Source organism: Oncorhynchus clarkii, chromosome 1, assembly GCF_045791955.1.
Source record: "Oncorhynchus clarkii lewisi isolate Uvic-CL-2024 chromosome 1, UVic_Ocla_1.0, whole genome shotgun sequence".
Classification (NCBI taxonomy): Eukaryota; Metazoa; Chordata; class Actinopteri; order Salmoniformes; family Salmonidae; genus Oncorhynchus; species Oncorhynchus clarkii.
The window spans coordinates 86,311,441-86,455,619 of record NC_092147.1 but is presented as its reverse complement, the minus strand read 5'-3'; the positions used below and the strand labels follow the sequence as shown (position 1 = coordinate 86,455,619).

General features: G+C 44.8%; 3 protein-coding genes across 3 annotated transcripts in view; 2 read left to right on the top strand and 1 right to left on the bottom strand.

Moving 5' to 3' along the window:
• Window positions 1-13,367, top strand: part of LOC139413593 (probable methyltransferase TARBP1) — a 34,447-nt gene extending 21,080 nt beyond the window's left edge. The window contains exons 23-29 of the mRNA XM_071161162.1: window positions 1-183; window positions 952-1,033; window positions 1,214-1,385; window positions 1,668-1,853; window positions 9,675-9,799; window positions 10,300-10,436; window positions 12,436-13,367. The exon at window positions 1-183 is cut by the window's left edge and continues 38 nt beyond it. Coding sequence (XP_071017263.1) covers window positions 1-183; window positions 952-1,033; window positions 1,214-1,385; window positions 1,668-1,853; window positions 9,675-9,799; window positions 10,300-10,436; window positions 12,436-12,604 — 1,054 coding nt within the window. The 3' untranslated portion in view covers window positions 12,605-13,367. The remainder of the gene's footprint in view (window positions 184-951; window positions 1,034-1,213; window positions 1,386-1,667; window positions 1,854-9,674; window positions 9,800-10,299; window positions 10,437-12,435) is intronic.
• A 341-nt stretch (window positions 13,368-13,708) lies between these two features.
• Window positions 13,709-22,279, top strand: LOC139410252 (5-hydroxytryptamine receptor 1D-like). The gene is made up of 5 exons (XM_071155765.1): window positions 13,709-13,933; window positions 17,490-17,650; window positions 19,905-20,020; window positions 20,421-20,543; window positions 21,034-22,279. Exons 1-5 carry the CDS (start codon window positions 13,762-13,764, stop codon window positions 22,277-22,279), a joined length of 1,818 nt encoding a protein of 605 aa, XP_071011866.1. The 5' UTR covers window positions 13,709-13,761.
• A 9,680-nt stretch (window positions 22,280-31,959) lies between these two features.
• Window positions 31,960-122,464, bottom strand: LOC139418139 (solute carrier family 35 member F3-like). The gene is made up of 9 exons (XM_071167358.1): window positions 122,389-122,464; window positions 70,354-70,580; window positions 70,094-70,215; window positions 55,329-55,437; window positions 53,328-53,438; window positions 39,855-39,980; window positions 33,891-34,083; window positions 32,752-32,841; window positions 31,960-32,198 (listed from the first exon to the last, which is right to left on the bottom strand). The coding sequence occupies exons 1-9, from the start codon at window positions 122,462-122,464 to the stop codon at window positions 31,960-31,962; spliced, it is 1,293 nt and encodes a 430-aa protein (XP_071023459.1).
• Between the last annotated feature and the right edge of the window lie 21,715 nt (window positions 122,465-144,179).

Genomic DNA, 144,179 nt, shown 5'->3' with positions numbered 1-144,179 from the left:
GTGGTGTTTCAGCCATAACTTCAGTGTTCGTCTGTACGCCCTGCTGGCCCTGAAGAGGGTGTGGGGTCTGGAGGGGGCGAGGGCCGAGGCCGAGGAGGGGGCCGGGGGAGCGGATGGGCTCGGGGGGCTGGCCACCGTCGTTAAGGCCTGTCTGCACCAGGCTGAGGCTATGCAGAGTACTGGGTGAGTGAGTTACATATGAACTAGGATTATTATGTTGCCAAGGTTGCCGCAGGAATCGCATTCTAAAATTCATACAGTCACTGTACATCCATAACATGTATACACACATGACTGTAAGTCTCTTTGGATAAAAGTGACTGCTAAATGGCATATATTACTGGAAGTCTCTTTTTAAAAATTTAACCAGGCAAGTCAGTTAAGAACACATTCTTATTTTCAATGACGGCCTAGGAACAGTGGGTTAACTGCCTTGTTCAGGGGCAGAACCACATATTTTGACCTTGTCAGCTCATTGATTCGATCTAACAACCTTTCGGTTACTAGTCCAACGCTCTAACCACTAGGCTACCTGTTATTATTAGTGAAGGAGGAACCACAGATTTTGACCTTGTCAGCTCATTGATTCGATCTAGTCCAACACTCTAACCACTAGGCTACCTGTTATTATTAGTGAAGGAGGAACCACATTTGGTTATCTTAGCTCCATTGGAAACTGTGGAAATTGTTATTGGGCTCCCGAGTGGTGCAGTGGTCTAAGACATTGTATCTCAGTGCAAGAGGCATCACTGCAGTACCTGGTTCGAATCCAGGCTAGATCACATCCGGTTGTATTTGGGAGTCCCATAGGGCGGTGCACAATTGGCCCAGCGTAGTCTGGGTTTGGCCGGGGTAGGCCGCCATTGTAAATAAGAATTTGTTCTTAACTAACTTGCCTAGTTAAATAAATACATTATTGGACTCATATAACTACTGTATATCTCTGTACAGAAATGCCAATAAGAACTGGAGCAGGATCCAGGACCACTTCTTCTTTGATGGCTTTCATCCTGTTAGAGACTATAGTGTGGAAGTAAGACACTGTATTGTTGATTGATTGTGTGAATTTGAAGTATAAATCTTTTAAAATCTCTTGATTCATTGTAATTTGACCTAATTGCGTTGGGTCTCTAAAAAACCAATGTACCGAGTGTCGATTGAGGAGAGACGACGTGTGTAAACTGTCCTTTTTCCTCCCGTCTCTCCCTGCCAGACCATATTCTACACATTCCCCAGCCTATCAGAGGTGTTTGAGGACGAGTGGATTCCGCCCTGGAAGTTTGAGAAGTTGGTGGACTTCTCCCAGAGTGCATCTCTCCCGTTGAGGAACCCTGTCCCTGACCTGAGCCAGATTCAGCCTGGAGACTGGATCCAGCAGGATAAAGGTACATTCCCCTGAGGGGATAAAGGAAGTTGTCTTGAACTGAAAAGGGTATCACCACTAGATGGCAGCAGAGACTGTACCCAACAGACAGCTACTCTGGTTAAAGTGGAGATCACAGCTATTCAACTATTGGTCTGAAGTACTGCTGGTTCTCCTTTCTACCTGGTAGTTAAATGATCAATTCATGAAATTGATTGGCCAGGTCCCTGACTTTATAAGTGTTCTGGCCCTCCAGGACTTCAGTTTAAAAGCCCTGTTGTAGATACCTCAGTGTGTTTGTTAGGGGATCAGGATGGTGAGGAGCGCTGGGCCGAGGTCCAGAAGAAGATGACCCCCTGGAGGTTGGGGATCCAGGAACAGGAGCCAGAGCTGGGTCTAGTGCCCCAGCAGAGAGCAGCACGCCTGGGAAAGCTGCACAGTGCCCTCCTGGTGGTTGCCTCTCTCATAGACAAGCCCACCAACCTGGGAGGTTAGTTATTTATTTTCTATTTAACCTCTATTTATACAGGTCAGTCAATGCTGAACAACTTGGTACAGGATGAATGTTTTAACCTTCATCTGCTGATCTCTCTGGGTTCCATGTGTAACGGAGGTGGAATGATGAACCATGTTCACATGATGAGTAACCTTGCTTGAGACCTGAAGACTTGTGTTAGCTCCCCAGGCTTGAGCTCAAGGAGCTAACACAGTCATGTAGTGTTCAGGAGACCCTGGTTGGAATCCAGTCGGTCACATATGAACCCACAGCCATTTCTATCTAGCTATATTGTATTGTATTGTATTATTTTCCATTAGCTACCCAATATACTTGGTGTTGCTAAGCGTTGCCATGCAAACAGACAGCAGCAGGCAGCACTACATAAACTAATCAGTCCTAATCAGAGTTTGTCTAAGGAGCACTAGCACTGCATCATAACAGACTCATGTTCCCCACTGGGCTGCCGTATTGCTGCGCTGCCTGCTGTCTGTTTATGTAAGCCTTATGTTGATTTAAATGAGTTTATACAGGAGAAAACCTATTTTATCAACCAATATTCAAATTTGTATTTTTTTATCTTCATTTAACTAGGCAAGTCAGTTAAGAACAAATTCTTATTTTCAATTATGGCCTAGCTACTAGTTAGTAGTACTAGCTACTACCATTAGGCTATTAAATGATGCTAGCAAACTGGCTAGCTACTGTCTAGTTAAGATTTTTTTAAACTCAGGAGTCAATAGTTACTTTTTCTGGCGAGTGGGAGTAATGTATCATCGTCATCGATGAACCACCAAAGGCATACCCCATTTCTGTTTGAAAATGGAGAATTTTCGTGGCCAAAGTTGACGTTTAACGTGAGAACCATTTTAGGACCATACAAACACTGTTTTATGTTCTAGGTTTCTAACCGTGTGTCAGAGCTAGAATACCACCTCTGCAGGATTAACAATTCAACTCGCCCCTGCCTACCCAATGGCAGGTCAATTATTCCTCCTCATTAATCCCTACAGATCTGATAGATGCCGCTCTGCTTTACCACTGAGCTAGTATACAGCTAGGGACTGTTCCTCAACAGTAAAGGCCTTAGAGTAAAGTGGGCTATCCTAGAAGACGAGTGCCTATGCTCCCTCACTCCTAATTTATAAACCCCCAGCGCCTTCTCAGGATCGTCCAGGCCAGAGCTTCAACTTCAGCACACTATGAGTGGGACGCACTCCTCTGGGTTGGTTTAGCCCAGACACCCATTTTACGACTCCTATCAATGCACTCCGTACCTATAGTTCGGGTCTAGGGTTCCCAATGGACTAGTTAGCCAAGAAAATTTGCTAGAGATCCTCGATTAATCAAGTCAATTTCAGAAACCTAGAGTAAAACGACATGCATTTGTATGACTCTTTGATAACACAGGGTGTCAGAACAATAAAGCTAGTTTATTCAAAATTCTAGAAAAATACATAAAAAATCCCAGATCAATCAATCACAAAGAAATATCACAAACCGATAAGTGAAAATTAACCCTGGATTAGAGTCATAGATGCCTCCAGCGCCCTTAACTAAACCATTATTAGGGTGCCAGTAATATATTGTTTGTCCTTTTACAATTTTATGAGAAGCACAGTATTTAATAACAAGAAAAAACATTTCTTACAATTTATAAACCGTTTGTCTTCCCCCCTCGGGATGATCAGTCCTTCAGTCGGTGTTTAACTACTTTAACACTCCTATCAATGAGGTAACCTTAAGTGTTCCCCCTAGATTTCTACTTAAACACTAAGAATAAATATCGATGCATTTTAAGCTAAAAAGATTTAGCAAAATCTTCCTCCAGCTGAAGACAGGTTCTTCTAGCAAGCTCAAAGAGAGTCGTACCTCTCCCAAAAATCCTGCCTCTTTCACTCCTCATTCTGCTAACTCATGGTGGTTATAGATCTGCCCCGATGACGCAGGCATTCAGTGGTTAACACCTACTGTAATGCGGCCATTTCTCAGAAGGGGATTCTTCTCTTGCCTAGACAGGATGTCCGCCTCAACCGCACGCGTACCTCTTCCTGCCTCCTCCTGGCTGTTCTGACCTGGGGAGCTAGTCCAGCTAGCACCCTTAGGATACTACATTATCATTCACTTTTAAAACATTCATTTCTAGACATTAACCTTTCTCATTCCACTCAATTCTAATCTTACTCCAACCTACTTTATTACTCCCATTACATCTTAAACATCCAAATTTTTTTTAAACATTTCATCATTTAAACATAACATTTCATCATTACACCATGTCAATATCAACCTCCTCCAAGACTCTTAAACATGTTCCAGATATACTGTACCTTAAAAACAACCATCATTATAACATTCTTAACCATTTTACTGCATTTCTTTAATCACCTTTTGATATCTTCCACTGTATATTTCCCAATGTTTTCAACCCTTTAATATCTTCCACTGTATATTTCCACTGTATATTTCCCAATGTTTTCAACCCTTTAATATCTTCCACTGTATATTTCCACTGTATATTTCCCAATGTTTTCAACCCTTTAATATCTTCCACTGTATATTTCCCAATGTTTTCAACCTTTTAATATCTTCCACTGTATATTTCCACTGTATATTTCCCAATGTTTTCAACCCTTTAATATCTTCCACTGTATATTTCCACTGTATATTTCCACTGCATATTTCCCAATGTTTTCAACCCTTTAATATCTTCCACTGTATATTTCCACTGTATATTTCCCAATGTTTTCAACCCTTTAATATCTTCCACTGTATATTTCCACTGTATATTTCCCAATGTTTTCAACCTTTTAATATCTTCCACTGTATATTTCCCAATGTTTTCAACCCTTTAATATCTTCCACTGTATATTTCCCAATGTTTTCAACCCTTTAATATCTTCCACTGTATATTTCCCAATGTTTTCAACCCTTTAATATCTTCCACTGTATATTTCCCAATGTTTTCAACCCTTTAATATCTTCCACTGTATATTTCCCAATGTTTTCAACCTTTTAATATCTTCCACTGTATATTTCCACTGTATATTTCCCAATGTTTTCAACCCTTTAATATCTTCCACTGTATATTTCCACTGTATATTTCCCAATGTTTTCAACCCTTTAATATCTTCCACTGTATATTTCCCAATGTTTTCAACCTTTTAATATCTTCCACTGTATATTTCCCAATGTTTTCAACCTTTTAATATCTTCCACTGTATATTTCCCAATGTTTTCAACCTTTTAATATCTTCCACTGTATATTTCCCAATGTTTTCAACCTTTTAATATCTTCCACTGTATATTTCCACTGTATATTTCCCAATGTTTTCAACCTTTTAATATTGTTTTCAACCTTTTAATATCTTCCACTGTATATTTCCCAATGTGTTCAACCCTTTAATATCTTCCACTGTATATTTTCCAATGTTTTCAACCTTTTAATATCTTCCACTGTATATTTCCACTGTATATTTCCCAATGTTTTCAACCTTTTAATATCTTCCACTGTATATTTCCACTGTATATTTCCCAATGTTTTCAACCCTTTAATATCTTCCACTGTATATTTCCCAATGTTTTCAACCTTTTAATATCTTCCACTGTATATTTCCCAATGTTTTCAACCCTTTAATATCTTCCACTGTATATTCCCACTGTATATTTCCCAATGTTTTCAACCTTTTAATATCTTCCACTGTATATTTCCCAATGTTTTCAACCTTTTAATATCTTCCACTGTATATTTCCCAATGTTTTCAACCTTTTAATATCTTCCACTGTATATTTCCACTGTATATTTCCCAATGTTTTAAACCCTTTAATATCTTCCACTGTATATTTCCCAATGTTTTCAACCCTTTAATATCTTCCACTGTATATTTCCTAATGTTTTCAACCTTTTAACATATTTACCCGTTAATTATTATTTTAAAGAATTCCAGTCCCAGTTCATTTCAAATTTGTCTTCTTTTCTGTAATCAATGTCAATTCTCTCTCAACGTTCATTCTTCTTTGTGCTCCATGTGTGAGTGAAAGTGAAACCTCTTCATGAGTGTGTGTGTATGTGTGTGTGTATGCTGGTGGGGCCTTCCTACCCATGCCCTCTGTCACTAAAATGTCACAGAGAACTGGTCCTTGGATTGCTATTCTTGACACCTGAAAAGTCTCTTCTTTCATAGTTCTCCTCATCACTCCTCCTCTTGCCTCTGTCCTGCTGGACTGAAGGAGAACATGCTGAATAAAGTGTCTAGGCATAATGGTCTCGTAGAGGGGTGTTAGAGATTGAGCGATAAGGTATTATTGAGCCAAGTCTTTGACTAGAAAGGGTTCCTTTTCTTTGAGTGCAGTAAAGAATGCAGCTTTGACGTGTGGTCCACCTGAATTCAGTGCCTCGTATATCACTCTCATCTTGGCCTGGCGTGTCGGTGCAGCGCTGATATTTGCATTGATCTCTTCACCGATCATGCCCTTTGTGAAGAGAATATCTGCTATGGCAAACACATTATTGACTCTTTGAATGATCTGTGGTCTGAATTCATCAACAAACTCAATGTCTCTTGTGTATGAATCATCTCTGTATTCCTCTGTTCGTATTTCAGCTTTCCATGCAGATTCTCCCTTCTCACTTATCAACTCCATCTCAAAGTCCATCGCAGGGTCCTTTATGTACACTTCAAAGTAGTTTGGCCGGGTGCTTCTTAGCTTGATCTTTTCTGGCGTAATCGAGGATTGACACGAGGTCTTGAGGGTGAAGTGACTCCCCTTCCGCTGGGACTTCTCCGGCTTTGGCTTTGGAAGTCTTACGAATCCATAGGACTTCTCCTGTTGCTCCACCTCCCGTGCTAGAGAAGGATCACATCGGATCAGATATGTGTGTAAGGTGAGGAGTGCTCTGGTGGACCTAAAGATCAGAAGGTCACAGTGCACTCTCCAATGCAACCCACGTCTCAGTACCAAACCCCTGCCAGAGAAGGAGGGACGAAGCAGTTTGGCGTGGAACCCCGTCACCTCATCCACTTCTTCCACAAGCACTCTGTTGTCTTTCACATGTAGAACCTTCATGTCTTCTCTCAAGGAGGATTGTGGGTAGTCTGGATCTATACAGACAAAGTGTGGCAGACTAATTTCCTCTAGTTTGCCAGAAATCATTGTGATGTCCAGTAATGGACCTCCTTCTTCAAACCGCATGTTGTTCAGAGTGGCCCTGTGAGGCTCCCAGGAGCTGAACTGGTATCGCAGACTGACTTTGCTCTCACATACCCACCGCAGCCCTGATAAGATGCACTCGTAATGCCCTGCTGCAGAAGAGTCGAGTGTGTAGACGGTGGTCTCATCCTCTGTAGACACGAAGGGTTCAACCTGAATCCAGGACATTGAGCTCTTTATATGGTTGCAATTCAAACATTCCTTTGGACAATCGGTTTTAAGGCCAAACTCTTTTTGGAGACACATATTTGACTCTGAATTGTTGACTCCAATCTCTTTGGCCAGTTTAGTGATGATTGTTCCTACTGAATCCAGTGCCTTGTTGTAGAACTGTGTCATTTTTCCAGTGATAAAGCTACTACCATCCTTAAGTTTGTCCTTGATATTTGTCTGTATGACTTCAAGCCTATCTATCATTAAGTGCTCATATAAGTTATGGTCCAGCTCATTACCAATAGTTCGAAAAATTGCAGCTAATTTCTCAATTTCCTGTTCACCAGGTTCTTTCCTTTCAATAATGTTTGAGAGCTCTTCAAGTCGTGCCAACTGGGGTAGGAGAGGATTTGACTGTTCAGGAGTGCTAGGTTCACAGTCATCATCATGTTGATCTTTTGATGTGGCCATTTTCACTCCAAAGGGGCAATCTGCAGTGGCTACATCCACTTTTGAACCTATAAAGTAGTAATGTTCAGGTTTAGCCATTGATTCTAGAAGAATATAACTTACACATTTTTTTTATTTAACTAGGCAAGTCAGTTAAGAACAAATTCTTATTTACAATGACCGCCTACCCCGGCCAAACCCAGACGACGCTGGGCCAATTGTGCGCCGCCCTATGGTACTCCCAATCACGGCCGGATGTGATACAGCCTGGATTCAAACCAGGGACTGTAGTGACGCCTCTTGCACTGAGATGCAGTGCCTTAGATCGCTGAGCCACTCGGGAGCCCAGAAATGCCAAATGAGCTTAGTTCAACTGTCTTACCACATCAACCAACAATAGAAGCTAGTTACATTTGTAAACAAATACAGTATAGCCTCGAAACAAAACAAAAAAAAACTATCCTCTGGTATGTGTTGTCAGGTATCCATTTACTACAGGAAATGTCAAGGCAGTTTTTATTGTCCAAACATCACCTTGTGAATTTGGCTTCCTCTCCCAATCTCAGTTAGTTCCACACCTGACAGACAACGAATGAATGAATGAATGAATGAATGTCCAAATAAACAAAATAAAAAAAGAAGAACTGCTGTGAAGTAGCCTTTCAGTCTGTATGAGTTACTTTCAGTTTTAAGATGGGTGTGAACTCTGGACTGTGATTGGCAACTTGTGCATCCCACAGAATCAAAGTCCTTTGGAGATTGTATTTTCAAACAGCAAATGTTTTCACACTTTTACAGTGTTAGTTTCATCAGCTCATACAAAACATAGGAAAAACAGAATTTAGACTGCACCGGGCCTTTAAATAAAAATAAAAATTGTTGCATGCTCTGTCTGAAGAAAATATCACCTTAGACCTGTAGCATACAAATATCTGTAAATAGTGATTGTGTAATTGTTTGTTTATGTGTGTGTGTGTGTGTGTGTGTGTGTAGGATGTGGGGGCCAGTGGCCTGTAGATATACCATATCGCCCATTATACACTGAACTAAAATATAAACTCAACATGCAAAGATTGTACTGGGTTACAGTTCATACAGTATAAGGAAATGAGTTAATTGAAATAAATTCATTAGGCTCTAATCTATGTATTTCACATGACTGGGAATACAGATATGCATCTGTTGGTCACATATACCTTAAAACATTTTTTTTTAGACGGTTACGATGCCAAACTGCAGTCAGGTCAAGACCATGATGAGGACGATGAGCACACAGATGAGCTTCCCTGAGGCGGTTTCTGACAGTTTGTGCAGCAATTATTTGGTTGTGTAAACCCACAGTTTCATCAGCTGTCCGGGTGGCTATTCTCAGACGATCCCGCAGGTGAAGAAGCCGGATATTGAAGGTCCTGGGTTGGCTTGGTTACACGAGGTCTGGGGTTGTGAGGCCAGTTGGACGTACTGCCAAATTCTCAAAAACTATGTTGGCTTATGGTAGAGAAATGCATATTCAATTCTTTGGTAACAGCTCTGGTGGACATTCCTGCAGTCAGCATGCCAATTGCACCCTCCCTCAAAACTTGAGACATCTGTGGCATTGTGTGACAAAACTGCACATTTTAGAGTGGCCTTTTATTGTCCCCAGCACAAGGTGCACTTATGTAATGATCATGCTGTTTAACCAGCTTCTTGATTTGCCACACCTGTCAGGTGGATGGATTATCTTGACAAAAGAGAAATGCTCACTAACAGGGATGTAAACAGATTTGTGTGCAACATTTAAGACAAATAAGCTATTTGTGCATATGGAAAATGTCTGGCATCTTATTTCAGCTCGTGAAACATGGGACCAACACTTTACATGTTGCATCTATTATTTTGTTCAGTGTAGTATGTGTTGGGCAGTCTTTGCCAAGTCAGTGATAAACACTTTCGCGCTCTCTCCCTCTGTCTCCTTCTCTCTTTGTCTCTCTCGATCTCTCTGTCTGTGTGTGTGTGAAGGTCTGTGTAGGACGTGTGAGATCTTTGGGGCCAGTGCTCTGGTGTTGGACAGTCTTCGCCACGTCAGTGATAAACACTTCCAGGCCCTGAGTGTCTCCTCTGAGCTATGGCTCCCCCTACTGGAGGTAGGTAACAATACTTTAGTAGCCTAAACCACAGGTGTCAAGATCATTCCACAGAGGGTTGAGTGTCTCCTCTGAGCTATGGCTCCCCTTACTGGAGGTAGGTAACAATACTTTAGTAGCCTAAACTACAGGTGTCAAGCTCATTCCGCAGAGGGTTGAGTGTCTGCAGGTTTTCACTCCTCACTTGTACTTGATTGATGAATTAAGGTCACTAATTAGTAAGGAACTCCCCTCCCCTGTTTGTCTAGGTTTTAATTGACAGGAAAAAACAAAAACTTGTCCCTCCATGGAATTATTTGGACACCATTGACCTAAAGTCTCCAGTGCTGTAGTGGAGGGTAAATGCACCTTTTTCAGTGCAGATGTAGAGGAAGGAGGACAGCTGAACACTCTAGGATATTGAGATGCTCACCAAGTTCATTCACTCTACTGTGTTCAGCTTACTTTTTAGCCAGTTAAAAACGTGTTATGTTAACATCATATATTTGTGTCTCTACCAGGTGAAGCCCGTAGAACTAGCTGACTTCTTGCAGCTGAAGAAGAGGGAGGGCTACTGCATTGTGGGAGTGGAGCAGACAGCCAATAGTCAGAGTCTAAAGGACTACAAGTTCCCTGAGAAGACTCTGTTACTGCTGGGGTAAAACCACTCTCCTGTAGGACAGCAGAGCACATTGTCATGTCCAGTTGTATATAACTTTGTGTCATATTGGAAGTATTTTCTGCTTCAACAAAAGCCATGACATGAAATGCAATTATTCACTAACAGACAAACCACACAAATGAACAATCAATGCATGACATAATTATTGCACATCAATTCATTGACTTGACTGTATTAACACACGTGTACATACACAGCCATGGCCGGGACTGTCTCATGGGTCAGGGAGGAAGCTGACAAAGCTCTTTAATGGAATCTCAGTAATGGAGTGAGTGTTCCCCTGGGCCCCGATCAGGCAGGCACACAGATCTGCTTCCTGCTGCAGTGAGGAGACGTGCCCAGGCATGCTGGTCTCTAATGGGTGCTCTGTGGAGGGAAGAACAGGGAACACACGCTCCAGCCATGCATCACATGCACAAATGTATGTATGTATATACAGTGGGGAGAACAAGTATTTGATACACTGCCGATTTTGCAGGTTTTCCTACTTACAAAGCATGTAGAGGTCTGTAATTTTTATCATATGTACACTTCAACTGTGAGAGACCAAACCTGGTCAAGAACTTCAGGAAACGTATGATCCCTGTAATTGCAAACAAAGGTTTCTGTACCAAATATTAAGTTCTGCTTTTCTGATGTATGAAATACTTATGTCATGCAATAAAATGCAAATGAATTACTTAAAAATCATATAATGTGATTTTCTGGATTTTTGTTTTAGATTTGCACCTAAAATTACAGACCTCTACATACTTTGTAAGTAAAAAACCTGCAAAATCGGCAGTGTATTAAATACTTGTTCTCCCCACTGTATATGTATATACACACACACACACACACATTCTGAGGTCTTGGCTGATTTCTTTTGATTTTCCCATGATGTCAAGCAAAGAGGCACTGAGTTTGAAGGTAGGCCTTGAAATACATCCACAGGTACACCTCCAATTGACTCAAATGATGTCAATTAGCCTATCAGAAGCTTTTTCTGGAATTTACCAAGCTGTTTAAAGGCACAGTCAACTTAGTGTATATAAACTTCTGACCCACTGGAATTGTGATACAGTGAAATAATCTGTCTGTAAATAATTGTTGGAAAAGTTACTTGTGCACAAAGTAAATAAGTGTATGTAAACTTCCGACTTCAAGTGTGTGTGTGTGTGTGTTATATAAATAAATATCACACACACACACAAGCTACAGAATGATGTTTGATCAATAGACACACATCGGTCAGTAATACACGTTTTTTCTCTACTGTGTACCGTCTCCAAACGGCGTCTGTTATTGGTTTGTTATTGGAGGTTGATCATTCCTGGGTGGGATGGTTGAGCTCAGTCAAACATACAGGGTTTGTTTAAGCTGAGAAGGCCGAGGAGAGCTGCTATTTGTAATGAACCCAACAAGGCAAAGTGTATCTCGCACTCAGTCAACACACGCACACACACACACACACACACGCACACACACACACACACACACAGCCATTAGTCAGTGAACACTCCACCTGTGGTCTGCTCTGTTCCAGCACAGCATGGTGTTTGTCTAATGTAACCCATTACAACCATATCTGTACCTGTCTCTGTCATATTGTTCACAGCAGGCCAGGGTGAATGTTCTGTAGATCAGTGACTAAGGCCGGGATTCAACCCCATCGCCCCTTTTCGGCTATGGACCTACTAAAGGCATTGCTCCCGCATTTGTGGAGACCACATTGTCAGCTCAATTGGAAATTTCAGTCGCGTGGATCTATATATATGTGGATCTAACACGGATCTAAATGAACTTTGACCTTACACTATAGAAATAGAATGACATTGACTTGAATGGGAATGTCCAGTGTTCCAGCCCTTTAAATTTCTATGGACCAACATCCTATCTCGTTTCCTAGCACTGTGTTCCATATTTCACCTGTCTAGTTATTCTCCTTTTTATTCATACTCCCCCCCCCCCCCCCCCTCCCTCCTCCCTACTTTAGTAATGAGCGTGAGGGTATCCCAGCTAACCTGCTCCAGCTGCTGGATGTGTGTGTGGAGATCCCTCAGCAAGGTGTCATCCGTTCCCTCAACGTACACGTGAGCGCCGCCCTGCTGGTGTGGGAGTACACCCGCCAGTACCTGCCCTCTACTGGAGTGAAGTCAGACTGAAATAGGGAGAGATGACCTGGATGATAAGAAACAAACGTTTTCACTCTGTTGTAAAACGTTTTTTAAATGTTTTCCATTGCGTGCACTAATGAACATGGCCCTAGTGTGGGGGTAAACCCACCAGTACCTACCCCCTACTGCCCCCGCTGCGGAGTAGGGTTAAGTTGCCCCTTTACATTGTAGTCATTAAGCAGATGCTCTTATCCAGAGAAACTTACAGTAGTGAGTACATGCATGTTCATACTGGTCCCCCATGGGAATCGAACCCACAACTCTGGTGTTGCAAGCACCACACTCTACCAACTGAGCTACATGGGGCCTTTCCCCACTAATGGTTAAGGTTAGAAGGGGACGCTGATCCTATATCTGTACCTACCGACAACTGTACCTACAGCCCCCACAACTGTACCTTTAACCCATTTTAAAATGCAGCCTTAACCATCCAATGGGCCATAGATCTAGAGAATGGATGTTAGTCTTACAAGTAGTGACTTGTTATTAGACCTAGAACCCATCTCAGATCCATTGGAGGGTATTCCGCTTTAGCCGTGGCTAGATATTACATTAGAATATTCCAATGCGTTTGTCGTTTGGACAGGGTCATGTTTCCAAGTGCTTTCCCAGTAAAGCAGCAGACACTTGATTTTCCCCGAGTCTCTGTTTTTTTTCTGTGTGGTATTAAATATTGAACAATGCTTTTTTTGGAGTGGAGAAATTGTTGGAAAGTAATGCATCTTTTTAAACAAATAAAACAATTATTTCGTAAGAACTCTGTTTTTCTTATCACACACATTTGGTTTATTTATGTTTTTCTTACCAAACCATGTTATTTCTCACGGAGCCGTTCATAGCGCAGAAAGAACATAAGCTCACAGTAGTTTATCGAAAGGTGCCGTGCGCCACGCCCAACTTTCACCAAGAATAACGTTGCGCAGGTGAACGAACCACTGAGCGGTGCGGCGGAGACATTAGACTGGTAGAGGATAGCAACAATGGATAATGAGAAGGAAACGTATTTACAAGATTACTAAAATGTATGTCGTTTACCCTGTGTAGAATTAATAGCCTATGGATATTTGGCGCCCAAAACTATTTCCAACCAGTATCAACAAAAAGTTTAAACTTGGTTAAATAGCATCAAAAAAGGAGAGTAGGCTATGGAGCAGCTAGGTGGCGCTTGGCTGGATACAAGTGCCCCTTTCCCGGATGAGATGCGGATTTCAGTCCGGAATGCGACATCGATGGCGGAGGCTCGGCTCAACTTGTCCCCCCGAACTAAACTGGTTCTGGAGGTCCTGATGGTGTTGATGTGTCTCGGCGCAGTCACAGGTGTGTGTCATCATAACGCAGATGCGCAACTGCAAGGAAAACATTTTATTTTCATAAGGCTCATGAAAATATACTTAATCATTTCGAAAAAGTGAATCACTTTTCAGTTTTCACTGACTTCCAGTTATATGCGTTATCTTCATTGTAGCATTAGACGCCCACTATGTTCCCCTCTGCCTTCAATACATTGGGCTCCTATAATGGTTTTAATTATACATGTGGGGTTTAACTTCTTGGTCCTAAACCCTGATTAAAAATACTCTGAACACTGATTACAGATGCTCTGAACACTGATTACAGATGCTCTGAACACTGATTTGGAGAGCCTTTTATGCCTGTGTAAAATAATCAAGGGGAAACGCTAGCGTGATGAATGCTGTACAAATCCCCGCTGGGTGCTGCTATACATTGGTGGCAGATGTCTCTCTGTGTGATGTGCTTTCTTTTAGAAAGACACTGGCCATGTCTGTGATTAAAGCACCACAAGCATCGAAATATTGTTTTTGATGTTGCCTTATTCTTTCAATGGAATTTGTAGCAATGGCTTTTCTTAGAAGAATGCTTTGAGACCTCTACAGGAGGCCTACTCTGAAACTTGCTGTATAAATTAAAGCGGCAATCAGCAGTTGAAACAACAACCAAGCGTTTTCCCTGCCCCCGTTCCTCTACAAAGCTGACAGTTGGGGCTGAAGACATATAACCACTCTCAAATTCATGGACGTAGCTATGGATGCAAGGACTGACCATCTAGGAGATAACAAAATATAGTTTTAACCATGTTGAGGCTATATAGTGTCTTTACATTTACTTTGTTTACAAACATTGGTGTAAAACAAGTTTATATTTTGGGTTCTGATGAGGTACGACAGTTGAACTAAGCTCACGAGGCATAAATTATATTCTTCAAGAATCAATGGATACATACAGATAACTGCCAAAATAAAGGAAACACTTGAGTAAATGAGGGATACAAAGTGTATATTGAAAGCAGGTGCTTCAACCCAGGAGTGGTTCCTGAGTTCATTAAGCAATTATCATCCCATCATGCTTAGGGTCATGTATAAAAAAAATGCCCAGTTGCCCATTATTTTGGCTACCATGGCTAGAAGAGATCTCAGTTGTGGGTGTGTCAGTCAGCCAGTCAGTCACCAGATCCCAACCCAACTGAACACTTATGTGAGATTCTGGAGTTTTCCACCATCATCAACAACAAAACACCACATTATGGCATTTCTCGTGGAAGAGTGGTGTTTCAACCCTCAAATAAAGTTCCAAACAATTGTAGAATCTATGTCAAGCTGTTCTGACGGCGCGTGGTGGCCCAGCGCCCTATGAATATGCTTTATGCTGGTTTCCTTTATTTTGGCAGTTACTGGTATCATTCATTTACAGAGGTGGGACTGAATCACTATTATTCGAGTCACAAGCAAGTCTCAAGTCATGAGGTCCATGTCTCAAGTCCAGTCACAAATAGAACTGGTCGAGTCTGGAGTCAAGTCCAAGTCGTGCATTGTAAGAGCAAGTCAAGTCTCAAGTCAAGTAAAATAAAACATCGATGCATGCAATGACTTCAACTACAAATATGTGTCTATTTATTGAGGCTACCTGACAGCTCTTTTCATTATTTTGTCGACAACACATTTTTGATGATGTAATAATGAATTTGAACAACATATTCTAAATGCAAGCTTCATAAGTAAATTATTAATTTGAATCCATTTCGACATAGCAAAAGACCAGTGGGCCTATGCTAGTGATTGTGTTGCTTGATGCCCATTGCTGGTGAGCTTGTAAAGCTAACAGTTAATATTATTTTTGAGCTGTAAATATTTATTTATGGCAATCCTCTCGCTCTATAATTTAACGTTTTGCCGGGACCCGATCCTATAGTTGTACAACAAATCAGCAATCTGTTCGCTAGATCATTGTTTCCTAAACGTTTTGACCGGAGTGTTCAACGCTCGCGAACACCCACGCGCACGCACATGCACACGCGAACACAATCTGAGCAGATGTAGCCTGTCATTGCCATAGAAATAAGAATTCATACAGCCATAAACGGTTATGTATTTTCAAAACACAAGATACAGAAATAAACTGCGTTTTACACCTGCATTTTGAGCTGAAAGTCATTCATGTCAATATCAATTAGTGATATCATGTCACTTCTCTAGAGTCCAGAGCAAGCAGCATCATAACGCTTCGAACACACCGACAGTGTTTTGGCGCAAAATGGCATGAGGCCTCATCTGGATATGTAGGCAACAACAGTTCAACATTCACCTTCTGCTACCATTTCTGTCAAGCAATTAACGCATACAGTTTGACACATATGTTCGAAATGCACTACACCGAACGCATTGCAACTACATCTGCAACGCAATGCTGCAAAGCAAACGCAGCGTTTCATTGGAAATGGATGTAATTCTGGTGTTCCAAAATGCAATCTGTCTGTTGGTGCGTTCTAAGCGTTACAAGGCTGGAAGCTACTCTACTGTATGCAGCGGAGGTCGGAAAGCAGGGTCTGTCTGGAGCCTTTCTCTTCCTCACAAACATCTTCATCTCATAAGTATTGAAGGTAGTGTGATGTTACAGCTATATGTCTTATGACATATAGCCAATACGTAGAACTGAGGTACTGTATATATATAGCCTAATTAACTCACCCAAACTAGACCTAACTGAAATATGAAAATGTTCTAATGAAATTGCCTGGTAGCCTGTTGTTCTGGCAAAGATTCTCTGTAACAGATTTCTGAGCTGTATATAGATAATATCAACATAGGCTACTCTGTTTTTACCAGGAAAAACCGGAGAGGATGAAACAAGTGATTTTTGGTCACTTATCTGGATAAGTGTGGGGCGGTTGATGCTGCAGACTGGTCATTGGTCAACAGTCAATACACTCATCTTTTCCATGTTATGTTTTTGAGAAAGGAATTTGGTGTAATGCCTTAGGCCCCTGTTGGTGACCAGATCAAATAGGCTTAGTTATACATATAAAATAATGTAATAATTTCTATTATTATAATTTTTTTAATCCATTCAGTTTCACACTCTGACCTCCAAAAACCTTCTGTGACCCACCCCAACTTTAAAAACCACCAGCTCATCCGACCTCTGTTGACTGACAGTTTGCTGGTCCAATCAGAGGGCCGAGTGTGCGTTTCACTACCCAATCTCGTGCACGTTTTTTTGCAAGCTACAGTGTCTGGCTGCGTGGAGAGAATTCCACCAAGACTCTGTGCCATAAAATAAGTGACAAAATGTTCCAAAACCTGGCCAGATAATTTCACTTCATCAGTCTCAAGTCCTAGTCCTAGTCTTGAGGCTCAACGTCTAGCCTCAAATCATCACATTTCTGACTGGAGTCAAACTCGAGTCCAGGTAATGTGACTCGAGTCCACACTGTTCATTTATACATCCAAAAATGTCTGTTCACACGGTTCATTTATACATCCAAAAATGACTATAGCAACTGCAGATAGGCCCCTTTAATGGAAGGTAAAGATCCATGTGACTCTAATGCTGTCATATTATGTGTGTGTGTCTGTAGGTAACATCCTGGTGATTGTGATAGTGGCGGCCACCAAGACCTTCCACTGCGTGACATCAGTGCTCATTATGAACCTGGCCATCAGTGACCTGTTGGTCGGGGTTGGGGTCATGCCCTTCATAGCTCTCTCCATCATGAACAACGGATGGGTCGACTGTACTGTAAGGCTGATCTGGGGCTTCTATTCATCTGTGTGTGTGAGAGTGTGTGTGAGTGTCATTGATGTTATAGTGCCTCTACGCAGTCATATAGTTAATCTGTAGGTACCATAACAAATCAAATCAAATGTATTTATATAGCCCTTCGTACATCAGCTGATATCTCAAAGTGCTGTACAGAAACCCAGCCTAAAACCCCAAACAGCAAGCAATGCAGGTGTAGAAGCACGGTGGCTAGGAAAAACTCCCTAGAAAGGCCAAAACCTAGGAAGAAACCTAGAGAGGAACCAGGCTATGTGGGGTGGCCAGTCCTCTTCTGGCTGTACGGGTGGAGATTATAACAGAACATGGCCAAGATGTTCAAATGTTCATAAATGACCAGCATGGTCGAATAATAATAAGGCAGAACAGTTGAAACTGGAGCAGCAGCACGGCCAGGTGGACTGGGGACAGCAAGGAGTCATCATGTCAGGTAGTCCTGAGGCATGGTCCTAGGGCTCAGGTCCTCTGAGAGAGAGAAAGAGAGAATTAGAGAGAGCACTCTTAAATTCACACAGGACACCGAATAGAACAGGAGAAGTACTCCAGATATAACAAACTGACCCTAGCCCCCCGACACATAAACTACTGCAGCATAAATACTGGAGGCTGAGACAGGAGGGGTGTACCCAGGGTAACCCAGGGGTGTACCATAACCCAGGGGTGAACCATAACCCAGGGGTGTACCATAACCCAGGGGTGTACCATAACCCAGGGGTGAACCATAACCCAGGGGTGTACCATAACCCAGGAGTGGACCATAAATCAGAGGTGTACCATAACCCAGGGGTGTACCATAACCCAGGGGTGTACCATAACCCAGGGGTGAACCATAACCCAGGGGTGTACCATAACCCAGGGGTGAACCATAACCCAGGGGTGTACCATAACCCAGGAGTGGACCATAACCCAGAGGTGTACCATAACCCAGGGGTGTACCATAACCCAGGGGTGTACCCTAACCCAGGGGTGTAATCATAACCCAGGGGTGGACCATAACCCAGAGGTGTACCATAACCCAGGGGTGTACCCTAACCCAGGGGTGTACCCTAACCCAGGGGTGTATCATAACCCAGGGGTGTACCCTAACCCAGGGGTGTATCATAACCCAGGGGTGTACCATAACCCAGGGGTGGACCACAACCCAGGGGTGGACCATAACCCAGGGGTGTACCATAACCAAGGGGAGGCCAACCCTCCTAATGGAGAGCTACTGGGTTGTCAGGCGGGTAACTCTCCTGGAGCAGGGTTGTCAGGTGGGTAACTCTCCTGGAGCAGGGTTGTCAGGTGGGTAACTCTCCTGGAGCAGGGTTGTCAGGTGGGTAACTCTCCTGGAGCAGGGTTGTCAGGTGGGTAACTCTCCTGGAGCAGGGTTGTCAGGTGGGTAACTCTCCAGGAGCAGGGTTGTCAGGTGGGTAACTCTCCTGGAGCAGGGTTGTCAGGTGGGTAACTCTCCTGGAGCAGAGTTGTCAGGTGGGTAACTCTCCAGGAGCAGGGTTGTCAGGTGGGTAACTCTCCAGAAGCAGGGTTGTCAGGTGGGTAACTCTCCTGGAGCAGGGTTGTAGGTGGGTAACTCTCCTGGAGCAGGGTTGTCAGGCGGGTAACTCTCCTGGAGCAGGGTTGTCAGGTGGGTAACTCTCCTGGAGCAGGGTTGTCAGGTGGGTAACTCTCCTGGATTAGGGTTGTCAGGCAGGTAACTCTCCTGGAGCAGGGTTGTCAGGTGGGTAACTCTCCAGGAGCAGGGTTGTCAGGTGGGTAACTCTCCTGGAGCAGGGTTGTCAGGTGGGTAACTCTCCTGGAGCAGGGTTGTCAGGTGGGTAACTCTCCTGGAGCAGGGTTGTCAGGTGGGTAACTCTCCTGGAGCAGGGTTGTCAGGTGGGTAACTCTCCTGGAGCAGGGTTGTCAGGTGGGTAACTCTCCTGGAGCAGGGTTGTCAGGCGGGTCGCTCTCCTGGAGCAGGGTTGTCAGGTGGGTCGCTCTCCTGGAGCAGGGTTGTCAGGTGGGTCGCTCTCCTGGAGCAGGGTTGTCAGGTGGGTCGCTCTCCTGGAGCTGGGTTGTCGGGCGGGTCGCTCTCCTGGAGCAGGGTTGTCAGTGGCTGCCCCTTCCATAACACTAGTGACTCTTTCAAACGTTTATTTGATCGTCTGTGTGTGAGAAATGTGCCCCATAACAGTGACTGGACTGGTTCATCTGTTTCTCCCTACCTTCTGTCTGCTAGGACCTGTGTCTGTATGTGGGGTACACCTCCTCAGTCTACTGTACAGCCTCAGTCCTGACCCTGGCAGCCATCGCCCTGGACCGCTACCACTCTATCATGGACTGTCTGCGCTACAGGTAATTCAATGATCCTGACCAACTACAAGACTATACATTTGAACCAACTAAAATAGATCTAGACAAATGATACAGTGCCTTCAGAAAGTATTCCCAGGGGGTGTGAATACCTTCTGAAGGCACTGTACTACTAACTTAGGATCTAGACCAATCAGATCTAAACCTAGGACATCTCATTAGACTATAGATCTAGACCAATCTGTTTTTAACCTAGGACATCTCATTACACTATAGACCAATCAGATCTAAACCTAGGACATCTCATTAGACTATAGACCAATCCGATCTAAACCTAGGACATCTCATTAGACTATAGATCTAGATTAGAAACACTTAAATCAAGCACAGACATTTCCTTCAGAAAATGGAACTTTTCTAGTTATTTGGATTATTATTCCAGTTCCCACTGTACCCTATGGAGGAAGTGTGCTGTGGTGCTGTGGATCTGGCTCCAGGCCCTGGTCACCAGCTGTCCTCCTCTGCTGGGCTGGAGCACTGTGTCCTACATGGCTCCCATGTACAGGTTGGTGTAGGTTCCATTCCCGCTGGGGTCAAATATACTAACAATGTATGATCTCAAAATGTATGGAATGTCAGCACTAAAATGTACGTTTGCTTTAGATAAAAGGCTGCATTGCCCTTATTAATGTTTCATATTTTCCGTGAGTACAATGTATCAATAATTGCTATTACTCATTCTTACAGTGTTGCGTAACAGTGATCATTTCCAATACTTGTTACACTGTGCAGTACTTCCAATACTTGTTACACTGTGCAGTACTTCCAATACTTGTTACACTGTGCAGTACTTCCAATACTTGTTACACTGTGCAGTACTTCCAACACTTGTTACACTGTGCAGTACTTCCAATACTTGTTACACTGTGCAGTACTTCCAATACTTGTTACACTGTGCAGTACTTCCAATACTTGTTACACTGTGCAGTACTTCCAGGACATGTTACAGTAATAAGGTCACTAATGTAAACTATCACCATGTACTATTATTTCAGCTGTGCGGTGAACTGGAAGAGCAGTCCCAGCTACACAGCCTTCATGGCTGCCCTGTCCTTCCTCATGCCTGCTGCAGTAATCCTCTTCTGTTACGTCATCATCGTCCGTGTAGCCCGGAGCCACGCCAGGAGGATCCACAACCTGGAGGACCAGCTCCAGAGAAACACTGGAATGCCGAGCTCCTCCTTCCCGACCGAGAGTACTTCTGAGCGGACTAGTCCGAGGTGTCTAGGTGCCCACGGTCCTTCCACCTCCAGGCTGGTGTATCATCTGAGTGGGCGGTTTGTATCGGAGACCCATGGAGAGGTTGGGGATGAGGTTCCTTCAGGGTCAGATCATACTGCTGGAGCTCCACAGACCTCCAACCACCCAGACTCTACCTCCAGCTCCAATGCTGCATCCCGGAGACTGTTCTCCTTCCTGGCCCAACACGCCCCCCATGGCCACCCCCATCCGCCCCACCAGAACTCCAACTCCAATCACCTCCATCACCACGGGGTTGTACGTCTCTTCCTGGTTATCGCTGCCTTCTTCTTGTGTTGGACTCCATATATAGGCGTTGCGCTAGTCCAGGCCACGGAGACCGCCCTATCGTGTAAGTCCTCCTTAGTTCCGCCCTCAGCGGTTACCTTCTCCTATTGGTTGGTTCTGTTGAACTCAGACATCAATCCTCTGCTGTATGCTCTGCTCAGTCAGAGGTTCCAGGGGGCTCTGCGGTGCCTGAAGCAGAAGATCAGAGTGCGTCTTGGGGGGAACGTGGTGGGGAGTGGGGGAGGCGAGACCAGGGGGGAGGGAGAGGAGGGGAGGAGCGGTGAACCATTTGACCCATGTACTCTGACTTCCGTCCATCCCCGACCCCAGTGGCCCCGCCCCCATCCTGGCCTAGTATGTTCTGGACCTGGGTCTAACATCCACAACACACCTGTAGGAGAGGGGCTGAGACGGGCCTACTGCTCTTCCGTCTTCACAGTCGACTCCAACTTCTCGGACAGCTCCAGGGAGCGTGTGTGTGGTGTGTTCCGCACCGGTAGCTCCGCCTCTTCCTCCACCTCCTCCTGCCCCCCGTGGCAGGACTCAGTTGGAGGAGGTGGGGAGAGGAGTTCAAACAGGAGGTTGGAGTGCCTGCAGGTCCCCACCAGGACAGCAGAGGGCAGCAGTCTGCCGTTCTCTGCAGCCACCAGAGACAGACAGGCAACCTTCTTCTATGGACAGATCACAGTGAGGGTAGAGCATGATGTATGCTAGTCGGAGCGGATTAAGATCTTTATGAACCATCCATCTGTCGTTGATCAAGGCACTTAACCCCGAATGAAACGTCTCCAGGAGTGCTGTACTATGACTTACCCCGCGCTCCAACCTCAGAGGACGTGGGGTAAAACAGAAGACTAACGGCTCGATCCAATCAGATCTGCTTTAGCCGACATCAGCATAGCAGTTGTTTTGATGGTGTCAGAGGCAGAACTGCGTTAGAGCTGTCAAATCCACAAGTGGCTCCCGGCATTATACCTATAGCAGACATTGCCATTGGCTGCACAGAGTCTGATTAACAGAAATCTTATACAGTCTTGTTTACAAGTTTGAATAGTGGAATGTGAGATGTAATCTACACCTTCATTAGAAACACTGGAATGTGAGATGTAATCTACACCTCCATTAGGAACACTGGAATGTGAGATGTAATCTACACCTTCATTAGAAACACTGGAATGTGAGATGTAATCTACACCTTCATTAGAAACACTGGAATGTGAGATGTAATCTACACCTCCATTAGGAACACTGGAATGTGAGATGTAATCTACACCTTCATTAGAAACACTGGAATGTGAGATGTAATCTACACCTTCATTAGAAACACTGGAATGTGAGATGTAATCTACACCTTCATTAGAAACACTGGAATGTGAGATGTAATCTACACCTTCATTAGAAACACTGGAATGTGAGATGTAATCTACACCTTCATTAGAAACACTGGAATGTGATATGTAATCTACACCTCCATTAGGAACACTGGAATGTGAGATGTAATCTACACCTTCATTAGAAACACTGGAATGTGAGATGTAATCTACACCTTCATTAGAAACACTGGAATGTGAGATGTAATCTACACCTCCATTAGGAACACTGGAATGTGATATGTAATCTACACCTTCATTAGAAACACTGGAATGTGAGATGTAATCTACACCTTCATTAGAAACACTGGAATGTGAGATGTAATCTACACCTTCATTAGAAACACTGGAATGTGATATGTAATCTACACCTCCATTAGGAACACTGGAATGTGAGATGTAATCTACACCTTCATTAGAAACACTGGAATGTGATATGTAATCTACACCTCCATTAGAAACACTGGAATGTGAGATGTAATCTACACCTTCATTAGAAACACTGGAATGTGATATGTAATCTACACCTCCATTAGGAACACTGGAATGTAAGATGTAATCTACACCTCCATTAGGAACACTGGAATGTGATATGTAATCTACACCTCCATTAGAAACACTGGAATGTGATATGTAATCTACACCTCCATTGGGATGATAGAAATTCCCCCTTTTTTGGTTAAATTAGTTGTTTATTTGAAAATAATTGTTTCAGGGAGCTGAACTTCTAACATGAGTGTGGCTTCTTGACAAGCAGCTGCGCTCCCCTGTGTAAATTATATCTGTTATACTGTCTAGTTCCTTTGTAAATTACATCTGTTATACTGTCTAGTTCCTTTGTAAATTATATCTGTTATACTGTCTAGTTCCTTTGTAAATTACAGCTGTTATACTGTCTAGTTCCTTTGTAAATTAAATCTATTATACTGTCTAGTTCCTTTGTAAATTAAATCTATTATACTGTCTATGTCACGACTTCAGCCGAAGTGGGTTTCTCTCATTGTTCGGGCGGTGCTCGGAGGTAGGCGTCGCACGACTTCAGCCGAAGTGGGTTCCTCTCCTTGTTCGGGCGGTGCTCGGAGGTAAGCGTCGCACGACTTCAGCCGAAGTGGGTTCCTTTCCTTGTTCGGGCGGTGCTCGGAGGTAGGCGTCGCCGGTCTACTAGCCATCGCCGATCCACTTTTCATTTTCCGTTTGTTTTGTCTTTGTTTCTACACACCTGTTTTTCATTCCCCTAATTATTGTTCATGTACAGTGGGGCAAAAAGTATTTAGTCAGCCACCAATTGTGCAAGTTCTCCCACTTAAAAAGATGAGAGAGGCCTGTAATTTTCATCATAGGTACACTTCAACTATGACAGACAAAATGAAAAAAAAATCCAGAAAATCACATTGTAGGATTTTTAATGAATTTATTTGCAAATTATGGTGGAAAATAAGTATTTGGTCACCTACAAACAAGCAAGATTTCTGGCTCTCACAGACCTGTAACTTCTTTAACAGGCTCCTCTGTCCTCCACTCGTTACCTGTATTAATGGCACCTGTTTGAACTTGTTATCAGTATAAAAGACACCTGTTCACAACCTCAAACAGTCACACTCCAAACTCCACTATGGCCAAGACCAAAGAGGACACCAGAAACAAAATTGTAGACCTGCACCAGGCTGGGAAGACTGAATCTGCAATAGGTAAGCAGCTTGGTTTGAAGAAATCAACTGTGGGAGCAATTATTAGGAAATGGAAGACATACAAGACCGCTGATAATCTCCCTCGATCTGGGGCTCCGTGCAAGATCTCACCCCGTGGGGTCAAAATGATCACAAGAACGGAGAGCAAAAATCCCACACCCACACGGGGGGACCTAGAGAATGACCTGCAGAGAGCTGGGACCAAAGTAACAAAGCCTACCATCAGTAACACACTACGCCGCCAGGGACTCAAATCCTGCAGTGCCAGACGTGTCCCCCTGCTTAAGCCAGTACATGTCCAGGCCCGTCTGAAGTTTGCTAGAGAGCATTTGGATGATCCAGAAGAAGATTGGGAGAATGTCATATGGTCAGATGAAACCAAAATATAACTTTTTGGTAAAAACTCAGCTCGTCGTGTTTGGAGGACAAAGAATGCTGAGTTGCATCCAAAGAACACCATACCTACTGTGAAGCATGGGGGTGGAAACATCATGCTTTGGGGCTGTTTTTCTGCAAAGGGACCAGGACGACTGATCCGTGTAAAGGAAAGAATGAATGGGGCCATGTATCGTGAGATTTTGAGTGAAAACCTCCTTCCATCAGCAAGGGCATTGAAGATGAAACGTGGCTGGGTCTTTCAGCATGACAATGATCCCAAACACACCGCCCGGGCAACGAAGGAGTGGCTTCGTAAGAAGCATTTCAAGGTCCTGGAGTGGCCTAGCCAGTCTCCAGATCTCAACCCCATAGAAAATCTTTGGAGGGGGTTGAAAGTCCGTGTTGCCCAGCAACAGCCCCAAAACATCACTGCTCTAGAGGAGATCTGCATGGAGGAATGGGCCAAAATACCAGCAACAGTGTGTGAAAATCTTGTGAAGACTTACAGAAAACGTTTGACCTCTGTCAATGCCAACAAAGGATATATAAGTATTGAGATAAACTTTTGTTATTGACCAAATACTTATTTTCCACCATCATTTGCAAATAAATTCATTAAAAATCCTACAATGAGATTTTCTGGATTTTTTTTCTCATTTGGTCTGTCATAGTTGAAGTGTACCTATGATGAAAATTACAGGCCTCTCTCATCTTTTTAAATGGGAGAACTTGCACAATTGGTGGCTGACTAAAGACTTTTTTGCCCCACTGTATTTGACCCTCTGTTTCCCCCATGGCGTTGTGCGGGATTGTTTTATATCATGTTCTGTAATGTCGGTGACTGGTTATTTTGACAGGTGCTGTTTCTTGCACGTGTGTAAACGTTGATGTTCGTGTGTTTGTGTTTGGGCAAGTGTATTGTTTTACCTTGCACCATTCATTATTCTGAGTAAAGTTACGTTGCTCCCAGTTCTCTGCTCTCCTGCTCCTGACTGCATACACCAGCTACACCCACCATTCTGACAGAATCCCGCAACACTTGAGGATATGGAGTCAGCAGGAGCAGACAACCCCGTATTAAGGGTCGAGGAGCGCGTCCCAGCAGCATGCGGCCATGCTGCAACATCTCAGCACCGGCATGGATCGCGTCCTGCAGACGATGGATTGCTGGGACGCCTCGGCCGACACCACCAATGGCACCACTACCCACCTCTCCTTCACCTGGTCCCAGTGGGATCCGGCTCGCTCTTCCGAGGGAGTATGATGGGACGGCTTCGGGATGTCAGGGGTTCCTACTCCAGCTGGGGCTTTACCTGGCAACCATTCACCCGGCTCCCTCGGGCCGTGAGAGCGTGTCCACCCTTGTCTCCTGCATCTCAGGTAAAGCCCTGGAGTGGGCCAACGCCGTTTGGGGGGAAGGAGAAGCGGTGTTGGACCAATTTGAGGAGTTCACCCGCTGCTTCCGGGAAGTTTTCGACCACCCACCTGAGGGTAGAGCGGCGGGTGAATGGCTTTTTCACCTTAGGCAGGAGACAAGGAGCGCACAGGAGTTTGCGTTGGACTTTCTGACCCTGGCCGCCAGCACGGGATGGAACGGCAGGGCCCTGATCGATCACTACCATTGTAGTTTGCGTGAGGACGTCCGTAGGGAGTTGGCCTGCAGGGACACCACACTCACCTTTGACCAGCTGGTGGACATGTCCATCCGGTTGGATAACCTGCTGGCCAGCCGCGGGCGTCCAGATCGGGGTCTGTTGGTTCCATTCCCCAGCACCACCGCTGCAATGCCCATGAAGCTGGGAGGTGCTGCACTTAGGGTGACCGGAGGAGGGGCCGTTCCAAGCACCATCTGTGGCCGCAGAGGGCACACTGCTGGTCGGTGCTGGGGAGGTTCCTCTAGGAGTCGAGGCAGCAGGCAGGGCACTATCGTGTCACCCCAGGTGAGTCAGCACCAGGCTCACCCAGAGCCCCCTGTTGCTCACATGTTTTTGTTGATTAATTTTCCTGATTCCCCCCCCCCCCCCCCCCCCGCATTCCCAGCATAAGGCACTCGTAGATTCAGGTGCAGCTGGGAATTTTATTGACAGATCATTTGCCCATAGTTTAGGGATTCCCATTGTTCCTGTGGACATGCCCTTGCCTGTACACGCCCTAGATAGTCGACCATTAAGGTCAGGGCTAATTAGGGAGGCCACCGCTCCACTGGGCATGGTTATGCAGGAGGGTCACAAGGAGAGAATCAGCCTCTTCCTTATTGATTCTCCTGCGTTTCCCGTGGTGCTGGGTTTACCCTGGTTGGCCTGTCATGACCCCACTATTTCGTGGCAACAGAGGGCTCTCATGGGGTGGTCACGAAAGTGCTCGGGGAGGTGTTTATGGGTTTCTGTCGGTGCTACTACAGTGGAAAGTCCAGACCAGGTCTCCACCGTGCGCATCCCCTCTGAATATGCCGATTTGGCTCTCGCCTACTACTGTCTAGTTCCTTTGTAAATGTAATCTGTTATACTGTCTAGTTCCTTTGTAAATGAAATCTGTTATACTGTCTTGTTCCTTTGAAAATGTAATCTGTTATACTGTCTAGTTCCTTTGTAAATTACATCTGTTATACTGTCTTGTTCCTTTGTAAATGTAATCTGTTATACTGTCTAGTTCCTTTGTAAATGTAATCTGTTATACTGTCTTGTTCCTTTGTAAATGTAATATGTTATACTGTCTAGTTCCTTTGTAAATGTAATCTGTTATACTGTCTAGTTCCTTTGTAAATGTAATCTGTTATACTGTCTTGTTCCTTTGTAAATGTAATATGTTATACTGTCTAGTTCCTTTGTAAATGTAATCTGTTATACTGTCTAGTTCCTTTGTTTAGTTATTTCCTTTTCACATGTTCAACATATAGGGACAGTTCAACACATTCTAAAACACACATTGCAAATCCCGTAAAAAAATTAAACTTCAGTGTGAGCTACATATTATATACTAATCCAGTAAACAAATAAATGTATTAAAAATATATATTTTGAAATAGTACATGTGATTACACTTGTTGAAGAACTGATCTAACACATGGCGTCATCATGTAATCCAACCACGCTGTATTCTTCTTCAGATGTGATAATCATATGTTGCATTTATTATTTCAGTGTAAAAGTCAGCTTCATTCCTTACAAAGGTTTACAGGTATGTCTAGCAATAATTCCAGAGGAATACAATATCATGATTATATTGTCATTACGAAGAATGACAATGGGAGATTACAGTGCTGATGTAGTACTTCTATTCAGGGTTGGTCTCACTACCATTTCAATTCAGCCAATTTAGGACTGAAATTCCAATTCCAAACTTCAATTCAAATGTTCCCCAATGCTTTTCAATGAGGGGAATTGGAATTTCAGTTTATTTCCAGAAAATTTGACTGAATTGAAATGGAACTGAGCCCAACCCTGTACTCTATTGCAGAACAAAAATAATAGGCAGTGAAGTGAATGGACTGCTCAGTTATATGTGGTCATCTCTGCATGCTTGTTCTGTAGATGTCATGTCAGTCACTCGCTGTCCCTTCACATCAGTGGTCAAACTAAATGCAGAAATTGAAAAACATGTCCATTTAATAAGATGCATCTCACAGTTCATTCAAGAAGGATGAGTGCAATAAGAATGGTTGTAGTGTGAGGCTGTGGCATAACCAGTCAAATGGTGCCTCCCTCCGAATAAATAGAAAAGATAGATAGCACATGGTGAGTGTTGAGCAGTGGTCATGTATACATTCACAACAAGGCAGAGGTTCTGCCCACTTCCTGTTTGAAGCCGCGCCTACATTGTGGTCTGTGTTTTGCTCGGTTCGTTACCTCATCAGTAACCCTGAAGAGTCCTCACAGTGGTTAACTTGCCTTAGAATCATAATCAATGGAATAAATAAAAACAGTATCTTAAAGACAGAGCTCGATCCCACCACAGCCAGAACATGTCGTAGCCGATCTCACTATGACTTCAATGGGACTTCCTTAATGGCTCCTCCACCAAAATGCCACAGACAGAGTAATAATTACTACCCACCCCTGGCTGTGCATCTTGGGATAAGATTTGCACAGGAGACAACACCCTTACAGATCATCACTTGCAGTTTGATTTGTCCCTGTGTGTCATTAGCCTGATCACAGATCTGGTTGTGCTCTTTCCAACTCCCAAGCCATGACAATTCTATAAGGAGTTGGTAAGAGGGCATAAACAGACTGGAACCTAGGCTAGTGTTGCTGCAACACTGGCTAACTGACAGAGTACACCACTATAGTACGTCTGGCTCATGATAAGGTGACTTTAAAGGTGGTAAATCTCCGACAGGTATCAAAGCAGAAGCTGAGTGGTAGCTCAGGAGGTTGAAATGATGTTGAAATAATGCAAATGTAGCTGCTTGGTTAAGTTTGGCTGGTCTGGAGTGTCCTGACTGAAGCCATGGGACTGAGCAGTGGGTTTCGGCCTGGAACCAGCTGGAACTCTGGATCTGAGGGTGTCAGACTGGAACCAGCTGGAACTCTGGACCTGAGGGTGTCAGCCTGGAACCAGCTGGAACTCTGGACCTGAGGGTGTCAGCCTGGAACCAGCTGGAACTCTGGATCTGAGGGTGTCAGCCTGGAACCAGCAGGAGCTCTGGATCTGAGGGTGTCAGCCTGGAACCAGCTGGAGCCCTGGATCTGAAGTTGTCAGCCTGGAACCAGCTGGAGCTCTGGATCTGAAGTTGTCAGCCTGGAACCAGCTGGAGCTCTGGATCTGAGGGTGTCAGCCTGGAACCAGCAGGAGCTCTGGATCTGAGGGTGTCAGCCTGGAACCAGCAGGAGCTCTGGATCTGATCTAAGGGGGGAGTGTATCACAGCAGGTGTGGCTGTAGATGGCTCTGGCTGTAGATGGCTCTGGCTCTTCTCATTTGCTGGAGGCACAGCGAGACATTCCATGGCTCAGATTGATAGTGAAATGCCCAGACAGATTCCTTCACACCCTAACATCTACAGGCTCCTGAGGTGGAGGTGCAACCAAAATATGAATTAACTTCAAATCCCAAATCGCCCCCTACCCCCTATGCAGTTGTGAAGATCTAAGAGAATTGAAAAGGTGTAAGCAATACGGTGGAAATTCTGAGGACAATATGGATCCATTATCTTACTGATTATACCTATCTAATAGAGGACAATATGGACCCATTACCATACTGATTATACCTATCTAATAGAGGACAATATGGATCCATTATCTTACTGATTATACCTATCTAATAGAGGACAATATGGACCCATTACCTTACTGATTATACCTATCTAATAGAGGACAATATGGAACCATTACCATACTGATTAGACCTATCTAATAGAGGACAATATGGATCCATTATCTTACTGATTATACCTATCTAATAGAGGACAATATGGACCCATTATCTTACTGATTATACCTATCTAATAGAGGACAATATGGATCCATTACCTTAGTGATTATACCTATCTAATAGAGGACAATATGGATCCATTATCTTACTGATTATACCTATCTAATAGAGGACAATATGGATCCATTATCTTACTGATTATACCTATCTAATAGAGGACAATATGGACCCATTATCTTACTGATTATACCTATCTAATAGAGGACAATATGGATCCATTACCTTACTGATTATACCTATCTAATAGAGGACAATATGGATCCATTATCTTACTGATTATACCTATCTAATAGAGGACAATATGGATCCATTACCTTACTGATTATACCTATCTAATAGAGGACAATATGGACCCATTACCTTACTGATTATACCTATCTAATAGAGGACAATATGGATCCATTATCTTACTGATTATACCTATCTAATAGAGGACAATATGGATCCATTACCTTCCTGATTATACCTATCTAATAGAGGACAATATGGACCCATTACCATACTGACTATACCTATCTAATAGAGGACAATATGGACCCATTACCTTACTGATTATACCTATCTAATAGAGGACAATATGGACCATTACCATACTGATTATACCTATCTAATCTTTTCAGATCTACATGAACTGCCAAAGTAGTAGGGGCTAGGGTTTAGGGGCTAGCGTCTGAGGGACAACAGGGACATGCCCACCAGAACTCCGTCTCTCCTGGTTCTCTTCTTCTCTGGATCTTGAAGGTTGATGGGAACATGATGTTGACACCTGAGGGACAACAGGAACATGCCCACTAGAACTCTGTCTCTCCTGGTTCTCTTCTTCTCTGGATCTTGAAGGTTGATGGGAACATGATCTTGACACCTGAGGGACAACAGGAACATGCCCACTAGAACTCCGTCTCTCCTGGTTCTCTTCTTCTTTGGATCTTGAAGGTTGATAGGAACATGATGTTAAAGCCAGAAAGTCCATCATCAGTCTGACAAAAACTGACAAAAAAATGTAACAATTATTAGTCTGTCAATCTATCCTTGTCTTTTGAAAAGCAAAGGCAAGTTCGAAAGTCTTCCGAGGCATGATGTAAATAAATGTATCAGTCCAATGGAATGACTTTGAGGTACTGCTAAATGACGTGAGCCCATGCACCAACTCTGATGACTTCTAAAATGGTGGAGGTCAAGTAGGAAATAATTGATATCAGTGCTTTTTGCAGTGAAATGAAAAGGTCTTGAACAGACCCAGACGGACTGACAGACCAACAGAAAGGTTTCCAGGCAGAAACTAGTGAGAGGGAAGGGGAAAGAGAGAGAGAGGGCGGAGGGCGGAGGGCAGAGGTCGACCATGCAGGTCATCATGGCAATCAAGTGTCCAAGGTGTGTGTGTGTGTGTGTATCGGTATGTGTGTCTGTACACTGTATGTGTGTCTGTATCTGTCCATCTGTTCATTCATCCATTCGTGTGCGTGTTTGCCTCTGCCTGTCTGTTTCAGTGTGTCCATCCGTCCATCCCTCCACATTAAACAGTGGTCAGTGTGTAAAGGTAGACATGGAGGGCCTTGCTCTCCTGCTCCAGTTGAGGCTGGAGCCGGGCCCTGCCTCCTCCTCGGCTGGCTCCTCCCGTTTACTCTGCAGCTTAGCATGGAGCTGGATGAAGCACTGGTCCCAGTCCTCTGGAAGCAGCAACATCAGGAAGCCCAGGCAGATGATCACCACGGCGATCAGACGCACTGCGTTGAAGTGGATCTCACATGTGTACAGGTCAACCACTGGAACACAACATAACAAGGGCTTATATTACCTCCAACTTAATGATCAGGCCTTCATAACATAACGCTGACAGAAGTGACATAACTTTAACACAAACAGGTCCCCAACACAACACATCAATCTGAATCAACACTAGGGGAGAGGGGGGAAGTTGAGTCAAAGGGGGAAGTTGAGACACCCTTGTTTCACTCGGGGTAAGTTGTGCCAAGAGATCACTTTTTTGGGGGACAAGCTATGTTTTCAAAACTGCAATGTTTTCTTGAATTCTGATTATTTCCAGGGAAATAGGAAAGTTAACCAGGGAGGCCGGGATTCAATTTCATTGCGGATTATAGGCATTGCGGCTTTGAAAAGCAATTTCCCGATTGAACCGACATATACAGCGTTTACCGTGAATGGGATCTCTGTGAATGAGGTAACATTACCTTTAAAAACCACAACTCCTATAATTGAATCCCGGCCTGAGTTAAGGTTGTTCCATTGGATGGGATAAATATCTGGAGAAAAGGACAAGGACACAGTAGAGTTGGAGGAGAAGGAGCAGAGACTTACTGGCATTGACAGGGACACTCAGGACGATGCCCAGAGAGATTAATGTGGGGTACGTGATGGCAATGCCAAAGTTCACCAGGATATTGAAAGCTGTGGAGGAGAAAAAGTTAAACTTTACTTATTAACTACAACTATTTCACTCACAGTCAAAAAGAGAAACTAGTCAGCAAGTATAAGGCAACTTTTCAATGCAGCCTATTAACTCAATTCATTGGGTGGGCGGGAGGGGGGGGGGGGGGGGGGGGTTGCATCAGTCTCCACACTGGTTGAGGGTTGTATCAGTCTCCACACTGGCTGAGGTTTGTATCAGTCTCCACACTGGTAGAGGTTTGTATCAGTCTCCACACTGGTTGAGGTTTGTATCAGTCTCCACACTGGTTGAGGTTTGTATCAGTCTCTACACTGGTTGAGGTTTGTATCAGTCTCCACACTGGTTGCATGTTTGTATCAGTCTCTACACTGGTTGCAGGTTTGTATCAGTCTCTACACTGGTTGAGGTTTGTATCAGTGTCTACACTGGTTGCAGGTTTGTATCAGTCTCTACACTGGTTGCAGGTTTGTATCAGTCTCTACACTGGTTGAGGTTTGCATCAGTCTCTACACTGGTTGCAGGTTTGCATCAGTCTCCACACTGGTTGAGGTTTGTATCAGTCTCTACACTGGTTGAGGATTGCATCAGTCTCTACACTGGTTGAGGTTTGTATCAGTCTCCACACTGGTTGAGGGTTGTATCAGTCTCTACACTGGTTGAGGGTTGTATCAGTCTCTACACTGGTTGAGGGTTGTATCAGTCTCTACACTGGTTGAGGGTTGTATCAGTCTCTACACTGGTTGAGGTTTGTATCAGTCTCCACACTGGTTGAGGTTTGTATCAGTCTCCACACTGGTTGAGGTTTGCATCAGTCTCCACACTGGTTGAGGTTTGTATCAGTCTCCACACTGGTTGAGGTTTGTATCAGTCTCCACACTGGTTGAGGTTTGCATCAGTCTCCACACTGGTAGAGGTTTGTATCAGTCTCCACACTGGTTAAGGTTTGCATCAGTCCCCACACTGGTTGAGGTTTGAATCAGTCTCTACACTGGTTGCAGGTTTGCATCAGCCTCCACACTGAAAGTAATCTCCAGAAGTCAGTGCTTACCAAAGAGCAGGCCTGCTACCCCACAGAGGTATAACCAGGGGATGTCCTCAAGAGAACCAAAGTATTCCACATGGGTGAAGTACAGGATGACTGGCACAAAGCTGATGAACACAAAATTAGCCCCACCGACGATGGTCAGAAAGAGCGCTGCCTCCCCAAACTTGGCACTGCCCAGGACCATTTTAAAGAGCACCTGTGGAGAGAGAGAGAGAAAGAGAGAGACAAATAGGATCAAATCAAATTGTATTTGTCACATGCGCCAATTACAACAGGTGTAGAACTTACTGTTAAATGCTTACTTACAAGCCCTTAACCAAGTTGTTGAAGAAATAGAGTTAAAAAAACATTTACTAAATAAACTAAAGTTTAAAAAAATTATTAAATCAAAAAAGTAACACAAGAAAATTATATAACAATAATGAGGGTATATATATATTTTTAAGTTTTCCTTTATTTAACTAGGCAAGTCAGTTAAGAACAAATTCTTATTTACAATGACAGTGGGTTAACTGCCTGTTCAGGGGAAGAATGACAGATTTGTACCTTGTCAGCTCGGGGATTTGAACTTGCAACCTTCCGGTTACTAGTCCAACACTCTAACCAATAGGCTACCCTGCTGCCCCATATACAGGGGGTACAGAGTCAATGTGCGGGGGTACAGGTTAGCCGAGGTCATTTGTAAAGTGACTATGCATAGATAATAAACAGCGAGTAGCAGCAGTGTAAAAACAAAGAGGGGACTGTGATCCAGGGGGAGAGGGAAAGGGATAGAGGAGAGTGATAGGAGGGAGGGAGTTGATGCATCAGGTACTGTAGGTACCGCATACATTCACCCCCTTTTCCGGCCCCCTTAACGAGAACATGCGGGCAGACCAAAGAGAGAGGGAGTACCTGCCAACCGTCTCCCTGGCCTGGCACTCTGCCACCGCTGTCTGTTGAACACATTAGGCCATTGTGACAGCGGGGCAGGAGACACCACAGAGCAGCCATATTATAGAACAGGAGACACCACAGAACAGCCATATTATAGAACAGGAGACACCACAGAACAGCCATATTATAGAACAGGAGACACCACAGAACAGCTATATTATAGAATAGGAGACACCACAGAACAGCTACAGTGCCTTGCGAAAGTATTCGGCCCCCTTGAACTTTGCGACCTTTTGCCACATTTCAGGCTTCAAACATAAAGATATAAAAGTGTATTTTTTTGTGAAGAATCAACAACAAGTGGGACACAATCATGAAGTGGAACGACATTTATTGGATATTTCAAACTTTTTTAACAAATCAAAAACTGAAAAATTGGGCGTGCAAAATTATTCAGCCCCCTTAAGTTAATACTTTGTAGCGCCACCTTTTGCTGCGATTACAGCTGTAAGTCGCTTGGGGTATGTCTCTATCAGTTTTGCACATCGAGAGACTGAAATTTTTTCCCATTCCTCCTTGCAAAACAGCTCGAGCTCAGTGAGGTTGGATGGAGAGCATTTGTGAACAGCAGTTTTCAGTTCTTTCCACAGATTCTCGATTGGATTCAGGTCTGGACTTTGACTTGGCCATTCTAACACCTGGGTATGTTTATTTTTGAACCATTCCATTGTAGATTTTGCTTTATGTTTTGGATCATTGTCTTGTTGGAAGACAAATCTCCGTCCCAGTCTCAGGTCTTTTGCAGACTCCATCAGGTTTTCTTCCAGAATGGTCCTGTATTTGGCTCCATCCATCTTCCCATCAATTTTAACCATCTTCCCCGTCCCTGGTGAAGAAAAGCAGGCCCAAACCATGATGCTGCCACCACCATGTGTTGACAGTGGGGATGGTGTGTTGCTTTTACGCCAAACATAACGTTTTGCATTGTTGCCAAAAAGTTCAATTTTGGTTTCATCTGACCAGAGCACCTTCTTCCACATGTTTGGTGTGTCTCCCAGGTGGCTTGTGGCAAACTTTAACCAACACTTTTTATGGATATCTTTAAGAAATGGCTTTCTTCTTGCCACTCTTCCATAAAGGTCAGATTTGTGCAATATACGACTGATTGTTGTCCTATGGACAGAGTCTCCCACCTCAGCTGTAGATCTCTGCAGTTCATCCAGAGTGATCATGGGCCTCTTGGCTGCATCTCTGATCAGTCTTCTCCTTGTATGAGCTGAAAGTTTAGAGGGACGGCCAGGTCTTGGTAGATTTGCAGTGGTCTGATACTCCTTCCATTTCAATATTATCGCTTGCACAGTGCTCCTTGGGATGTTTAAAGCTTGGGAAATCTTTTTGTATCCAAATCCGGCTTTAAACTTCTTCACAACAGTATCTCGGACCTGCCTGGTGTGTTCCTTGTTCTTCATGATGCTCTCTGCGCTTTTAACGGACCTCTGAGACTATCACAGTGCAGGTGCATTTATACGGAGACTTGATTACACACAGGTGGATTGTATTTATCATCATTAGTCATTTAGGTCAACATTGGATCATTCAGAGATCCTCACTGAACTTCTGGAGAGAGTTTGCTGCACTGAAAGTAAAGGGGCTGAATAATTTTGCACGCCCAATTTTTCAGTTTTTGATTTGTTAAAAAAGTTTGAAATATCCAATAAATGTCGTTCCACTTCATGATTGTGTCCCACTTGTTGTTGATTCTTCACAAAAAAATACAGTTTTATATCTTTATGTTTGAAGCCTGAAATGTGGCAAAAGGTTGCAAAGTTCAAGGGGGCCGAATACTTTCGCAAGGCACTGTATATTATAGAATAGGAGACACCACAGAAAAGCCATATTATAGAATAGGAGACACCACAGAACAGCTATATTATAGAATAGGAGACACCACAGAACAGCCATATTATAGAATAGGAGACACCACAGAACAGCCATATTATAGAACAGGAGATGACACAGAACAGCCATATTATAGAACAGGAGACACCACAGAACAGCCATATTATAGAACAGGAGATGACACAGAACAGCCATATATTAGAACATGCGACACCACAGAACAGCCATATTATAGAACAGGAGACACCACAGAACAGCCATCTTATAGAATAGGAGACACCACAGAACAGCCATATTATAGAACAGGAGATGACACAGAACAGCCATATTATAGAACAGGAGACACCACAGAACAGCCATATTATAGAACAGGAGACACCACAGAACAGCCATATTATAGAACAGGAGATGACACAGAACAGCCATATTATAGAACAGGAAACACCACAGAACAGCCATATTATAGAACAGGAGACACCACAGAACAGCCATATTATAGAACAGGAGACACCACAGAACAGCCATATTATAGAACAGGAGACACCACAGAACAGCCATATTATAGAACAGGAGACACCACAGAACAGCCATATTATAGAACAGGAGACACCACAGAACAGCCATATTATAGAACAGGAGATGACACAGAACAGCCATATATTAGAACAGGAGACACCACAGAACAGCCATATTATAGAACAGGAGATGACACAGAACAGCCATATATTAGAACAGGAGACACCACAGAACAGCCATATTATAGAACAGGAGACACCACAGAACAGCCATATTATAGAACAGGAGATGACACAGAACAGCCATAATATAGAACAGGAGACACCACAGAGCAGCCATATTATATACCCATCAATCCCTCTTTGTGTCTGTGTCTGTCCACCACGGGCAGTCACCAGTGTTTCCCAAACTAAGGGGTGCACGTTTTGGTTGTTGCCCTAGCACTACACAGCTTATTCAAATAATCAAATCTTGATGATGAGTTCATTATTTGAATCAGCTGTGTAGTTCTAGGGAAACGTGTTTTTGGCTGATATGCTATCTGTCTGTCTGTCTGTCTGTCTGTCTGTCAGCCTGCCTGCCTGCTTTCCTGCCTGCCTCCTGCCTGCCTGCCTCCTGCCTGCCTGCCTCCTGCCTGCCTGAAGAATCTATAAGGATCTGCCTGTCACAGTCTGAACATCTGCAGGTCTATCAAATGAAACACCAAATTACGGCCCGTTTAGCCCATACAAGATTTTTTAGAATGATTCATAGTATTTCATAATATCTAATCTAGTCTCCTGTTACCTGATTATATAAGGAACAAATCTAAGGAGACTCACGAGCCTGTCCCTGTATGCACAAAGACTCCTTACATGAGACCTAACGTTGCTCCTAAACTGTATCTCATAAAGGAGGATGTTTGGGTGATTTATTGTTTGAAACCTTTTGAGGACATCTTCATCTCACTGAAGGAGAAAAGAAAAATGGAGACACATAAAAGGTCTCAGAACTGACACACCCCCTTCCAATCACAAAGAATAACCATGTACACACCCCCTTCCAATCACAAAGAATAACCATGTACACACCCCCTTCCAATCACAAAGAATAACCATGTACACACCCCCTTCCAATCACAAAGAATAACCATGTACACACCCCCTTCCAATCACAAAGAATAACCATGTACACACCCCCTTCCAATCACAAAGAATAACCATGTACACACCCCCTTCCAACCACAAAGAATAACCATGTACACACCCCCTTCCAATCACAAAGAATAACCATGTACACACCCCCTTCCAATCACAAAGAATAACCATGTACACACCCCCTTCCAATCACAAAGAATAACCATGTACACACCCCCTTCCAATCACAAAGAATAACCATGTACACACCCCCTTCCAATCACAAAGAATAACCATGTACACACCCCCTTCCAATCACAAAGAATAACCATGTACACACCCCCTTCCAATCACAAAGAATAACCATGTACACACCCCCTTCCAATCACAAAGAATAACCATGTACACACCCCCTTCCAACCACAAAGAATAACCATGTACACACCCCCTTCCAATCACAAAGAATAACCATGTACACACCCCCTTCCAACCACAAAGAATAACCATGTACACACCCCCTTCCAATCACAAAGAATAACCATGTACACACCCCCTTCCAATCACAAAGAATAACCATGTACACACCCCCTTCCAATCACAAAGAATAACCATGTACACACCCCCTTCCAATCACAAAGAATAACCATGTACACACCCCCTTCCAATCACAAAGAATAACCATGTACACACCCCCTTCCAATCACAAAGAATAACCATGTACACACCCCCTTCCAATCACAAAGAATAACCATGTACACACCCCCTTCCAATCACAAAGAATAACCATGTACACACCCCCTTCCAATCACAAAGAATAACCATGTACACACCCCCTTCCAATCACAAAGAATAACCATGTACACACCCCCTTCCAACCACAAAGAATAACCATGTACACACCCCCTTCCAACCACAAAGAATAACCATGTACACACCCCCTTCCAATCACAAAGAATAACCATGTACACACCCCCTTCCAATCACAAAGAATAACCATGTATTCATTCCTTTCAACCACAAAAAATAACCATGTATTCATTCCTTTCAACCACAAAGAATAACCATGTATTCATTCCTTTCAATCACAAAGAATAACCATGTACACACCCCCTTCCAATCACAAAGAATAACCATGTATTCATTCCTTTCAACCACAAAAAATAACCATGTATTCATTCCTTTCAACCACAAAGAATAACCATGTAGTCATTCCTTTCAACCACAAAGAATAACCATGTATTCATTCCTTTCAACCACAAAGAATAACCATGTAGTCATTCCTTTCAACCACAAAGAATAACCATGTATTCATTCCTTCCAATCACAAAGAATAACCATGTATTCATTCCTTTCAACCACAAAAAATAACCATGTATTCATTCCTTTCAACCACAAAGAATAACCATGTATTCATTCCTTTCAACCACAAAGAATGAGGTGTTCCTTTGATTCTGTCTTTTAAGAGAAGACTGTACCATGTCTCACAGTTAAGCAAACAAATGTGTCCTGTGTGTGAGAATGTGTGTGTGTTTGCGTGTTTGTTCATAGAGTAGAGAAGTACCTTGTAGAGTGCAGACATAGAAGCGGAGGCCACAACGAAGGTGATCCCCATGACAGAGTGGCTGTGGAAACCGTCAGCGTACGTCATCATCACGATGCCAGCGATGGCAAAGATGGCCGCCACGATCTGCACAGGGAAAGGTGGAGAGAGGACATATTACAATATATACCACTTAGCAGGTTTTTTTAAGGAGTGGGGCACTGCTTACACTATATTGGACAAGATAGTGTAGAAGGAGGAAGGGGAGGGTTGAACCGGGATTCTTTCACTTTGAATTCAAGCTGAATTTATTCATAGTGTGAAAGTACAAGTATCTCACCTGCAGTTCAATCTACCATAAATACATTTTACTGCTTAGAAAGAAGAGTCACTGTTGACTTGACACACCAGGATCCACTTCTGATGTACTTTTATACTGGTCTGAGATCAGATCATCAAACAGTAAGTACTGAATGTGTCCAAATGGCACCCCTGGGCCCTGGTTACAAGTAGTGCACTATAAAGGGAATATGGTGTAATAGGGGACACAGCCTAAGACAGGTAGTAAAACCTGGAGCAGCTTTGGGCCCAGCCAGGGTGGTAAGTTACTGTCAGAGACCTTACAGTAGCACTGAAGAGATTCACACACCAATGGCCTTGTGTGTGTGTGTGTCAGAGTGACAGAGTTTGTGTTTGTGCGTGTGTATATGTTTGTCCCTGACTTTCACTTTCCCCTCCCTTTCCTCCAGCTGTTCCCTCTTCCTTTCCTCCAGCTGTTCCCTCTTCCTTTCCTCCAGCCGTTCCCTCTTCCTTTCCTCCAGCCGTTTCCTCTTCCTTTCCTCCAGCCGTTCCCTCTTCCTTTCCTCCAGCCGTTCCCTCTTCCTTTCCTCCAGCCGTTCCCTCTTCCTTTCCTCCAGCCGTTCCCTCTTCCTTTCCTCCAGCCGTTCCCTCTCCCTTTCCTCCAGCCGTTCCCTCTTCCTTTCCTCCAGCTGTTCCCTCTTCCTTTCCTCCAGTCGTTCCCTCTTCCTTTCCTCCAGCCGTTCCCTCTTCCTTTCCTCCAGCCGTTCCCTCTCCCTTTCCTCCAGCCGTTCCCTCTTCCTTTCCTCCAGCTGTTCCCTCTTCCTTTCCTCCAGTCGTTCCCTCTTCCTTTCCTCCAGCTGTTCCCTCTTCCTTTCCTCCAGCCATCCCCCCTCCGTTTCCTCCAGCCGTTCCCTCTTCCTTTCCTCCAGCTGTTCCCTCTTCCTTTCCTCCAGCCATTCCCCCTACCTTTCCTCCAGCCATTCCCCCTCCCTTTCCTCCAGCCGTTCCCTCTTCCTTTCCTCCAGCCGTTCCCCCTCCCTTTCCTCCAGCCGTTCCCTCTTCCTTTCCTCCAGCCGTTCCCTCTTCCTTTCCTCCAGCTGTTCCCTCTTCCTTTCCTCCAGCCATTCCCCCTCCCTTTCCTCCAGCCGTTCCCTCTTCCTTTCCTCCAGCTGTTCCCTCTTCCTTTCCTCCAGCCATTCCCTCTTCCTTTCCTCCAGCCATTCCCTCTTCCTTTCCTCCAGCCGTTCCCTCCCACAGTAATATCTGTTACTGGTGTAATGGTGAACACAATGCAAAGACACACACAACCACAAACACAGTCATGATAATCATATACTATCTGGTCCAGGGCCCAGTGCTTTCCAATCAGCAAAGACAGTCTCCCATACAGGAAAGGATTGATGGCTGTGTGTGTGTGTGTGTGTGTGTGTGTGTGTGTCTGTGTGTGTCTGTGTGTGTGTGTGTGTGTGTGTCTGTGTGTGTGTGTGTGTCTGTGTGTGTGTCTGTGTGTGTCTGTGTGTGTGTGTGTCTGTGTGCGTGTGCGTGTGTGTGTGTGTGTGTGTGTGTGTGTGTGTGTGTCTGTGTGTGTGTGTGTCTGTGTGTGTGTGTGTGTGTGTGTGTGTGTCTGTGTGTGTCTGTGTGTGTGTGTGTGTGTCTGTGTGTGTGTCTGTGTGTGTCTGTGTGTGTGTGTGTGTGTGTGTGTGTGTGTGTGTGTGTGTGTGTGTGTGTGTGTGTGTGTGTGTGTGTGTGTCTGTGTGTGTGTGTGTGTGTGTGTGTGTCTGTGTGTGTGTGTCTGTGTGTGTGTCTGTGTGTGTGTGTGTGTGTGTGTGTGTGTCTGTGTGTGTGTGTGTCTGTGTGTGTGTGTGTGTGTGTGTGTGTGTGTGTGTGTGTGTGTAATGAATAGGGACTTGGCTTGGGCCAGCAGAGTGGATTAGCACTGCATTAGAGAGGTGTCAGGAAGATAAACAACCCGTGTGGTTATGCCCGGTGCTTCATTTGTAAATCGGGAAATGCCGGAACAAAAAGTGAGCATTAGAGTGAGGTACCGGAACAAATATTTTTTGTTTTTAAAGGTGCCAGATCCTGTTTTGGCAGGATGTGGCCCAAATTAAGCACTGCTTACACCTGGACAGAGCCAAGGGGTACAATGGGTTAACCCCCCCACCTCTTTCTCTCTCTCTCACTCTTTCCGGATTACTTCCGGCGCCGACAGAGATGGCCGCCTCGCTTCGCGTTCCTAGGAAACTATGCAGTTTTTTGTTTTTTTACGTGTTATTTCTTACATTAGTACCCCAGGTCATCTTAGGTTTCATTACATACAGTCGAGAAGAACTACTGAATATAAGATCAGCATCAACTCACCATCAGTACGACCAATAATATGTTTTTCGCGACGCGGATCCTGTGTTCTGCCTTACAAACAGGACAACGGAGTGGATCCTATGCAGCGACCCAAAAAAACGACTCCGAAAGAGAGGGAAACGAGGCGGTCTTCTGGTCAGACTCCGGAGACGGGCACAGCGCGCACCACTCCCTAGCATTCTTCTTGCCAATGTCCAGTCTCTTGACAACAAGGTTGATGAAATCCGAGCAAGGGTAGCATTCCAGAGGGACATCAGAGACTGTAACGTTCTTTGCTTCACGGAAACGTGGCTTACTGGAGAGACGCAATCCGAAGCGGTGCAGCCAACAGGTTTCTCCACGCATCGCGCAGACAGGAAAAAACATCTTTCTGGTAAAAAGAGGGGCGGGGGCGTATGCCTTATGACTAACGTGACATGGTGCGATGAAAGAAACATACAGGAACTCAAATCCTTCTGTTCACCTGATTTAGAATTCCTCACAATCAAATGTAGACCGCATTATCTACCAAGAGAATTCTCTTCGATTATAATCACAGCCGTATATATCCCCCCCAAGCAGACACATCGATGGCTCTGAACGAACTTTATTTAACTCTCTGCAAACTGGAAACAATTTATCCGGAGGCTGCATTCATTGTAGCTGGGGATTTTAACAAGGCTAATCTGAAAACAAGACTCCCCAAATTTTATCAGCATATCGATTGCGCAACCAGGGGAGGAAAGACCTTGGACCATTGTTACTCTAACTTCCGCGACGCATATAAGGCCCTGCCCCGCCCCCCTTTCGGAAAAGCTGACCACGACTCCATTTTGTTGATCCCTGCCTACAGACAGAAACTAAAACAAGAGGCTCCCACGCTGAGGTCTGTCCAACGCTGGTCCGACCAAGCTGACTCCACACTCCAAGACTGCTTCCATCACGTGGACTGGGAGATGTTTCGTATTGCGTCAGATAACAACATTGACGAATACGCTGATTCGGTGTGCGAGTTCATTAGAACGTGCGTTGAAGATGTCGTTCCCATAGCAACGATTAAAACATTCCCTAACCAGAAACCGTGGATTGATGGCAGCATTCGTGTGAAACTGAAAGCGCGAACCACTGCTTTTAATCAGGGCAAGGTGTCTGGTAACATGACCGAATACAAACAGTGCAGCTATTCCCTCCGCAAGGCTATCAAACAAGCTAAGCGCCAGTACAGAGACAAAGTAGAATCTCAATTCAACGGCTCAGACACAAGAGGCATGTGGCAGGGTCTACAGTCAATCACGGACTACAGGAAGAAACCCAGCCCAGTCACGGACCAGGATGTCTTGCTCCCAGGCAGACTAAATAACTTTTTTGCCCGCTTTGAGGACAATACAGTGCCACTGACACGGCCTGCAACGAAAACATGCGGTCTCTCCTTCACTGCAGCCGAGGTGAGTAAGACATTTAAACGTGTTAACCCTCGCAAGGCTGCAGGCCCAGATGGCATCCCCAGCCGCGCCCTCAGAGCATGCGCAGACCAGCTGGCCGGTGTGTTTACGGACATATTCAATCAATCCCTATACCAGTCTGCTGTTCCCACATGCTTCAAGAGGGCCACCATTGTTCCTGTTCCCAAGAAAGCTAAGGTAACTGAGCTAAATGACTACCGCCCCGTAGCACTCACATCCGTCATCATGAAGTGCTTTGAGAGACTAGTCAAGGACCATATCACCTCCACCCTACCTGACACCCTAGACCCACTCCAATTTGCTTACCGCCCAAATAGGTCCACAGACGATGCAATCTCAACCACACTGCACACTGCCCTAACCCATCTGGACAAGAGGAATACCTATGTGAGAATGCTGTTCATCGACTACAGCTCGGCATTCAACACCATAGTACCCTCCAAGCTCGTCATCAAGCTCGAGACCCTGGGTCTCGACCCCGCCCTGTGCAACTGGGTACTGGACTTCCTGACGGGCCGCCCCCAGGTGGTGAGGGTAGGCAACAACATCTCCTCCCCGCTGATCCTCAACACTGGGGCCCCACAAGGTTGCGTTCTGAGCCCTCTCCTGTACTCCCTGTTCACCCACGACTGCGTGGCCACGCACGCCTCCAACTCAATCATCAAGTTTGCGGACGACACAACAGTGGTAGGCTTGATTACCAACAACGATGAGACGGCCTACAGGGAGGAGGTGAGGGCCCTCGGAGTGTGGTGTCAGGAAAACAACCTCACACTCAACGTCAACAAAACTAAGGAGATGATTGTGGACTTCAGGAAACAGCAGAGGGAACACCCCCCTATCCACATCGATGGAACAGTAGTGGAGAGGGTAGCAAGTTTTAAGTTCCTCGGCATACACATCACAGACAAACTGAATTGGTCCACTCACACAGACAGCATCGTGAAGAAGGCGCAGCAGCGCCTCTTCAACCTCAGGAGGCTGAAGAAATTCGGCTTGTCACCAAAAGCACTCACAAACTTCTACAGATGCACAATCGAGAGCATCCTGGCGGGCTGTATCGCCGCCTGGTATGGCAACTGCACCGCCCTCAGCCGTAGGGCTCTCCAGAGGGTAGTGAGGTCTGCACAGCGCATCACCGGGGGCAAACTACCTGCCCTCCAGGACACCTACACCACCCGATGTCACAGGAAGGCCATAAAGATCATCAAGGACATCAACCACCCGAGCCACTGCCTGTTCACCCCGCTATCATCCAGAAGGCGAGGTCAGTACAGGTGCATCAAAGCTGGGACCGAGAGACTGAAAAACAGCTTCTATCTCAAGGCCATCAGACTGTTAAACAGCCACCACTAACACTGAGTGGCTGCTGCCAACACACTGACACTGACTCAACTCCAGCCACTTTAATAATGGGAATTGATGGGAAATGATGTAAATATATCACTAGCCACTTTAAACAATGCTACCTTATATAAATGTTACTTACCCTACATTATTCATCTCATACGCATACGTATATACTGTACTCTATATCATCGACGGTATCCTTATGTAATACATGTATCACTAGCCACTTTATACTATACTATGCCACTTTGTTTACATACTCATCTCATTTGTACATACTGTACCCGATACCATCTACTGTATCTTGCCTATGCTGCTCTGTACCATCACTCATTCATATATCCTTATGTACATATTCTTTATCCCCTTACACTGTGTACAAGACAGTAGTTTTGGAATTGTTAGTTAGATTACTTGTTATTACTGCATTGTCGGAACTAGAAGCACAAGCATTTCGCTACACTCGCATTAACATCTGCTAACCATGTGTATGTGACAAATAAAATTTGATTTGATTTGATTTGATTTCTGCAGTGCAGGCTGCCTGCCTTTCAGTCACCTCTCTAGCTACATAAAAAATAGAATGACCTGCCAGGTCAACCCATTACACAACGTTGACTTGAATGGGGATGTCCATTCTCTAGAAACGCCAGCTATGTCAGTCACATAGAAATAAAAATGACTAGGGACAACGCGCCTCATACCATGGCAATTTGACTGGGAGACCCATGGGTATACTCAATATGACTGACATGGTAATTCTATTCAGGGGTGCACCTTTCAGTTTCTTTATCCATTCGGATAAACACCCCAAACAGCCTAGCCAACCTACCCAGTGAAAGTTGCGCCCCTGATGATATTCTATGGTCAGTTACCTCTCTACAGAGATTTGTTTCTCTGAGAAAGCCTGCTGCTTTGCTGCTTGGTTCCCTGGGACACGGACCCCTCAGTGATTGGACACGGCAATTTGTTTTCCTTTCTCACACACTGCTGTGTCAGCAAACCCACTGTCAGGGAATGGGGAAATGGACCAAGACTGGGTCTGGGCTCTGCTGAGGCAGTCTGTCACTCCCACCACTCCACCACAACACCAGGCCACACTCGCAGAAGACCTTTCTAACCCCAAGGGTCTTTCCTAGTTCAATACAGGTTAAATGAAAAGACAAAACCCCAGCTGAGAAATGTATGTGTGACTGATTGGGTTAGAACCTGGGTGGGTCTCATGTGCCACAAGGGAGACTGTGCTAGCTCGCTGAGCTAAAGCCTAGGCAATGTTACTCTCACACCTCTCCATAACAACATAAAACTACAGGAGAGAGATACAGGACTCTGAGATACCTGTATATTGTAACTGCCAAAATAAAGGAAATACTTGAGTATATGAGGGATACAAAGTGTATTGAAAGCAGGTGCTTCAACCCAGGTGTGGTTCCTGAGTTAATTAAGCATCATGTTTAGGGCCATTATTTTGTCTACCATGGCTATGCCCCCCCCTATAGGATGACAATGCCCCCATCCACAGCGCGCGAGTGGTCACTGAATGGTGAACATGAAAACGATGTAAACCATATGCCATGGCCTGGTCTTAGCCACCAGATCTCATCCCAAATGAACACTTACGGGAGATTCTGGAGCAGGCGCCTGAGACAGCGTTTCCACCATCAACAAATCAAATCAAATCAAATCAAATGTATTTATATAGCCCTTCGTACATCAGCTGATATCTCAAAGTGCTGTACAGAAACCCAGCCTAAAACCCCAAACAGCAATCAATGCAGGTGTAGAAGCACGGTGGCTAGGAAAAACTCCCTAGAAAGGCCAAAACCTAGGAAGAAACCTAGAGAGGACCTAGGCTATGTGGGGTGGCCAGTCCTCTTCTGGCTGTGCCGGGTGGAGATTATAACAGAACATGGCCAAGATGTTCAAATGTTCATAAATGACCAGCATGGTCGAATAATAATAAGGCAGAACAGTTGAAACTGGAGCAGCAGCACGGTCAGGTGGATTGGGGAGTCCATGTCAGGTATTCCTGGGGCATGGTCCTAGGGCAAATTATGTAGTTTCTCATGGGGGAATGGTGTCACATCCCTCCAATAGAGTTCCAGACAATTGTAGAATCTATGCCAAGGCACATTGAAGCTGTTCTGGCTCGTTTTGACCCAACACCCTATTAAGACTCTTTATGTTGGTGTTTCCTTTATTTTGGCAGTTACCTGTACATGCATTGCATTGGGAAAGTATTCTGACCTCTTGACTTTTTCCACATTTTGTTACATTACAGCCTTATTCTAAAACAGATTAAATGATTTTTTGCAATGCAACAATTAACCATGTCTATGTGTAGATTAGAATAAAGGCTGTAACACAACAAAATGTAGAATAAGTCAAGGGGTATGAATACTTTCTGAAGACACTGTAGGTACAGTATGGGAGAGATGCCATCCCTTATATACCATTCTCCTACTGACAGCTATCCACCCACCTCACCCATGAAATAGCCCAAGCTAAGTACCAGAACACTGTCATACTTCAAAGGGATGATTGGACTCTCCCCAGCCTCTCCCCCTCGTATCCTCTCCCCTTCTCTCTTCATTTTCATATGAAGGAAAGCCCATCCAAGATCCTCCGCATTACTGCAGACATCAAAACACTGCAATACCCATCAACAGTCAGAGAGAGAGAGTAAGAGAGAGAGAGAGAGTAAGAGAGAGAGACAGAGAGAGAGAGAATTAGAGGGAGAGAGAGAGAGAGAGAGAGAGACAGGAGTCATAGGGGAGAGATGGGGGAGAGAGAGGGAGAGAAAGATGGGGAGAGTGAGAGAGAGAGAGAGAGAGAGAGAGAGAGAGAGAGAGAGAGAGAGAGATAGAGAGAGAGGAGACATGGGGGAGAGAGAGGAAGAGAAAGATGGGGAGAGTGAGAGAGAGAGAGAGAGAGAGAGAGAGATAGAGAGAGAGGAGACATGGGGGAGAGAGAGGAAGAGAAAGATGGGGAGAGTGAGAGAGAGAGAGAGAGAGAGAGAGGGAGAAAAATGTGAGAAAGTGCGAGGGAGCATGAGACAGAGAGAAAGATAGAAAGAGAGAGAGAGAGAGAGAGAGAGAGAGAGAGAGAGAGAGAGAGAGAGAGAGAGAGAGAGAGAAAGAGAAAGAAAGAAATGGGAGGATTACTCAGAGCTTTCATCACAGATGGGGGTAGTGAGGGATAATGACAGGAGGGAGAGAGAGAGAGAGAGAGAGACATTCCGATTAGGTGTTTTCCTTCCAGATCTTCCCTCCAGTTATTCACACAAACAGTACATACATACACACATTCATTCATTTATCCGGATTAGTCACAGTGAGATCAAACATATTTTGCAAGAGAGACCTGAACTTCTATTTATAAAGTCTCAGAATACATATAAGAGGGCTGGATCTAGGATCAGTTTGACCTTTGAGATCGTGATGAATATGATTATATGGCCAGGGGGACCTGATGCTGAATCAGTCTTTCTACTCTGAATACGTGGACTGCCTGGGACCTAGTAGGGAGTTTTAAATGTAGACTACAGGTTCATCAAGACAGAGGTCTGTGTGGGACATCATGTTTGGTACCGTGACTTTTTGTCTGGGCTGCTTCATGAGTTTGAGCCACTCCTGCCAGATTGCATACTGCAATACCACTATTATACAATAATAGACCGCGCCACACACTTCTCTGTCGGGTCCCGATGGCGGCCCGGGAACCCCGCTCTGCATCAAGACTCCTTCCTGTCTTCTCCATCTCTCTGAGAGGTAACAGTTTCAGTTCAGAAGATCATATATAAATCATGTCATTACAAGGACACACTTCTCTGTCGGGTCCCGATGGCGACCCGGGAACCCCGCTCTGCATCAAGACTCCTTCCTGTCTTCTCTATCTCTCTGAGAGGTAACAGTTAAATCATGTCATTACAAGGACACACTTCAGTTTCCACATGAGGCTTTTCAGTACCACTGCAGAGAGAAGGGAACTCTCAGCCAGCCAGGACATCCTTAGCTTGGTTCTACAGTGGCTTGCGAAAGTATTCACCCCCCTTGGCATTTTTCCTATTTTGTTGCCTTACAACCTGGAAGGAAAATGTATTTTTGGGGTGTTTGTATAATTTGAAACACAACATGCCTACCACTTTGAAGATGTAAAATATGTTTTATTGTGAATCAAACAAGAAATAAGACAATAAAACAGAAAACTTCAGCATGCATAACTATTCACCCTCCCAAAGTAGAGCCTCCTTTTGCAGCAATTACAGCTGCAAGTATCTTGGTCTATGTCTCTATAAAATGGGCACATCTAGCCACTGGGATTTTTGCCCATTCTTCAAGACAAAACTTCTCCTGCTCCTTCAAGTTGGATGGGTTCCGCTGGTGTACAACAATCTTTAAGTCATACCACAGATTCTCAATTGGATTGAGGTCTGGGCTTTGACGAGGCCATTCCAAGACATTTATATGTTTCCCCTTAAACCACTTGAGTGTTGCTTTAGCAGTATGTTTATGGTCATTGTCCTGCTGGAAGGTAAACCTCTGTCCCAGTCTCAAATCTCTGGAAGACAAACAGGTTTCCCTCAAGAATGTCCCTGTATTTAGCACCATCCATCATTCCTTCAATTCTGACCAGTTTCCCATTCCCTGATGATGAAAAATATCCCCACAGCATGATGCTGCCACCACCAGGGATGGTATACTCGGGGTGATGAGAGGTGTTGGGTTTGCACCAGACATAGCGTTTTCCTTGATGGCCAAAAAGCTCAATTCTAGTCTCATCTGACCAGAGTACCTTCTTCCATATGTTTGGGGAGTCTCCCACATGCCATTTGGCAAACACCAAACGTGTTTGCTTATTTTTTTCTTGAAGCGATGGCTTTTTTTCTGGCCACTCTTAGTTGAGTTAATGGTGCTCTGTGTGATTTTCAAAGTTTCTGATATTTTTTTATAACACAACCCTGATCTGTACTTCTCCACAACTTTGTCCCTGACCAATTTGGAGAGGTCCTTGGTCTTCATAGTGCCGCTTGCTTGGTGGTGCCCCTTGCTTAGTGGTGTTGCAGACTCTGGACCTTATTATAGGTGGACTTGATTTAACTAATTATGTGACTTCAGAAGGTAATTGGTTGCACCAGATCTTATTTAGGGGCTTCGTAGCATTTTCATATACTTTTTTTAAACAAGTATTTTTTTCCATTTCACTTCACCAATTTGGACTATTATGTGTCTGTCCATTACAGGAAATCCAAATAAAAATCTATTTATTTAAATTACAGGTTGTAATGCAACAAAATAGGAAAAATGCCAAGGGGGGTGAATACTTTTGCAAGGAACTGTATCCAGCAACTTACTTATAGCTACTTTTCAGAATACCTTTGGTGCTGCAAGGTACATTGTTAATTTGACAAACTTTCTCCCAGGGTGATGCCGAACTCTTCTGAACCCAGGTCAGTTCCCCATGTCATCAACTCTTCTGAACCCAGGTCTGCTCTCCATGCCCTCAACTCTTCTGAACCCAGGTCAGTTCCCCATGCCCTCAACTCTTCTGAACCCAGGTTAGTTCCCCATGCCCTCAACTCTTCTGAACCCAGGTCAGTTCCCCATGCCCTCAACTCTTCTGAACCCAGGTCAGTTCCCCATGCCCTCAACTCTTCTGAACCCAGGTCAGTTCCCCATGCCCTCAACTCTTCTGAACCCAGGTCAGTTCCCCATGCCCTCAACTCTTCTGAACCCAGATCAGTTCCCCATGCCCTCAACTCTTCTGAACCCAGATCAGTTCCCCATGCCCTCAACTCTTCTGAACCCAGGTCAGCTCCCCATGCCCTCAACCCTTCTGAACCCAGGTCAGTTCCCCATGCCCTCAACTCTTCTGAACCCAGGTCAGCTCCCCTTGCCCTCAACTCTTAATACTTAATACTCTTCATTACTTCGGGGAACGCAGGGCTCCAGCACAGAGAGGGTTTGGGCTGCTTCCCAAAAGGCACCCTATTCCCTATGTAATACTACTTCTGACCAGGGCCCATAGGGCTAAAAAATAGTGCACTATAAAGGAAATAGAGTGCCATTTGTGATGCAAACTATCCTCTAACCCAATATAATTTTTAATAGAAGGGAAGTGTTAGAGTCTGGGAGGCAGGGAGCCATTAGCCTCTGGTTCATCCAGGTTAAAGCCCACTAGAACAGGGAATCCAGGACACAGTTAATTACTGTCTGCTGTAATTTAATTAGGTAGGACCTAGCTAGTCCAACTGAGACTGAGTCTGTGGTCTTAATTAGGTAGGACCTAGCTTGTCCAACTGAGACTGAGTCTGTGGTCTTAATTAGGTAGGACCTAGCTTGTCCAACTGAGACTGAGTCTGTGGTCTTAATTAGATAGGACCTAGCTAGTCCAACTGAGACTGAGTTTGTGGTCTTAATTAGGTAGGACCTAGCTAGTCCAACTGAGACTGAGTCTGTGGTCTGAAACTGAAAGCGTGAACCACTGCTTTTAATCAGGGCAAGGTGACTGGAAACATGACCGAATACAAACAGTGTAACTATTCCCTCCGCAAGGCAATCAAACAAGCTAAGCGTCAGTATAGAGACAAAGTAGAATCTCAATTCAACGGCTCAGACACAAGAGGTATGTGGCAGGGTCTACAGTCAATCACGGATTACAAAAAGAGAACCAGCACCGTCATGGACCAGGATGTCTTGCTCCCAGGCAGACTAAATAACTTTTTTGCCCGCTTTGAGGACAATACAGTGCCACTGACACTGCCCGCAACTAAAACATGCGGACTCTCCTTCACTGCAGCCGACGTGAGGAAAACATTTAAACGTGTCAACCCTCACAAGGCTGCAGGCCCAGACGGCATCCCCAGCCGCGCCCTCAGAGCATGCGCAGACCAGCTGGCTGGTGTGTTTACGGACATATTCAATCAATCCCTATCCCAGTCTGTTGTTCCCACATGCTTCAAGAGGGCCACCATTGTTCCTGTTCCCAAGAAAGCTAAGGTAACTGAGCTAAACAACTACCTCCCCGTAGCACTCACTTCCGTCATCATGAAGTGCTTTGAGAGACTAGTCAAGGACCATATCACCTCCACCCTACCTGACACCCTAGACCCACTCCAATTTGCTTACCGCCCAAATAGGTCCACAGACGATGCAATCTCAACCGCACTGCACACTGCCCTAACCCATCTGGACAAGAGGAATACCTATGTGAGAATGCTGTTCATCGACTACAGCTCGGCATTTAACACCAACACCATTTAACACCATTGTCGGAACTAGAAGCACAAGCATTTCGCTACACTCGCATTAACATCTGCTAACCATGTGTATGTGACAAATAAAATTTGATTTGATTTGATTTAATTAGGTAGGACCTAGCTTGTCCAACTGAGACTGAATCTGTGGTCTTAATTAGGTAGGACCTAGCTAGTCCAACAGAGACTGAGTATGTGGTCTTAATTAGGTAGGACCTAGCTAGTCCAACTGAGACCAAGTCTGTGGTCTTAATTAGGTAGGACCTAGCTAGTCCAACTGAAACTGAGTCTGTGGTCTTAATTAGGTAGGACCTAGCTAGTCCAACTGAGACTGAGTCTGTGGTCTTAATTAGGTAGGACCTAGCTAGTCCAACTGAGACTGAGTCTGTGGTCTTAATTAGGTAGGACCTAGCTAGTCCAACTGAGACTGCTTCTGTGGTCTTAATTAGGTAGGACCTAGCTAGTCCAACTGAGACTGAGTCTGTGGTCTTAATTAGGTAGGACCTAGCTAGTCCAACTGAAACTGAGTCTGTGATCTTAATTAGGAGACATTTTTATCTAGCCCTGAAATGAACTCTTATCTACTCATAACTGGAGGAATCTCCAGTCAGAGTGTTATCTCTTCGTAGGTTCCCTGGACATCTCCTGACAGACTTTGTGCATCACACACACACACACACACACACACACACACACACGCACACGCACACGCACACACACGCACACGCACACACACACACACACAAACACACACACACACACACACACACACACACTGTAACTCACCCTGACCCCCATGAAGCGGTCTCTCAGTACGATCCAAGAGAGCAGGAATACGAAGGCCTTGTTACAGCAGAACAGAGCTGACACGTCTGTAGTGTTGATCTTCCTCAGGGCCTGTGTTAGAGACAGGATCACGTCACAGCTTACAATGACTTCGCCCAATTGATAGATTTTCGATGGTGTCGTTGGCTTCGTTTTTGAAGCAGAGGATCAATAGTTTGAGTCCAGTAAGGGGACAGGGATGGTGAAGGAAGCTATACCGCTAAGCTAGCACTAGAAGGAAGCTATACCGCTAAACTAGCACTAGAAGGAAGCTATACCGCTAAGCTAGCACTAGAAGGAAGCTATACCGCTAAGCTAGCACTAGAGGTCGACCGATTAATCAAAATGGGTGGTTAATTAGGGCCGATTTCAAGTTTTCATAACAATCGGTAATCGGCATTTTTGGACTCCTATTATAGCCGATTACATTGCACTCCACGAGGAGACTTTGTGGCAGGCTGACCACCTGTTACGGGAGTGCAGCAAGGAGCCAAGGTAAGTTGCTAGCTAGCATTAAACTTATCTTATAAAAAACAATCAATCTTAACATAATCACTAGTTAACTACATACTGTATGGTTGATGATATTACTAGTTTATCTAGCTTGTCCTGCGTTGCATATAATCAATGAGGTGCCTGTTAATGTATCATCGAATCACAGCCTACTTCGCCAAATGATTAGTGATTTAAAAAGCGCATTCGCGAAAAAAGCACTGTCGTTAAACCAATGTACCTAACCATAAACATCAATGCCTTTCTTAAAATAACAAGTATACAAAATTTAAACCTGCATATTTAGTTAATATTGCCTGCTAACATGAATTTATTTTAACTAGGGAAACTGTGTCTTGCTTTCCGTGCAAGCAGTCAGGGTATATGCAGCAGTTTGGGCCGCCTGGCTCATTGCGAACTGAACTGAAGACCATTTCTTCCTAACAAAGACCGTAATTAATTTGCAAGAATTTTACATAATTATGACATAACATTGAAGGTTGTACAATGTAACAGCAATATTTAGACTTAGGGTTGCTGCCCATTCGTTTAAATACGGAACGGTTCTGTATTTCACTGAAAGATTAAATGTTTTGTTTTCGAAATTATAGTTTCCGGATTTTACTACATTAATGACCTAAGGCTCGTATTTGTGTGTGTTATTATATTATAATTAAGTCTATGATTTGATAGAGCAGTCTGACTGAGCGGTTGTAGGCAGCAGCACGCAGCATTCATTCAAACAGCACTTTACTGCGTTTGCCAGCAGCTCGTTGCAATGCTTGATGCACAGCACTGTTTATGACTTCAAGCCTATCAACTCCCGAGATTAGGCTGGCAATACTAAAGTGCCTATAAGAACATCCAATAGTCAAAGATATGAAATACAAACGGTAAAGAGAGAAATAGTCCTATAATTCCTAAAATAACTACAACCTAAAACTTCTTAACTGGGAATATTAAAGACTCATGTTAAAAGGAACCACCAGATTTCATATGTTCTCATGTTCTGAGCAAGGAACTTAAACGTTAGCTTTCTTACATATTGCACTTTTACTTTCTTCTCCAACACTGTGTTTTTGCATTATTTAAACCAAATTGAACATGTTTCAATATTTATTTGAGACTAAATTGATTTGATTTATGAAAAAATAAAAGTGTTCATTCAGTATTGTTGTAATTGTCTTCATTACAAATATATATATAAAATTAGGCCGATTAATCGGTATCTGCTTTTTTTGGTCCTCCAATAATCGGTATCGTTATTGGCGTTGAAAAATCATAATCGGTCGACCTCTAGCTAGCACAGTGACACCTGTTACACCTGAAGGCACTATACAATACTGTCACAGTCCACACACACACACACACACACACACACACACACACACACACACACACACACACACACACACACACACACACACACACACACACACACACCAGGATGGGGGGAAAGCAGCACAGTACCTGTAGGTACAGGTAGTTGGTGAGGATCCACAGCAATCCAAACGGAGCCACCTTAGTGAAGAACACCTTGGCTGTCAGCCCGTCGTCCCCAAAGAACCGACAACACTCCCTAGAGAGGAACACACACAGATGAACACCCACAGGCATGCATGCACACACACACAAAAAACACACACATGCACAGTACACAGGTACATGTACAGTTAAAGTCGGCTGTTTACATTCACTTAGGTTGGAGTCATTAAAACTTGTTTTTCAACCACTCCACAAATTTCTTGTTAGCAAACTATAATTTTGGCAAGTCGGTTAGGACATCTACTTTGTGCATGACACAAGTAATTTTTCCAACAAATGTTTACAGACAGATTATTTAACTTATAATTCATTGTATCACAATTCCAGTGGGTCAGAGGTTTATAGTTGACTGTGCCTTTAAACAGCTTGGAAAATTCCAGAAAATTACGTGATGGCTTTAGAAGCTTCTGATAATCTAAATGACATCATTTGAGTCAATTGGAGGTGCACCTGTGGATATATTTCAATGCCTACCTTCAAACTCAGTGCCTCTTTACTTGACATCATGGGGAAACAGCCAAGACCTCAGAAGAAAAATAGTAGACCTCCACAAGTCTGATTTATCCTTGGGAGCAATTTCGAAACGCCTGAAGATACCACATTCATCTGTACAAACAATAGTACGCAAGTATAAACACCATGGGACCACGCAGATGTCATACCGTTCAGGAAGGAGACGCGTTCTGTCTCCTAGAGATGAACGTACTTTGCGAAAAGTGCAAATAAACCCCAGAACAACAGCAAAGGACCTTGTGAAGATCCTGGAGGAAATGGGTACAAAAGTATCTATATCCACAGTAAAACGAGTCCTATATCGACATAACCTGAAAGGCCACTCGGCAAGGAAGAAGCCACTGCTCCAAAACCACCATAAAAAAGCCAGACTATGGTTTGCAACTGCACATGGGGACAAAGATCGTACTTTTAGGAGAAATGTCCTCTGGTGTCATGAAACAAAAATAGAACAATTTGGCCATAATGACCATCATTATGTTTGGAGGAAAAAGGGGAATGCTTGCAAGCCGAAGAACACCATGCCAACCCTGAAGCACGGGGGTGGCAGCATCATGTTGTTGGGGTGCTTTGCTGCAGGAGGGACTGGTGCACTTCACAAAATAGATGGCATCACGAGGAAGGAAACTTATGTGGATATATTGAAGCAACATCAAGACATCAGTCAGGAAGTTAAAGCTTGGTCACAAATGGGTCTTCCAAATGGACAATGACCCCAAGCATACTTCCAAAGCTGTGGAAAAATGGCTTAAAGCCAAAAAAGTCAAGGTATTGGAGTGGCAATCACAAAGCCCTGACCTCAATCCTATAGAAAATTTGTGGGCAGAACTGAAAAAGCATTTGCGAGCAAGGAGGCCTACAAACCTGACTCAGTTACACCAGCTCTGTCAGGAGGAATGGGCCAAATTCACCCAACTTATAGTGGGAAGCTTGTGGAAGGCTACACGAAACGTTTGACCCAAGTTAAACAATTTAAAGGCAATGCTACCAAATACTAATTGAGTGTATGTAAACTTTTGACCCACTGGGAATGTGATGAAAGAAATAAAAGCTGAAATAAATAATTCTCTCTACTATTATTCTGACATTTCACATTCTTAAAATAAAGTGGTGATCCTAACTGACCTAAGACAGGGAATTTTTACTAGGATTAAATGTCAGGAATTGTGAAAAATGAGTTTAAATATATTTGGCTAAGGTGTATGTAAACTTCCGACTTCAACTGTATATGTACAGACACAGACAAACAAACAAACACAAGCTCACACAGCACAAACACATGTAAACAAGCGCAATCACATTTTAGTATACAACATTAGTGTTAGTATTCATAGTCTATGGTAGTGATGGGGGGAAATCGATACAGTTAAATATCACAATATTATTTTGGACAATATTATATTTAAGCATTATGGGGTGTGTTATATGGCCAATATACCACTGCTAAGGGCTGTTCTTAGTGCTGGATACAGTCCTTAGTCGTGGTATATTGACCATATACCACAAACCCCCGAAGTGCCTTATTGCTATTATAAACTGGTTACCAACATAATTAGAGCAGTAAAAACAAATGTTTTGTCATACCCGTGGTATACGGCTGTCAGCCAATCAGCAGTCAGTGTTCAAACCACCCAGTTTAAAATTATATTTTGACTCCAAGTTTCGATATGTAAAATAAGACATATATACAGGAGCAGTCAAAAGTTTGGACACTTTTCTTTATTTTTGCTATTTTCTACATTGTAGAATAATAGTGAAGACATCAAAACTATGAAATAACACATATGGAATCAAGTAGTAAACAAAAAAGTGTTAAACAAATCAAAATACATTTTAGATTTTAGATTCTTCAAAGTAGCCACCCTTTGCCTAGATGACAGCTTTGCACACTCTTGGCATTCTAGCATGCTAGCAGATACCCATAGACTTACAGTCACTGTGCTAACCAAGTAGATCAAAAAGTAGATTAAGGACCTAGTTGCCAAAATCCCAAAGTATACCTTAAAGGTAAACATAAAGACTGGTATGTTTACTGGTAAGGAGTTACTGGAACTCCTGGTCCATTCCCATCCCGGCCCAGGCCCATCCAGGCTGCCAGATCTCCATTCCCATCCCGGCCCAGGCCCATCCAGGCTGCCAGATCTCCATTCCCATCCCGGCCCAGGCCAATCCAGGCTGCCAGATCTCCATTCCCATCCCGGCCCAGGCCAATCCAGGCTGCCAGCTCTCCATTCCCATCCCGGGCCCATCCAGGCTGCCAGATCTCAATTCCCATCCCGGCCCAGGCCCATCCAGGCTGCCAGATCTCCATTCCCATCCCGGCCCAGGGCAATCCAGGCTGCCAGATCTCCATTCCCATCCCGGCCCAGGCCAATCCAGGCTGCCAGCTCTCCATTCCCGTCCTGGTCCCATCTAGGCCTCCAACCAGACAATTATATTGCACCTAGACAATCTTACTGACACATCAATTACTGAACTGAACAATGCCAAGTGAGGCAGCTACTGTAGCTTGAGCCTCCAGGTTTAGGCTATCTGCCAGAGTGGCCTGGCCTGCCGTTCGGACACCAGGAGGTTGAAAACTGCAGTTCAAAGTCTCTCAGAACTTTGAAGTTTGACTGTTTGACTACTCAAGGGTAATTATATTTCTAGGCTGGCCACAAACAGCACTATACAAACAGGTAGTTATGTACTCTTAGTCCTGGTCAGTTAGGTAGTTAGGTACTGTTAGTCCTGGTCAGTTAGGTAGTTAGGTACTGTTAGTCCTGGTCAGTTAGGTAGGTACTGTTAGTCCTGGTCAGTTAGGTAGTTATGTACTGTTTGTCCTGGTCAGTTAGGTAGTTAGGTACTGTTAGTCCTGGTCAGTTAGGTAGTCCTGGTCAGTTAGGTAGTTATGTACTGTTAGTCCTGGTCAGTTAGGTAGTTAGGTACTGTTAGTCCTGGTCAGTTAGGTAGGTACTGTTAGTCCTGGTCAGTTAGGTACTGTTAGTCCTGGTCAGTTAGGTAGTTATGTACTGTTAGTCCTGGTCAGTTAGGTAGTTATGTACTGTTAGTCCTGGTTAGTTAGGTAGTTATGTACTGTTAGTCCTGGTCAGTTAGGTAGTTAGGTACTGTTTGTCCTGGTCAGTTAGGTAGTTAGGTACTGTTAGTCCTGGTCAGTTAGGTAGTCCTGGTCAGTTAGGTAGTTATGTACTGTTAGTCCTGGTCAGTTAGGTAGTTAGGTACTGTTAGTCCTGGTCAGTTAGGTAGGTACTGTTAGTCCTGGTCAGTTAGGTACTGTTAGTCCTGGTCAGTTAGGTAGTTATGTACTGTTAGTCCTGGTCAGTTAGGTAGTTATGTACTGTTAGTCCTGGTTAGTTAGGTAGTTATGTACTGTTAGTCCTGGTCAGTTAGGTAGTTATGCACTGTTTGTCCTGGTCAGTTAGGTAGTTAGGTACTGTTAGTCCTGGTCAGTTAGGTAGTCCTGGTCAGTTAGGTAGTTATGTACTGTTAGTCCTGGTCAGTTAGGTAGTTAGGTACTGTTAGTCCTGGTCAGTTAGGTAGGTACTGTTAGTCCTGGTCAGTTAGGTAGTTAGGTACTGTTAGTCCTGGTCAGTTAGGTAGTTATGTACTGTTAGTCCTGGTCAGTTAGGTAGTTATGTACTGTTAGTCCTGGTCAGTTAGGTAGTTAGGTACTGTTAGTCCTGGTCAGTTAGGTAGTTAGGTACTGTTAGTCCTGGTCAGTTAGGCAGTTAGGTACTGTTAGTCCTGGTCAGTTAGGTAGTTATGTACTGTTAGTCCTGGTCAGTTAGGTACTGTTAGTCCTGGTCAGTTAGGTAGTTATGTACTGTTAGTCCTGGTCAGTTAGGTAGGTACTGTTAGTCCTGGTCAGTTAGGTACTGTTAGTCCTGGTCAGTTAGGTAGTTAGGTACTGTTAGTCCTGGTCAGTTAGGTAGGTACTGTTAGTCCTGGTCAGTTAGGTAGTTATGTACTGTTAGTCCTGCTCGGTTAGCTAGTTATGTACTGTTAGTCCTGGTCAGTTAGGTAGGTACTGTTAGTCCTGGTCAGTTAGGTAGTTAGGTACTGTTAGTCCTGGTCAGTTAGGTAGTTATGTACTGTTAGTCCTGGTCAGTTAGGTAGTTAGGTACTGTTAGTCCTGGTCAGTTAGGTAGTTAGGTACTGTTAGTCCTGGTCAGTTAGGTAGGTACTGTTAGTCCTGGTCAGTTAGGTAGTTATGTACTGTTAGTCCTGGTCAGTTAGGTAGGTACTGTTAGTCCTGGTCAGTTAGGTAGTTAGGTACTGTTAGTCCTGGTCAGTTAGGTAGTTATGTACTGTTAGTCCTGGTCAGTTAGGTAGTTAGGTACTGTTAGTCCTGGTCAGTTAGGTAGGTACTGTTAGTCCTGGTCAGTTAGGTAGTTATGTACTGTTCGTCCTGGTCAGTTAGGTAGTTAGGTACTGTTAGTCCTGGTCAGTTAGGTAGTTATGTACTGTTAGTCCTGGTCAGTTAGGTAGTTATGTAATGTTAGTCCTGGTCAGTTAGGTAGTTAGGTACTGTTAGTCCTGGTCAGTTAGGTAGGTACTGTTAGTCCTGGTCAGTTAGGTAGTTAGGTACTGTTAGTCCTGGTCAGTTAGGTAGTTATGTACTGTTAGTCCTGGTCAGTTAGGTAGGTACTGTTAGTCCTGGTCAGTTAGGTAGTTAGGTACTGTTAGTCCTGGTCAGTTAGGTAGGTACTGTTAGTCCTGGTCAGTTAGGTAGGTACTGTTAGTCCTGGTCAGTTAGGTAGTTAGGTACTCTTAGTCCTGGTCAGTTAGGTAGGTACTGTTAGTCCTGGTCAGTTAGGTAGTTATGTACTGTTAGTCCTGCTCAGTTAGCTAGTTATGTACTGTTAGTCCTGGTCAGTTAGGTAGTTAGGTACTGTTAGTCCTGGTCAGTTAGGTAGGTACTGTTAGTCCTGGTCAGTTAGGTAGTTAGGTACTGTTAGTCCTGGTCAGTTAGGTAGGTACTGTTAGTCCTGGTCAGTTAGGTAGTTAGGTACTGTTAGTCCTGGTCAGTTAGCTAGTTATGTACTGTTAGTCCTGGTCAGTTAGGTAGTTAGGTACTGTTAGTCCTGGTCAGTTAGGTAGGTACTGTTAGTCCTGGTCAGTTAGGTAGTTAGGTACTGTTAGTCCTGGTCAGTTAGGTAGGTACTGTTAGTCCTGGTCAGTTAGGTAGTTAGGTACTGTTAGTCCTGGTCAGTTAGGTAGTTATGTACTGTTAGTCCTGGTCAGTTAGGTAGTTATGTACTGTTAGTCCTGGTCAGTTAGGTAGTTAGGTACTGTTAGTCCTGGTCAGTTAGGTAGTTAGGTACTGTTAGTCCTGGTCAGTTAGGTAGGTACTGTTAGTCCTGGTCAGTTAGGTAGTTAGGTACTCTTAGTCCTGGTCAGTTAGGTAGGTACTGTTAGTCCTGGTCAGTTAGGTAGTTATGTACTGTTAGTCCTGCTCAGTTAGCTAGTTATGTACTGTTAGTCCTGGTCAGTTAGGTAGTTAGGTGCTGTTAGTCCTGGTCAGTTAGGTAGGTTCTGTTAGTCCTGGTCAGTTAGGTAGTTAGGTACTGTTAGTCCTGGTCAGTTAGGTAGTTATGTACTGTTAGTCCTGGTCAGTTAGGTAGTTATGTAATGTTAGTCCTGGTCAGTTAGGTAGTTATGTACTGTTAGTCCTGGTCAGTTAGGTACTGTTAGTCCTGGTCAGTTAGGTAGTTATGTACTGTTAGTCCTGGTCAGTTAGGTAGGTACTGTTAGTCCTGGTCAGTTAGGTAGTTATGTACTGTTAGTCCTGGTCAGTTAGGTAGTTAGGTACTGTTAGTCCTGGTCAGTTAGGTAGGTACTGTTAGTCCTGGTCAGTTAGGTAGGTACTGTTAGTCCTGGTCAGTTAGGTAGTTAGGTACTGTTAGTCCTGGTCAGTTAGGTAGTTAGGTACTGTTAGTCCTGGTCAGTTAGGTAGTTATGTACTGTTAGTCCTGGTCAGTTAGGTAGGTACTGTTAGTCCTGGTCAGTTAGGTAGTTAGGTACTGTTAGTCCTGGTCAGTTAGGTAGTTAGGTGCTGTTAGTCCTGGTCAGTTAGGTGTTAGGTACTGTTAGTCCTGGTCAGTTAGGTAGTTAGGTACTGTTAGTCCTGGTCAGTTAGGTAGTTAGGTACTGTTAGTCCTGGTCAGTTAGGTAGTTATGTACTGTTAGTCCTGGTCAGTTAGGCAGAGTGGCCTGGCGGTGTGGATGTGGAGCTGTAGGAGGTTGTTTTGGTCAGGCTCCAGAAAGATGACAGGGAAGATAAAGCACACTGGACACTAACAGGCCACGTACGAACAGACAACAATACACTATAACTATAATCAGTTAATGAGGTTGAGGGCAATGCTTCATTTCATTACTGAACCTGGCTCTATGCCTGAATCCATAACAATAGACCTCTTTGACTGGGGCTGTGAATCCCCAAAACCTAAGCCCTGAACTTCAGCCTGGAACTAAGCTCAAGCACCAGATTATGGCTAAGATTCTATCTGTTTCATGTTTTCAGCAAAGGCACCTTTTAAAGACAATTTCCGATTGAGCCGACATATTTAGCGTTTACCGTGAATGGGATCTCAGTAAATATGGAACATTACCTATAAAAGCCACATTGTCGACAACCTGCAATCACATTGAATCCCGTCCTAAGCCCCAGTGGAAAGTGGTCCGATGACAACTGCGATTGGCCTCTGCCATGCTGTCATGTATTAGTTATGTCGTGTGGACTGGTGCCAGCTCTTCCACGCACTGTGTGGACCGACACATGCTAGGGCAGGGCTGCTTTAGCCCAAGAGAGGAGAAGAGCATCTGGCAGCTCACTGAAGTCTCTCCTCATCTCCCACAAAGCTGTGCATTCCACATTTCAGCCTATCATATGCTGCTCTCCAGCCCCTGCATTTTTAAGGAGATCAGAACTCTGTTGATATTTCATTTGTTTTCTGAAAGTACAGAGGGACGGGAGAGCAGGAGACACTCTGCGCATGTGTCTCTAATGGTTCTCTATTCCCTAGTGTCTAGTACTCTAGTTCTGACCAGAGCCCTATGATCCCTGGTCAAAATATGTGCACTGTAAAGGGAACAGGCTGCCATTTGGAAGGGAATACAGTGTCATTTGAAAGGGAATACGGTGTCATTTGGAAGGGAATACGGTGCCATTTGGAAGGGAATAAGGTGCCATTTGGAAGGGAATACAGTGTCATTTGAAAGGGAATACGGTGTCATTTGGAAGGGAATACGGTGCCATTTGGAAGGGAATAGGGTGCCATTTGGAAGGGAATAGGTGCCATTTGGAAGAGAATAAGGTGCCATTTGGAAGGGAATAGGGTGCCATTTGGAAGGGAATAGGTGCCATTTGAAAGGGAATACGGTGTCATTTGAAAGGGAATAGGTGCCATTTGAAAGAGAATAAGGTGCCATTTGAAAGGGAACAGGCTGCCATTTGGAAGGGAATAGGTGCCATTTGAAAGGGAATACGGTGTCATTTGAAAGGGAACAGGCTGCCATTTGGAAGGGAATAGGATGCCATTTGAAAGGGAATAGAGTGAAATTTGAAAGGGAATAGGGTGCCATTTGGAAGGGAAAAAGGTGCCATTTGGAAGGGAATAGGTGCCATTTGGAAGGGAATACGGTGTCATTTGGAAGGGAATAGGGTGCCATTTGAAAGGGAATAGGTGCCATTTGAAAGGGAATACGGTGTCATTTGGAAGGGAATAGGTGCCATTTGGAAGGGAATTGGGTGCCATTTGGAAGGGAATACAGTGTCATTTGGAAGGGAATATGGTGTCATTTGGAAGGGAATACGGTGTCATTTGGAAGGGAATAGGGTGCCATTTGGAAGGGAATAGGTGCCATTTGGAAGAGAATAAGGTGCCATTTGGAAGGGAATAGGGTGCCATTTGGAAGGGAATAGGTGCCATTTGGAAGGGAATAGGGTGCCATTTGGATGGGAATAAGGTGCCATTTGGAAGGGAATAGGTGCCATTTGGAAGAGAATAAGGTGCCATTTGGAAGGGAATAGGGTGCCATTTGGAAGGGAATAGGTGCCATTTGGAAGGGAATACGGTGTCATTTGGAAGGGAATAGGGTGCCATTTGAAAGGGAATAGGTGCCATTTGAAAGGGAATACGGTGTCATTTGGAAGGGAATAGGTGCCATTTGGAAGGGAATTGGGTGCCATTTGGAAGGGAATACAGTGTCATTTGGAAGGGAATACGGTGTCATTTGGAAGGGAATACGGTGTCATTTGGAAGGGAATAGGGTGCCATTTGGAAGGGAATACAGTGTCATTTGAAAGGGAATACGGTGTCATTTGGAAGGGAATACGGTGTCATTTGGAAGGGAATAGGTGCCATTTGGAAGGGAATTGGGTGCCATTTGGAAGGGAATAAGGTGCCATTTGGAAGGGAATACAGTGTCATTTGAAAGGGAATACGGTGTCATTTGGAAGGGAATACGGTGCCATTTGGAAGGGACTAGGGTGCCATTTGGAAGGGAATAGGTGTCATTTGGAAGAGAATAAGGTGCCATTTGGAAGGGAATAGGGTGCCATTTGGAAGGGAATAGGTGCCATTTGAAAGGGAATACGGTGTCATTTGAAAGGGAATAGGTGCCATTTGAAAGAGAATAAGGTGCCATTTGAAAGGGAACAGGCTGCCATTTGGAAGGGAATAGGTGCCATTTGAAAGGGAATACGGTGTCATTTGAAAGGGAACAGGCTGCCATTTGGAAGGGAATAGGATGCCATTTGAATTGGAATAGAGTGAAATTTGAAAGGGAATAGGGTGCCATTTGGAAGGGAAAAAGGTGCCATTTGGAAGGGAATAGGTGCCATTTGGAAGGGAATACGGTGTCATTTGGAAGGGAATAGGGTGCCATTTGGAAGGGAATTGGGTGCCATTTGGAAGGGAATACAGTGTCATTTGGAAGGGAATAGGGTGCCATTTGGAAGGGAATAGGTGCCATTTGGAAGGGAATAGGGTGCCATTTGGATGGGAATAAGGTGCCATTTGGAAGGGAATAGGTGCCATTTGGAAGATAATAAGGTGCCATTTGGAAGGGAATAGGGTGCCATTTGGAAGGGAATAGGTGCCATTTGGAAGGGAATACGGTGTCATTTGGAAGGGAATAGGGTGCCATTTGAAAGGGAATAGGTGCCATTTGAAAGGGAATACGGTGTCATTTGGAAGGGAATAGGTGCCATTTGGAAGGGAATTGGGTGCCATTTGGAAGGGAATACAGTGTCATTTGGAAGGGAATACGGTGTCATTTGGAAGGGAATACGGTGTCATTTGGAAGGGAATACGGTGTCATTTGGAAGGGAATAGGGTGCCATTTGGAAGGGAATACAGTGTCATTTGAAAGGGAATACGGTGTCATTTGGAAGGGAATACGGTGTCATTTGGAAGGGAATAGGTGCCATTTGGAAGGGAATTGGGTGCCATTTGGAAGGGAATAAGGTGCCATTTGGAAGGGAATACAGTGTCATTTGAAAGGGAATACGGTGTCATTTGGAAGGGAATACGGTGCCATTTGGAAGGGAATAGGGTGCCATTTGGAAGGGAATAGGTGCCATTTGGAAGAGAATAAGGTGCCATTTGGAAGGGAATAGGGTGCCATTTGGAAGGGAATAGGTGCCATTTGGAAGGGAATAGGGTGCCATTTGGATGGGAATAAGGTGCCATTTGGAAGGGAATAGGTGCCATTTGAAAGAGAATAAGATGCCATTTGGAAGGGAATAGGGTGCCATTTGGAAGAGAATAAGGTGCCATTTGGAAGGGAATACGGTGTCATTTGAAAGGGAATAGGTGTCATTTGAAAGGGAATAAGGTGCCATTTGGAAGGGAATAGGTGCCATTTGGAAGAGAATAAGGTGCCATTTGGAAGGGAATAGGGTGCCATTTGGAGGGGAATAGGTGCCATTTTGGGACGTAGCCACTAGGTAGAGGGGAACAGATAGAGAGTGGCCCAGGTGGATAATACATTAGACCACACTATAGTATAACACAAGCTATGCTGTCTCAATACATTAGACCACACTATAGTATAACACAAGCTCTGCTGTCTCAATACATTAGACCACACTATAGTATAACACTAGCTCTGCTGTCTCAATACATTAGACCACATTATAGTATAACACAAGCTCTGCTGTCTCAATACATTAGACCACACTATAGTATAACACAAGCTATGCTGTCTCAATACATTAGACCACACTATAGTATAACACAAGCTCTGCTGTCTCAATACATTAGACCACACTATAGTATAACACAAGCTCTGCTGTCTCAATACATTAGACCACACTATAGTATAACACTAGCTCTGCTGTCTCAATACATTAGACCACACTATAGTATAACACAAACCCTGCTGTCTCAATACATTAGACCACACTATAGTATAACACAAACCCTGCTGTCTCAATACATTAGACCACACTATAGTATAACACTAGCTCTGCTGTCTCAATACATTAGACCACACTATAGTATAACACAAACCCTGCTGTCTCAATACATTAGACCACACTATAGTATAACACAAACCCTGCTGTCTCAATACATTAGACCACACTATAGTATAACACAAACCCTGCTGTCTCAATACATTAGACCACACTATAGTATAACACTAGCTCTGCTGTCTCAATACATTAGACCACACTACAGTATAACACTAGCTCTGCTGTCTCAATACATTAGACCACACTATAGTATAACACAAGCTCTGCTGTCTCAATACATTAGACCACACTATAGTATAACACAAACCCTGCTGTCTCAATACATTAGACCACACTATAGTATAACACAAACCCTGCTGTCTCAATACATTAGACCACACTATAGTATAACACAAACCCTGCTGTCTCAATACATTAGACCACAATATAGTATAACACAAGCTCTGCTGTCTCAATACATTAGACCACACTATAGTATAACACAAGCTCTGCTGTCTCAATACATTAGACCACACTATAGTATAACACAAACCCTGCTGTCTCAATACATTAGACCACACTATAGTATAACACAAGCTCTGCTGTCTCAATACATTAGACCACACTATAGTATAACACTAGCTCTACTGTCTCAATACATTAGACCACACTATAGTATAACACAAGCTCTGCTGTCTCAATACATTAGACCACACTATAGTATAACACTAGCTCTACTGTCTCAATACATTAGACCACACTATAGTATAACACAAACCCTGCTGTCTCAATACATTAGACCACACTATAGTATAACACAAGCTCTACTGTCTCAATACATTAGACCACACTATAGTATAACACAAGCTCTGCTGTCTCAATACATTAGACCACACTATAGTATAACACAAACCCTGCTGTCTCAATACATTAGACCACACTATAGTATAACACAAGCTCTGCTGTCTCAATACATTAGACCACACTATAGTATAACACAAACCCTGCTGTCTCAATACATTAGACCACACTATAGTATAACACAAACCCTGCTGTCTCAATACATTAGACCACACTATAGTATAACACAAACCCTGCTGTCTCAATACATTAGACCACACTATAGTATAACACAAGCTCTGCTGTCTCAATACATTAGACCACACTATAGTATAACACAAACCCTGCTGTCTCAATACATTAGACCATGTCTTTGTATTTGTACTTTCTACAGGCTACACAGCAGCAGATGAAAGGTGAATGAGTAGAAAGGCTGTGTTAGTAAGGTAACATTATAAAGGCTGTGTTAGTAAGGTAACATTATAAAGGCTGTGTTAGTAAGGTAACATTATAAAGGCTGTGTTAGTAAGATAACATTATAAAGGCTTTGTCAGAAAGATAGCTAACATTATAAAGGCTGTGTTAGCAAGATAACATTATAAAGGCTGTGTTAGTAAGGTAACATTATAAAGGCTGTGTTAGTAAGGTAACATTATAAAGGCTGTGTTAGTAAGGTAACATTATAAAGGCTGTGTTAGTAAGATAACATTATAAAGGCTGTGTCAGAAAGATAGCTAACATTATAAAGGCTGTGTTAGTAAGGTAAAATGATAAAGGCTGTGTTAGTAAGATAACATTATAAAGGCTGTGTTAGTAAGATAACATTATAAAGGCTGTGTTAGTAAGGTAACATTATAAAGGCTGTGTTAGTAAGGTAACATTATAAAGGCTGTGATAGTAAGATAACATTATAAAGGCTGTGTTAGTAAGGTAACATTATAAAGGCTGTGTTAGTAAGATAACATTATAAAGGCTGTGTCAGAAAGATAGCTAACATTATAAAGGCTGTGTTAGTAAGGTAAAATTATAAAGGCTGTGTTAGTAAGATAACATTATAAAGGCTGTGTTAGTAAGATAACATTATAAAGGCTGTGTTAGTAAGGTAACATTATAAAGGCTGTGTTAGTAAGGTAACATTATAAAGGCTGTGATAGTAAGATAACATTATAAAGGCTGTGTTAGTAAGATAACATTATAAAGGCTGTGTTAGTAAGGTAACATTATAAAGGCTGTGTTAGTAAGATAACATTATAACGGCTGTGCTAGTAAGATAACATTATAAAGGCTGTGTTAGTAAGAACGATAACATTATAAAGGATGTGTTAGTAAGATAACATTATAAAGGCTGTGTTAGTAAGATAACATTATAAAGGCTGTGATAGTAAGATAGCATTATAAAGGCTGTGTTAGTAAGATAACATTATAAAGGCTGTGTTAGTAAGATAACATTATAAAGGCTGTGTTAGTAAGATAACATTATAAAGGCTGTGTTAGTAAGATAACATTATAAAGGCTGTGTTAGTAAGATAACATTATAACGGCTGTGTTAGTAAGATAACATTATAACGGCTGTGCTAGTAAGATAACATTATAAAGGCTGTGTTAGTAAGATAACATTATAAAGGCTGTGTTAGTAAGATAACATTATAAAGGCTGTGTTAGTAAGATAACATTATAAAGGCTGTGTTAGTAAGATAATATTATAAAGGCTGTGTTAGCAAGATAACATTATAAAGGCTGTGTCAGAAAGATAGCTAACATTATAAAGGCTGTGTTAGAAAGATAGCTAACATTATAAAGGCTTTGTTAGCAAGATAACATTATAAAGGCTGTGTTAGTAAGATAACATTATAAAGGCTGTGTCAGAAAGATAGCTAACATTATAAAGGCTGTGTCAGAAAGATAGCTAACATTATAAAGGCTGTGTTAGCAAGATAACATTATAAAGGCTGTGTTAGTAAGATAACATTATAAAGGATGTGTTAGTAAGGTAACATTATAAAGGCTGTGTCAGAAAGATAGCTAACATTATAAAGGCTTTGTTAGCAAGATAGCATTATAAAGGCTGTGTTAGTAAGGTAACATTATAAAGGCTGTGTTAGCAAGATAACATTATAAAGGCTGTGTTAGAAAGATAACATTATAAAGGCTGTGTTAGTAAGATAACATTATAAAGGTTGTTCGGTATGCAGGCCACACAGTCAGAGCCAGGGGAGCAGGGAGAGCCCAGAACCAGATCCATGCATGAGCACTCTTAGAAGCTCTGACAAACACGCACACACACGCAAGCATACACAGACACATACGTACGAGCATGACTGGAAGCACTCACAGGCATGGAGGCATGTATGCACACACACAAACTCTGGCACACACACACACACACACACACACACACACACACGCACGCACTGACACACACACACACAGTTCTATTTGTGTGCAGCAGCAGCCCAGTGGGTTGTAGAGATCAGGGATTCCTCTCAGAGGAAGAGCACGTCATGTGACTAAGCTGATCTAACTGTAGACACAGGCTTTTGTCCAACTAGAGACTGCTGCAGCTCGACACACTATACCTCCCACCTAACTTAGGAAAGTAATGACTTCTTACCTACACTTATAGACAACCAGAGGTAATATTAATACCAGAGCCATCATGAAACACCAGAGCCACAAATTATGATGTATAAACTTGATAAAATGGCATATTATATTACAACAAGGCTACATTTGGGTTTCATTGATACTCTGCTATGCCTCTAAATGCAGTCTGAAATACCTCACTCCTTCTTTGTCACCTGGTGTCCTTTGTTAAACCTTTAGGACAACAGTTGATGTAAACAGTATAAATACATTGCATTGATTGATTGATTACCTGAACCTCTGTCTGGGGGTCTGTCTCTCAGGGCTCTTACACAGGTGTCCGATGTAGTAGAGGGGGAAGAACAGGCAGTTCCAGGTGGTGGCGAACCAGGTGAGGGTGAATGGAGCGTCAAACTGGGTATCCAAAACAAATTACTTTAACATTTTTATTAACAGGTTTCATCTGGCACTCGCTAGCACTCAGTGGTGGATCGTGTCAATCTGAGTTTGTGTGTGTGTGTGTTTAGCATGCAACTTCGTCAGGTTCTTCACCTGCTTAAAGGTGAGCTTGGCCAGCTGGGTGGACCCTGCCCACGATGAGCACACACACATCACCATGGCAATGCCCCACAGCGCCTTCCGCACCTGTACGGCCGTGACTTTGATGCAGCAACGAAGTCTCCACCTCCCCGTAGCAGGCTCCGCCCCCGGCGCCCCGCCGTTTGCCGCCTGGCCGTCCGCTGTGCTGCCCACCACATTCTCTCTGGGACGGTCTTCTCCTGAGCACAAAGAAAACAGTAGTAAACTATGAGACCAGAGTAGAGATTTAGAGGAGTTGTCTACATCACTACAGTATGAGACCAGGGTAGTGATTTAGAAGAGTTGTCTACGTCACTACAATATGAGACCAGGCTAGTGATTTAGAAGAGTTGTCTATATCACTACAATATGAGACCAGGGTAGAGATTTAGAAGAGTTGTCTACAGCACTACAGTATCAGACCAGGGTAGAGATTTAGAAGAGTTGTCTACGTCACTACAATATGAGACCAGGGTAGTGATTTAGAAGAGTTGTCTACACCACTACAGTATGAGACCAGGGTAGTGATTTAGAAGAGTTGTCTACATCACTACAAAATTAGACCAGGGTAGAGATTTAGAAGAGTTGTCTACATCACTACAGTATGAGACCAGAGTAGTGATTTAGAAGAGTTGTCTACAGCACTACAATATGAGACCAGGGTAGTGATTTAGAAGAGTTGTCTACGTCACTACAGTATGAGACCAGGGTAGTGATTTAGAAGAGTTGTCTACACCACTACAGTATGAGACCAGGGTAGTGATTTAGAAGAGTTGTCTACATCACTACAAAATTAGACCAGGGTAGAGATTTAGAAGAGTTGTCTACATCACTACAGTATGAGACCAGAGTAGTGATTTAGAAGAGTTGTCTACAGCACTACAATATGAGACCAGGGTAGTGATTTAGAAGAGTTGTCTACGTCACTACAGTATGAGACCAGGGTAGTGATTTAGAAGAGTTGTCTACATCACAAGTATCGGACCAGGGTAGAGATTTAGAAGAGTTGTCTACATCACAAGTATCGGACCAGGGTAGTGATTTAGAAGAGTTGTCTACATCACTACAGTATGAGACCAGGGTAATGATTTAGAAGAGTTGTCTACAGCACTACAATATGAGACCAGAGTAGAGATTTAGAAGAGCTGTCTATAGCACTACCGCATGAGACCAGGGTAGAGATTTAGAAGAGTTGTCTACAGCACTACAATATGAGACCAGAGTAGAGATTTAGAAGAGTTGTCTACAGCACTACAATATGAGACCAGAGTAGAGATTTAGAAGAGTTGTCTACAGCACTACAATATGAGACCAGAGTAGAGATTTAGAAGAGTTGTCTACGTCACTACAGTATGAGACCAGGGTAGTGATTTAGAAGAGTTGTCTACATCACTACAGTATGAGACCAGGGTAATGATTTAGAAGAGTTGTCTACAGCACTACAATATGAGACCAGAGTAGAGATTTAGAAGAGCTGTCTATAGCACTACCGCATGAGACCAGGGTAGAGATTTAGAAGAGTTGTCTACAGCACTACAATATGAGACCAGAGTAGAGATTTAGAAGAGTTGTCTACAGCACTACCGCATGAGACCAGGGTAGAGATTTAGAAGAGTTGTCTACAGCACTACAATATGAGACCAATGTGTAGAGATTTAGAAGAGTTGTCTACAGCACTACAATATGAGACCAGAGTAGAGATTTAGAAGAGTTGTCTACAGCACTACAATATGAGACCAGGGTAGAGATTTTCTGTGGAACTAGAATTATAATTAAAGGGGTCACATGGCATCAGAGACCCATAACTGCTAAATCCTACAGATGTTATAATATATTGAGATTACATTTTAAGAGACAACTCTAAAACTGTATTGCATTTTTCAATTCAATAAGCTATTATGACTCTTCTATATCCATTATCCACACCGAATATTCGATAATCTGAAGTAGCCTAAGTCACTTTCAATAAGTACAGGTCCTTCACACAATGTCAACACGTTCTTCACACAATAACCTATTACAGCTTACAGTATCTATGCCCACACAACACGTTTCATCCTCCACTGAATATTCCTTATGTCTATTTCAGGTCGTTTACAGTTTAACTGAACTCGGACAAAATCTATTAAACAAAATCTGGTGTTCGAGTGTGGCAGTGTGTGTGTGTGTGTCTGGCAGTCATTCTGCAGCCAAACAGAGGACAGGAGAGGGCAGGGGCTGATACCCAATCTGAGACGACTTTTACTCAGGAGTCCTTGCCTCTTGACTTACAATGACACACACACACACACACACACACACACACACACACACACACACACACACACACACACACACACACACACACACACACACACACACACACACACACACACACACACAGAGAAACACACACACAGAAAAACACACACACACAGAAACACACAGACAGAGAGACACACACACATCATTCATGTGTCTACCATCATTGTCTGTCTGGGACATGTCAGGACTGACTTTGTTTGACTGTGACTTTGAAGAAGTGATTCATGTTTTAGAGAAAACTTGTGTGCAGACAAACAGTAGGTACTTGAAAACACACAGAGATTATTGGACATACTGGCTCTCTTCCTAGAGCCATACAAAAATACTACAGCATCACCAACAGGACAATAGCATCACCAACAGGACAATAGCATCACCAACAGGGCAATAGCATCACCAACAGGAGAATAGCATCACCAACAGGACAATAGCATCACAAACAGGACAATAGCATCACAAACAGGACAATAGCATCACCAACAGGACAATAGCATCACAAACAGGGCTAAAGCATCACCAACAGGACAATATCATCACAAACAGGACAATAGCATCACCAACAGGACAATAGCATCACAAGCAGGGCTATAGCATCACCAACAGGACAATAGAATCACCAACAGGACAATAGCATCACCAACAGGACAATAGCATCACCAACAGAACAATAGCATCACCAACAGGACAATAGCATCACCAACAGGACAATAGCATCACAAGCAGGACAATAGCATCACCAACAGGACAATAGCATCACAAACAGGGCTAAAGCATCACCAACAGGACAATATCATCACAAACAGGACAATAGCATCACCAACAGGACAATAGCATCAGCAACAGGACAATAGCATCACAAACAGGGCTATAGCATCACCAACAGGACAATAGCATCACCAACAGGACAATAGCATCACCAACAGGACAATAGCATCACCAACAGGACAATAGCATCACAAACAGGACAATAGCATCACCAACAGGACAATAGCATCACAAACAGGGCTATACATCACCAACAGGACAATAGCATCACAAACAGGACAATAGCATCACCAACAGGACAATAGCATCACCAACAGGACAATAGCATCACAAGAAGGCTATAGCATCACCAACAGGACAATAGCATCACCAACAGGGCAATAGCATCACCAACAGGACAATAGCATCACCAACAGGACAATAGCATCACAAACAGGACAATAGCATCACAAACAGGACAATAGCATCACCAACAGGACAATAGCATCACCAACAGGACAATAGCATCACAAACAGGACAATAGCATCACCAACAGGACAATAGCATCACCAACAGGACAATAGCATCACCAACAGGACAATAGCATCACCAACAGGACAATAGCATCACAAACAGGACAATAGCATCACAAACAGGGCTCTAGCATCACCAACAGGACAATAGCATCACCAACAGGGCAATAGCATTACCAACAGGGCTATAGCATCACCAATAGGGCTATAGCATCACCAACAGGACAATAGCATCACAATCAGGGCTCTAGCATCACCAACAGGACAATAGCATCACCAACAGGACAATAGCATCACCAACAGGACAATAGCATCACCAACAGGACAATAGCATCACAAACAGGACAATAGCATCACCAACAGGACAATAGCATCACCAACAGGACAATAGCATCACAAACAGGACAATAGCATCACCAACAGGACAATAGCATCACCAACAGGACAATAGCATCACCAACAGGACAATAGCATCACCAACAGGACAATAGCATCACAAACAGGACAATAGCATCACAAACAGGGCTCTAGCATCACCAACAGGACAATAGCATCACCAACAGGGCAATAGCATTACCAACAGGGCTATAGCATCACCAACAGGGCTATAGCATCACCAACAGGACAATAGCATCACAATCAGGGCTCTAGCATCACCAACAGGACAATAGCATCACCAACAGGACAATAGCATCACCAACAGGACAATAGCATCACCAACAGGACAATAGCATCACCAACAGGACAATAGCATCACCAACAGGACAATAGCATCACAAACAGGGCTCTAGCATCACCAACAGGACAATAGCATCACCAACAGGGCTATAGCATCACCAACAGGGCTATAGCATCACCAACAGGGCAATAGCATCACCAACAGGACAATAGCATCACAAACAGGACAATAGCATCACCAACAGGACAATAGCATCACAAACAGGGCTATACATCACCAACAGGACAATAGCATCACAAACAGGACAATAGCATCACCAACAGGACAATAGCATCACCAACAGGACAATAGCATCACAAGAAGGCTATAGCATCACCAACAGGACAATAGCATCACCAACAGGGCAATAGCATCACCAACAGGACAATAGCATCACCAACAGGAAAATAGAATCACAAACAGGACAATAGCATCACAAACAGGACAATAGCATCACCAACAGGACAATAGCATCACCAACAGGACAATAGCATCACAAACAGGACAATAGCATCACCAACAGGACAATAGCATCACCAACAGGACAATAGCATCACCAACAGGACAATAGCATCACCAACAGGACAATAGCATCACAAACAGGACAATAGCATCACAAACAGGGCTCTAGCATCACCAACAGGACAATAGCATCACCAACAGGGCAATAGCATTACCAACAGGGCTATAGCATCACCAACAGGGCTATAGCATCACCAACAGGACAATAGCATCACAATCAGGGCTCTAGCATCACCAACAGGACAATAGCATCACCAACAGGACAATAGCATCACCAACAGGACAATAGCATCACCAACAGGACAATATCATCACAAACAGGACAATAGCATCACCAACAGGACAATAGCATCACCAACAGGACAATACAGGACAATAGCATCACCAACAGGACAATAGCATCACAAACAGGACAATAGCATCACCAACAGGACAATAGCATCACCAACAGGACAATAGCATCACCAACAGGACAATAGCATCACCAACAGGACAATAGCATCACAAACAGGACAATAGCATCACAAACAGGGCTCTAGCATCACCAACAGGACAATAGCATCACCAACAGGGCAATAGCATTACCAACAGGGCTATAGCATCACCAACAGGGCTATAGCATCACCAACAGGACAATAGCATCACAATCAGGGCTCTAGCATCACCAACAGGACAATAGCATCACCAACAGGACAATAGCATCACCAACAGGACAATAGCATCACCAACAGGACAATAGCATCACCAACAGGACAATAGCATCACCAACAGGACAATAGCATCACAAACAGGGCTCTAGCATCACCAACAGGACAATAGCATCACCAACAGGGCTATAGCATCACCAACAGGGCTATAGCATCACCAACAGGGCAATAGCATCACCAACAGGACAATAGCATCACAAACAGGACAATAGCATCACAAACAGGACAATAGCATCACAAACAGGGCTATAGCATCACCAACAGGACAATAGCATCACCAACAGGACAATAGCATCACCAACAGGACAATAGCATCACCAACAGGATAATAGCATCACAAACAGGACAATAGCATCACCAACAGGACAATAGCATCACCAACAGGACAATAGCATCACCAACAGGACAATAGCATCACCAACAGGACAATAGCATCACCAACAGGACAATAGCATCACAAACAGGACAATAGCATCACCAACAAGACAATAGCATCACCAACAGGACAATAGCATCACCAACAGGACAATAGCATCACAAACAGGACAATAGCATCACCAACAGGATAATAGCATCACAAACAGGACAATAGCATCACCAACAGGACAATAGCATCACCAACAGGACAATAGCATCACCAACAGGACAATAGCATCACCAACAGGACAATAGCATCACCAACAGGACAATAGCATCACAAACAGGACAATAGCATCACAAACAGGGCTCTAGCATCACCAACAGGACAATAGCATCACCAACAGGGCTCTAGCATCACCAACAGGACAATAGCATCACCAACAGGGCAATAGCATCACAAACAGGACAATAGCATCACAAACAGGGCTATAGCATCACCAACAGGACAATAGCATCACCAACAGGACAATAGCATCACCAACAGGACAATAGCATCACCAACAGGATAATAGCATCACAAACAGGACAATAGCATCACCAACAGGACAATAGCATCACCAACAGGACAATAGCATCACCAACAGGACAATAGCATCACCAACAGGACAATAGCATCACCAACAGGACAATAGCATCACAAACAGGACAATAGCATCACCAACAAGACAATAGCATCACCAACAGGACAATAGCATCACCAACAGGACAATAGCATCACAAACAGGACAATAGCATCACCAACAGGATAATAGCATCACAAACAGGACAATAGCATCACCAACAGGACAATAGCATCACCAACAGGACAATAGCATCACCAACAGGACAATAGCATCACCAACAGGACAATAGCATCACCAACAGGACAATAGCATCACAAACAGGACAATAGCATCACAAACAGGGCTCTAGCATCACCAACAGGACAATAGCATCACCAACAGGGCTCTAGTATCACCAACAGGACAATAGCATCACCAACAGGGCAATAGCATCACCAACAGGGCTATAGCATCACCAACAGGGCTATAGCATCACCAACAGGACAATAGCATCACAAACAGGGCTCTAGCATCACCAACAGGACAATAGCATCACAAACAGGACAATAGCATCACCAACAGGACAATAGCATCACCAACAGGACAATAGCATCACCAACAGGACAATAGCATCACCAAAAGGACAATAGCATCACCAACAGGGCTATAGCATCACCAACAGGACAATAGCATCACCAACAGGACAATAGCATCACAAACAGGGCTCTAGCATCACCAACAGGACAATAGCATCACCAACAGGGCAATAGTATCACCAACAGGGCTATAGCATCACCAACAGGACAATAGCATCACAAACAGGGCTCTAGCATCACCAACAGGACAATAGCATCACCAACAGGGCTATAGCATCACCAACAGGGCTATAGCATCACCAACAGGGCTATAGCATCACCAACAGGGCAATAGTATCACCAACAGGGCTATAGCATCACCAACAGGACAATAGCATCACAAACAGGGCTCTAGCATCACCAACAGGACAATAGCATCACCAACAGGGCTATAGCATCACCAACAGGGCTATAGCATCACCAACAGGACAATAGCATCACCAACAGGACAATAGCATCACAAACAGGGCTCTAGCATCACCAACAGGACAATAGCATCACCAACAGGGCAATAGTATCACCAACAGGGCTATAGCATCACCAACAGGACAATAGCATCACAAACAGGGCTCTAGCATCACCAACAGGACAATAGCATCACCAACAGGGCTATAGCATCACCAACAGGGCTATAGCATCACCAACAGGGCTATAGCAAGCACCCAGAATAATAACATAATAACAACGAATCCAAAGATAATAGAACAAGACAAGATCCCTTATGGTTCACCATGTTACGTTGTTTCATAACCATAGCTATCATCTATCTGCATGGAGCACCTGCCTTCTCCGGCTTTTTGTGTGGCTTTGTCGCCATCACATTAACATGAGGGATTTCCCTAATGGTGTTTTCACTCTAAAGATAACGACGAGTGCTGTGTGTGTGTGTGTGTGTGCGTGTGTCAGGGTGTGTGTGTGTGTACCACAGGGAAGCTAATACCTACTCATCTCCAGCCGTTAGCTACAGAATATACTCCTCCTCGTGCAGTCTTGGAAACACAAGAACATTATATAACTTCTATCAAGGCAGCTTGAAACCAGGATTTACCTTCTCACTCATCACATGACCTATTGACTAATGGCAAAAGAAACACCATTAGAAAGATACTGCAGTACTGTACCAACATTAGATACTCTAGTCATGTACTGTAAATCTCTGTAACTCAATATTGAATCTGTATTCATGTGTGAAATAGCCAATTATTAAGAATGTCAGTTCAGTTTCAAAAGGCCTTCACCAGTGGCGGTCGGTGCTGTTTAAGATTAGGGAGGACAATTGTTTTATGAGCATGGCCCTATTTCTATTACAGCATATTGGATGATTGTCATTCATATTCCATTCACCCAGTTCAATGTAACATGGATAGGTTTAGGCTACTACATGATGCTCTAATGTTCCCTGTACCCATCACAGGGTTGCTACAACCTAGCCTACGAATTAAAGTGTATAACGTGCAGTAGGTGCACAGGTTGAGAGACAAATTGGAGTAATCAAGGTGACAGACAGTGACACATTCAATAACACCTTGCACACTCTTGCCTGCATCTAGCTGATCTGGGGTGGAATCATTAGTCAACAGTTGGCAAATAAAGAGTTTCTATTGGACAAATTCAGGTAGGTCCCTGTTTCGTTCCATCGGTGGAATGAAATCACCCCTGATCACCCACACACACAATTAACTTTCATTAACAGCCACATACAAACAGCATCATCACTTTACCCATTCCTACTGGAATTCCTACTCCTACCTGCTCTCCTCCTCTCACCTTTTCCCTTCGCTTGTGGACTTCAGTGTACAACACAACAGCTGTCTGTGACCAGGCAACAAAAAAGATTCCAAGCCAAACCTTCATACCATAAATGTCACCATATTAGCTTGCGTCATAGTCAACATACAGTAGCTACTAGAACTAGTGCGTTAGTAAACGCGCTACAATCATGCAGAACAGTGTGCAGCAAGCAGTTTAGCAGTTACACTAGCGGGCCCAGGTGGCAATAAATTAATAAAACCGAACGTTTACCTTGACTTGGAAGAGCTCCAGTGTTGGATAGCCTTAATCTGCTAGCTAACATAAATAGCATTCCTCTCTGTTTGAGCCGGGTGTTTGAGGTTAAATTAGCTAGCTGCAAAGTGAAAGTAAAAAAATGCAGTGAAATATAGCTAGCTTTCTCTCGCTCTCTGCTGCTTCGCCTTCATTTTTGAAGAAATTAAGTTGTTAAAAACTGTTCAATTATTGTATTTTTTTATCTTTGAGTCAACTACTCACCACATGTTATGCACTGTAGTGCTAGCTAGCTGTAGCTTATGATTTCAGTACTAGATTCATCCTTTGGTTCTTCGATTGGGTGGACAAAATGTGGGGCAGCCGAAGAACCCTTTTATAACCTTTTTTCTGGTGTGAAATTTAATCTCAAATCAATACTGTTTGCAATTAACAGTGACACAAAACTGTTGCCCTCTGAGAAGAGGATCAAAATATATTCTTCATAACGTAGGACAGCTGCAAGGTCTGTCAAACTATAATCTTGTTGTAGGTCTTATACTGCTTTTAGAAAGGCTCCTACATTCATTTATGTCCTGTTTTGCATATTTAATATTACATCCAAGAGAACAGTATGAGTCCGCATCTGTCACAACAGTATGAGTCCGCATCTGTCACAACAGTATGAGTCTGCATCTGTCACAACAGTATGAGTCTGCATCTGTCACAACAGTATGAGTCTGCATCTGTCACAACAGTATGAGTCTGCATCTGTCACAACAGTATGACAGCATGATCCATAATTCACTGCATGAAAAGGCACAACATTCCAGTGCAAGATTCCGAAAACATACAATATCTGGAAATGTGCGGTCATGTGTCCAGCTGTGTTTGGCCTTGTACACGTCCCGTTTATCTCCGATAAGGAACAGGTCATGTGCGTGGATGTACACGGATGTCTATATGTCTGGTAATGAATCCCAAGAAACGAGCAAACCCGTCCACACACTTACCAGGACAGGTCTTGAAAGGCCAGTGCCTTTGACGTCAGTTGCATTAAATCTCGGTCCGCAGGTTGAGCATGCTTATTCACCCCACCGAATGCTAATGCTAGTCATTGCTAGCTTGCTGTAGTGACTGTCACTGGTATATTAAAAGCACAATTTATTATTACATTAATTCATTACAGTGAATTATGAATGAATGAATGAATAAATTACTTTGAATGATTTTTATTTTATTATCTTCAGGAATACTATTGAAGCACCACTTTTCCCAGCGCTTGGCCCAGAGCGAGCCTTCATTTGGGTTACTGTTTTTCTATAGCGTTGAGGGGTCCGTGGGATCTAGGTGGCCTTGATGAAAACTCCCCAGACATGATCCGTGTGGTGTGGCTCAACCAAGTAGCTCTGGTCCCTCTCCAAGCGGCTCTGTAGTAGTTGACAAAGCCACACTGGTTTGTCATTTTGCAGGCCATCCTCTGCATTGCTAATCAGGTCAACATTAGCTCACATCCAAATGTCTCTCTCATCCTCTGCAAGCACTCTCCACCGTGCAGCTAGAAGCAAAACACAAAGAAAACATTAGAACACAGTAAACAAATGCATCAGACTCAAGCAATGCATATTCATACAATTCAAGTCTGAACTTCACTTTAAAGCCTCACCAAACCCAGATTGAGAGATATTCAAGGGGAATTCCAACCTTTGACATTTATCATTCTTACCTTGATTGTAGTTTTTGATATCTTATGAAATGATTGGACTATTGTGAAAATAGTCAAATTTTCACTGATGTCTACATTTTTGAATAATTGTGAAGACATCAAAACAATAAAATAACACACTTGGAATCATGTAGTAACCAAAAAAGTGTTAAGCAAATCAAAATATATTTTAGATTTTAGATTATTCAAACTAGTCACCCTTTGCCTTGATGATAGCTTTGCACACTCTTGGCATTCTCAATCAAGGCTGTATCACACCTGGCTGTGATTGTGAGTCCCATAGGGTGGTGCACAATTGGCCCAGTGTCACTGGGGTTTGGCTGGAATAGGCTGTCATTGTAAATAAGAAATTGTTTTTAACTGACTTGCCTTGTTAAATAAAGGTTAATTTAAAAATATATATTAACAGGTGTGCCTTGTTCATTTGTGGATTATTTTTAACCTATAATACATTAAAGCCAATCAGTTGTGTTGTGACAAGGTAGGGGTGGTATACAGAAGATAGCCCTATTTGGTAAAAGACCAAGTCCATATTATGGCAAAAACAGCTCAAATAAGCAAAGAGAAACAACAGTCCATCATTACTTTAAGACATGAAGGTCAGTCAATACGGAAGATTTCACAAAGTAAAGTCGCAAAAACCATCAAGCGCTATGATGAATCTAGCACTCATGAGGACCACCACAGGAAAGGAAGACCCAGAGTTACCTCTGCTGCAGAGGATAAGTTCATTAGAGTTAACTGGCTCTCATGAGGACCACCACAGGAAAGGAACCCAGAGTTACCTCTGCTGCAGAGGACAAGTTCATTAGAGTTAACTGCACGTCAGATTGCAGCCCAAATAAATGCTTCACAGAGTTCAAGTAATACACACATCTCAACATCAACTATTCAGAGGAGACTGTGTGAATCAGGCCTTCATGGTCGAAGAGACTTGCTTGGGCCAAGAAACACGAGCAATGGACATTAGACCGGTGGAGATCTGTCCTTTGGTCTGATGAGTCCAAATTTGAGATTTTTGGTTCCAACGACTATTCATGAGTGGTTCCCAGCGTGAAGCATGGAGGTGGACGTGTGATGGTGTGGGGGTGCTTTCCTGGTGACAGTGTCTGTGATTTATTTAGAATTCAAGGCACACTTTACCAGCATGGCTCCCACAGCATTCTGCAGCAATACGCCATGACATTTTATTTGCGCTTAGTGGGACTATAATTTATTTTTCAACAGGACAACGACCCAGCACACCTCCAGGCTGTGTACGGGCTATTTGACCAAGACGGAGAGTGATGGAGTGCTGCATCAGATGACCTGGCCTCCACAATCACCTGAACTCAACCCAATTGAAATGGTTTGGGATGAGTTGGACCACAGAGTGAAGGAAAAGCAGCCAACAAGTGCTCAGCATATGTGGGAACTCCTTCAAGACTTTTGGAAAAGCATTCCTCATGAAGCTGGTTGAGAGAATGCCAAGAGTGTGCAAAGCTGTCATCAAGGCAAAGGGTGGCAACTTTGAAGAATCTCAAATATATTTACACTTTTTTGGTTACTACATTATTCCATATGTGTTATTTCATAGTTTTGATATCTTCACTATTATTCTACAATGTAGAAAATAGTAAAAAATAAAGAAAGAAAGAGTAGGTGTGTCCAAACTTTTGACTGGTAGTGTACGCCCACAAACACCTACCCAATGGTCATTATAATCACGAGATATTCAACAAGTTGTGCATGTGATACTGTCAGTACACAGAGCTACAGGCACGGACAGGAAACAGAGTTTGTGCCAAAACGTGTACCTAGCTCATGATTACTGTTATTTTCACCGAATAAACATCAACGCAGTTGACAATTAGTGTTTAATGCCACAATGGGGGCTATAACAGCCATTCTAGACAGGTGATTAATGGAACTACAGGGTTATATCAGCCACTCTGGGCCAGGTGATTAATATAACTACAGGGCTATATCAGCCACTCTAGACAGGTGATTAATAGAACTACAGAACCAGGAGTAATACAGGACCAGGAGTAATACAGGACCGTTGTATTCCAAGGACCAGGAGTTATACAGGACCAGCAATAATACAGGACCAGGAGTAATACAGGACCAAGAGTAATACAGAACCAGGAGTAATACAGGACCAGGAGTAACACAGGACCAGGAGTAATACAGGACCAGCAGTAATATAGGACCAGCAGTAATACAGGACCAGGAGTAATACAGGACCAGGAGTAATACAGGACCAGGAGTAATACAGGACCAGGAGTAATACAGGACCAGCAGTAATACAGGACCAGCAGTAATACAGGACCAGGAGTAATACAGGACCAGGAGTAATACAGGACTAATAAACCTCGGATGCTGCTTGTTGAAAAAGTCTTACTCGTTTTCTCCTCTGGTGAACCTGCATGTTTCTCTCAGATTGTGTACCCTGTGTTCTCAGGTAAACCTGAGAGATACGCCCACCTCATAGTCTGGTAATAAGGGGCAGGTAGCCTAGTGGTTAGAGTGTTGGGCCAGTAACCGAAAGGTTGCTGGATCAAATCCCACAGCTGACTAGGTAAAAATCTGTTGTTCTTCCCTTGAATAAGACAGTTAACTCACTGTTCCCTGTCGTTCTAAATAAGGATCTGTTCTTAACTGACTTGCCTGGTTAATTTTTAAAAAACTGCAATAGATACAAGGTTCATTTGATGTTGTTTTGGTGGCTAGGCCACCCATGCAGCGCCTTGTTATCAAATGTATAAAGAGCATTAAACATACCTTAGAGAGTATCACTCTTTTTCAGAGTTTGAATGAACACCTTATAGAAGATTAAGTACAACATTTAACCATTCTAGATCCCTGGTGAAAAGAAAACATACCTCTGATGACATGCGGGGGGGACGTGTCCGTGTTCCGTGACATCTCCCTCATTAAGAAAGAGCACAGACATGTTGTGTGGGGAGGTACATCTTCGTGTGTAAAAGAGAATGCAAAACTATTACATTTGTGTAGCTTAAAAACCTCTTAAGGATCTCTACAGATCGGTGTCCCACCCGGGACGGTTGAGCTAAGGTGCGCTAATGTGATTAGCATAACGTTGTAAGTAACAAGAACATTTCCCAGGACATAGACATATCTGATATGGGCAGAAAGCTTAAATTCTTGTTAATCTAACGGTCCAATTTACAGTAGCTATTACAATGAAAACATACCATGCTATTGTTTGAGGAGAGTGCACAGTTATATACTTGAAAATGTATATATTGACCAATTATGCACACTTGGGCAGACTTGATAGAACATTTTGAACAGAAATACAATGGTTCATTGGATCAGTCTAAAACGTTGCACAAACACTGCTTCCATCTAGTGGCCAAAATCTAAATTGCTCCTGGAGTCCTAAGTCAGTTAATGGCCTTTCTCTTGCATTTCAAAGATGATGGGAAAAAGAAGAAAAAAAACTTTTTTTTCTTTGTATTATCTAATGTGTTATATCCTCCTACATTCATTTCACATTTCACATTTCCACAAACTTCAAAGTGTTTCCTTTCAAATGGTATACGAATATGCAAATCCTTGCTTCAGGTCCTGACCTACAGGCAGTTAGATTTGGGTATGTCATTTCAGGCGAAAATGGAAGAAAACGGTCCAATCCTTTCACCCAGAAAATATATCTCTCTGTTGATATCACATACATTATCAAGCATTTCACACATTATTATCCAGATACTGACTGTTAGCACTTGATGGTCTATAGCAGCTTCCCACAAGAATGGGCTTCAGGTGAGGCAGATGAACCTGTAGCCATATTACTTCAACAGTATTTAACATGAGATCCTCTCTAAGTTTTACAGGAATATGGCTCTGAATATAGACCTCAACACCGCCCCCATTGGCACTTCTGTCTTTTCTGTACATGTTATAACCATGTATTGCTACCACTGTATTATCAAAGGTATCTAAGTGAGTTTCAGAAATAGCTTCATTTGGGAAGGGTATCTAAGGCGGCTTAATTTGGGACTCTAGAATAGTAGACCATGTCAGCTGTCAGCCATATTGAGTGTACCCATGACGGTGCAGACAAACTGCCCCTCAAATAGTCTGAAGGGCTTTGCCAATTCCAGTAGGCTGATTCTATTGATATGTCTGAGATACTTTCATTTAAGAAGTGACTCTTTCCTTACTGTTCCACTCAGCATCTGAGTGAGTGAGTGAGTGAGTGAGTGAGTGAGTGAGTGAGTGAGTGAGAGAGAGAGAGATAGATAGAGAGAGAGAGAGAAAGAGAGAGAGAAATGTCTACTGTTTGCTGATGATCTGGTGCTTCGGTCCCCAACCAAGGAGGGCCTACAGCAGCACCTAGATCTTCTGCACAGATTCTGCCAAACCTGGGTCCTGACAGTAAATTTCAGTAAGACCAAAGTAATGGTGTTCCAAAAAAGGTTCAGTCGCCAGGACCACAAATACAACAAATATCTAAACACCGTTACCCTAGAGCACACAAAAAACTATATGTACCGTGGCCTAAACATCAGCGGCACAGGTAACTTCCACAAAGCTGTGAACGATCTGAGAGACAAGGCAAAAAGGGCTTTCTATGCCATCAAAAGGAACATAAAATTGACATATCAATTAGGATCTGGCTAAAAATACTTGAATGAGTTATAGAACTCATGGCCCTTTATGGTAGTGAGGTCTGGGGTCCGCTCACCAACCAAGAATTCACAAAATGGGACAATCCCCAAATTGAGACTCTGCATGCAGAATTCTGCAAAAATGTCCTCTGTGTACAACGTAGAACACCAAATAATGCATGCAGAATCCAGAAAATAGCTGTTAAATTCTACAACCACCTAAAAGGAAGTGATTCCCAAACCTTCCATAACAAAGCCATCACCTACAGAGAGACGAACCTGGAGAAGAGTCCCCTAAGCAAGCTGGTTCTGGGGCTCTGTTCAGAAACACAAACACACCCTACAGAGCCCCAGGACAGCAGCACAATTAGACCCAACCAAATCAAGAGAAAACACACTGGAAAAAATTTACAAAAAAACAGAGAAAACTAGAATGCTATGTGGCCATAAACAGAGAGTACCTAGTGGCAGAATACCTGACCACTGTGACTGACCAAAATTAAGGAAAGCTTTGGCTATGTACAGACTCAGTGAGCATAGCCTTGCTATTGAGAAAGGCCGCCGTAGGCAGACCTGGCTCTCAAGAGAAGACAGGCCATGTGCACACTGCCCACAAAATGAGATGGAAACTGAGCTGCACTTCATAACCTCCTGCCAAATGTATGACCATATTAGAGACACATATTTCCCTCAGATTACACAGATCCACAAAGAATTTGAAAATAAACCCGATTTTGATAAACTCCCATATCTACTGGGTGAAATACCAGTGTGCCATCACAGCACACATATTTGTGACCTGTTGCCACAAGAAAAGGGCAACCAGTGAAGAACAAACACCATTGTAAATACAACCCATATTTATGCTTATTTATTTTCCCTTTTGTACTTTAACCATTTGTATATTGTTACAACACTGTATATATACATAATACAACATTTTTATTGTTTATTTAACTTTTGTGTATTATCTACTTCGCTTACTTTGGCAATGTTAACATATGTTTCCCATGCCAATAAAGTCCCATGAATTTAATTGAATTGAGAGAGAGAGAGAGAGAGAGAGAGAGAGTGAGAGAGAGAGAGAGAGAGAGAGAGTGAGTGGGAGAGAGAGTTTCTATCTAAACAGCTTCATTTGGGAAGGGACTTTCCTTATTTGTAGTGCTGTGGCCTTTGACCTTGCTGGTACATTACATTCATTACAACACAGATTACAGTCTCTGATTGCTATCGACCCCAATGCCTGCAGAAGGTCAGCAACCCATTCTGTGTTTAGAGCCGCTACAGAATCTTATATTGAGACTTTGTGATGATGCACTTTAAATACAATTGGCTTTAACTCTTGCAGTAGGCAAGTCCGTGTTATATTAGTCAGGAGAGACAGGCTATGTAAATGTCATTGTTTGATGAGCAATAAACTTGCTATCGCACTCTGATTCTTCATTCATCGTCACTGCCTGACTGAAACAATATGGTTTAGATTACATGCTGAAGTAGATGAATGATGATGGAGGAAATGAATCAGATTTAATATTTGTTTGCCATTCCAAGCTCTACACCTTTATATTTAACCTTTATTTAACTAGGCAAGTCAGTTAAGAACAAATTCTTATTTTCAATGACAGCCTAGGAACAGTGGGTTAACTGCCTGTTCAGGAGCAGAACGACAGATTTGTCCCTTGTCAGCTCGGGGATTTGAACTTGCAACCTTCCGGTTACTAGTCCAACGCTCTAACACTCGGCTACCCTGCCGCCCACTACACAAGATTTGGTATTGGATTGACAGAACGTCTGGGCGGCAGGGATAAAATGATGAATCAGCTAAGGGAATGGGAACACACACACAAACACACCCACACACACAAACACACCCACACACACACACACGCAGACAGACAGACACACACAGATGTTTATCAAAGTGTTCCACACACAACAGCGACGATGATGAGAGTCGTGTTTCTCTGTCTCTATTCTGAGCTGTGAGTGTCTCTTTGTCTTTATGCTGAAGGTCATCTCCACTCTGCTCAGTTTGTCCTTTTTGGGCCTCCATCCCTCTCACATCCTGTGGCCCTGGCCACTGACTCCTTACTGCAGACTGTGTGTGTGTGTGTATACATGTGCGTGCATGTATGTGTGAGCATGCGTTCGCTCGTCTATGTGTGTGTGTGTGTGTGTGTGTGAGCATGCGTGCGCTTGTCTATGTGTGTGTGTGTGTGTGCCTGGCTATGAGTCCATACTGCAGCACAGTTTAATCTTCCAAACGTAGCCACGGGCCAAGCCAGCCAATCAACACCCTGGGAGAGTCAGGGACAGAGACAGAGCTAAGCACTTTATTCACTGTCAGCCTGGATGGATTTAATAGACTTTGTGGACACTTAGTTACAGTGCTGTAGTGCTATGGTGACATTATGAACTATTGTGAGTTTGTATCAACTGAATCAGTTTCAGGACAGTATTTAGTTGGGCCCAGTTACTGTGTCATGGTGACATTATGAACTACTGTGAGTGTGTTTCAACTGAATCAGTTTCAGGACAGTATTTAGTTGTGCCCAGTTACTGTGTCATGGTGAAATTATTCATACTCCCCATACTGTAATATCTTTGAATACTACTAAATCCTATTTGGATACAGTCTGTTCCAAACTCCACAGTATAAATCAATGTATTAAGCATGCATTCTAAGTAGTACTTTCAGTGTCAGGCAGACTGCCTTGTGTTATTTGGACACTGTTACTGTCCAATGTTATACAACGGGTACGTCTAATCCTGAATGCTGATTGGTTAAAACCGCATTCCAGCCGGTGTCTGTTCCACACAAGTTACCACCGGCTAAATCTATGATGTTACAATGCCTAATGCCTTTACTCTGTTCCATCTGACTGCGCAATCCACTGGCTCATCAGCCCAGCCAAGCAATTTATAAACTTGATCTCTACTATCAAAAGCATCTAGACATGATCTCTTTTAGACTAACCTTCAGTTTTCAACAGCAGAGATTTCTATAAACCTTGCTGTCTGTCCCTCTGACATTTGCAACATTGGGATCTCCAGCTGTCTCGTAGTAATGGTTGGGATGAGACAGACGGGCAGGAAGCGTTTCTCAGCCAGTCAAAATCATGAATCCGCTGGCATCATTTGTATGGATATATACCCCCAAACATTCACCTGAAAAAGGTCAAATGAAATGAAGTGCAGCTAGTTTGCAGTGTTTCCAGCTCCAGTTTGAAGTGATTGTGTTAGCTGTGTTGTTGGCCTGCTCCTCTGAACAACAGTGTCCAGCTCCAGTTTGAAGTGATTGTGTTAGCTGTGTTGTTGGCCTGCTCCTCTGAACAACAGTGTCCAGCTCCAGTTTGAAGTGATTGTGTTAGCTGTGTTGTTGTTTAGTTCCTCTGAACAACAGTGTCCAGCTCCAGTTTGAAGTGATTGTGTTAGCTGTGCTGTTGGTTAGTTCCTCTGAACAACAGCGTCCTGACAAGAGAGCACATGTTCTATGCCAGGTGAAATCGTGCCTCATTAGCTCATTGTTATGGATGTATCCAAATAAATGTCACTAGAAAACAGCTTAAACAACAGCAGCTACTTTGTTGTTATTCTGTCTGCACTTTTTGACGTGACTAAGTTAGCCGTAGTTGGCTAGCAGTATGGCAATGGAACATTTAGAACGAGTGCATAGAGAATACATACAGAACAAAAAGAAGGAACAACTGGGTTGAGTCCATAGATACAGAACAAAAAGACTGAACGAATGGGTTGAGTCCATAGATACAGAACAAAAAGACTGAATGACTGGGTTGCGTCCATAGATACAGAACAAAAAGACTGAATGACTGGGTTGCGTCCATAGATACAGAACAAAAAGACTGAATGACTGGGTTGCGTCCATAGATACAGAACAAAAAGACTGAAGGACTGGGTTGCGTCCATAGATACAGAACAAACAGACTGAACAACTGGGTCGAGTCCATAGATACAGAACAAAAAGACTGAAGGACTGGGTCGAGCCAATAGACACAGAACAAAAAGACTGAAGGACTGGGTCGAGCCAATAGACACAGAACAAAAAGACTGAAGGACTGGGTCGAGCCAATAGACACAGAACAAAAAGACTGAACGACTGGGTCGAGTCTATAGATACAGAACAAAAAGACTGAACGACTGGGTCGCGTCTCTAGCAACCGAACCAATAGAGTGAATGACCAGCTCAGGGATTCGATCCACCAACCTCTCAGTTACTGGCCCAACACTCTAACCACTAGGCTACCTGCTCTAACCACTAGGTTACCTGCTCTAACCACTAGGCTACCTGTTCTAACCACTAGGCTACCTGCTCTAACCACTAGGCTACCTGTTCTAACCACTAGGTTACCTGCTCTAACCACTAGGCTACCTGTTCTAACCACTAGGCTACCTGCTCTAACCACTAGGCTACCTGTTCTAACCACTAGGTTACCTGCTCTAACCACTAGGCTACCTGTTCTAACCACTAGGCTACCTGCTCTAACCACTAGGCTACCTGTTCTAACCACTAGGTTACCTGCTCTAACCACTAGGCTACCTGTTCTAACCACTATGCTACCTGTTCTAACCACTAGGCTACCTGGCTACCTGTTCTAACCACTATGCTACCTGGCTACCTGCTCTAACCACTATGCTACCTGGCTACCTGCTCTAACTGCTAGGCTATCTAGCTCTAACCACTAGGCTACCTGGTTCTAACCACTAGGCTACCTGGCTACCTGCTCTAAACACTAGGCTACCTGCTCTAACCACTAGGCTACATGGCTACCTGCTCTAACCGCTAGGCTACCTGTTCTAACCACTAGGCTACCTGCTCTAACCACTAGGCTACCTGCTCTAACCACTAGGCTACCTGTTCCAACCACTAGGCTACCTGTTATAACCACTAGGCTACCTGTTCTAACCACTAGGCTACCTGTTCTAACCACTAGGCTACCTGTTCCAACCACTAGGCTACCTGGCTACCTGCTCTAACCACTAGGCTACCTGCTCCAACCACTAGGCTACCTGTTCTAACCACTAGGCTACCTGCTCTAACCACTAGGCTACCTGTTCTAACCACTAGGCTACCTGCTCTAACCACTAGGCTACCTGTTCTAACCACTAGGTTACCTGCTCTAACCACTAGGCTACCTGTTCTAACCACTATGCTACCTGTTCTAACCACTAGGCTACCTGGCTACCTGTTCTAACCACTATGCTACCTGGCTACCTGCTCTAACCACTATGCTACCTGGCTACCTGCTCTAACTGCTAGGCTATCTAGCTCTAACCACTAGGCTACCTGGTTCTAACCACTAGGCTACCTGGCTACCTGCTCTAAACACTAGGCTACCTGCTCTAACCACTAGGCTACATGGCTACCTGCTCTAACCGCTAGGCTACCTGTTCTAACCACTAGGCTTCCTGCTCTAACCACTAGGCTACCTGCTCTAACCACTAGGCTACCTGTTCCAACCACTAGGCTACCTGTTATAACCACTAGGCTACCTGTTCTAACCACTAGGCTACCTGTTCTAACCACTAGGCTACCTGTTCCAACCACTAGGCTACCTGGCTACCTGCTCTAACCACTAGGCTACCTGCTCCAACCACTAGGCTATCTGCTCTAACCACTAGGCTACCTGGCTACCTGTTCTAACCACTAGGCTACCTGGCTACCTGCTTTAAACCACTAGGCTACCTGTTCCAACCACTAGGCTACCTGGCTACCTGCTCTAACCACTAGGCTACCTGTTCTAACCACTAGGCTACCTGGCTACCTGTTCTACCCACTAGGCTACCTGGCTACCTGCTCTAACCACTAGGCTACCTGTTCCAACCACTAGGCTACCTGGCTACCTGCTCTAACCACTAGGCTACCTGCTCTAACCACTAGGCTACCTGGCTACCTGCTCTAACCACTAGGCTACCTGTTCCAACCACTAGGCTACCTGGCTACCTGCTCTAACCACTAGGCTACCTGCTCTAACCACTAGGCTACCTGTTCCAACCACTAGGCTACCTGGCTACCTGCTCTAACCACTAGGCTACCTGCTCTAACCACTAGGCTACCTGTTCCAACCACTAGGCTACCTGGCTACCTGCTCTAACCACTAGGCTACCTGCTCTAACCACTAGGCTACCTGTTCCAACCACTAGGGTACCTGGCTACCTGCTCTAACCACTAGGCTACCTGCTCTAACCACTAGGCTACCTGGCTACCTGCTCTAACCACTAGGCTACCTGTTCCAACCACTAGGCTACCTGGCTACCTGCTCTAACCACTAGGCTACCTGCTCTAACCACTAGGCTACCTGTTCCAACCACTAGGCTACCTGGCTACCTGCTCTAACCACTAGGCTACCTGGCTACCTGCTCTAACCACTAGGCTACCTGCTCTAACCACTAGGCTACCTGGCTACCTGCTATAACCACTAGGCTACCTGGCTACCTGCTCTAACCACTAGGCTACCTGGCTACCTGCTCTAAACACTAGGCTACCTGGCTACCTGCTCTAACCACTAGGCTACCTGCTCTAACCACTAGGCTACCTGTTCCAACCACTAGGCTACCTGGCTACCTGCTCTAACCACTAGGCTACCTGGCTACCTGCTCTAACGACTAGGCTACCTGGCTACCTGTTCTAACCACTAGGCTACCTGGCTACCTGCTCTAACCACTAGGCTACCTGCTCTAACCACTAGGCTACCTGCTCTAACCACTAGGCTACCTGGCTACCTGCTCTAACCACTAGGCTACCTGGCTACCTGCTCTAACCACTAGGCTACCTGGCTACCTGTTCTAACCACTAGGCTACCTGGCTACCTGCTCTAACCACTAGGCTACCTGCTCTAACCACTAGGCTACCTGCTCTAACCACTAGGCTACCTGGCTACCTGCTCTAACCACTAGGCTACCTGGCTACCTGCTCTAACCACTAGGCTACCTGCTCTAACCACTAGGCTACCTGGCTACCTGCTCTAAACACTAGGCTACCTGGCTACCTGTTCTAACCACTAGGCTACCTGTTCCAACCACTAGGCTACCTGGCTACCTGCTCTAACGACTAGGCTACCTGTTCCAACCACTAGGCTACCTGGCTACCTGCTCTAACGACTAGGCTACCTGGCTACCTGTTCTAACCACTAGGCTACCTGGCTACCTGCTCTAACCACTAGGCTACCTGCTCTAACCACTAGGCTACCTGGCTACCTGCTCTAAACACTAGGCTACCTGTTCCAACCACTAGGCTACCTGGCTACCTGCTCTAACCACTAGGCTACCTGGCTACCTGCTCTAACCACTAGGCTACCTGTTCCAACCACTAGGCTACCTGGCTACCTGCTCTAACCACTAGGCTACCTGGCTACCTGTTCCAACCACTAGGCTACCTGGCTACCTGCTCTAACCACTAGGCTACCTGGCTACCTGCTCTAACCACTAGGCTACCTGCTCTAACCACTAGGCTACCTGGCTACCTGCTCTAACCACTAGGCTACCTGGCTACCTGCTCTAACCTGCTGCCCCAAAGTGTAGGCTTATGCTTTTTAAGTCATGTTTTTTTTTATGTGAGCGGTAGATCTCGGCCTGCATTTTGCCTCACAAAGTGATCTTGACCACTAAACTAGTGTGTGTGTGTGTGTGTGTGTGTGTGTGTGTGTGTGTGTGTGTGTGTGTGTGTGTGGGTGAATGGGGAAGGGAGATGAAGAGTGTCCTCCACTAAATGACTGGGCCTTTTAAAGCTGTTGAGGAGGCTACACACTAATCACTGAATGATACAGCATGGAACACTTAACTACATCACTGAATACTTCAATTATCAAGGTCACTGGAGGATTCGGAAGCAATACTACTATAGTCAATGGCCTCTTCTCTTTGTTCACCAATCACTCATGTTAAATACAGTACTGATTAGAACATAGGATGAGCCAAGTACTGAGGGAAGGTTTTTTCATTTTCTTCTCCTTCTCTCACTGTCATCCTTCCTCCTTCTCTCTCTGTCCTCCCCCTCCTTCTCTCTCTGTCCTCCCCCCTCCTCTCTCTGTCCTCCTCCCTCCTTCTCTCTGTCCTCCTCCCTCCTTCTCTCAATGTCCTCCTCTCTCCTTCTCTCTCTGTCCTCCTCCCTCCTTCTCTCACTGTCCTCCTCTCTCCTTATCTCTTTGTCTTCCTCCCTCCTCTCTCTGTCATCCTCCCTCCTTCTCTCACTGTCCCCCTTCCTTCTCTTTCTGTCCTCCTCCCTCCTTCTCTCACTTTCCTCCCTCCATCTCTCTCTGTCCTCCCTCCTCCTCTCTCTGTCCTCCTCCTTCCCTTATCTCTGTCCTCCTCCCTCCTTCTCTCACTGTCCTCCTCTCTCCTTCTCTCTTTGTCCTCCTCCCTCCTCTCTCTGTCCTCCTCCCTCCTTCTCTCTGTCCTCCTCCCTCCTTCTCTCTTTGTCCTCCTCCCTCCTCTCTCTGTCCTCCTCCCTCCTTCTCTCTGTCCTCCTCCCTCCTTCTCTCACTGTCCTCCTCTCTCCTTCTCTCTTTGTCCTCCTCCCTCCTCCCTCCTCTCTCTGTCCTCCTCCCTCCTTCTCTCTGTCCTCCTCCCTCCTTCTCTCACTGTCCTCCTCTCTCCTTCTCTCTTTGTCTTCCTCCCTCCTCTCTCTGTCCTCCTCTCTCCCTTTCATTCTCGTCCTAGTATTTTCTCTTCCTTTTCTTCCCTTCAGCCCCTGCTCCGGCTCCCTAGTCCCTGTCATTGCTCTCTCTCTCTCTGCCTGCCTCGCTCCGTCCTCTCTGTCCTCCTCTTTCCCTCCCTCTCTCTGTCCTCCTTTCTCCCTCCCTCTCTCTGTCCTCCTCGCTCCCTCCTCTCTGTCTTCCTCGATCCCTCCTTGGGTTTCCTTATTCTTAGTTTTTTCCCCACGTCCCTGCTATGTGTGGTTCTCTCTCTCTCTTTCTGTCCTCCTCTCCCTCTCTCTCTTTCACCCCAAGGAGTAATGCTCCGCTCTGCAGAAATATCTCCTACTGATAGCTGCAAATCCCAAACCTGCCAGCAGAACCCTGTCCTCCCTCCTCCCTGCATGCAGAACCCTGTCCTCCCTCCTCCCTGCCTGCAGAATCCTGTCCTCCCCCTCCCTGCCAGCAGAACCCTGTCCTCCTGCTAGAGCTGACCCGCTCAACTGTAAGTGCTGTTAATGTGAAGTTGAAACATCTAGGACCGCCGAGTGCAGAAGTGCATAGAGCATACAAATGGTCTGTCCTTAGTTGCAACACCCACTACCGAGTTCCAAACTACCTCTGGAAGCAACGTCAGCACAAGAACTGTTCATCCGGAGCTTCATGAAATGGGTTTCCATGGCAGAGGAGCCGCACACAAGCCTAAGATCACCATGCGCAATGCCAAGAGTCGGCTGGAGTGGTGTAAAGCTCGCCACCATTGGACTCTGGAGCAGTGGAAACACGTTCTCTGGAGTGATGAATCACACTTCACCATCTGGCAGTACGACAGACGAATCTGGGTTTGCTGGATGCCAAGAGAACTCTACCTGCCCCGATGCATACTGTCTACTTTAAAGTTTGGTGGAGGAGGAATAATTGTCTGTGGCTGTTTTTCATTGGTGGGGCTTGGCCCCTTAGTTCCAGTGAAGGGAAATCTTAATGCTACAGCATACAATGACATTCCAACTATATGGTAACAGTTTGAGGAAGGGACTTTCCTGTATCAGCATGACAATGTGCACAAAGCGAGGTCCATACAGAAATAGTTTGTCGAGATCGGTGTGGAAAGAACTTGACTAGCCTGCACAGAGCCCTGACCTCAACCCCATCAAACACATTTGGGATGAATTGGAACGCCCAACATAATCGCCCAACCTCAATAATGCTCTTATGGCTGAATGGAAGCAAGTCCATTGTTCCAACATCTAGTGGAAAGCCTTCCCAGAAGAGTAGATGCTGTTATAGCAGCGAAGGGGGGACCAACTCCATATTAATGCCCGTGATTTTAGACTGAGATGTTGGTCGATCAGGTGTCTACATACTTTAAGTCATACAGTGTATCATCATTGGATCAGATCGGACAGAGACAGCAGTGGGACCTGCTCTGCTTGCCTCCAAGGCTGTTAGGGTGTGTGGGTCTGTGTTGGAGGGTGAAGTCTGTCAGGGTGTGTGGGTCTGTGTTGGAGGGTGAAGTCTGTCAGGTTGTGTGGGTCTGTGTAGAGGGTGAAGTCTGTCAGGGTGTGTGGGTCTGTGTTAGAGGGTGAAGTCTGTCAGGGTGTGTGGGTTTGTGTTAGAGGGTGAAGTCTGTTAGGGTGTGTGGGTCTGTGTTAGAGGGTGAAGTCTGTCAGGGTGTGTGGGTCTGTGTTAGAGGGTGAAGTCTGTCAGGGTGTGTGGGTCTGTGTTAGAGGGTGAAGTGGGTGGCAGGCTGCTCTGCTCTGTCTCAGTGATTCAGGAAGTAAACCGATCAATCACGTTCACGTATCTAATCCTTGCTCCCTGCCTGGCCAACACAGTCTAGAGAAACTCTCCACGTATCTAATCCTTCCTCCCTGCCTGGCCAACACAGTCTAGAGAAACTCTAAACATATCTACTCCTTCCTCTCTGCCTGGCCAACACAGTCTAGAGAAACTCTAAACATATCTAATCCTTCCTCTCTGCCTGGCCAACACAGTCTAGAGAAACTCTCCACGTATCTAATCCTTCCTCCCTGCCTGGCCAACACAGTCTAGAGAAACTCTCCACGTATCTAATCCTTCCTCTCTGCCTGGCTAACACAGTCTAGAGAAACTCTCCACGTATCTAATCCTTCCTCCCTGCCTGGCCAACACAGTCTAGAGAAACTCTCCACGTATCTAATCCTTCCTCCCTGCCTGGCTAACACAGTCTAGAGAAACTCTCCACTTATCTAATCCTTCCTCCCTGCCTGGCTAACACAGTCTAGAGAAACTCTCCACGTATCTACTCCTTCCTCTCTGCCTGGCCAACACAGTCTAGAGAAACTCTAAACATATCTAATCCTTCCTCCCTGCCTGGCCAACACAGTCCAGTCTAGAGAAACTCTCCACGTATCTAATCCTTCCTCCCTGCCTGGCTAACACAGTCTAGAGAAACTCTCCACGTATCTAATCCTTCCTCCCTGCCTGGCTAACACAGTCTAGAGAAACTCTCCACGTATCTAATCCTTCCTCCCTGCCTGGCCAACACAGTCTAGAGAAACTCTCCACGTATCTAATCCTTCCTCCCTGCCTGGCTAACACAGTCGAGAGAAACTCTCCACGTATCTACTCCTTCCTCTCTGCCTGGCTAACACAGTCTAGAGAAACTCTCCACATATCTAATCCTTCCTCCCTGCCTGGTTAACACAGTCTAGAGAAACTCTCCACGTATCTAATCCTTCCTCCCTGCCTGGCCAACACAGTCTAGAGAAACTCTCCACGTATCTAATCCTTCCTCCCTGCCTGGCCAACACAGTCTAGAGAAACTCTCCACGTATCTAATCCTTCCTCCCTGCCTGGCTAACACAGTCTAGAGAAACTCTCCACGTATCTAATCCTTCCTCCCTGCCTGGCCAACACAGTCTAGAGAAACTCTAAACATATCTACTCCTTCCTCTCTGCCTGGCCAACACAGTCTAGAGAAACTCTAAACATATCTAATCCTTCCTCTCTGCCTGGCCAACACAGTCTAGAGAAACTCTCCACGTATCTAATCCTTCCTCCCTGCCTGGCCAACACAGTCTAGAGAAACTCTCCACGTATCTAATCCTTCCTCTCTGCCTGGCTAACACAGTCTAGAGAAACTCTCCACGTATCTAATCCTTCCTCCCTGCCTGGCCAACACAGTCTAGAGAAACTCTCCACGTATCTAATCCTTCCTCCCTGCCTGGCTAACACAGTCTAGAGAAACTCTCCACTTATCTAATCCTTCCTCCCTGCCTGGCTAACACAGTCTAGAGAAACTCTCCACGTATCTACTCCTTCCTCTCTGCCTGGCCAACACAGTCTAGAGAAACTCTCCACGTATCTAATCCTTCCTCCCTGCCTGGCTAACACAGTCTAGAGAAACTCTCCACGTATCTACTCCTTCCTCTCTGCCTGGCTAACACAGTCTAGAGAAACTCTCCACATATCTAATCCTTCCTCCCTGCCTGGTTAACACAGTCTAGAGAAACTCTCCACGTATCTAATCCTTCCTCCCTGCCTGGCCAACACAGTCTAGAGAAACTCTCCACGTATCTAATCCTTCCTCCCTGCCTGGCCAACACAGTCTAGAGAAACTCTCCACGTATCTAATCCTTCCTCCCTGCCTGCCTAACACAGTCTAGAGAAACTCTCCACGTATCTAATCCTTCCTCCCTGCCTGGCTAACACAGTCTAGAGAAACTCTCCACGTATCTAATACTTCCTCCCTGCCTGGCTAACACAGTCTAGAGAAACTCTCCACGTATCTAATCCTTCCTCCCTGCCTGGCTAACACAGTCCAGAGAAACTCTCCACGTATCTAATCCTTCCTCCCTGCCTGGCCAACACAGTCTAGAGAAACTCTCCACGTATCTAATCCTTCCTCCCTGCCTGGCCAACACAGTCTTGACCATGTGTCTAGCACTGCCCTTGCCTGACTAGCTTCTGATGTTGTGTTAAATATTCATTGACTGCACTGGTATACATCAGTCACCGGTCTGTAACAGGCCCATTGAACTTTTATCCAGAATTCTATGACAATAAAGAAAGTCAGAGTCAGGTATGGCCTGGTCCCAGATCTGTTGGAACATGGAAATTACCATTCATAGGAGTTGCCAAGACAGCACAAACAAATCTGAGACCAGGCTACAGTGTATTGTTATTTATTAAGGATCCTCATTAGTTCCTGCCAAAGCAGCAGCTACTCTTCCTGGGGTTTATTATGGATCCCCATTAGTTCCTGCCAAGGCAGAAGCTACTCTTCCTGGGGTTTATTATGGATCCCCATTAGTTCCTGCCAAGGCAGCAGCTACTCTTCCTGGGGTTTATTATGGATCCCCATTCCCCATTAGTTCCTGCCAAGGCAGCAGCTACTTTTCCTGGGGTTTATTATGGATCCCCATTAGTTCCTGCCAAGGCAGCAGCTACTCTTCCTGGGGTTTATTATGGATCCTTGTTAGTTCCTGCCAAGGCAGCAGCTACTCTTCCTGGGGTTTATTATGGACCCCCATTAGTTCCTGCCAAGGCAGCAGCTACTCTTCCTGGGGTTTATTATGGATCCCCATTAGTTCCTGCCAAGGCAGCAGCTACTCTTCCTGTGGTTTATTATGGATCCTTGTTAGTTCCTGCCAAGACAGCAGCTACTCTTCCTGGGGTTTATTATGGATCCTTGTTAGTTCCTGCCAAGACAGCAGCTACTCTTCCTGGGGTTTATTATGGATCCTTGTTAGTTCCTGCCAAGGCAGCAGCTACCCTTCCTGGGGTTTATTAGTTCCTGCCAAGACAGCAGCTACTCTTCCTGGGGTCCAGCAATATTAAGGCAGTTAAACATGCTTAAAACATTACAATACATTTCACAACATATTTCACAGGATCTGTGACCAGAGCCAGGCACAGTCAGTCAGATACAGTCAGTGGGGCTCAGCTGTGACAGCACTCAGAAGCCTGGGTTTGATCCTGAGGCTGGGCCTGTGTCGAGCAGTCACTCAAAAGCCTATCAGAGTGCAGCAACCGACTACGCCCTACCCAACGTTGTCAGACCAAATAAAACCAGAGATAGAAAGACTACAACCCCCAGGCAGGACTCAGCTGTCAGGGGACCAGAGGGTGACAGAGAACAGACAGAGAATATGTCTGTTATTGAAGAGCCTTCCCTCCCTCCCTCCCTCCCTCCCTCCCTCCCTCCCTCCCTCCCTCCCTCCCTCCCTCCCTCCCTCCCTCCCTCCCTTCACCCTCTGTGAGCAGAGCCCTTGTTAGGGGGCGTCTGAGGAGCTCACTGTCACTGTGTGTGTGTGTTTATGTATGTATGTATGTGTGTGTGTGTGTGTGTGTGTGTGTGTGTGTGTGTGTGTGTGTGTGTGTGTGTGTGTGTGTGTGTGTGTGTGTGTGTGTGTGTGTGTGTGTGTGTGTGTGTGTGTGTGTGTGGTGTGTGTGTGTGTGGTGTGTGTGTGTGTGTGTGTGTGTGTGTGTGTGTGTCTGTGTGTGTGTGTCTGTGTCTGTGTGTGTGTGTGTGTGTGGTGTGTGTGGTGTGTGTGTGGTGTGCTGTAGCTCTGGCTAGACAGACACGTCACATTGGTCACTGACACGGTAATACACAGCATGTCACCCACCACCACTGTGTGTGTATCTGTTTATGAGAGTGTTTGACAGACTGTGGTTGCTCAGTACGTGGTCTTGAGTATACTATTCTCTACTTGTATCTCTCCTTCCCTTCACCCCCTCTCCTCTCCTTCAGTGCCCTCCCTCCTCATCCCCTCTCCTCTCCTCTCATCCCTCCCTCCATCCCCCTCACCACCTCTCCTCTCCTTCAGTGCCCTCCACCAGTCAGCCAGCAGAGTCCTGGTGAGGTACCCAGGACTCCTTCCCTTCCTCCCTCCCTTCCTCCCTCCATCCCCCTCTCCTCTCCTCTCCTCCTTCCATCCCTCTCTCCTCATCCCCTCTCCTCTCCTCTCATCCCTCCCTCCATCCCCCTCCTCCCTCCCTCTCCTCTCCTTCCTCCTGCCCCCTCTCCTCTCCTCCCTCATCCCCCTCTCCTCTCCTCCCTCCTCACTCCCCTCTCCTCTCCTCCCTCCTCTCCTCTCCCCGTCCCTCATCCCCTCCCCTCCTTCCACTCCTCTCCTATCCCCTCCCTCTCTCATCCCCTCTCTTCCTTCCTTCCTTCCTTCCTTCCTTCCTTCCTCTCCCCTCCCTCCCTGCTATCCCTCCCTCCGTCCTCACCCCCCTCTCCAGCAGTTCCCTGTTGTATGTTGTGATACATACAGGAAGTGTATTTATTTATGGTAACAGACAAGAGACAGTTCGGACAACAGACTAAAGACTGGATAAAGAAGTAAAGCTTGAAAGCCACATTGACGAGCGCAGCCCATAACCACATAGCAGGAAGGCCTCTGCTTCGATGTGGCTTCACTGCAGTCAGCAGAAGACTGGTGTCCATCTATCTCCATTGGGGAGATTCCTTCAGCCTCCTGTTTAACATACTGGAGGGATTCCCAGCACTTTTCTCCACGGATCAATATTTTATAAAGATGTGCCAGGGCTCTCCTGTTAAATTAACGGATGTGCACTTTAGGCAGCCACCGCAGGTGTCATTCCCAACAGCAGTTTCAGTGTGTGTGTGTGTGTGTGTGTGTGTGTGTGTGTGTGTGTGTGTGTGTGTGTGTGTGTGTGTGTGTGTGTGTGTGTGTGTGTGTGTGTGTGTGTGTGTGTGTTGTGTGTGTGTGTGCGTGGTTGTGTGTGTGTGTGTGTGTGTGTGTGTGCGCTGTCAGTTGCCGCTAGCTAAGTGTCGAAGGGATTTTATCAGCCTCACAAAACCTTGGATCTAAGACTTCAACACACATTTCAACAGACTCAGGTCAGTTACAGACTACCGTAGCATCTTAATGCTAAAACAGACTTCAACACACATTTCAACAGACTCAGATCAGAGTTACAGACTACCGTAGCATCTTAATGCTAAAACAGACTTGTTTTATAGTCCATCTTAGCAAGGTGCTGTCTGTTTATTAGCAGGTGACTTTCATTACAATATGGGCCTTAAGTAGTGGGAAAATGAAATTGGTGGCCTACACCATAAATTATAGGGGAATTCAAAGGGAAAAGTAGATTTGTCAAAGTGTTGCCAAGACGCAGAGGGACTAAGCTGCCAGGTCAATGTTGTTTACCAATGAAATAGGATACAACAAATAATGACAACATAAACTTCTGCCAACACTTTTCTGTCTCTGTGGAGTAGTGCTTATAATTGGACACCGTGGCTTCTGGTCTCAGCTGTTTCTAATTTCATTTTATAGACAAGTTGTTGTTGTTTTTTTACAAAGAGCATCTTTGCTACGGAGGAGTATTAGGGAGAAGCGAAGAAAGAAGAAAAGTGATATAAAAAATCTCCTTTTGTTTATGAAAAAGTGGCATTTACCTGAAGAATAAAATAGAAATAAAATGTAGAGAATAAAATTGACATTTCATTTAGAGAATAAACTCAGAATTGTGAGAATAAAGTTGCAGTTATATTTGAAGATTAAAGTAGGGGATTTGGTAAATTGCATGCCTCCCTGGCTCCCTGTTGCAGGTAGGTTGCAGTTTTGTTCTGGAGGCAGCTGGCACAGCCAAAAGTCATTTTTGTTTTCATTTATTTAACTTATATTTTATCAGGGAGTCATAAAATCGGATTTTAAACCTAATCGTAACCTTAACCTTAAATTAAGACCAAAAGCTAATTTTGACTTTGCAGCTGGCCTTTCTAGGGGAAATGATTCAGTTCTGCCTCCAGGACAAGATTCATGACAATAAAGGTCAACCTGCCTGTAGCTGAGCACCACAGCTGAAATGCCTGAGTTAGATGACCTGGTGAAACTACACTTTAGAATTGGCCTTAGTAAGAAGGACATCTTGACTCTTTAATTAATTATTATAAGCATTAGGACCGTGAAGAGGTTGTGCCGCAGATTGGGTCTTTTCAGAAGGAGGAACCACATGGGCTATTGGCGGCAGGTAGCCTAGTGGTTAGAGTGTTGGGCCAGTAACCAGCAGGTAGCCTTGTGGTTAGAGCATTGGGCCAGTAACCAGCAGGTAGCCTAGTGGTTAGAGCATTGGGTCAGTAACCAGCAGGTAGCCTATTGGTTAGAGCGTTGGGCCAGTAACCAGCAGGTAGCCTAGTGGTTAGAGCGTTGGGCCAGTAACCAGCAGGTAGCCTAGTGGTTAGAGTGTTGGGACAGTAACCAGCAGGCAGCCTAGTGGTTAGAGCGTGGGGTCAGTAACCAGCAGGTAGCCTAGTGGTTAGAGCATTGGGCCAGTAACCAGCAGGTAGCCTAGTGGTTAGAGCGTTGGGCCAGTAACCAGCAGGTAGAATAGTGGTTAGAGTGTTGGGCCAGTAACCAGCAGGTAGCCTAGTAGTTAGAGCGTTGGGCCAGTAACCAGCAGGTAGCCTAGTGGTTAGAGCGTTGGGCCAGTAACCAGCAGGTAGCCTAGTGGTTAGAGCGTTGGACCAGTAACCAGCAGGTAGCCTAGTGGTTAGAGCATTGGGCCAGTAACCAGCAGGTAGCCTAGTGATTAGAGCGTTGGGCCAGTAACCAGCAGGTAGCCTAGTGGTTAGAGCGTTGGGCCAGTAACCAGCAGGTAGCCTAGTGGTTAGAGCGTTGGGCCAGTAACCAGCAGGTAGCCTAATGGTTAGAGCATTGGGCCAGTATCCAGCAGGTAGCCTAGTGGTTAGAGCGTTGGGCCAGTAACCAGCAGGTAGCCTAGTGGTTAGAGCGTTGTGGCAGTAACCAGCAGCACAATGAACATGTCTATTGGCCAGAACACATGTCACATCACAATGAGCATGTCTATTGGGCCAGAACACATGTCACATCACAATGAGCATGTCTATTGGCCAGAACACATGTCACATCACAATGAGCATGTCTATTGGGCCAGAACACATGTCACGTCACAATGAGCATGTCTATTGGCCAGAACATGTCATTTCAAAGAGACAGCCAGTAATTATCATGTATCATCATGATGATTCAATTCATTTTGAAGATACAAGCAACAACAGCGTATGGAAATATGTTTCCCATCACAAACTAGAGAACTTCACCTGCCAGCTAGCAGCTAAACTAGATGGGTAGGTCTAGTTACAAAGCAGAACCAATGACTTATAGACAATTCATTTGCTTAACTGTAGGAAATATGTTTGAAATGGGCTTTGATTGCTTTAATTGATTAACCAACCCATGTTATTTAGCTATATTAAGCTATGGTGGTGTACCAGAATTCTAAGATTGCAATATGTTAGGCAAGATCCAGGAAGTGGAGTGGTTGTGTTTACATGTGGCCAGTGAAGTGCCAACAACATCCATATTAACTAGCAACATTGTCATTGTAATGAATTGAATCCTAGTTCATTATGATGATGATCATACATAATGGCCAGCTATCTTATACTTCCACATGCATTGTTGTTGTTGTTGTCGGCTCTTAGCATGTATTTTGGCCAATTGAAAAGCTCATTATTGTGATTAAATGAGTGCGAGGGTGAGGGGTGAGAAGGAGAAGCCTAGTGGTTAGAGCGTTGGACTAGTAACCGGAAGGTTGCGAGTTCAAACCCCCGAGCTGACAAGGTACAAATCTGTCGTTCTGCCCCTGAACAGGCAGTTAACCCACTGTTCCCAGGCCGTCATTGAAAATAAGAATTTGTTCTTAACTGACTTGCCTAGTTAAATAAAGGTAAAATAAAAAATAAATAAATAAAAAGTGAGGCTTGACCAGAGCAGGGGTGATAAGTGACCAATTCAAGGGTGAGGGGTGAGAAGGAGAAGTGAGGCTTGACCATAGCAGGGGTGATAAGTGACCAATTCAAGGGTGAGGAGGGTTGAAGGGGAGGGGTGACACTTGAGTAGTGCAGGGTTGATACTTGACTAGGGGAGTGGTGAGGTCTGAGAAGGGAGAATGGGGAAGTTCCTAATATGTATTCCGTACAGCCCGTGTACCGTGGTCTGTGCTGATCGCAGCTGTTGCTTGTGATTATGGCTGGGAAAAATATCCTGCTGTATCCCACTGAAAATATCAAACGTTTTTTACTCTATTCTTGAAACATTTTGACATTATTCTTGAAATTAAATTTTTACTTTATTCTCAAAATGTCAACTTTATTCTCTGTGTATTATGAGTTTTGAAGTACGATCCATGCAAAAACAATTATCATACAACCACCAGCCATTACTGTTATTTTTCCTCTTCACTAGACTTGATACTAATAATATTCCGTGCTTGTCTAGGTGGGGAGTGTGAGCTCCAGGGACTAGAGTTTGAGGTTTGTATGTAAACACATCTGTTATCAATGGATCGCTGTATAACCCGTGGTCAAGGTAACTGGACCACTGGGGATATGGTCAATCACAGTGTGGTAACTGTCCCAGTCCAGCTGTGGTAGCCAATGAAATGTCATCTCCCCTGGAAGGCAGGAGTGTTTTAAAGTGCTTTGAAGACTAAATATATTTAAAGACAAATCCATTTTTCATCATTCCACAGAGGACTGTGGACTGGCGCTGAGAGAGGGGATTTGTCACCAGGAGAGAGAGAGAGAGGTATAGAAAGAGAGAGGTATAGAAAGAGAGAGGTATATAGAGAGATAGGTATAGAGAGAGGTATAGAAAAAGAGAGGTATAGAAAGAGAGAGGTATGTAGAGATAGGTATAGAAAGAGAGAGGTATAGAGAGAGAGAGGTATAGAAAGATAGAGGTATATAGAGAGATAGGTATAGAGAGAGAGAGGTATAGAAAGAGAGAGGTATAGAAAGAGAGAGGTATAGCGAGAGAGGTATAGAGAAAGAGAGGTATAGAGAGAGAGAGGTATAGAGAGAGAGAGTTATAGAAAGAGAGAGGTATAGAGAGAGAGAGAGGTAGAGAGAGAGAGAGAGAGGTATAGAGAGAGAGAGGTATAGAGAGAGAGGTATAGAGAGAGAGGTATAGAAAGAGAGAGGTATAGAAAGAGAGGTATAGAGAGAGAGAGAGAGAGAGATACGAGTTATAGAAAGAGAGGTATAGAGAGAGAGAGAGAGAGAGAGAGAGAGAGAGACAACGAGTTATAGAGAGAGAGAGAGAGAGAGAGAGAGAGAGAGAGAGAACGAGTTATAGAAAGAGAGGTATAGAGAGAGAGAGAGAGAGAGAGAGAGAGAGAGAGAACGAGTTATAGAAAGAGAGGTATAGAGAGAGAGAGAGAGAGAGAGAGAGAACGAGTTATAGAAAGAGAGGTATAGAGAGAGAGAGAGAGAGAGAGAGAGAGAGAGAGAGAGAGACAACGAGTTATATATATATAGAGAGAGAGAGAGAGAGAGAGAGAGAGAGAGAGAGAGAGAGAGAGAGAGAGAGAGACAGAGAGAGAGAGAGAGCGAGAGAGAGAGAGAGAGAAGGAGAGAGAAAGAGATAGAGAGATCCTATATGGGGTGTTGATTCAGACAGTCCCTGTGTGGGTAAGACTGGGGCAACCCATATGAAAAATATATGCATGCATGACTACAAGTTGTTTTGGATAAAATATCTGCTAAATGACCTATATAGTGTTTAAAAGGCAGAGGGTGACTCAATTCTCTGTACGGAAAGCAGGCTGGGTGTCTGTCTGAGAAGTGGTGAGCACAAACACACCCACCCACCCCTACACCCACCCCTACACCCACACCCACACACACACCCACACACACACACACAATGGTATTTATACGCAGTGGCCTCTGTGATTCACTCCACCTGCAGAGTGAGTGTACTGTATGTTGACATCACAGAGGGAGCAGGCTGTTCAAAACAAGGACATCTCTGCTGCTGTCCTCTCCTCTGTCCTGCTCCTGTCTGTCCCCTACTTTCCTCTGTCTGTTCTCTACTCTCTCCTCCCTCTCCTCTCCTCTTCTCTCCATACTCTATAATACCTCCTCTCCTCCCTCTTCACACTCCCTCCTGTCCTCTCATCCTCTAATATATAAAATAATATAAATACAATATGCCATCACTCTCTCCTGTCTTGTCCAGTACTCTCCTCTCTTCCATCACTCTCTCCTGTCTTGTCCAGTACTCTCCTCTCTTCCATCACTCTCTCCTGTCTTGTCCAGTACTCTCCTCTCTTCCATCACTCTCTCCTGTCTTGTCCAGTACTCTCCTCTCTTCCATCACTCTCTCCTGTCTTGTCCAGTACTCTCCTCTCTTCCATCACTCTCTCCTGTCTTGTCCAGTACTCTCCTCTCTTCCATCACTATCTCCTGTCTTGTCCAGTACTCTCCTCTCTTCCATCACTATCTCCTGTCTTGTCCAGTCCTCTCCTCTCTTCCATCACTCTCTCCTGTCTTGTCCAGTACTCTCCTCTCTTCCATCACTCTCTCCTGTCTTGTCCAGTACTTTCCTCTCTTCCATCACTCTCTCCTGTCTTGTCCAGTACTCTCCTCTCTTCCATCACTCTCTCCTGTCTTGTCCAGTACTCTCCTCTCTTCCATCACTATCTCCTGTCTTGTCCAGTACTCTCCTCTCTTCCATCACTATCTCCTGTCTTGTCCAGTACTCTCCTCTCTTCCATCACTCTCTCCTGTCTTGTCCAGTACTCTCCTCTCTTCCATCACTCTCTCCTGTCTTGTCCAGTACTCTCCTCTCTTCCATCACTCTCTCCTGTCTTGTCCAGTACTCTCCTCTCTTCCATCACTCTCTCCTGTCTTGTCCAGTACTCTCCTCTCTTCCATCACTCTCTCCTGTCTTGTCCAGTACTCTCCTCTCTTCCATCACTCTCTCCTGTCTTGTCCAGTACTCTCCTCTCTTCCATCACTCTCTCCTGTCTTGTCCAGTACTCTCCTCTCTTCCATCACTATCTCCTGTCTTGTCCAGTACTCTCCTCTCTTCCATCACTATCTCCTGTCTTGTCCAGTACTCTCCTCTCTTCCATCACTCTCTCCTGTCTTGTCCAGTACTCTCCTCTCTTCCATCACTCTCTCCTGTCTTGTCCAGTACTCTCCTCTCTTCCATCACTCTCTCCTGTCTTGTCCAGTACTCTCCTCTCTTCCATCACTATCTCCTGTCTTGTCCAGTACTCTCCTCTCTTCCATCACTATCTCCTGTCTTGTCCAGTCCTCTCCTCTCTTCCATCACTCTCTCCTGTCTTGTCCAGTACTCTCCTCTCTTCCATCACTCTCTCCTGTCTTGTCCAGTACTTTCCTCTCTTCCATCACTCTCTCCTGTCTTGTCCAGTACTCTCCTCTCTTCCATCACTCTCTCCTGTCTTGTCCAGTACTCTCCTCTCTTCCAACACTCTCTCCTGTCTTGTCCAGTACTCTCCTCTCTTCCATCACTCTCTCCTGTCTTGTCCAGTACTCTCCTCTCTTCCATCACTCTCTCCTGTCTTGTCCAGTACTCTCCTCTCTTCCATCACTCTCTCCTGTCTTGTCCAGTACTCTCCTCTCTTCCATCACTCTCTCCTGTCTTGTCCAGTACTCTCCTCTCTTCCATCACTCTCTCCTGTCTTGTCCAGTACTCTCCTCTCTTCCATCACTCTCTCCTGTCTTGTCCAGTACTCTCCTCTCTTCCATCACTCTCTCCTGTCTTGTCCAGTACTCTCCTCTCTTCCATCACTCTCTCCTGTCTTGTCCAGTACTCTCCTCTCTTCCATCACTATCTCCTGTCTTGTCCAGTACTCTCCTCTCTTCCATCACTATCTCCTGTCTTGTCCAGTACTCTCCTCTCTTCCATCACTATCTCCTGTCTTGTCCAGTACTCTCCTCTCTTCCATCACTCTCTCCTGTCTTGTCCAGTACTCTCCTCTCTTCCATCACTCTCTCCTGTCTTGTCCAGTACTCTCCTCTCTTCCATCACTATCTCCTGTCTTGTCCAGTACTCTCCTCTCTTCCATCACTCTCTCCTGTCTTGTCCAGTACTCTCCTCTCTTCCATCACTCTCTCCTGTCTTGTCCAGTACTCTCCTCTCTTCCATCACTCTCTCCTGTCTTGTCCAGTACTCTCCTCTCTTCCATCACTCTCTCCTGTCTTGTCCAGTACTCTCCTCTCTTCCATCACTCTCTCCTGTCTTGTCCAGTACTCTCCTCTCTTCCATCACTCTCTCCTGTCTTGTCCAGTACTCTCCTCTCTTCCATCACTCTCTCCTGTCTTGTCCAGTACTCTCCTCTCTTCCATCACTATCTCCTGTCTTGTCCAGTACTCTCCTCTCTTCCATCACTCTCTCCTGTCTTGTCCAGTACTCTCCTCTCTTCCATCACTCTCTCCTGTCTTGTCCAGTACTCTCCTCTCTTCCATCACTCTCTCCTGTCTTGTCCAGTACTCTCCTCTCTTCCATCACTCTCTCCTGTCTTGTCCAGTACTCTCCTCTCTTCCATCACTCTCTCCTGTCTTGTCCAGTACTCTCCTCTCTTCCATCACTCTCTCCTGTCTTGTCCAGTACTCTCCTCTCTTCCATCACTCTCTCCTGTCTTGTCCAGTACTCTCCTCTCTTCCATCACTCTCTCCTGTCTTGTCCAGTACTCTCCTCTCTTCCATCACTCTCTCCTGTCTTGTCCAGTACTCTCCTCTCTTCCATCACTCTCTCCTGTCTTGTCCAGTACTCTCCTCTCTTCCATCACTCTCTCCTGTCTTGTCCCTCTTCCATACTCTCCTCTCTTCCATCACTCTCTCCTGTACTCTCCTCTCTTCCATCACTCTCTCCTGTCTTGTCCAGTACTCTCCTCTCTTCCATCACTCTCTCCTGTCTTGTCCAGTACTCTCCTCTCTTCCATCACTCTCTCCTGTCTTGTCCAGTACTCTCCTCTCTTCCATCACTCTCTCCTGTCTTGTCCAGTACTCTCCTCTCTTCCATCACTCTCTCCTGTCTTGTCCAGTACTCTCCTCTCTTCCATCACTCTCTCCTGTCTTGTCCAGTACTCTCCTCTCTTCCATCACTCTCTCCTGTCTTGTCCAGTACTCTCCTCTCTTCCATCACTCTCTCCTGTCTTGTCCAGTACTCTCCTCTCTTCCATCACTCTCTCCTGTCTTGTCCAGTACTCTCCTCTCTTCCATCACTCTCTCCTGTCTTGTCCAGTACTCTCCTCTCTTCCATCACTCTCTCCTGTCTTGTCCAGTACTCTCCTCTCTTCCATCACTCTCTCCTGTCTTGTCCAGTACTCTCCTCTCTTCCATCACTCTCTCCTGTCTTGTCCAGTACTCTCCTCTCTTCCATCACTCTCTCCTGTCTTGTCCAGTACTCTCCTCTCTTCCATCACTCTCTCCTGTCTTGTCCAGTACTCTCCTCTCTTCCACTCACTCTCTCCTGTCTTGTCCAGTACTCTCCTCTCTTCCATCACTCTCTCCTGTCTTGTCCAGTACTCTCCTCTCTTCCATCACTCTCTCCTGTCTTGTCCAGTACTCTCCTCTCTTCCATCACTCTCTCCTGTCTTGTCCAGTACTCTCCTCTCTTCCATCACTCTCTCCTGTCTTGTCCAGTACTCTCCTCTCTTCCATCACTCTCTCCTGTCTTGTCCAGTACTCTCCTCTCTTCCATCACTCTCTCCTGTCTTGTCCAGTACTCTCCTCTCTTCCATCACTCTCTCCTGTCTTGTCCAGTACTCTCCTCTCTTCCATCACTCTCTCCTGTCTTGTCCAGTACTCTCCTCTCTTCCATCACTCTCTCCTGTCTTGTCCAGTACTCTCCTCTCTTCCATCACTCTCTCCTGTCTTGTCCAGTACTCTCCTCTCTTCCATCACTCTCTCCTGTCTTGTCCAGTACTCTCCTCTCTTCCATCACTCTCTCCTGTCTTGTCCAGTACTCTCCTCTCTTCCATCACTCTCTCCTGTCTTGTCCAGTACTCTCCTCTCTTCCATCACTCTCTCCTGTCTTGTCCAGTACTCTCCTCTCTTCCATCACTCTCTCCTGTCTTGTCCAGTACTCTCCTCTCTTCCATCACTCTCTCCTGTCTTGTCCAGTACTCTCCTCTCTTCCATCACTCTCTCCTGTCTTGTCCAGTACTCTCCTCTCTTCCATCACTCTCTCCTGTCTTGTCCAGTACTCTCCTCTCTTCCATCACTCTCTCCTGTCTTGTCCAGTACTCTCCTCTCTTCCATCACTCTCTCCTGTCTTGTCCAGTACTCTCCTCTCTTCCATCACTCTCTCCTGTCTTGTCCAGTACTCTCCTCTCTTCCATCACTCTCTCCTGTCTTGTCCAGTACTCTCCTCTCTTCCATCACTCTCTCCTGTCTTGTCCAGTACTCTCCTCTCTTCCATCACTCTCTCCTGTCTTGTCCAGTACTCTCCTCTCTTCCATCACTCTCTCCTGTCTTGTCCAGTACTCTCCTCTCTTCCATCACTCTCTCCTGTCTTGTCCAGTACTCTCCTCTCTTCCATCACTCTCTCCTGTCTTGTCCAGTACTCTCCTCTCTTCCATCACTCTCTCCTGTCTTGTCCAGTACTCTCCTCTCTTCCATCACTCTCTCCTGTCTTGTCCAGTACTCTCCTCTCTTCCATCACTCTCTCCTGTCTTGTCCAGTACTCTCCTCTCTTCCATCACTCTCTCCTGTCTTGTCCAGTACTCTCCTCTCTTCCATCACTCTCTCCTGTCTTGTCCAGTACTCTCCTCTCTTCCATCACTCTCTCCTGTCTTGTCCAGTACTCTCCTCTCTTCCATCACTCTCTCCTGTCTTGTCCAGTACTCTCCTCTCTTCCATCACTCTCTCCTGTCTTGTCCAGTACTCTCCTCTCTTCCATCACTCTCTCCTGTCTTGTCCAGTACTCTCCTCTCTTCCATCACTCTCTCCTGTCTTGTCCAGTACTCTCCTCTCTTCCATCACTCTCTCCTGTCTTGTCCAGTACTCTCCTCTCTTCCATCACTCTCTCCTGTCTTGTCCAGTACTCTCCTCTCTTCCATCACTCTCTCCTGTCTTGTCCAGTACTCTCCTCTCTTCCATCACTCTCTCCTGTCTTGTCCAGTACTCTCCTCTCTTCCATCACTCTCTCCTGTCTTGTCCAGTACTCTCCTCTCTTCCATCACTCTCTCCTGTCTTGTCCAGTACTCTCCTCTCTTCCATCACTCTCTCCTGTCTTGTCCAGTACTCTCCTCTCTTCCATCACTCTCTCCTGTCTTGTCCAGTACTCTCCTCTCTTCCATCACTCTCTCCTGTCTTGTCCAGTACTCTCCTCTCTTCCATCACTCTCTCCTGTCTTGTCCAGTACTCTCCTCTCTTCCATCACTCTCTCCTGTCTTGTCCAGTACTCTCCTCTCTTCCATCACTCTCTCCTGTCTTGTCCAGTACTCTCCTCTCTTCCATCACTCTCTCCTGTCTTGTCCAGTACTCTCCTCTCTTCCATCACTCTCTCCTGTCTTGTCCAGTACTCTCCTCTCTTCCATCACTCTCTCCTGTCTTGTCCAGTACTCTCCTCTCTTCCATCACTCTCTCCTGTCTTGTCCAGTACTCTCCTCTCTTCCATCACTCTCTCCTGTCTTGTCCAGTACTCTCCTCTCTTCCATCACTCTCTCCTGTCTTGTCCAGTACTCTCCTCTCTTCCATCACTCTCTCCTGTCTTGTCCAGTACTCTCCTCTCTTCCATCACTCTCTCCTGTCTTGTCCAGTACTCTCCTCTCTTCCATCACTCTCTCCTGTCTTGTCCAGTACTCTCCTCTCTTCCATCACTCTCTCCTGTCTTGTCCAGTACTCTCCTCTCTTCCATCACTCTCTCCTGTCTTGTCCAGTACTCTCCTCTCTTCCATCACTCTCTCCTGTCTTGTCCAGTACTCTCCTCTCTTCCATCACTCTCTCCTGTCTTGTCCAGTACTCTCCTCTCTTCCATCACTCTCTCCTGTCTTGTCCAGTACTCTCCTCTCTTCCATCACTCTCTCCTGTCTTGTCCAGTACTCTCCTCTCTTCCATCACTCTCTCCTGTCTTGTCCAGTACTCTCCTCTCTTCCATCACTCTCTCCTGTCTTGTCCAGTACTCTCCTCTCTTCCATCACTCTCTCCTGTCTTGTCCAGTACTCTCCTCTCTTCCATCACTCTCTCCTGTCTTGTCCAGTACTCTCCTCTCTTCCATCACTCTCTCCTGTCTTGTCCAGTACTCTCCTCTCTTCCATCACTCTCTCCTGTCTTGTCCAGTACTCTCCTCTCTTCCATCACTCTCTCCTGTCTTGTCCAGTACTCTCCTCTCTTCCATCACTCTCTCCTGTCTTGTCCAGTACTCTCCTCTCTTCCATCACTCTCTCCTGTCTTGTCCAGTACTCTCCTCTCTTCCATCACTCTCTCCTGTCTTGTCCAGTACTCTCCTCTCTTCCATCACTCTCTCCTGTCTTGTCCAGTACTCTCCTCTCTTCCATCACTCTCTCCTGTCTTGTCCAGTACTCTCCTCTCTTCCATCACTCTCTCCTGTCTTGTCCAGTACTCTCCTCTCTTCCATCACTCTCTCCTGTCTTGTCCAGTACTCTCCTCTCTTCCATCACTCTCTCCTGTCTTGTCCAGTACTCTCCTCTCTTCCATCACTCTCTCCTGTCTTGTCCAGTACTCTCCTCTCTTCCATCACTCTCTCCTGTCTTGTCCAGTACTCTCCTCTCTTCCATCACTCTCTCCTGTCTTGTCCAGTACTCTCCTCTCTTCCATCACTCTCTCCTGTCTTGTCCAGTACTCTCCTCTCTTCCATCACTCTCTCCTGTCTTGTCCAGTACTCTCCTCTCTTCCATCACTCTCTCCTGTCTTGTCCAGTACTCTCCTCTCTTCCATCACTCTCTCCTGTCTTGTCCAGTACTCTCCTCTCTTCCATCACTCTCTCCTGTCTTGTCCAGTACTCTCCTCTCTTCCATCACTCTCTCCTGTCTTGTCCAGTACTCTCCTCTCTTCCATCACTCTCTCCTGTCTTGTCCAGTACTCTCCTCTCTTCCATCACTCTCTCCTGTCTTGTCCAGTACTCTCCTCTCTTCCATCACTCTCTCCTGTCTTGTCCAGTACTCTCCTCTCTTCCATCACTCTCTCCTGTCTTGTCCAGTACTCTCCTCTCTTCCATCACTCTCTCCTGTCTTGTCCAGTACTTTCCTCTCTTCCATCACTCTCTCCTGTCTTGTCCAGTACTCTCCTCTCTTCCATCACTCTCTCCTGTCTTGTCCAGTACTCTCCTCTCTTCCATCACTCTCTCCTGTCTTGTCCAGTACTCTCCTCTCTTCCATCACTCTCTCCTGTCTTGTCCAGTACTCTCCTCTCTTCCATCACTCTCTCCTGTCTTGTCCAGTACTCTCCTCTCTTCCATCACTCTCTCCTGTCTTGTCCAGTACTCTCCTCTCTTCCATCACTCTCTCCTGTCTTGTCCAGTACTCTCCTCTCTTCCATCACTCTCTCCTGTCTTGTCCAGTACTCTCCTCTCTTCCATCACTCTCTCCTGTCTTGTCCAGTACTCTCCTCTCTTCCATCACTCTCTCCTGTCTTGTCCAGTACTCTCCTCTCTTCCATCACTCTCTCCTGTCTTGTCCAGTACTCTCCTCTCTTCCATCACTCTCTCCTGTCTTGTCCAGTACTCTCCTCTCTTCCATCACTCTCTCCTGTCTTGTCCAGTACTCTCCTCTCTTCCATCACTCTCTCCTGTCTTGTCCAGTACTCTCCTCTCTTCCATCACTCTCTCCTGTCTTGTCCAGTACTCTCCTCTCTTCCATCACTCTCTCCTGTCTTGTCCAGTACTCTCCTCTCTTCCATCACTCTCTCCTGTCTTGTCCAGTACTCTCCTCTCTTCCATCACTATCTCCTGTCTTGTCCAGTACTCTCCTCTCTTCCATCACTCTCTCCTGTCTTGTCCAGTACTCTCCTCTCTTCCATCACTCTCTCCTGTCTTGTCCAGTACTCTCCTCTCTTCCATCACTCTCTCCTGTCTTGTCCAGTACTCTCCTCTCTTCCATCACTCTCTCCTGTCTTGTCCAGTACTCTCCTCTCTTCCATCACTCTCTCCTGTCTTGTCCAGTACTTTCCTCTCTTCCATCACTCTCTCCTGTCTTGTCCAGTACTCTCCTCTCTTCCATCACTCTCTCCTGTCTTGTCCAGTACTTTCCTCTCTTCCATCACTCTCTCCTGTCTTGTCCAGTACTCTCCTCTCTTCCATCACTCTCTCCTGTCTTGTCCAGTACTCTCCTCTCTTCCATCACTCTCTCCTGTCTTGTCCAGTACTTTCCTCTCATCCATCACTCTCTCCTGTCTTGTCCAGTACTTTCCTCTCTTCCACCACTCTCTCCTGTCTTGTCCAGTACTCTCCTCTCTTCCATCACTCTCTCCTGTCTTGTCCAGTACTTTCCTCTCTTCCATCACTCTCTCCTGTCTTGTCCAGTACTTTCCTCTCTTCCATCACTCTCTCCTGTCTTGTCCAGTACTCTCCTCTCTTCCATCACTCTCTCCTGTCTTGTCCAGTACTCTCCTCTCTTCCATCACTCTCTCCTGTCTTGTCCAGTACTCTCCTCTCTTCCATCACTCTCTCCTGTCTTGTCCAGTACTCTCCTCTCTTCCATCACTCTCTCCTGTCTTGTCCAGTACTCTCCTCTCTTCCATCACTCTCTCCTGTCTTGTCCAGTACTCTCCTCTCTTCCATCACTCTCTCCTGTCTTGTCCAGTACTTTCCTCTCTTCCATCACTCTCTCCTGTCTTGTCCAGTACTCTCCTCTCTTCCATCACTCTCTCCTGTCTTGTCCAGTACTCTCCTCTCTTCCATCACTCTCTCCTGTCTTGTCCAGTACTCTCCTCTCTTCCATCACTCTCTCCTGTCTTGTCCAGTACTCTCCTCTCTTCCATCACTATCTCCTGTCTTGTCCAGTACTTTCCTCTCTTCCATCACTCTCTCCTGTCTTGTCCAGTACTCTCCTCTCTTCCATCACTCTCTCCTGTCTTGTCCAGTACTCTCCTCTCCTCCATCACCCTCAATGTCTGTCCTTTCATCTTATCTCCACACTCTGTGATACTTCCCCTCCTCTTTCCCTACCTCTCTCCTCCCCCTCTGCCTCTCCAGTCCCCCCTCTCTTCTCCTCTCCTCTAATCTTCTCTCCTTCTCTTTCAATACAGTCTAGAAAAGATCACCTGTTAGCTTCTCCTGCACACTCTCTTTCCTGCAACTGGCAATCCATCAAAATAAACTGGCCAAAGTTATATGCTAGGCTATCAAACACATAGGAATACAATTCTCCATCCTCTTTCCTACCTACACAGTAAATTATTTCACTGGAGATTGAACCCTGACTCTCATATCTCCAAGGCTGACAGGTCATTCTTCAAAGCCAGTGAGACCACTGAACAAGGATCTATTTCTGTGTCATAGTAACTGTGTTGATGTGTATGAGACTGTGCTTCAACGTCCACTTACTAAACAAATCCTCCATTGGGACAATCAATCTCCTCCACTTCATAAAGCTGATTAAAAAGTGAATGATCATTCTCTCACTGCATGTGACTCTGTAAAGCTAAAGATAACGTCAGTCTGGGCTGTAAAACACTTTCTCTAGGGTGGACAGGGAATGTTCAGTTCCTCTAGGGTGGACAGGGAAGGTTCAGTTCCTCTAGGGTGGACAGGGAAGGTTCAGTTCCTCTAGGGTGGACAGGGAAGGTTCAGTTCCTCTAGTGTGGACAGGGAAGGTTCAGTTCCTCTAGGGTGGACAGGGAAGGTTCAGTTCCTCTAGGGTGGACAGGGAAGGTTCAGTTCCTCTAGGGTGGACAGGGAAGGTTCAGTTCCTCTAGGGTGGACAGGGAAGGTTCAGTTCCTCTAGTGTGGACAAGGGAAGGTTCAGTTCCTCTAGGGTGGACAGGGAAGGTTCAGTTCCTCTAGGGTGGACAGGGAAAGTGCAGTTCCTCTAGGGTGGACAGGGAAGGTTCAGTTCCTCTAGTGTGGACAGGGAATGTTCAGTTCCTCTAGGGTGGACAGGGAAGGTTCAGTTCCTCTAGGGTGGACAGGGAATGTTCAGTTCCTCTAGGGTGGACAGGGAAGGTTCAGTTCCTCTAGGGTGGACAGGGAAGGTTCAGTTTCTCTAGGGTGGACAGGGAAGGTTCAGTTCCTCTAGGGTGGACAGGGAAGGTTCAGTTCCTCTAGGGTGGACAGGGAAGGTTCAGTTCCTCTAGGGTGGACAGGGAAGGTTCAGTTCCTCTAGGGTGGACAGGGAAGGTTCAGTTTCTCTAGGGTGGACAGGGAAGGTTCAGTTCCTCTAGGGTGGACAGGGAAGGTTCAGTTCCTCTAGTGTGGACAGGGAATGTTCAGTTCCTCTAGGGTGGACAGGGAAGGTTCAGTTCCTCTAGTGTGGACAGGGAATGTTCAGTTCCTCTAGGGTGGACAGGGAAGGTTCAGTTCCTCTAGGGTAGGCAGGGAAGGTTCAGTTCCTCTAGGGTAGACAGGGAAGGTTCAGTTCCTCTAGGGTGGACAGGGAAGGTTCAGTTCCTCTAGTGTGGACAGGGAAGGTTCAGTTCCTCTAGGGTGGACAGGGAAGGTTCAGTTCCTCTAGGGTGGACAGGGAAGGTTCAGTTCCTCTAGGGTGGACAGGGAAGGTTCAGTTCCTCTAGGGTGGACAGGGAAGGTTCAGTTTGTCTAGGGTGGACAGGGAAGGTTCAGTTCCTCTAGGGTGGACAGGGAAGGTTCAGTTCCTCTAGGGTGGACAGGGAAGGTTCAGTTCCTCTAGGGTAGACAGGGAAGGTTCAGTTCCTCTAGGGTAGACAGGGAAGGTTCAGTTCCTCTAGTGTGGACAGGGAAGGTTCAGTTTGTCTAGGGTGGACAGGGAAGGTTCAGTTTCTCTAGGGTGGACAGGGAATGTTCAGTTCCTCTAGGGTGGACAGGGAAGGTTCAGTTTGTCTAGTGTGGACAGGGAAGTTTCAGTTCCTCTAGGGTGGACAGGGAAGGTTCAGTTTGTCTAGGGTGGACAGGGAAGGTTCAGTTTGTCTAGTGTGGACAGGGAATGTTCAGTTCCTCTAGGGTAGACAGGGAGGTTCAGTTCCTCTAGGGTGGACAGGGAAGGTTCAGTTTGTCTAGGGTGGACAGGGAAGGTTCAGTTCCTCTAGGGTGGACAGGGAAGGTTCAGTTCCTCTAGGGTGGACAGGGAAGGTTAAGTTCCTCTAGGGTGGACAGGGAAGGTTCAGTTCCTCTAGGGTGGACAGGGAAGGTTCAGTTCCTCTAGGGTGGACAGGGAAGGTTCAGTTCCTCTAGGGTGGACAGGGAAGGTTCAGTTCCTCTAGGGTAGACAGGGAAGGTTCAGTTCCTCTAGGGTGGACAGGGAAGGTTCAGTTCCTCTAGGGTGGACAGGGAAGGTTCAGTTCCTCTAGGGTAGGCAGGGAAGGTTCAGTTCCTCTAGGGTGGACAGGGAAGGTTCAGTTCCTCTAGGGTGGACAGGGAAGGTTCAGTTTGTCTAGGGTGGACAGGGAAGGTTCAGTTCCTCTAGGGTGGACAGGGAAGGTTCAGTTTGTCTAGGGTGGACAGGGAAGGTTCAGTTCCTCTAGGGTAGACAGGGAAGGTTCAGTTCCTCTAGGGTGGACAGGGAAGGGTCAGTGTGTGTGTGTGTGTGTGTGTGTGTGTGTGTGTGTGTGTGTGTGTGTGTGTGTGTGTGTGTGTGTGGGGGCGTGTATGTGGGCGTGTGTGTGTGTGCTTGTGTGTCAGTCTCTCCATACACAACAGCAGGAGAGGAAGGGTATCCCCCTAACACAGCACTGAGAGAGACAACCCTTCCTGCACGCTCACCTTTCAGACACTGCTGGAGCACACAGGGACAACAAAGACCGCTGTGAGTGATTCAACAATATAAACACAGCTTTAGGACACACACCCACACACACACACACACACACACACACACACACACACACACACACCATCCAGCTGTGAATGTAAAACAGTAATTAGTCTGTCCTCTTCCTTTCCGATCTCAACAGGAAATGCTAGTTTCCTCTGTGTACTGCTGTATTCTTCTAGTGGTGAAGCTTCCTCTTCTACTAGTATGCTGAGTCAAGGTTTCATTTTTGGCTTGGCTAACTAGCTAGCTAACTAGCTGGCTAATGTTTTTGTTTGAAAAATGCATCTGGGCCCAGTAGCATCTTTTTTGTTTCACCTGGCTGCCAGTTCCTGATCTTTTGAAAACATCATGTGAGGAGTGGTCTGAAGCGTGAGAGGAATGGGAGACAGAGTACAACAGCGGTGAGACAGACGGCTCGTAGAGAAGACCACTGGATACTATTCTGAACTTTGTGTTGTGAGCTGCTGAGACGTCACCCAAGTGGTGATACACAGAGTGAAGGAGGAGGAGGCCAGTGGCTGTAAGAGGCTGCTTCCCAGCTCCCTCCGCTCAGGACATGAACTGACCCTCTCCGTCTGCAGAGGATGCAGCATTCAAAGACTTGGCCTCTATTGGTTGACCTGTCATAATAGATTGTTTGTGTTTTGCTTATGAAGTGCTTGGAGATTTCTATTATGAAAAGCACTATAGAAGTTAATAATAATACATTATCATTATTCTTATAAACTCTAGGATACACACTAGAATGTTCTGTGATCATAGTGGAACTCTGAGACACACTAGAATGTTCTGTGATCATAGTGGAACTCTGAGACACACTAGAATGTTCTGTGATCATAGTGGAACTCTGAGACACACTAGAATGTTCTGTGATCATAGTGGAACTCTGAGACACACTAGAATGTTCTGTGATCATAGTGGAACTCTGAGACACACTAGAATGTTCTGTGATCATAGTGGAACTCTGAGACACACTAGAATGTTCTGTGATCATAGTGGAACTCTGAGACACACTAGAATGTTCTGTGGGTCACTGGTAACCCTAGAAGGAAGGACACACACAGCAACTTAACCAAGGAGGAGACAACAGAAGCATTGGACTGTCATAAAAGGAATAGGTATTTTACAGAGTGAATAATGTAAAGTAAGCCTCTGGTTGAATCTCCGGGGACAAGTTGCCCCACACTGATCTAAGATCCTAACTTTAGCCATTATACTACAGGTTTACTACCTGTTTACTGGTAGGGTTATAAAGGTTTACTACCTGTTTACTGGTAGGGTTATAAAGGTTTACTACCTGTTTACTGGTAGGGTTATAAAGGTTTACTACCTGTTTACTGGTAGGGTTCATAAAGGTTTACTACCTGTTTACTGGTAGGTTTCATAAAGGTTTACTACCTGTTTACTGGTATGGTTCATAAAGGTTTACTACCTGTTTACTGGTAGGGTTATAAAGATTTACTACCTGTTTACTGGTAGGGTTATAAAGGTTTACTACCTGTTTACTGGTAGGGTTATAAAGGTTTACTACCTGTTTACTGGTAGGGTTATAAAGGTTTACTACCTGTTTACTGGTAGGGTCATAAAGGTTTACTACCTGTTTACTGGTAGGGTTATAAAGGTTTACTACCTGTTTACTGGTAGGGTTCATACAGGGTTACTACCTGTTTACTGGTAGGGTTCATAAAGGTTTACTACCTGTTTACTGGTAAGGTTCATAAAGGTTTACTACCTGTTTACTCGTAGGGTTCATAAAGGTTTACTACCTGTTTACTGGTAGGGTTCATAAAGGTTTACTACCTGTTTACTGGTAGGGTTCATAAAGGTTTACTACCTGTTTACTGGTAGGGTTATAAAGGTTTACTACCTGTTTACTGGTAGGGTTATAAAGGTGTACTACATGTTTACTGGTAGGGTTCATAAAGGTTTACTACCTGTTTACTGGTAGGGTTATAAAGGTTTACTACCTGTTTACTGGTAGGGTTCATAAAAGTTTCCTACCTGTTTACTGGTAAGGTTCATAAAGGTTTACTACCTGTTTACTCGTAGGGTTCATAAAGGTTTACTACCTGTTTACTGGTAGGGTTCATAAAGGTTTACTACCTGTTTACTGGTAGGGTTCATAAAGGTTTACTACCTGTTTACTGGTAGGGTTATAAAGGTTTACTACCTGTTTACTGGTAGGGTTATAAAGGTGTACTACCTGTTTACTGGTAGGGTTCATAAAGGTTTACTACCTGTTTACTGGTAGGGTTATAAAGGTTTACTACCTGTTTACTGGTAGGGTTCATAAAAGTTTGTTTACTGGTAAGGTTCATAAAGGTTTACTACCTGTTTACTGGTAGGGTTCATAAAGGTTTACTACCTGTTTACTGGTAGGGTTCATAAAGGTTTACTACCTGTTTACTGGTAAGGTTCATAAAGGTTTACTACCTGTTTACTGGTAGGGTTATAAAGGTTTACTACCTGTTTACTGGTAGGGTTCATAAAAGTTTCCTACCTGTTTACTGGTAAGGTTCATAAAGGTTTACTACCTGTTTACTCGTAGGGTTCATAAAGGTTTACTACCTGTTTACTGGTAGGGTTCATAAAGGTTTACTACCTGTTTACTGGTAGGGTTCATAAAGGTTTACTACCTGTTTACTGGTAGGGTTATAAAGGTTTACTACCTGTTTACTGGTAGGGTTATAAAGGTGTACTACCTGTTTACTGGTAGGGTTCATAAAGGTTTACTACCTGTTTACTGGTAGGGTTATAAAGGTTTACTACCTGTTTACTGGTAGGGTTCATAAAAGTTTGTTTACTGGTAAGGTTCATAAAGGTTTACTACCTGTTTACTGGTAGGGTTCATAAAGGTTTACTACCTGTTTACTGGTAGGGTTCATAAAGGTTTACTACCTGTTTACTGGTAAGGTTCATAAAGGTTTACTACCTGTTTACTGGTAGGGTTCATAAAGGTTTACTACCTGTTTACTGGTAGGGTTCATAAAGGTTGACTACCTGTTTACTGGTAGGGTTATACAGGTTTACTACCTGTTTACTGGTAGGGTTCATAAAGGTTTACTACCTGTTTACTGGTAAGGTTCATAAAGGTTTACTACCTGTTTACTGGTAAGGTTCATAAAGGTTTACTACCTGTTTACTGGTAGGGTTATAAAGGTTTACATCTTTGAAGTTGTTTGTGGTGAGTATCAAAGCCAATTACACATTTTCAAAATGGCGCTTAAGCCACGTGTGGTCTCGATGTGTTCGTTTCTGGGACCAGTCAGAATGGTTAGAATGTGTTTGTGTTCTAGAAATCGTTGGGGAGGGACTCAGATCCAGAGTCACTGGGCCGGAGCAAGGAGTTTGGATAGCCAGACAACCATTTTTACCCCATTGGGCCTGTCAATTTAAAGATATTGTGTGTGTGTGTGTGTGTGTGTGTGTGGCGGGGTGGCGGTCCCTGCCCTGTTCTGCTACAATAACAGCTTCACGCTCCCCCATGCACTCACTCATGATGGACAAGCAGCACAACACTTCAATGGCCCGATGCATTTTGCAGGACAAAACTACTTTTTGGCCATACATCTGTTGTCTGATTTGCATTTTACAGGTTCGCCCCAAAAAATGTTGGGGTGTTATTATAATTAGTGACGATTATGCAGATGATGCTGGGGAAAAATGAATTCTTAACTACATTTTTGAAAGTGCAGAACGAAATACAGTCTGGCTTTTAAACAATACAGCGAAAGAAGAGATTGTTCGAATAAATGACTGTAACAACATTATCTCCCATCATGATCTAGACATTTTTCCAGGGTAGTAAATGTGTAATTAGAAGCGTTGATGGTCTATTAAGATAAAGTCTTCCCGAACGCATCCCTAATTGCCGTGAAGGGGGGTTCATTCCGTTGCTACTCCGAAGCGTTTTGGCACGCAACGGTACATTTATAAAAGTTAATCGGTGGCTCTAAGCAGATAACTCTTTCACCAACACGATTCATCACCCCTGACTGACCCAAGTTTCTCTGCCACAGTCACACAACACCAAACGTATAGGCGATGCCTATTTTCTGGTTGATTTACAAGCCTAACCTTGGACACGACAACATTTAGGTTTCAAGGGTGAATGTAAAATAGGCTACACATATTAGGTAGACGAATGCCAAATCAGGCTTTAAACAAGACCGAAGTCAAGTCACAGAACGGAGTTCTCCCTACCTTTGACTTTCGTTAAGGTGAGCACCGGGCTGTTGCAAGCGGACAGCGGGGCAACCCTGGCCGAATGTTTCTTCATAGTGATGAGCTCGGAAAGGCTGAGCTCTCCCCTCTTCGGCTACATCCCTGAATCTGGTGGGGTACCGACTATGGGACTTTTGATGCTTCTTGTCTTTACTCTTCTCGAAACCTCAGCAGTTTTCCGCTACCTCTCTCGGCTCCGCAGTCTTTCGCTACCTCTCGTGCATCCACCTTCGGCCCCTCCGTTCCTCAACTCTCCCTCAGTCGTTTATTTTTTCTTCTGATTCGATTCCCCTCCCTCCCTCCCTCCCTCCCTCCCTTCCCCGGTTCTGCAGTATCCCGCCAGCGCGTGAGGCTGGGCTCTCTCTCTCTCTCTCTCTCTCTCTCTCTCTCTCTCTCTCTTCACATGTTAAACAGTAGAGGCAATTGCTGCAATTTGCCACGTCACGCGTACCGTAGGCATCCACCATCTCCCTCACTTGTATTATCTCCCCCCCCCCCCCGGGCCCCTCTGTACGTCCCGTGCAGTGCCCGCTGCCAACCCACCAGACCTCCCGAAGCGCGGTTCCCGGGGGCAGGTGGTTGGTGACTCAGAGCCGGTTGCAGCTTGGAGATGTGAGGAAGGATCGATCACGGCAGGCAGCGGTGTAACTGCTGTACATTGGAGTGGCAGGGATAGTGTGAGTGATCTGATGAGACTGGGGCTGATGTAGAGGGAAAATATACTGTAGCCTATCCGTCCTATTCAAGGGTTATATGAAGACACAAGGCTTGCACGGGGAGGCATTTTTCCTTCTCAATAGAAAGTCTTGGAAAAATGCAATTTTCGCCAAGCTGGTCTCAGAGCATCTCCTATTATTCTGTATGTAAATCTAGGACACTTAATTTAGTATGTTATTTTACGTTTCGTATGGTTTGTATTAATTTGTGATGTCAAATTACAATTCGTATTATATGTTACGAATGTGCAAAATGTACAATCAATATGCTACGAATTTGCAAAACATATGATATGTTACAAATTCTAGCTAGGTGGCTAGGAGGTGAACGTTAGCTAGCTGGCTAATGTTAGCTGGGGTTAGGGGTTAGGGTTAAGATTAGGGATAGGTTAAAGGGTTAAGGTTAGGGGAAGGGTTAGCTAACATGCAAAGTAGCTCAAAAGTAGTAAGTAGTTGAAAAGTTGCTAATTAGCTAAAATTGTCTGTGATGAGATTTGAACTTACAACCTTTGGGTTGTTAGACGTTCGTGTTAAACTCCCGACCAACCACCCTACTTTCGTTTTTGCCCTAAGTAGCCATCTGTCTTATCTTAATCATGCCAAACATTACACATCATACTAATTTGAGTGTCCCAGATTTACATTTAATATGTTACGTCTAGTCTATGAGACCAGGCTGTTTAAGCATAATATTTTATCCAGTACACCGATTTTACACAGTGTGAGAAAATAAAAACACATTATACTGATTTATATTATCCCTCTGGAATTGGTTTGTCTTTTGCTCTGGTTGAAAAATACACCTGCCATTCTAACATTGTGTTATTACTAGTAGTGGGATCTATTGAAGTTGACAAAGAAGCATTTAGTTTAGGGTTGCCTAAGTAGCAACACCTTATAAATCAAATCAATCAAATTGTACTTAGCCCATATTCAACTTTAGAATCTAAGTTTGAATATTATCCTTGTTGTTCCTCAACATGTTTGATCAATACCCTGCTGATAACCACTCCACCTCCACCCATTATCTTTCATAATGCTCTTCCTAAACCCACTGGAGGATACGATGACTGACACACACAACTCACAACAACTGACACACATCACTCACAACGACGGACACAGATCAATCCCAACTACAGACACACACCATTCACAATGACAGACACACACAATCCACAGTGACCGGCACACATCACTCACAACAACTGACGCATATCATTCACAACGACAGACACACACATCATTCACAACGACAGACACACACATCATTCACAACGACAGACACACACATAATTCACAACGACTGACATGCATCATTCTCCCCAGGGCAGGTAGAAGTGCTGAATGGCAGCTCTGACCAACTGACTGAGGATAACCTCTGTGTGTGTGTGTGTGTGTGTGTGTGCTCTTCTCATATTAGTTCCCCCATGTAACTATAATGTTACATTCCAATAGAGACCCTCAAACTTCCCCCCAGAAAGGTTGTACTGACGACCTGTCTGTGTGTGTGTGGCTATGTGTGTGTGTGTGTGGCTATGTGTGTATGGTTGTGTGTGTGTGTGGCTATGTGTGTATGGTTGTGTGTGTGTGTGTGTGGCTATGTGTGTATGGTTGTGTGTGTGTGTGGCTATGTGTGTATGGTTGTGTGTGTGTGTGTGGCTATGTGTGTATGGTTGTGTGTGTGTGGCTATGTGTGTATGGTTGTGTGTGTGTGTGCCTATGTATGTATGGTTGTGTGTCTGTGTGCACGTGTGTGTGCTCCGGTGCGTGCGCGTGTGTAAAATCTGTTGGGGGAGTGTGTACATGACTAAAAGAAGCCACTCTGAATAATTCACTGGCTAGACTCTTCCTCTTCACTAGATTCTACAGGCTCATATCCCCTGATCTGATAACTAGGACAAGGTGTTGAACAGGCTAGGATCCCCTGATCTGATAACTAGGACAAGGTGTTGAACAGGCTCATATCCCCTGATCTGATAACTAGGGCAAGGGGTTGAACAGGCTAGGATCCCCTGATCTGATAACTAGGACAAGGTGTTGTACAGGCTAGGATCCCCTGATCTGATAACTAGGACATGGTGTTGAACAGGCTAGGATCCCCTGATCTGATAACTAGGACAAGGGGTTGAACAGGCTAGGATCCCCTGATCTGATAACTAGGACAAGGTGTTGAACAGGCTAGGATCCCCTGATCTGATACCTAGGACAAGGTGTTGAACAGGCTCATTTCCCCTGATCTGATAACTAGGACAAGGGGTTGTACAGGCTAGAATCCCCTGATCTGATAACTAGGACAAGGGGTTGAACAGGCTAGGATCCCCTGATCTGATAACTAGGACAAGGTGTTGTACAGGCTAGAATCCCCTGATCTGATAACTAGGACAAGGGGTTGAACAGGCTAGGATCCCCTGATCTGATAACTAGGACAAGGTGTTGAACAGGCTCATATCCCCTGATCTGATAACTAGGACATGGGGTTGAACAGGCTAGGATCCCCTGATCTGATAACTAGGACAAGGTGTTGAACAGGCTAGAATCCCCTGATCTGATAACTAGGACAAGGTGTTGAACAGGCTAGAATCCCCTGATCTGATAACTAGGACAAGGGGTTGAACAGGCTCATATCCCCTGATCTGATAACTAGGACAAGGGGTTGAACAGGCTAGGATCCCCTGATCTGATAACTAGGACAAGGTGTTGAACAGGCTAGAATCCCCTGATCTGATAACTAGGACAAGGTGTTGAACAGGCTCATATCCCCTGATCTGATAACTAGGACAAGGGGTTGAACAGGCTAGGATCCCCTGATCTGATAACTAGGACAAGGGGTTGAACAGGCTAGGATCCCCTGATCTGATAACTAGGACAAGGTGTTGTACAGGCTAGAATCCCCTGATCTGATAACTAGGACAAGGGGTTGAACAGGCTAGGATCCCCTGATCTGATAACTAGGACAAGGTGTTGAACAGGCTAGGATCCCCTGATCTGATAACTAGGACAAGGTGTTGAACAGGCTCATTTCCCCTGATCTGATAACTAGGACAAGGGGTTGTACAGGCTAGAATCCCCTGATCTGATAACTAGGACAAGGGGTTGAACAGGCTAGGATCCCCTGATCTGATAACTAGGACAAGGTGTTGTACAGGCTAGAATCCCCTGATCTGATAACTAGGACAAGGGGTTGAACAGGCTAGGATCCCCTGATCTGATAACTAGGACAAGGTGTTGAACAGGCTAGAATCCCCTGATCTGATAACTAGGACATGGGGTTGAACAGGCTAGGATCCCCTGATCTGATAACTAGGACAAGGGGTTGAACAGGCTCATATCCCCTGATCTGATAACTAGGACAAGGGGTTGAACAGGCTAGGATCATAGTGGAACTCTGAGACACACTAGAATGTTCTGTGATCATAGTGGAACTCTGAGACACACTAGAATGTTCTGTGGGTCACTGGTAACCCTAGAAGGAAGGACACACACAGCAACTTAACCAAGGAGGAGACAACAGAAGCATTGGACTGTCATAAAAGGAATAGGTATTTTACAGAGTGAATAATGTAAAGTAAGCCTCTGGTTGAATCTCCGGGGACAAGTTGCCCCACACTGATCTAAGATCCTAACTTTAGCCATTATACTACAGGTTTACTACCTGTTTACTGGTAGGGTTATAAAGGTTTACTACCTGTTTACTGGTAGGGTTATAAAGGTTTACTACCTGTTTACTGGTAGGGTTATAAAGGTTTACTACCTGTTTACTGGTAGGGTTCATAAAGGTTTACTACCTGTTTACTGGTAGGGTTCATAAAGGTTTACTACCTGTTTACTGGTAGGGTTCATAAAGGTTTACTACCTGTTTACTGGTAGGGTTATAAAGATTTACTACCTGTTTACTGGTAGGGTTATAAAGGTTTACTACCTGTTTACTGGTAGGGTTATAAAGGTTTACTACCTGTTTACTGGTAGGGTTATAAAGGTTTACTACCTGTTTACTGGTAGGGTCATAAAGGTTTACTACCTGTTTACTGGTAGGGTTATAAAGGTTTACTACCTGTTTACTGGTAGGGTTCATACAGGGTTACTACCTGTTTACTGGTAGGGTTCATAAAGGTTTACTACCTGTTTACTGGTAAGGTTCATAAAGGTTTACTACCTGTTTACTCGTAGGGTTCATAAAGGTTTACTACCTGTTTACTGGTAGGGTTCATAAAGGTTTACTACCTGTTTACTGGTAGGGTTCATAAAGGTTTACTACCTGTTTACTGGTAGGGTTATAAAGGTTTACTACCTGTTTACTGGTAGGGTTATAAAGGTGTACTACCTGTTTACTGGTAGGGTTCATAAAGGTTTACTACCTGTTTACTGGTAGGGTTATAAAGGTTTACTACCTGTTTACTGGTAGGGTTCATAAAAGTTTCCTACCTGTTTACTGGTAAGGTTCATAAAGGTTTACTACCTGTTTACTCGTAGGGTTCATAAAGGTTTACTACCTGTTTACTGGTAGGGTTCATAAAGGTTTACTACCTGTTTACTGGTAGGGTTCATAAAGGTTTACTACCTGTTTACTGGTAGGGTTATAAAGGTTTACTACCTGTTTACTGGTAGGGTTATAAAGGTGTACTACCTGTTTACTGGTAGGGTTCATAAAGGTTTACTACCTGTTTACTGGTAGGGTTATAAAGGTTTACTACCTGTTTACTGGTAGGGTTCATAAAAGTTTGTTTACTGGTAAGGTTCATAAAGGTTTACTACCTGTTTACTGGTAGGGTTCATAAAGGTTTACTACCTGTTTACTGGTAGGGTTCATAAAGGTTTACTACCTGTTTACTGGTAAGGTTCATAAAGGTTTACTACCTGTTTACTGGTAGGGTTATAAAGGTTTACTACCTGTTTACTGGTAGGGTTCATAAAAGTTTCCTACCTGTTTACTGGTAAGGTTCATAAAGGTTTACTACCTGTTTACTCGTAGGGTTCATAAAGGTTTACTACCTGTTTACTGGTAGGGTTCATAAAGGTTTACTACCTGTTTACTGGTAGGGTTCATAAAGGTTTACTACCTGTTTACTGGTAGGGTTATAAAGGTTTACTACCTGTTTACTGGTAGGGTTATAAAGGTGTACTACCTGTTTACTGGTAGGGTTCATAAAGGTTTACTACCTGTTTACTGGTAGGGTTATAAAGGTTTACTACCTGTTTACTGGTAGGGTTCATAAAAGTTTGTTTACTGGTAAGGTTCATAAAGGTTTACTACCTGTTTACTGGTAGGGTTCATAAAGGTTTACTACCTGTTTACTGGTAGGGTTCATAAAGGTTTACTACCTGTTTACTGGTAAGGTTCATAAAGGTTTACTACCTGTTTACTGGTAGGGTTCATAAAGGTTTACTACCTGTTTACTGGTAGGGTTCATAAAGGTTGACTACCTGTTTACTGGTAGGGTTATACAGGTTTACTACCTGTTTACTGGTAGGGTTCATAAAGGTTTACTACCTGTTTACTGGTAAGGTTCATAAAGGTTTACTACCTGTTTACTGGTAAGGTTCATAAAGGTTTACTACCTGTTTACTGGTAGGGTTATAAAGGTTTACATCTTTGAAGTTGTTTGTGGTGAGTATCAAAGCCAATTACACATTTTCAAAATGGCGCTTAAGCCACGTGTGGTCTCGATGTGTTCGTTTCTGGGACCAGTCAGAATGGTTAGAATGTGTTTGTGTTCTAGAAATCGTTGGGGAGGGACTCAGATCCAGAGTCACTGGGCCGGAGCAAGGAGTTTGGATAGCCAGACAACCATTTTTACCCCATTGGGCCTGTCAATTTAAAGATATTGTGTGTGTGTGTGTGTGTGTGTGTGTGGCGGGGTGGCGGTCCCTGCCCTGTTCTGCTACAATAACAGCTTCACGCTCCCCCATGCACTCACTCATGATGGACAAGCAGCACAACACTTCAATGGCCCGATGCATTTTGCAGGACAAAACTACTTTTTGGCCATACATCTGTTGTCTGATTTGCATTTTACAGGTTCGCCCCAAAAAATGTTGGGGTGTTATTATAATTAGTGACGATTATGCAGATGATGCTGGGGAAAAATGAATTCTTAACTACATTTTTGAAAGTGCAGAACGAAATACAGTCTGGCTTTTAAACAATACAGCGAAAGAAGAGATTGTTCGAATAAATGACTGTAACAACATTATCTCCCATCATGATCTAGACATTTTTCCAGGGTAGTAAATGTGTAATTAGAAGCGTTGATGGTCTATTAAGATAAAGTCTTCCCGAACGCATCCCTAATTGCCGTGAAGGGGGGTTCATTCCGTTGCTACTCCGAAGCGTTTTGGCACGCAACGGTACATTTATAAAAGTTAATCGGTGGCTCTAAGCAGATAACTCTTTCACCAACACGATTCATCACCCCTGACTGACCCAAGTTTCTCTGCCACAGTCACACAACACCAAACGTATAGGCGATGCCTATTTTCTGGTTGATTTACAAGCCTAACCTTGGACACGACAACATTTAGGTTTCAAGGGTGAATGTAAAATAGGCTACACATATTAGGTAGACGAATGCCAAATCAGGCTTTAAACAAGACCGAAGTCAAGTCACAGAACGGAGTTCTCCCTACCTTTGACTTTCGTTAAGGTGAGCACCGGGCTGTTGCAAGCGGACAGCGGGGCAACCCTGGCCGAATGTTTCTTCATAGTGATGAGCTCGGAAAGGCTGAGCTCTCCCCTCTTCGGCTACATCCCTGAATCTGGTGGGGTACCGACTATGGGACTTTTGATGCTTCTTGTCTTTACTCTTCTCGAAACCTCAGCAGTTTTCCGCTACCTCTCTCGGCTCCGCAGTCTTTCGCTACCTCTCGTGCATCCACCTTCGGCCCCTCCGTTCCTCAACTCTCCCTCAGTCGTTTATTTTTTCTTCTGATTCGATTCCCCTCCCTCCCTCCCTCCCTCCCTCCCTTCCCCGGTTCTGCAGTATCCCGCCAGCGCGTGAGGCTGGGCTCTCTCTCTCTCTCTCTCTCTCTCTCTCTCTCTCTCTCTCTTCACATGTTAAACAGTAGAGGCAATTGCTGCAATTTGCCACGTCACGCGTACCGTAGGCATCCACCATCTCCCTCACTTGTATTATCTCCCCCCCCCCCCGGGCCCCTCTGTACGTCCCGTGCAGTGCCCGCTGCCAACCCACCAGACCTCCCGAAGCGCGGTTCCCGGGGGCAGGTGGTTGGTGACTCAGAGCCGGTTGCAGCTTGGAGATGTGAGGAAGGATCGATCACGGCAGGCAGCGGTGTAACTGCTGTACATTGGAGTGGCAGGGATAGTGTGAGTGATCTGATGAGACTGGGGCTGATGTAGAGGGAAAATATACTGTAGCCTATCCGTCCTATTCAAGGGTTATATGAAGACACAAGGCTTGCACGGGGAGGCATTTTTCCTTCTCAATAGAAAGTCTTGGAAAAATGCAATTTTCGCCAAGCTGGTCTCAGAGCATCTCCTATTATTCTGTATGTAAATCTAGGACACTTAATTTAGTATGTTATTTTACGTTTCGTATGGTTTGTATTAATTTGTGATGTCAAATTACAATTCGTATTATATGTTACGAATGTGCAAAATGTACAATCAATATGCTACGAATTTGCAAAACATATGATATGTTACAAATTCTAGCTAGGTGGCTAGGAGGTGAACGTTAGCTAGCTGGCTAATGTTAGCTGGGGTTAGGGGTTAGGGTTAAGATTAGGGATAGGTTAAAGGGTTAAGGTTAGGGGAAGGGTTAGCTAACATGCAAAGTAGCTCAAAAGTAGTAAGTAGTTGAAAAGTTGCTAATTAGCTAAAATTGTCTGTGATGAGATTTGAACTTACAACCTTTGGGTTGTTAGACGTTCGTGTTAAACTCCCGACCAACCACCCTACTTTCGTTTTTGCCCTAAGTAGCCATCTGTCTTATCTTAATCATGCCAAACATTACACATCATACTAATTTGAGTGTCCCAGATTTACATTTAATATGTTACGTCTAGTCTATGAGACCAGGCTGTTTAAGCATAATATTTTATCCAGTACACCGATTTTACACAGTGTGAGAAAATAAAAACACATTATACTGATTTATATTATCCCTCTGGAATTGGTTTGTCTTTTGCTCTGGTTGAAAAATACACCTGCCATTCTAACATTGTGTTATTACTAGTAGTGGGATCTATTGAAGTTGACAAAGAAGCATTTAGTTTAGGGTTGCCTAAGTAGCAACACCTTATAAATCAAATCAATCAAATTGTACTTAGCCCATATTCAACTTTAGAATCTAAGTTTGAATATTATCCTTGTTGTTCCTCAACATGTTTGATCAATACCCTGCTGATAACCACTCCACCTCCACCCATTATCTTTCATAATGCTCTTCCTAAACCCACTGGAGGATACGATGACTGACACACACAACTCACAACAACTGACACACATCACTCACAACGACGGACACAGATCAATCCCAACTACAGACACACACCATTCACAATGACAGACACACACAATCCACAGTGACCGGCACACATCACTCACAACAACTGACGCATATCATTCACAACGACAGACACACACATCATTCACAACGACAGACACACACATCATTCACAACGACAGACACACACATAATTCACAACGACTGACATGCATCATTCTCCCCAGGGCAGGTAGAAGTGCTGAATGGCAGCTCTGACCAACTGACTGAGGATAACCTCTGTGTGTGTGTGTGTGTGTGTGCTCTTCTCATATTAGTTCCCCCATGTAACTATAATGTTACATTCCAATAGAGACCCTCAAACTTCCCCCCAGAAAGGTTGTACTGACGACCTGTCTGTGTGTGTGTGGCTATGTGTGTGTGTGTGTGGCTATGTGTGTATGGTTGTGTGTGTGTGTGGCTATGTGTGTATGGTTGTGTGTGTGTGTGTGTGGCTATGTGTGTATGGTTGTGTGTGTGTGTGGCTATGTGTGTATGGTTGTGTGTGTGTGTGTGGCTATGTGTGTATGGTTGTGTGTGTGTGGCTATGTGTGTATGGTTGTGTGTGTGTGTGCCTATGTATGTATGGTTGTGTGTCTGTGTGCACGTGTGTGTGCTCCGGTGCGTGCGCGTGTGTAAAATCTGTTGGGGGAGTGTGTACATGACTAAAAGAAGCCACTCTGAATAATTCACTGGCTAGACTCTTCCTCTTCACTAGATTCTACAGGCTCATATCCCCTGATCTGATAACTAGGACAAGGTGTTGAACAGGCTAGGATCCCCTGATCTGATAACTAGGACAAGGTGTTGAACAGGCTCATATCCCCTGATCTGATAACTAGGGCAAGGGGTTGAACAGGCTAGGATCCCCTGATCTGATAACTAGGACAAGGTGTTGTACAGGCTAGGATCCCCTGATCTGATAACTAGGACATGGTGTTGAACAGGCTAGGATCCCCTGATCTGATAACTAGGACAAGGGGTTGAACAGGCTAGGATCCCCTGATCTGATAACTAGGACAAGGTGTTGAACAGGCTAGGATCCCCTGATCTGATAACTAGGACAAGGTGTTGAACAGGCTCATTTCCCCTGATCTGATAACTAGGACAAGGGGTTGTACAGGCTAGAATCCCCTGATCTGATAACTAGGACAAGGGGTTGAACAGGCTAGGATCCCCTGATCTGATAACTAGGACAAGGTGTTGTACAGGCTAGTATCCCCTGATCTGATAACTAGGACAAGGGGTTGAACAGGCTAGGATCCCCTGATCTGATAACTAGGACAAGGTGTTGAACAGGCTCATATCCCCTGATCTGATAACTAGGACATGGGGTTGAACAGGCTAGGATCCCCTGATCTGATAACTAGGACAAGGTGTTGAACAGGCTAGAATCCCCTGATCTGATAACTAGGACAAGGGGTTGAACAGGCTAGAATCCCCTGATCTGATAACTAGGACAAGGGGTTGAACAGGCTCATATCCCCTGATCTGATAACTAGGACAAGGGGTTGAACAGGCTAGGATCCCCTGATCTGATAACTAGGACAAGGTGTTGAACAGGCTAGAATCCCCTGATCTGATAACTAGGACAAGGTGTTGAACAGGCTCATATCCCCTGATCTGATAACTAGGACAAGGGGTTGAACAGGCTAGGATCCCCTGATCTGATAACTAGGACAAGGGGTTGAACAGGCTAGGATCCCCTGATCTGATAACTAGGACAAGGTGTTGTACAGGCTAGAATCCCCTGATCTGATAACTAGGACAAGGGGTTGAACAGGCTAGGATCCCCTGATCTGATAACTAGGACAAGGTGTTGAACAGGCTAGGATCCCCTGATCTGATAACTAGGACAAGGTGTTGAACAGGCTCATTTCCCCTGATCTGATAACTAGGACAAGGGGTTGTACAGGCTAGAATCCCCTGATCTGATAACTAGGACAAGGGGTTGAACAGGCTAGGATCCCCTGATCTGATAACTAGGACAAGGTGTTGTACAGGCTAGAATCCCCTGATCTGATAACTAGGACAAGGGGTTGAACAGGCTAGGATCCCCTGATCTGATAACTAGGACAAGGTGTTGAACAGGCTAGAATCCCCTGATCTGATAACTAGGACATGGGGTTGAACAGGCTAGGATCCCCTGATCTGATAACTAGGACAAGGGGTTGAACAGGCTCATATCCCCTGATCTGATAACTAGGACAAGGGGTTGAACAGGCTAGGATCCCCTGATCTGATAACTAGGACAAGGTGTTGAACAGGCTAGAATCCCCTGATCTGATAACTAGGACAAGGGGTTGAACAGGCTAGGATCCCCTGATCTGATAACTAGGACAAGGGGTTGAACAGGCTAGAATCCCCTGATCTGATAACTAGGACAAGGGGTTGAACAGGCTAGAATCCCCTGATCTGATAACTAGGACAAGGGGTTGAACAGGCTAGAATCCCCTGATCTGATAACTAGGACAAGGGGTTGAACAGGCTAGGATCCCCTGATCTGATAACTAGGACAAGGTGTTGTACAGGCTAGAATCCCCTGATCTGATAACTAGGACAAGGGGTTGAACAGGCTAGGATCCCCTGATCTGATAACTAGGACAAGGTGTTGAACAGGCTAGGATCCCCTGATCTGATAACTAGGACAAGGTGTTGAACAGGCTCATTTCCCCTGATCTGATAACTAGACAAGGGGTTGTACAGGCTAGAATCCCCTGATCTGATAACTAGGACAAGGGGTTGAACAGGCTAGGATCCCCTGATCTGATAACTAGGACAAGGTGTTGTACAGGCTAGAATCCCCTGATCTGATAACTAGGACAAGGGGTTGAACAGGCTAGGATCCCCTGATCTGATAACTAGGACAAGGTGTTGAACAGGCTAGAATCCCCTGATCTGATAACTAGGACATGGGGTTGAACAGGCTAGGATCCCCTGATCTGATAACTAGGACAAGGGGTTGAACAGGCTCATATCCCCTGATCTGATAACTAGGACAAGGGGTTGAACAGGCTAGGATCCCCTGATCTGATAACTAGGACAAGGTGTTGAACAGGCTAGAATCCCCTGATCTGATAACTAGGACAAGGGGTTGAACAGGCTAGGATCCCCTGATCTGATAACTAGGACAAGGGGTTGAACAGGCTAGAATCCCCTGATCTGATAACTAGGACAAGGGGTTGAACAGGCTAGAATCCCCTGATCTGATAACTAGGACAAGGGGTTGAACAGGCTAGAATCCCCTGATCTGATAACTAGGACAAGGTGTTGAACAGGCTCATATCCCCTGATCTGATAACTAGGACAAGGGGTTGAACAGGCTAGGATCCCCTGATCTGATAACTAGGACAAGGGGTTGTGTCCCAAATGGCACCCTATATTCCTCAAATTCAAATCTGGACCTTGAAGCTCGATCCATAGATTTGTTTAATTCATTCCTTCTTCCCCCTATGGGCCCTGGTCGAAAGTAGTGCTCTATATAGGGAACAGAATGCCATTTGGGACAGAGATACGCAGAACTCTACAAAAACACACCAGACACTCTAACCCCCTCCTTCCCCAATCCTCTCTCTCCCAACTCACTTACCTTGGAACCCAGAATCAAATCTGTCCTAACATTTACTTGAAGAGACTGTCACTAGACACAAAGTTTTCACCAAGTGGTAGGCTCGAGGTTCAAGGAAATGAATGTCTCGCTCTACTAACTACTGTAACTACTGTTCACTGTTGCCTTTCTTACACCACTGGAAAAGAGTCCTTAGTGCATGAAGAGCATGTTCCGTTCCAAACCCAAACCCTCTTCCCCCAGTCCTCTCTTCCCCCAGTCCTCTCTTCCACCAGTCCTCTCTTCCCCCAGTCCCCTCTTCCCCCAGTCCTCTCTTCCCCCCGTCCTCTCTTCCCCCAGTCCCCTCTTCCCCCAGTCTTCTCTTCCCCAGTCCTCTCCTCCCCCAGTCCTCTCTTCCCCCAGTCCTCTCTTCCCCCAGTCCTCTCTTCCACCAGTCCTCTCTTCCCCCAGTCCCCTCTTCCCCCAGTCCTCTCTTCCCCCCGTCCTCTCTTCCCCCAGTCCCCTCTTCCCCCAGTCCTCTCTTCCCCCAGTCCTCTCTTCCCCAGTCCCCTCTTCCCCCAGTCCTCTCTTCCCCAAGTCCCCTCTTCCCCCAGTCCTCTCTTCCCCCAGTCCTCTCTTCCCCCAGTCCTCTCTTCCCCCAGTCCTCTCTTCCCCAGTCCTCTCTTCCCCCAGTCCTCTCTTCCCCCAGTCCCCTCTTCCCCAGTCCTCTCTTCCCCCAGTTCCCTCTTCCCCCAGTCCTCTCTTCCCCCAGTCCTCTCTTCCCCCAGTCCTCTCCTCCCCCAGTCCACTCTTCCCCCAGTCCTCTCTTCCCCCAGTCCTCTCTTCCCCCAGTCCTCTCTTCCCCAGTCCCCTCTTCCCCCAGTCCTCTCTTCCCCAAGTCCCCTCTTCCCCCAGTCCTCTCTTCCCCCAGTCCTCTCTTCCCCAGTCCTCTCTTCCCCCAGTCCTCTCTTCCCCCAGTCCCCTCTTCCCCAGTCCTCTCTTCCCCCAGTTCCCTCTTCCCCCAGTCCTCTCTTCCCCCAGTCCTCTCTTCCCCCAGTCCTCTCCTCCCCCAGTCCACTCTTCCCCCAGTCCTCTCTTCCCCCAGTCCTCTCTTCCCCCAGTCCTCTCCTCCCCCAGTCCTCTCTTCCCCCAGTCCTCTCTTCCCCCAGTCCTCTCTTCCCCCAGTCCTCTCTTCCCCCAGTCCTCTCTTTACCAGTTGTTCCCACTAATATAATTGATTGGACAGTTTCTACCATTTTCCACTGCTCCCCGTGCGTCAGTGTCAGGGTCTGTGTTTGGGTTAGAGGGAAGAGACAGAAACAGAGGATGAGAGCTGATGGATGAGGAGATAGAGAGAGCGAAAGGGGGAGGTGAGAGGGAAAGAGAGAGGGAGGGAGAGAGAAAAAGAGGGAGTAGGATGAGGAGAGAGAGAGGGAGAGGGGGGAGAAATGTGAGAGAGAGGAAGAGAGAGAGAGATAAAGAGGGAGGGGGAGAAAGAAAGAGAGAGAGAGAAAGAGAGGGAAGAGAGAAAGGGAGAGAAATGTGAGAGAGAGGAAGAGAGAGAGAGAGAAAAAGAGGGAGGGGGAGAAAGAAAGAGAGAGAGAGAAAGAGAGGGAAGAGAGACAGGGAGAGAAAGAAAGAGGTGACTACTACAAAAAAGAGTGTGAGAGGTGATGGAAGAGAGAGAGGGAAGAGAGGGAGAGAGATCTGTACAGGATGTTTGATGGGTAATGTAAACACACTATAAACACCGTCAGGAACCAATAAGAGAGAGTCACTCACGTCATCATCTTGCAGGCTACAGGTTTGGCATGTCGGGGTGTTATTGTGTGTATGTGTATGTGTGTGTGTGTGTGTCTGCGTTCATGCTCATGCCTGCATGTGTGTCTGCGTTCATGCTCACGCCTGCATGTGTGTCTGCGTTCATGCTCATGCCTGCATGTGTGTGGAAAAACTGATCCTGCACTGTGTTTTTCACAGAAAGACCCCATTAGAAAACCAGCCAAGAGCTTTTATATAGAACAGTGTTTATCTGGTCGAGCTAGACCCTGTTTACACCCAAACACCATTACAGTAGCAGGGTGAATGGGCTGTACAACAGATTACAGACTCCTGCTATAGACTAGCATTCTCCACAGCATCTAGACTCATATACAATACATCATTGACTTGTAAAACAGTGTGTAACTGTTTCACATGCAATAGCTCAGATCGTGTAAAGATCATTATAAAAGCTGGGCTGCATCCCAAAGGGACCCTATTCCCTATAAATGGCCTATTCCCTATTGATGGCCTATTCCCTATAAATGGCCTATTCCCTATAAATTGCACTACTTTTGACCAGGCCCCATTGCGCTCTGCTCAAAAGTAGTGTACTAGCTAGGGAATAGGGTCCCTTTGGGATGCAGCCCTGTCGAGCATCATGTCTTGTTAATTTCATTAAAAGGGACTAGTGATTGCTGTAATTGGTTTCCTCCATGCAGCTTCACTCCCAGGGGTGTTTTGTGAGGTCATTAATACAATCAGAAACCAGCTCTCTCTCCGACGGGACAGACAGACTGACAGACAAACAGGCTGACAGACAGACAGACAGACAGACAGACAGACAGACAGACAGACAAACAGACAGACAGACCGACAGACTGACAGACAAACAGGCTGACAGACAGACAGACAGACAGACAGACAGACAGACAGACAGACAGACAGACAGACTGTTGCCTACCAAGAATACATTTAATTTCCCCTCTCATTTCTATGAGCTATAATGTCTTATACAAATGAGCTCAACTAACCTGCACCACCGCACATTGACTCAGTACCACCCTGTATATACCCTCATTATTGTTATGTTATTGTGTTACTTTGTATTATTTTTTACTTTAGTTTATTTAGTAAATATCTTTCTTGAACTACATTGTTGGTTAAGGGCTTGTAAGTAAACATTTCACAGTAAGGTTGTATTCCGCCTATGTGAAAAATAACATTTAAATGATTTGATGATGATGTATGTGCGTGTGTGTGTGTGTCTTTGTATGTGAGTGTGTGTGCATGAGTGTATTTGTGTGTATTGCCTTCATGTGTTGTCTCCGTAAATAACATCTCACTTTCCCTCTGATCTCAGTCCTATTCCTGTGAGCCTTGGTTGGGCTGGAGAAGTTGACGTTAATCAGAAAGGAGGAAACTGTCAGGAGTTATAGAAGTCATCACTCACTGAGGACTCTGAATCTCTCTCTCTGTCTCTCTGTCTCTCTGTCTGTCTGTCTGTCTGTCTGTCTGTCTGTCTCTCTCTCTCTCTCTCTCTCTCTCTCTCTCTCTCTCCCTCTCTCTCTCTCTACCCCTCTCTGTCTCTCTCTCTCTACCCCTCTCCCTCTCTCTCTCTCTCTCTCTCTCTCTCTCTCTCTCTCTCTCTCTCTACCCCTCTCTGTCTCTCTCTCTCTACCCCTCTCCCTCTCTCTCTCTCTCTCTCTCTCTCTCTCTCTCTCTCTTTCTACCCCTCTCTGTCTCTCTCTCTCTACCCCTCTCCCTCTCTCTCTCTCTCTCTCTCTCTCTCTCTCTCTCTCTCTCTCTCTACCCCTCTCTGTCTCTCTCTCTCTCTACCCCTCTCCCTCTCTCTCTCTCTCTCTCTCCCCTCTCCCTCTCTCTCTCTCTCTCTCTCACTCTACCCCTCTCTGTCTCTCTCTCTCTCTCTCCCCTCCCCTCTCCCTCTCTCTCTCTCTCTCTCTCTCTCTCTCTCTCTCTCTCTTTAGATATAAACAGGTGTTATTAAGGGCTGTGCTGCTCTTGAGTCCCAGTGAGAGCGAGACAGCTCCACTCCCAGCCAGGTCTCTAATGAGCTCTCTGGATGCTTCACAAAATGTTGAGAGGATTATACGTGAACATAAACTGAACATAAACACCTCTCCCCATTGGCTATGTCCCTGCCGCCTGACCAAGACTCGGACACACAGGGGGCTGGCGCCCAGATAAAGGGAGTCAGAAGGGAATGTTCTCTGGATGGAACTAATAGGTTTAAAATCCTCCCACGGTGATAGTGTGAAATAGTCAGGAATGAAAGGCTATTATCTTTCTACTTCCATGTCTAGGACAGCGATGTGATTCAACTGTATGGACAAATATATGTGCGTTTAAAGGGGCAATCTGCCGTTCAAACCACAATAGCAGTCACCTGCCACTGTTGAATAGCAGAGGGATATGCCTGGAGAAACGTAACCACTCAAATTCCTAGACAGAGCTATGGATGCAAGGACTGACCTTCCATGATATCAAAATTATTGTTTTTAAGGCTTTTTGAGGCTATACAGTGTTTGTTTACAATTGCATTGTTTACAAACAATAGAGTAAAACAAGCTGATATTTTGGGTTCTGATGAGGAATGAAACTACAAGCTCATTAGGCTGCAGTTCTGTTCTTTGACAATCAAAGGGTATATATCAGACAATGTTCAAAGGAAAACAAATAGATGTACTGTACCAATCTCAGATTGCCCCTTGCCTAGCCATGCCTAGCTAACATGTAGTTAACATGTCATTTATTGAAACATATTATACTATAGCATTTATGTCTCATTTGTTGATAGCAACTACAGGTGCTGATATGATGTGTATTTATCAGGGATAATGTAGTAATGTTGTCTGGTAGAGTTACAGTAGATGAGGTAGCGTTGTTCTGGAAAAACGGTTCACTTCCCATAGTCTGCCTTGTGAGGCTAATAACCACGGATGAAAAGTAAAAGCACTTCTTATATTTTCATCCTCTCGCCGTCTCGGAATAGTGCTTGAAAAGGATGCTGAGGCAAGGAGGAGGAGGAAAAACAACAGGGGAGTGTGGGGTGGGGGAGTGGGGGGTGAGTGTTGAGGTGTGTGTGTGTGTGTGTGTAGTTACCTGGAGGCTTGTGTGTGGATGGGTTTGATCTTCCTCCATATTCTGCCGTTTCCAGTTACAATAGTCATTTACAACATTAACAATGTCTATACTGCATTTCTGATTAATTTGATGTTATTTTAATGGACAAAAATGTGTATTTCTTTTAAAAACTAAGACATTTCTAAGTGACCCCAAACTTTTGAACGGTAGTGTACATACAGACACACACACACACACATACTCAGAGGGGGAGAACATAAGCATATCCAATCCTCTGATTGGGCAGAGCCTCTTTGAGAGTCACTGGTGGTGAGTTACAGTGAGAGGGAAAGCTGTTTCCTGTTCCAGCCCAGAGACAGGCTCAACACCAGAAATAGAGAGAGAGAGAGAGAGAGAGAGAGAGAGAGAGAGAGAGAGAGAGAGAGAGAGAGAGAGAGAGAGAGAGAGAGAGAGAGAGAGAGAGAGAGAGAGAGAGAGAGAGAGAGAGAGACAGAGAGACAGAGAGAGAGAGAGAGAGAGAGAGAGAGAGAGAGAGTGAGAGCCCAGAGTGAGGCCTAACAGCACAACACCAGCTCTGCAAGTCATGGGTCAAAGACCTCATCACATCACAGAACTTATTACTTCTTCCTACGTCCTCAGTGTCAACTCCCTCAGACAAACTCTCTCAGATAAACTGCCTCAGATAAACTGCCTCACATAAACTGTCTCAAACAGACAGATACAGTATATGACTATTTAAAGATACAGTAATAACTGTCTCAGACAGACAGATACAGTAGCTGTAATGAGCTGTAACAGTTAGAGGGGTTTAGTTACAGGATGAGATGCAGAGTGACAGTTAGATGGGTTTAGTTACAGAATGAGATGCAGAGTGACAGTTAGAGGGGGTTAGTTACAGGATGAGATGCAGAGTGACAGTTAGAGGGGTTTAGTTACAGGATGAGATGCAGAGTGACAGTTAGAGAGGTTTAGTTACAGGATGAGATGCAGAGTGACAGTTAGAGGGGTTTAGCTACAGGATGAGATGCAGAGTGACAGTTAGAGGGGTTTAGTTACAGAATGAGATGCAGAGTGACAGTTAGAGGGGTTTAGCTACAGGATGAGATGCAGAGTGACAGAGGGGTTTAGTTACAGGATGAGATGCAGAGTGACAATTAGAGGGGTTTAGTTACAGAATGAGATGCAGAGTGACAGTTAGAGGGGTTTAGTTACAGGATGAGATGCAGAGTGACAATTAGAGGGGTTTAGTTACAGAATGAGATGCAGAGTGACATTTAGAGGGGTTTAGTTACAGAATGAGATGCAGAGTGACAGTTAGAGGGGTTTAGTTACAGGATGAGATGCAGAGTGACAGTTAGAGGGGTTTAGCTACAGGATGAGATGCAGAGTGACAGTTAGAGGGGTTTAGTTACAGGATGAGATGCAGAGTGACAATTAGAGGGGTTTAATTACAGGATGAGATGCAGAGTGACAGTTAGAGGGGTTTAGCTACAGGATGAGATGCAGAGTGACAGTTAGAGGGGTTTAGCTACAGGATGAGATGCAGAGTGACAGTTAGAGGGGTTTAGTTACAGGATGAGATGCAGAGTGACAGTTAGAGGGGTTTAATTACAGGATGAGATGCAGAGTGACAATTAGAGAGGTTTAATTACAGGATGAGATTCAGAGTGATAGTTAGAGGGGTTTAGCTACAGGATGAGATGCAGAGTGACAATTAGAGAGGTTTAATTACAGGATGAGATGCAGAGTGACAGTTAGAGGGGTTTAGTTACAGGATGAGATGCAGAGTGACAGTTAGAGGGGTTTAGTTACAGGATGAGATGCAGAGTGACAGTTAGAGGGGTTTAGTTACAGGATGAGATGCAGAGTGACAGTTAGAGGGGTTTAGTTACAGGATGAGATGCAGAGTGACAATTAGAGGGGTTTAGTTACAGGATGAGATGCAGAGTGACAGTTAGAGGGGTTTAGTTACAGGATGAGATGCAGAGTGACAGTTAGAGGGGTTTAGTTACAGGATGAGATGCAGAGTGACAATTAGAGGGGTTTAGTTACAGGATGAGATGCAGAGTGACAGTTAGAGGGGTTTAGTTACAGGATGAGATGCAGAGTGACAGTTAGAGGGGTTTAGTTACAGGATGAGATGCAGAGTGACAATTAGAGGGGTTTAGTTACAGGATGAGATGCAGAGTGACAGTTAGAGGGGTTTAGTTACAGGATGAGATGCAGAGTGACAGTTAGAGGGGTTTAGCATGAGAACTCAGTAGTAGTTTACTATGATACTATATTTTTTCTGCAGAGGAGGCTGGTGGGAGGAGCTATAACACCCACTCTAACCCACTCTAACCCACACTGTAACACCCACTCTAACCCACACTGTAACACCCACTCTAACCCACACTGTAACACCCACTCTGTAACACCCACTCTAACCCACTCTGTAACACCCACTCTGTAACACCCACTCTGTAACACCCACTCGAACCCACACTGTAACACCCACTCTAACCCACTCTAACCCACACTGTAACACCCACTCTAACCCACACTGTAACACCCACTCTAACCCACACTGTAACACCCACTCTAACCCACTCTAACCCACACTGTAACACCCACTCTAACCTACACTGTAACACCCACTCTAACCCACTCTAACCCACACTGTAACACCCACTCTAACCCACTCTGTAACACCCACTCTAACCCACTCTAAAACACCAACTCTAACCCCCTCTAACACGTTGTAATATTGTGGAGTTTATATTGGCAGTGTGTAATATTAGAGTCATGTATTGATGTTGTATAGTTTTATTGATGATGTAGGCTGTTGTGCTGTTGTGTGTCACTGTTTTAACCCTGTGTGGACCCCAGGAAGAGCCTTGGCAGCAGCTAATGGGGATGCTAACAAATACTCCATAAAAAGGTGCATGATGTAGCGTAGCTAATACAATAGGGTTGTGTGTTCTGTCGGGAGATAAGGAACTACAGACTGAGACAGAGAGTGACAGTGAGAGGTGACGTGAGGTGGTGTGGGACTCCTCAACCTGACAGACAGGGAGTGGATTTGGCTCTGTGACAGGGACAGCCATCTTGAGGACAGGTAAGGACACGTCCCTACAGCCCGTGTCACAGATACTATCATTCATACACACATAAACAAACACAATACACACACACACACACACGTAAACAAACACACACACACACACACACAAAATCGCAAGCACACATGCAAATACACAGACACACACGGACGAGCACACAGACTGTGGGGAGAAGGATCGTCTCCTGTCCTCTGCTGCCTCCCCTGATTTACTGTGTGAATCTGAATATTGGCCTTTTATTCAGTAGGACATAGATAACGGACAATATGCCCAACACATCAAACGCTGATTATGGACAGATGTTCCGTTTTATCTTCAGGTCTGGTAGTTACATTTTATGGAGGTTCCTATTTAAGTTTGCTGCCTGGCAGAATGTGACGCTTCTATTTAGAGTATGTTGATGTTTCCACTAGACTCTGATCTTGGGTAAGTTTGCTGCCTGGCAGAATGTGACGCTTCTATTTAGAGTACGTTGATGTTTCCACTAGACTCTGATCTTGGGTCAGTTTGCTGCCTGGCAGAATGTGACGCTTCTATTTAGAGTACGTTGATGTTTCCACTAGACTCTGATCTTGGGTCAGTTTGGCATTTCCCCCAAGAATGATTGTTTCTGATTGGAGGAGGTGAAGCTGATCTGTACCGAGGGTAAACTTTCAACAAGCGCTCACAGTTTCACGTCAGAATTAGACAGAGTGGGTGAAATTTCAAAGTTGCTCCCAACTTCAAAAGTGTTTAAGAGTAAGTTTAGGCATTAACACCGCATGTTTTACGGTTAGGGTTAAGGTTTGGGACAGGCTTAAAACAAAATGAACTTTCTATCGCTGGATTCAAACATGCAACCTTCTGCATCAGAGGCTGATGCTGACACCCATCCTCCATCCCCTTCCACAACACCCTACCAAATCACAACACCCTACCACCCTACCAAATCACAACACCCTACCACCCTAACAAATCACAACACCCTACCAAATCACAACACCCTACCAAATCACAACACCCTACCAAATCACAACACCCATCCTCCATCCCC

Excerpts from the sequence above, each read along its gene's own strand:
- LOC139410252 (XM_071155765.1), top strand. The coding sequence starts at position 13,762 with ATGGAGCAGCTAGGTGGCGCTTGGCTGGATACAAGTGCCCCTTTCCCG. Across the intron at positions 20,021-20,420 it reads ATGGACTGTCTGCGCTACAG|TTCCCACTGTACCCTATGGA; the intron begins GTAATTCAATGA and ends TTATTATTCCAG. Across the intron at positions 20,544-21,033 it reads TACATGGCTCCCATGTACAG|CTGTGCGGTGAACTGGAAGA; the intron begins GTTGGTGTAGGT and ends CTATTATTTCAG.
- LOC139418139 (XM_071167358.1), bottom strand. The coding sequence starts at position 122,464 with ATGAAGAAACATTCGGCCAGGGTTGCCCCGCTGTCCGCTTGCAACAGC. Across the intron at positions 70,216-70,353 it reads CCAAGCTCACCTTTAAGCAG|TTTGACGCTCCATTCACCCT; the intron begins GTGAAGAACCTG and ends TTGGATACCCAG. Across the intron at positions 53,439-55,328 it reads CCAACTACCTGTACCTACAG|GCCCTGAGGAAGATCAACAC; the intron begins GTACTGTGCTGC and ends TCTCTAACACAG.